This window comes from Clytia hemisphaerica, unplaced genomic scaffold, assembly GCF_902728285.1.
Source record: "Clytia hemisphaerica strain Z4C2 unplaced genomic scaffold, Clytia hemisphaerica genome assembly, whole genome shotgun sequence".
Classification (NCBI taxonomy): Eukaryota; Metazoa; Cnidaria; class Hydrozoa; order Leptothecata; family Clytiidae; genus Clytia; species Clytia hemisphaerica.
The window spans coordinates 176205-292059 of NW_027103283.1; the positions used below are offsets into that span (position 1 = coordinate 176205).

At 36.2% G+C, this 115855-nt stretch overlaps 12 protein-coding genes across 15 annotated transcripts; 9 read left to right on the top strand and 3 right to left on the bottom strand.

The window, feature by feature from the left end:
- Window positions 1–4953: 4953 nt before the first annotated feature.
- LOC136805035 (uncharacterized) lies at window positions 4954–5349 on the top strand. The gene has a single exon (XM_067061574.1). The coding sequence runs from the start codon at window positions 4954–4956 to the stop codon at window positions 5347–5349; it is 396 nt and encodes a 131-aa protein (XP_066917675.1).
- A 635-nt stretch (window positions 5350–5984) lies between these two features.
- On the top strand, window positions 5985–6380 carry LOC136805044 (uncharacterized). Its single transcript, XM_067061586.1, has one exon. The coding sequence runs from the start codon at window positions 5985–5987 to the stop codon at window positions 6378–6380; it is 396 nt and encodes a 131-aa protein (XP_066917687.1).
- Window positions 6381–7121: 741 nt separating this feature from the next.
- LOC136805054 (uncharacterized) lies at window positions 7122–7517 on the top strand. The gene has a single exon (XM_067061598.1). The coding sequence runs from the start codon at window positions 7122–7124 to the stop codon at window positions 7515–7517; it is 396 nt and encodes a 131-aa protein (XP_066917699.1).
- A 954-nt stretch (window positions 7518–8471) lies between these two features.
- LOC136805059 (uncharacterized) lies at window positions 8472–9096 on the top strand. The gene is made up of 2 exons (XM_067061612.1): window positions 8472–8483; window positions 8565–9096. Exons 1-2 carry the CDS (start codon window positions 8472–8474, stop codon window positions 9036–9038), a joined length of 486 nt encoding a protein of 161 aa, XP_066917713.1. The 3' UTR covers window positions 9039–9096.
- Window positions 9097–20535: 11439 nt separating this feature from the next.
- On the top strand, window positions 20536–22616 carry LOC136805228 (GATOR2 complex protein WDR24-like). Its single transcript, XM_067061810.1, has 3 exons — window positions 20536–21316; window positions 21504–21881; window positions 22146–22616. Exons 1-3 carry the CDS (start codon window positions 20672–20674, stop codon window positions 22359–22361), a joined length of 1239 nt encoding a protein of 412 aa, XP_066917911.1. The 5' UTR covers window positions 20536–20671; the 3' UTR covers window positions 22362–22616.
- Window positions 22617–23159: 543 nt separating this feature from the next.
- On the bottom strand, window positions 23160–30663 carry LOC136805256 (U6 snRNA-associated Sm-like protein LSm3). Its single transcript, XM_067061837.1, has 2 exons — window positions 30415–30663; window positions 23160–23332 (listed from the first exon to the last, which is right to left on the bottom strand). The coding sequence occupies exons 1-2, from the start codon at window positions 30631–30633 to the stop codon at window positions 23249–23251; spliced, it is 303 nt and encodes a 100-aa protein (XP_066917938.1). The 5' UTR covers window positions 30634–30663; the 3' UTR covers window positions 23160–23248.
- A 5119-nt stretch (window positions 30664–35782) lies between these two features.
- LOC136805238 (uncharacterized) lies at window positions 35783–38742 on the bottom strand. 2 transcript variants are annotated; one of them, XM_067061821.1, is made up of 2 exons: window positions 37664–38742; window positions 35783–37232 (listed from the first exon to the last, which is right to left on the bottom strand). In XM_067061821.1, exon 2 carries the CDS (start codon window positions 37213–37215, stop codon window positions 36028–36030), a length of 1188 nt encoding a protein of 395 aa, XP_066917922.1. In that variant the 5' UTR covers window positions 37216–37232; window positions 37664–38742; the 3' UTR covers window positions 35783–36027. The 2 variants fall into 2 exon arrangements, with proteins under 2 accessions (XP_066917922.1, XP_066917928.1); XM_067061827.1 differs by having other exon boundaries at window positions 37494–37723.
- A 771-nt stretch (window positions 38743–39513) lies between these two features.
- Window positions 39514–39987, bottom strand: LOC136805074 (SUMO-conjugating enzyme UBC9-A-like). The gene has a single exon (XM_067061636.1). The coding sequence runs from the start codon at window positions 39985–39987 to the stop codon at window positions 39514–39516; it is 474 nt and encodes a 157-aa protein (XP_066917737.1).
- Window positions 39988–50104: 10117 nt separating this feature from the next.
- LOC136805180 (oxysterol-binding protein-related protein 1-like) lies at window positions 50105–79370 on the top strand. The gene is made up of 27 exons (XM_067061748.1): window positions 50105–50327; window positions 66460–66499; window positions 67673–67758; window positions 67924–67998; window positions 68372–68483; window positions 68854–68939; window positions 69589–69665; window positions 69814–69881; window positions 69972–70084; window positions 70257–70330; window positions 70731–70794; window positions 70914–71012; window positions 71398–71526; window positions 71984–72080; window positions 72359–72465; window positions 72959–73075; window positions 74592–74842; window positions 75278–75488; window positions 76010–76107; window positions 76371–76550; window positions 76687–76765; window positions 77047–77165; window positions 77413–77602; window positions 77699–77761; window positions 77974–78034; window positions 78144–78234; window positions 78534–79370. Exons 1-27 carry the CDS (start codon window positions 50265–50267, stop codon window positions 78637–78639), a joined length of 2856 nt encoding a protein of 951 aa, XP_066917849.1. The 5' UTR covers window positions 50105–50264; the 3' UTR covers window positions 78640–79370.
- A 96-nt stretch (window positions 79371–79466) lies between these two features.
- LOC136805167 (uncharacterized) lies at window positions 79467–89606 on the top strand. 2 transcript variants are annotated; one of them, XM_067061734.1, is made up of 19 exons: window positions 79467–80468; window positions 80702–80815; window positions 80939–81049; window positions 81456–81566; window positions 81970–82080; window positions 82629–82742; window positions 83087–83206; window positions 83574–83681; window positions 83935–84438; window positions 84640–84750; window positions 85027–85137; window positions 85322–85429; window positions 85554–85745; window positions 86103–86210; window positions 86595–86792; window positions 87173–87943; window positions 88456–88574; window positions 88824–88968; window positions 89234–89606. In XM_067061734.1, the coding sequence occupies exons 1-19, from the start codon at window positions 79661–79663 to the stop codon at window positions 89413–89415; spliced, it is 4146 nt and encodes a 1381-aa protein (XP_066917835.1). In that variant the 5' UTR covers window positions 79467–79660; the 3' UTR covers window positions 89416–89606. The 2 variants fall into 2 exon arrangements, 1 of the variants encoding a protein (XP_066917835.1); XR_010846349.1 differs by having other exon boundaries at window positions 79498–80468; window positions 87173–88170.
- A 318-nt stretch (window positions 89607–89924) lies between these two features.
- LOC136805211 (prolyl 4-hydroxylase subunit alpha-1-like) lies at window positions 89925–95998 on the top strand. 2 transcript variants are annotated; one of them, XM_067061790.1, is made up of 13 exons: window positions 89925–90390; window positions 91029–91169; window positions 91291–91493; window positions 91641–91692; window positions 92050–92222; window positions 92833–93006; window positions 93162–93223; window positions 93397–93505; window positions 93646–93696; window positions 94205–94267; window positions 94363–94431; window positions 94629–94725; window positions 95712–95998. In XM_067061790.1, the coding sequence occupies exons 1-13, from the start codon at window positions 89940–89942 to the stop codon at window positions 95780–95782; spliced, it is 1716 nt and encodes a 571-aa protein (XP_066917891.1). In that variant the 5' UTR covers window positions 89925–89939; the 3' UTR covers window positions 95783–95998. The 2 variants fall into 2 exon arrangements, with proteins under 2 accessions (XP_066917891.1, XP_066917880.1); XM_067061779.1 differs by lacking the exon at window positions 92050–92222 and adding an exon at window positions 92429–92601.
- A 10438-nt stretch (window positions 95999–106436) lies between these two features.
- On the top strand, window positions 106437–112069 carry LOC136805283 (zinc finger C2HC domain-containing protein 1A-like). Its single transcript, XM_067061863.1, has 8 exons — window positions 106437–106523; window positions 106718–106782; window positions 107052–107168; window positions 107544–107831; window positions 108088–108163; window positions 108334–108381; window positions 110627–110729; window positions 111097–112069. The coding sequence occupies exons 1-8, from the start codon at window positions 106481–106483 to the stop codon at window positions 111428–111430; spliced, it is 1074 nt and encodes a 357-aa protein (XP_066917964.1). The 5' UTR covers window positions 106437–106480; the 3' UTR covers window positions 111431–112069.
- Window positions 112070–115855: the final 3786 nt, after the last annotated feature.

Genomic DNA, 115855 nt, shown 5'->3' on the forward strand with positions numbered 1-115855 from the left:
ATTGGAAGCGGTGCGCGTCACGCAAAATATATTTGGGACATGCCTTGTTTCACCCGAGTAATGTAGCAAAAAACATAAGTATGAGCATAGACGCAGTGGAAAAACGGGCGCAGATTTAAGTGTACACTAGAATATTAAGCTATGATCAATAGAATTTTTGAATTCTTTTTGGAATTTTTTTTCGAATAATTCGAATAATTATAATAATTATTATATATCGAATAAGAATAATTGGAATTGAAGAATTGAATATATTTTTGCTGTAGACGTAATTTTAATCAAACCAAACGAACGGTATTTTTAATCGAACTTTGTCGAACTTAATCCAACTTTGTTGGCCGATTAATGTTCGACTAAGTTCGGTTGTCAAACTTTAATCAAATACACACAAATTTCTCAAAATACAAAGTTCGATTAAGTTCGATTACTGAAATCGAACTTAATCGAACTTTTTTTAAAGAGACCTCGACAGTTCGATTAGTTCAATTACATTATTCAAACTTAATCAAGCTAATCAAACTTAATCAAACTTTGTCAAGTTTAATCGAACAAAAATTTGAGAACACCCGAGCAACACTGACGGCCGCTCCACTTGCACGTAATTCGATTGCACTTTTTGCCGGCCTTTGACGACACTTTAAGGAACTTTGAAGCACCCCCACTGGTGCAGGCGTATACCCTCACACCCCCTGACCAGTGGGCACCGATCAAACCTCCTGGAACCCTGGCCGGGACCCCTAGGGGCCGTCCACGGTTGTACCCAAATGATGAGGTCATTTTTCAAAATTTTTCAAAATTTTCCAATTTTTGCCGGCTTTTGATGGCACTTTAAGGAACTTTGAAGGACCTCCAATGGTGCAGGCGTGTACTCTCACACCCCCTGACCAGTGAACACCGATCGGACTCCCAGGGGCCGTCCGCAGTGGTACCCAAAGGAGGTCATTTTTTTCTCCAATTTTGACCAATTTTCAAGCCTTTTAAAGGCTTCAGATGACTGATGGAGGGTGCTGGCTTTGAGGGAAAGCAAGGCAGAGGGTATCCAAAGCGGTCCGAAGGGCTGTGTGGGGCTGTAGAGGCCTCGATTGGTCCCACCAGGGCTGGTACCCAAAAGAGGTCATTTTTCGTGAATTTTGCCAGCTTTTGACAACACTTTGAGGAACTTTGAAGGACCCCCAACGGTGCAGACGTGTACTCTCACATCCCCCTGACCAGTGGGCACTAATAGGACCCCTGGGACCTCGGCTGGGACCCCCAGGGGCTGTCCATGGTAGTACCCGAAGGAGGTCATCTTTTGTTGTCGAACTTTTTCGAACGGAGTTTTTTGTCGAATTTGTCAAACCTTTCTTGTTGTTGAACTTTATCAAACGGAGTTTTTTGTCGAATTTTTGGAACATTTATCGTTGTCGAACTTTGTCGAACTTAATATGTTTTGTCAAACTTAATCGAATACTCACAATTTTAGCAACTTTTGAAAAGTTCGAATAAAGAATTTAATCGAACTTTTGTTGTTCAATTAAGTTCGACAAAGTTCGATTAGTTCGGTAATCTTACAGCTGTGAGAGCGGAGGTGCGTAGTTGTATTTTAATGAGCAGCCATGTCTTTCATTTGAGGGATGCATGTTAGCCTCCACTGATGCAAGTTACCCAATCTCACGGTAAGTAAGTCAGCAATAAAAAAATATTATTCTGCTATCTTTGATTTTGTATAGGGCCATTCCAGAATTTGTCTGTAACAGGGGGCTGAAGACTGAAGACTGGATTTCCAACGCATTTTGGGAAAGTATATACATGGATTTTTATCGGAATTTCTGACCACCACTGGAGAAAAAAATTATTTCTACAGAGGCTAGAAAAAAATTAAAAATGTACCGTGAGTGGTCCTAAATCCGACAGCCCTGCCTAAATCCGACCCCCCCCCCCAAATAACTGTAATGAAAATAATTCTGTGCTTACAGTACAAACATTCTCTCTCCAAGTTGAACAATAAACTATTGGAAGAACTGCAATAATGTCAAGATGTCAATTAATGTGATTAAAAACTTGTGAGTTGTAAAAATAATTACCTCTATTCTGCATTCGGCCTAAATGTGTGTTTAACCTTGCTATTATATTAGCCCTTAGATTTGGTCCATGGGATATTGGCCTTACGGAGTTGCTGAATTTGACCTGAATAATCCAGTTACAGATCGCCATGGTGCTATAAAGTATTAGGGTTTTGTTTTGGTTATGGAGCAGATGATTTCTGGCCCAAATGGCTGGAGTACCGTATTACTTCGAATAAATGCCTACCTCGAATAAACACCCTCCTCGAATAAACGCCCCTCTTATAAGGAAAATTATTTATAAACACCCCCTCAAATAAACCCCCCTTCTAATGAACACCTCCTCTAGGGGAGGGGTGTTTATTAGAAACTTGTGACTTCAATACCAGTGTTGATTGGGTCTGAAAAGGAAGATTTTAGTAATTTCTTGTAACCAGAGCAGTTTTCAATGCAATTTTAATCGTTGAACCAAAGAAATTTTATTTGCTCTAAATATTCGACTTTAGACTAAAATAATTCAATAAATTCGAGGGAGGTTTATTCAAAGTAATACGGTAATTTGATATGCGGAAGTGAGTCAATAGGTCGTCGCATTCTGACAGTCTGACATTAAAATGGTATTGCGCTTAGTAAAAGATCTATTGTTCATTTGTTATCACTGGTTCAGTAGATTTTCTGTTTCAGGCGCAGTGGCATCGGGGGCCACATTTTTTCAAAGTGAAAAGAAAATTTAGTAATCAAGCCAAATTCTGTTTGATAACCTTAAAACAGAACTGGTTTAGGCAATCTGGAAGGGCTAAAACTCAAAAACTTTTGTCCGTCAGCGCCAACGATGGTAGCACCTCCTTCGTCAGTATATCATGGCCCTATCACTTTCAAAGTGGAGCCGGGGTCCCTGTTTATGTATTAGTTTATTTTATATCATTGCACAGATTTTATACTTTCACATACCAGTTTCATACTTTTCAAATCACATCTTTTTACAATATTTTATCTGTGGTGGTGTCTAATTAACACTGTTTAGCCTATCTGCACAACCCTATTTCAATCATAGAGGAGGATATGTTTGTAAATAGCCGAAATCCTGTGTAGGTTGAAAACTGAAGAACATTTCATGTGTTTTGAGAAAGTTCCTTTTTACTCATATCGAGTTGCTACTTATTTCCATCTCGAGTTACATTCTTCCAGTCATTTTAGATCTTTATTTTTTACTTTGATGGGTCTTGATTTCATCATATTTTTTCCATTTCATTCCATAGCCTTTTTGTGGATATTCATTCTAGATATTTGTTGTGATCTGTCTTGTCCTTTCGTTTTGTGGGTTTTGTTTCTGTATTTCCATTTGAATAGTCGAGGTTTCATACTTCTAGACTATATATCATTTTCCAGATGATTTTAAGGTTCAATCTAAAAATAAGTGCCTTGGAAAACTCAAAATCTTTCAATTCTGTTCTGTTTTTAAGATAGGCCATTTTGTCATAGGGAAAACATTGTATATTCCTCTGTATGACAAATGACAAATCTCAACTTCAAAGATCGAGCCTTGCATCATGTGTATATTGCTGCAGGTTTGGTCTAGTCCAGACTCTCCCACTCAATACAATCATTTACAAAAACTTTTTCCAATTGAAAAAAAAGGTGAATTGGATATCGATTGATTCTGGCAATTGATGGACAATCGATAATCAGGATTTCAAGTGAGGCTAAATTATAAATGTGTATATTGCTGCAGCTTTGGTCTAGTCCAGACTCTCCCACTCAATACAATCATTTACAAAAACTTTTTCCAGTTGAAAAAAAAAGGTGAATTGGATATCGATTGATTCTGGCAATCGATGGACAATCGATAATCAGGATTTCAAGGGAGGCTAAATCATAAATGTGTATATTGCTGCAGCTTTGGTCTAGTCCAGACTCTCCCACTCAATACAATCATTTTCAAAAACTTTTTCCAATTGAAAAAAAAAGGTGAATTGGATATCGATTGATTCTGGCAATCGATAGACAATCGATAATCAGGATTTCAAGGGAGGCTAAATTGCCTTGGCTATTCATCGATTGGCTCTAAGGTCACATTCAAAAGCCAATTGATGAAAAAACAATCAGTTAACAATTACTCAAGAATCTAGAATACCGTAACTTGTTCTAATGTCGACATCCCTGTTCTAATCTCATCACCCTTCTTTAGAGATACTATGAATAATAGGAAGGTCAGAATCCCTGATTGAAACTAATTTTTTTTGCTTAGGCATCAGTTGAGGAGTCCATCAGTGTTTCCGACCTTCCTATTGCTCCTATCTCTAAAGAAGGATGTCGAAATTAGAAGAGGAGTGTCGACATTAGACCATCTAATGGTAGACTGACATTAGACTATCTAATGGTAGACTTGCTTTCTAGATTATCAGTATTAGTCATTGAATGGTTATTTGTTGGTTATTAATTAAAAAAATTTATTGTGTATCAAGTTAGAGAGTCTCACTTAGTATGCTACGCTATTTTAATAAAACCTTGTAAATGACTAATGATGTTGTTTTTTCTGAAAGCTAGAACTTTTATTTATATTTAAAAGAATACCTCAAAATACACTATTCTTTAACATTTTCGTAATCACAATGTCATTTTGAATAATAAAAAACAGCAGATCAATCCGGCATCATAAACAACGATATGAAAAAATTATTACACACTTCTAGTTATACCTATTTATATTATGAGTGTGTAATTGTTTAATGTTGAAGTTTTAAATTATTCAGACATTGTGATTAGGAAAAGGTCTATATCTATATGAAACATATCTCTCAAAAAAGGTTCTTGCACCTATGACTTTAGTATGAGAATTGTCTTATGTGCTTTCTATAGAAATAGCAGTGAAAATAAAGGCTAATATAGATTTAGATTTATCACAAAGAGGATGTCAAGAAGAGATCTTTTATCAAGACACGAAACAGTTGCCAAATTTGATGGTTTGGAACAACAGCAATGTTTTTTCATGACTGCATTTTGCCCTGATCAATGTGGTCACGGTGGAACAAATGGTGTCTTTTCAGTTGTCAAATATTTGAATTATGAAAAACCTGGAGAATATGGAGATGAAAAAGGTGAGAAGCATTATGTTAGGGTCACTGATCCTGTGGAAGCTTCTGGCTTAACACCTGAACGAAAATCAGTGTTGGAAAGTTTGAAAGGTGGGGATTATGTGTTGTTATCATGGAACCATGATTATGTTCACACTGAAGGTTGTTCGTCTCCAGAAAGACCAATCACAAAATTGGTCAAGATTTCCAAAGAGGATGCTGACAAAATGTAACTTTTTCACTGATTAGAGAAAAAGATTTTTATTTCTCTATCATTGTTTTATAATATGGCCTGGGATTTTTTTTATTGTTTCTGTTATCATTGTTGCACATGGACCTTCTTGCTTTTGATGCTCTGGGTACTGGGTAAAAACAGATTAAATGGGATTTTTTAGCTTTAAATTGTTGGAATCTATTATAACACAATAGTCTTTGGGTAGTGTTAGATTGAATAAGGTCTTGTTGGCTTCATAACATAAAGTTTTCACAATCATAATAGTTATAACAATTTAGAAATAGAAAAAAGGTTGATAATTTTATATGTAATAAATTTTGTAAATTTGGTGAATTACTTTTTTTTTTTAAGATGATTATATATTAAGTAGACTTTAGATGTATTTATGAACTAGCTCTAATTCTAAAACAAGTTCTAGTATTGCTAGGCCTGGTCATTTTCATGTTGAAGAGGGCGAATATCTTCTTGTGCATATTTTGATATAATTATAAAGCTATATGTAAAGTATTAGTTTTGTCTTCTCATAAATAATTTTGTGGGTCAGCGAGAAATAAACGTAAAACTATATTAAGTTGAAATTTGTTTCACTTTTCACATTGTTATCTTTATGTTTATCAGTTGAAAATAATAATAATGTCAACAAGAGATTTACTGGCAAAACATGAAACTGTAGCCACATTTAATGGATTGGAGGATAGGCCATGTTTTTTTCGAACATCACGTTGTCCTAATGAATGCGGTCACGCTGCAACCCTTGCAGTCTTCCATGTCATCAAATATTTGAATTATGAGAAACCTGGAAAATATGGAGATAAAAAACAAGAAAAGTTTCATGTGCGACCATCTGATTCTGTGGAAATTTCTGGCCTAACACCTGATCGAAAATCAGTGTTGGAAAGTTTGAAAGGTGGGGATTATGTGTTGTTATCATGGAACCATGATTATGTTCACACTGGAGGTTGTTCGTCTCCTCAAAGACCAATCACAAAATTGGACAAGATTTCTAAAGAGGAAGCTGATGAAATGTGATTTTTTTCCTTTCCTGTAAATATTGACCAGGATTTAGAATAGATAATCATAGACGCAAAAATTTACAAATATTTTTAAAGCACTATCTTTTTACCAGACACTTGTACACTTTATGATCGTTAATTATTGACGCGTTATTAAAATTGTTATGATTATTCATATTTGGGAGGCATTTTTCATATTTTTGATTTTTTTCATTGTATAATCAATCATAATAATCAAGAATTTATTATTTTAGGAGACTCATTATGAGACAAATGAGATCAAACTTAAGACAATAATGAACTTACTCTTTCAAAGTTGCAATTGTACTGTCTAGCATGGATAATGGTTGACCTGTTTTTCTAATATTGGACAAGAATTCTTGAGAAGTTTACTTATTTAATTAATTTCAAATTTACTTTGATAAAGCAGTTTTTATTTATGAATTGTAAAAATATTACCACGCTAACGTATCATGCACAAAATTTTGTATCTAATAGTATGTTTTTATACTAGTTTATACTTTATTTTGCATAAATTAGGTACCCTTTAGCTTCAATCAAACTAGTAAATCTTGAGCAAATTTAAATTACACAATCATAATTTCTTTATTTCATTTTATTGGTTATATTGTTTTTCTTGTGATCATACTGTGAGACAGTGGTAGCTAAATCCTGAAGCTGTTGATATTTTTATCTCCCAATGTATATAATTTCATTCATATCTCGTATGTTTACTAGGTCAAAATAATTATCAAAAATGCAAAAAAGAGATTTACTGTCAAAACATGAAACTGTAGCCACATTTGGTGGATTGGAGGATATGCGATGCCGTCATTTAACAGGCCGTTGCCCTGATCGATGCGGCCATGGTGGTATTATTGCGGTCTTCCCTGTCGTGAAATATTTGAATTATGAAAAACCTGGAGAATATGGAGATAAGAAACAAGAAAACTATCGAGTACGACCATCTGATCCTGTGGAAAAATCTGGCTTAACACCTGAACGGAAAGCTGTTTTGGAAGGTTTGAAGAGTGGGGATTATGTTTTGTTATCATGGAACCATGATTATGTTCACACTGGAGGTTGTTCGTCTCCTCAAAGACCAATCACAAAATTGGTCAAAATTTCCAAAGAGGAAGCTGACGAAATGTGATTTTTGAATAATTTTTTTGTGAATATTATGTGAATATTTAAATACACCTTTTATCCGAACTTAATTTTCTTGTTTTACTCTCGGGTACTTAATAGCCGCCCCCCCCCCCCCCCCGCTAATTAATTTTTCGAAAATTTTCCACCCAGGACATTCTTATTCCAATCCCCCCGCTTATTAATTTTTGGGAAAATGTTTTTGAAAGTTCCCTTTTTTGTCCTAATTTAGCTGTATTAGCCTCCTTTTCAAAAATTTTCCACCCAGGACATTTTTATTCCAACCCCCCGCTTATTAAGTTTTGAGATTTTTGCCAAACCCCCCGCTTATTCCAAGAGTATACACATATGATTGTCAGAAATTATATTTTATTAGAATGATGATTGTTTTATTATATAATTTATTTTATTACACTGTACTTTTTTACCTATTTCTTTTTGAATTTGTATATTATTTTCTACGTTTAATATTATTTATTCAGTAAAAAAACTTTACTATTCTTTGCAAATGTTTTTAATCCGTCTGCCTCGTGATCATAACAGTTGCATCTGAAGGGTGTGAAAGTAGGATTGATTTCATTAAACTAAAAGTACCAGCAGCTCACAAAGAAATTGAGCTATGTTTTACTGAGAGATATAAAGTTTACTGAAATTCATTATTTCACATTTTGTAATGCTAATACCTCTAAAACAGCGAATGAATGAGCAGCCTGAATTCCCTGGCTATATACCACGGTGAATTTTTTTTGTTATTAACAAATTTAATTCATTAAGGAGTATACGACAAGGGTCTTTCGCTTCTTTGAAGTGTAAAACTGAATAAATCTGAATAAACCCAATATGACCTATTGAGTATTTATTTATTATTGCTATTACTTAAAAAATACTAGTTAAGGACTTGTTGGCAAATTCTTTTGGGGAACTTCATAATGACGTTACCTGTTCTAGCCTGCCAGCAATAATGAAGAGGGCTGTAGATTTTTAGTTAGAATTCGGAACGAAATGCTCAACTTGCCTTTATTTTTCTCTTTACAGTGAACTAAATAATTGAAAGAAATACAGAATGAGTCGATTAAATTGCATCTGTGTTGATGAAAGCAATGAAAGTGAGCGAGCATTCGAATGGTATGCAGCTAACCACCACCGTACAGGTGACGTAGTGGGTATCATCCACGTCCATCAGATGCCGTCTCTCCCTTCCATGGGGTTGAAGGCTGGTTCCATACCCATCACAGAAGACTATCATCATTCCATCAAGAAGAGTGTCGAGAAAAGCAATGCTTTGATGAACAAATACAAGGACTTTTGCGTGAATCGCATAAATTGTGATTACAAAGTATTGCTGACGGATTCACATCATTCACCAGGCCAGTTGATTTGTGAGATCGCTGCAAAGAACGATGCAGCAGTGATAGTGATGGGGCAACGTGGTCTGAGTACATTCAGTCGTGCTTTGTTGGGAAGCACTAGTGATTATGTGTTGCACCACTCGGATCGTCCTGTCATCGTTGTTCCAAGAAAAGAATAAACATTCATATTCTACAAAACTCGCCAAAAACATTCATATTCTACAGAACTCAGAGACAAGTTACAACTAACCCTTGTGCCATTATTGCGTCTACTAAAATTTAAGATTATATTTTAGCTTTTTTTACTAATTTTTTTTACCTGAATTATTTTTCTTTATACATTTTACATGCACGACTTTATAATTATTGGGATATATGTAGACCGCATATGACAAATTAAATATTTCTTTCATGCACATTTAGTATAAAGTTTGAATTGATAAGGAAAAAAATTGTTCATTTTTCACAAACGATAACTTGCACTCTTTTTGACGTCATATCACAAAAAGGTCCCGTTTTGCTCACCGAGTCTACACATTTTTTTAAAGCAACTGAAGATCCAGCCCTGAGAATGGCCAACAATTTAGTAACTAAGCCTTATTTGCGACCTAGCCCTGAAACTGAGCATTGACCGGGGAAGCAACGAAAAAATAGAGGCATTTTCGGCATTATTTGCCATTAAAATGTGTACCGATGGTATTTGAATACCAAATTTGAGGTGATTTGGGCATACAACGAGATAAAAAGTCAAAACTTTTGTAGTTGCTAGGCAATTTTGCCTCAAAATCCATCAGCAGCTTTTTGGCTGGAATCCGGAAAACCCTTTGCAACTCCAACCTTTAGCCGAAAATTGGGGTTGATTATAAAAAAAATGTGTACATTCTTAGTTTATACGCGATTCTCAATAGAGTTTGGCTCAGGACTAATCATAGACTAGTAAACTAGTCGGTTATTACTTATAACCTTAAATAATAAAACTGTTAATCAAATAATGTAAACACTAATTAAATATTCAGCGCGCGTGAGAGAAAAGGAAAATAACCGACTAGAAGCTACTTCCAACGCCTTTTTTTCTTCACCTAAAATCGTAAGGAGAGACATACAGATTTCTGTATGTCTGACCCGTGCGGGATTGCATTTATTTTTCTTTCTGTTTATTGCGTTTTTAGAAATGCTCATTTATTTATATGTTCCCATGTTCAATGTTACTATGAAATATCATTTAGTCAAAAAAGTTGGATGGATTCTCAAAAACCTAAAAAAAGTTGTAAAATTAAACAACGTTTTTTGAGGGAAGTAGCTTCTAGTCGTTGAAATTCAGAAAAGAGACGCAACTTCACCCCTTCGATACATTCTTTTTATTTAGAGCTTGATTTTTTGTATATGGGTCTGTTTTCAACGACTAGTTTACTAGTCTAGACTAATCAACAAGGACGAATTTGTGTCAAACACCATCTTGGCCGAGATCTTGGCATTATTTTGACAGGTTTTGAAAATAGTTAATCTGGGATTTGAAATTTTGTGTAATCAAGCAGGATGTTTTTATTATGAAAAATTCGAAATAAGAACATAAGCATATAGCATAGCATAGATTCACTTTTCGAAAATCATATATCACTTGGTTACAGAAACCTCCCTTTCTTCTGGAGGAAACAGTTCGAAGGAAAGTGGGATCAAAAGTTTCTAAAATTAATGACTTTTTTATTTTGTTAGGTATGTCTTTATTATCCTTAGAACTGGCGGTATCTTTAAAAAGACTCAAAGTGCATTCCTAGATGGTTGATGATGTCCGCAAGAAATATGGAGAAATTGTGGCATGCCAGGCCTCCTTAACATGACCTAATTTACAAGACTCCATTTTATAAAAACTTTTCCAACAGATTACGATTTTATCTGGTTGTCGGATTTCTTAAGATCTGTCTCAAAATAATCTTCAGTGGAGACGAACAAAGAACTCAATAAAAGCGGAAAGTGAAGATTGAATGAAGAAGACAGAAAATCAACTCCTTCAATAACTGCGCTACAAAAATCATTTTCACATTAGTAAATTCTGGGCTGTCTATTTATAATTGAATCGAATATTTCAATTTGGGAGGGTTTAGAGACTTCCAGGCTATATTCTGATGAGCCTTAATGAACTTTCGAGCTTTTAGATTCTAAGATCCTACGTTTCTAAGTCTTAAGACTCTTTAAAAACTCTAATCCTTCTAACCTTCTAAACTAGAGCACTCAATTTGTTTGTGTAGGGGGGGGTCCAAAATTACTCTTTTTGAGTTCAACCATCTTTTTTAAATTAATTTTTCATGCTGATTACGAATTTAAGATCCGTTTTTCCATATCTCTTACATCTGGGCGGCTACCGGAGACCCTGTTTTCGAAAAATCGCTAAAAGTCAATGTTTTTGAAATTTTCCATTTTGAATAGCTTTCTAGTGATGTGATATCTTTTTTAAATCAGTTTTTCATATGCAGATTCCGAATTTGAAATTCGTTTTATTGTCCCAGCTCTCACGCTTGGCCTGGTATTGGAGGCTTTTTTTTACTAAAATCTTCGAAACCAAGGCAAATTGATAATTTGAAAATGTTTCACTTTGAATGAACTTTGAATGAAAAGTTTAATGGTAACTACTTGTTTTAATAATGGAAAGCCTCGACCATGAGGCCCAGTGTGGATTTCGTTCTGGTAGAGGCTGTTGCGACGCAGTCTTTGCCGTCAAGCTCGCACTCAAAAAAAGGAGAGAACATAGCAAGGAAACATGGGTTTTGTTTTTAGACCTGGTGAAAGCTTTTGACAGAGTGTCTAGAGACTTACTATGGCGTATCCTTGATCGTTTTGGAGTTCCGTTCAAACTCGTTTCTATCCTAAAATCTCTTCACAATAACATTAATGTCAAATTTACAGTTGACGACATAACCCATAACCTGAACTGTGTAATAGGTGTCAAACAAGGTGACATTCTCGGTCCCGTTCTGTTCACCTTTTTCATTGCCGCCGTAATGATCACCTGGAGAAGAAGCGTTGACCGTCCGTTATGCGTTTTCCGTACCAAAAATGACTTTGTTCTGGCAGGGAGAAAACCTACCACCAAAGGGGATGATTTCCCGTTCGACGATTCTGAATATGCTGACGATACAGCAGTATTATTCGAATCCAGAGATGATGTTGAAACCTTCTGTCCGTTGCTCATAAAGCATTTTCAGAGGTTCGGAATGGAAGTGCACATAGGCGATGTACGAAACCCAAACAAGCCTTCGAAAACTGAAATTCTTTTTGTTGGAGCACCAAGGACGCTCTACACAACCCCTGAATCTTTTGATAGCACAAATCTTGAGCCCATCCGCCTAGATGACAACTGTTTCTTACCGATCGTCGATCAGTTTTGCTACCTTGGCACAATACTCTCGAGGAACTGTACTGATGAAGCGGATGTAAATAATAGAATACGTAAGGCTAGTAACGCATTCGGAGCTTTACGTAAGAGTGTCCTGTCCAACTCACACATATCTCTATCCGTCAAAAGTTCTGTTTACGAAGGGCTTATCTTACCAATCCTCTTATACGGATCTGAATCGTGGTGTCTAACTGAAAAATTGTTTAACCTTCTACGCGTATTCCACCGACGATGTGTTCGATCGATGTGTGGTGTTACAATGAAACATGTTTTCGAGCTTCGTTTAACTAATGATGAGTTACTGAATAAGTTAAATCTTTTATCGATTGACAGTTATGTTTACAAACGGCAGCTCCGATGGCTTGGCCACGTTACACGTATGAAATATGATCGTTTACCTCGTAAAATGTTGTCGTCTTGGGTCTGTTCCAAAAGGCCAAAAGGAGCCCCTGAGTTCACTTATGGTCGGGGTATTTTCAAATGTTTGAAAAAGTGTGAAATTGAGAAAAGTAATTGGTTTTATTATGCCTTGGATCGAATGAAATGGAATGGATTGATTGCTAATGTATAGAGTTTATTTCTCTAGTTTTTTACTTGAATTTCTTTTTCATGTCTAGCGCTATGATTTTCCTAGGACATAATTTTTATTATTTCTTAGGCCAATTCCCCTTGCAGGGATGGTACATCTCTCTCTCTCTCTCTCACTTGTTTTAATCAAGTTTTCATGATGATTCCGAATTTTGAATCAGTTTTTGCGTATCTCTTACCTCTGGCCTGCTACGGGGCCGGCTACATTTCATTTACGAATTAAAGCTTCTCATATGACAGATTTTTTTATCTCAGGAAATTTAGCAGGACCCAGAGGTAAGGCTGTCAATAAAACGGAGGAAAGTAATTGACTTGTCGGAGACAATTGTTTTTGTGACACGTGATAGCGAGGCCAAATCATGAATTGGTGAAACTGGAGGGGATTCGGAATTAAAGCTTAAGCTTAGCTAAAAACGCACTCAAACATATCATCAAAGTAGGGACAAAGTCACTTCTGAAATATTTACCTATAGCTTGGTGAGAGAGGAGTGCTAACCCAGGCTTAAGGCTGGAGTGAGGGACCATATGGGAGTTATTAATTTGATGTAGCCCATCATATGGTTGGGTAACGGAGAAAGAATTTTGAATGTGCTAATTTAGTACCCATTTCGACTCAATTTGAAAACAATTCTTTGAATAATAACAGAAAGCTTACAAAAAAGCCTTTCTTGGCAAAAAAGTGAGGGGGTCATGAGGGGGTAACCGTTGGCTGATGAAATAGAACAATTAATAAGAGACTTGAACAAAGTACTTTTGAACCTTTCTTGAAACGGAATTAATCTTGAAGAGTTAAAGAACAAAATTTAAACTTCATTTTGACTCTTCCTGTGGTCAGAGGAAGTGACGAATGGAGGTACTGCAACCAAAAAGTGATTCTACGTTTGTTCATTCAACCATCCACTCTGAATACCCTTTTTCTTTGTAAGTACTTGTGACAAGGATATCCGCTACGCGATGCCATTTAACGTTGGTAAGTTTTGAGCAAAAAAATCACATCGAGAAAATTTTTGCGGTGTTTAATGGTACTATAATGTGGTCAATTAATTACAATTCGGAATTGAAAATAATGGAAGCACTATTTTTGTACGTCTGGTAAAGGAGAAAGAAAAAAGAAAAATTCCATTGAAGTCCGATCAATATTTGCTTGTTTTTGTAGAGAGGGTCAAGCAACAACGATTTTCGAGTTGTAGATTCTGAAAATCATAACTAATTTTGACTGAAAATTAATATTGGGAATGGTCCCTACTATGCACCAAGTTGGCCATCAGAGTTTGATGGGTAAAATCTGTAAAATAACAAAAAAGGTTATAACGTTTGATGACGTATACCAGCTAGCTAGTGGTTTTGTGGTAAAAAGATATTATGGAGTGGAATATTATAAAAAAAGGAAAAATCTAAAGCTATGACCACCAATTTCAAATCCTCAATTTCCATTGAAATTGTAAATATCATGTAAATATCAAATCTGTATATTTCTACTATATTTTTCAATCACGAAATTATCACGTGCTGCTCATGAAGATTATGACGCACAGAGTATTTAACCCCTCAAACCCGCAAGACGTACATATTCGTTCAAAATCAACCAATATACCAAGTCCCAGACTTGCGGCTTTAACTCCTGAACATTTGATTTAAAAGGGCATAAACCGAATGCTTTTATGCTAATTTGAAATTTTGAATTTCAAAAGAAAAGTTGGAACCCGGGGGGGTTACTAGGGCAAAATGGGTTACGGGGATGCTCCGCTGGTCAGGGTACCTTTTTTAACCTCCACGAGTCCCAGGTAGGGTCGCAAAAACACCAAAATAGAAAAATCAGTCCCTCGTAGGGTGCCTATTTTTGGAAAATTTGGGGAAAAAGTAGAAAATTTGAGAACATTTTGGAATTTTAGTCCCATTCAGGGTCACTTTTTTCGCAAATTTTGAGTCCCACGTAGGGTCCATTTTTCGAACCTCAGCGGAGCACCCCCGTCGGTCGACAAGGGTAGTACCCCCCCCCGGGAGTTGGAAATGTTTACATTTTCCAAAAAATGTTACGAAAGGTTAAGAACAAACAAGCAACATGCTGAATGGACCTACCTAATGATTAACATCAGATAAAAATAAGAAAAAAGTGACAATAATTGTACAAAAATTCAGAATGGAAAAATAAAGCTTGTGTGTTGAATAATGTAAAATGGTAAAAAGGAATTTCCCCAAATACGAAATTCACTTTAACCATTCAGGCCCAAATAACCTTTTAAGCTGTTTTTGGCCCAAATTTGCCCAAAATAATTTTCCTTAAAAATCTGGCTCCGTCACATTTTGGGCATTGCCATTTTGCATCATTGCACAAAAAATCAGAAAAAAATTATGAGTCAACATTGAGAAAAGCTATATTTTCTTATTTGGTTAAAGGGAATTTCCCCACAATACGAAAATCCCTCTTTTAAGGGCGCTGACCATAGTCCAAAAATTGATTTTGGTATTTGAACATAAAAGTTATATTTCAGGTTCCTTAACACTTTTAACAAAGAATTGCCTTCATAAATTGCTTTTTAATCGAATCCCTAAAGAGTAATTAAGAATTTAATAGCAAAAATGACGTTATGAACTTTAAAAAGATGTTAATAATATGTCGCATCACCCTCTTTTACAAAAAGTGCTTAGTTTTAATGGGTAATTAACTTTTTTGTTTCAAAATTTCTTTACACTGTCCGCAAAGAATTGAACTATTTTAAATTTTGCGGAAAATTTTTCTAAAAAGATTTGTCAAAAGTTATGACTGTTTTTTTAAGCAAAATCCAAATGAAAAATTGATGAAAAACCACTATTTTGAAGATTTCGAGACAAAGAAGCATTTACAAAAATTTTCCGCAAAAATTTTTATTGTTCAGTAAAAGATACATCATCTACTGCGAAAATTTTTTCAAAATGTTTTTTCTTCGCCGAAACTAAGCTCTTCGAAGTTGAAATACTCTTCCTCGCAAAAGTCTTCATTTTCTTCTTCATCAAATTTTTTCAATGCAATTCTTGAATTTTCAGATTCAGGAATAGTTTGTCTAACAGAAAATGTATAACATGCCATAGTTTTGTTGGTTACATCAGTCAGAAAACACATTTTAAACATGGCAATTATGAAAAATTCACTATGGTCAGAGCCCTTAAGGCGAATAAGAATTTCCCGGGAAAAACCACTTCAGCCATTCTTTAGAGAATCTTGCCCTCCATCTTTGTACAAAAAATCAGAAAAAAGTAATAACAGGATTTTGCACAAAGTCCAAAAAACCCTATTTTAGGCAGTTTTTGGCCCAAATTTGCCCAAATATATTTTTTTTTCGAAAATCGGGCTCCGACACATTTTAGGCATTGCCATTTTGCATCATTGTGCAAAAAATCAGAAAAAATAATGAGTCAACTTTGAGAAAAGCTATATTTTCTTATTTGGTTAAAGGGAATTTCCCCCAAAATACGAAAATCCGTTTTTTAGGGCGAATAAGAATTTCCCGGGAAAAACCACTTCAGCCATTCTTTAGAGAATCTTGCCCTCTATCTTTGTACAAAAAATCAGAAAAAAGTAATGACAGGATTTTGCACAAAGTCCAAAAAACCCTATTTTTAGGTAGTTTTTGGCCCAAATTTGCCCAAATTAATTTTTTCTTAAAAATCGGGCTCCGTCACGTTCTGTGCATTGCCATTTTGCATCATTGTGCAAAAAATCAGAAAAAACTAATGAGCCAATCCTGAGAAAAGCTGGTAACAGACGGACGAACGAACGAACGAACGAACGAACGAACGAACGAACGGACGAACGGACATGGGTTAATTTATAGAACCTCCACCGGGGCACCCGGAGGTAGGTCCAATTATCAGAAGCTGAGAAGTACTAAAGTTTCGAAAAATATGATATCGGAGATTTGAGGAATTGTATGTGTCACCGGCTTCATTCAGCTGACATTGGTGGAGCTCTCTTAGAGAGCCTGTTTGATAACACTCTGAAAGGTCAAAAGCCCTACCCTTACCATCCACAGTGACCAAGCATCCACAGTTTGTCCTGGATGCGCATGTCTCTAATGGAGAATATATACGGAATATATTTAGCGAACAAAGTTTCTATCTCTTGAAAATTACCTATCTGCTTGATGAATTATTCAAATAGCTAACAATTACTTATGCTAATTAAACCTACGCCTCTTCATCTGAACGGGAAAAGTTTTGCTTTAAATGAGCAGGCACTTTTTTCAACAGCTTTTAATGATAGATTAGCAAAGTATTCTTACTCATTTTCGAGTGAGTCATTTTATCGACAATTTGTTGGAGGGAATCTAATTTGCTGTCTGGGAATGCCACCGATAAACAGACAAGGAACGAAGAATAGCGAGTTAACGACTTTCCAAGTTCGGTAAGGGGTCACTCAAAATATGTCAGGCATGAAAAAAGTGCAAAGTTGATATTTTCTCCGGGGAGATACTCGATTTAAAAACGACCGTACGTTCGGCCCAAAATTAGGTCTTTTTAATCGAACCCTTACAGTGCAGAGAAAGTTTAGCCAAACTACAGTATGTCTGGGCGAAAATATGACCCTTACGGTGCATTCTTTTGAAAATTTTTGCCATTTTTCGGCAAAATTTGGTTAGGTTTTTCAAATTTTAAATCCTCAGAGTGCACTGCTCATTTCGACCCTTGCAGTGGACTTTGGACTTTGGGAAGCTTCGAAAAGGGATCCTTAATGGCCGCACGTAGGGTAGATCGTTAACATTAAGTGCCAACACCACCCCCCCCGGAATTTTCTCCATATAAAGGAAAATATTAATTCAAATTATTACCGAAGCACCTCATTAAACAATATTAAGGAGTGAACGGATAATTAGCTGGTCCATAAAGGACGGACTGGTCGACCAAAAGAAAGAACACACAATGACGAACATCTGACACGACGTCGGCCAAAACGTAACGACAATCAAGGACACCATTTGGCACGTTTAATGCTGCCATTGATAATGGCGGGACAATGACGTCAATTCCTTGATCAACATTTTATTGAAGATTCCGAAATCTATCATTGTATCAATTGTGTACACTTCTATTTACTGTACTGAAAAAACTCCCTGGGGGTTTGGATTTAGTTGTACTTTTTCCAAGGGGTTGGATGACGAAGCATCATCTACCAATATTTCCTTTCTCTAGGGGTGAAATGAAAGAATCGTTAATTTTCCAATGGGTTGAAGAAAGATTTTTGGATTTTCAGTTGATTTCCACCCATGTATGGATATTAAATGAAACGAACAGCTTAATACACCATAATATATTTATGGGAGTGTTTTTTCACGATCCGAAATCGCTGTGGACAGACAGCTTATAATGAACCACATTGGGATTTGATCCACTAATTGGTCTCAACACCTTCTTACATCTCCAATGGTTTAAGTATTTTTAACGGCAAAAGAAGATCCAAGATCCCATACTCGAACAGAGAAAGTAATACTTTTTACAAAACTTTTCAATTAACCAGAAACGTAATTTCATAGCCTGTTCTATGCACCATGACCTGTAGCACTAGTGAGAGAATCATGGAACATCTCAGCTCACAATACACCAAAATGTACGCCTTCTTAGCTGGAAAAAACCAGTAGGAAGGATCATGGTCCCATTCATGACAGGGAAGAATACTTTCAACTTTCGTTTCGAAACAGGACAGGGAACGAAGAATTGATAGCTCACGCACACGTTTCCTTAGATTTTTCTAGAATAAGCATATTTGCGTTACCATGACAATGTAAACAACACAAGCGAATGTTTGCAATCTCATACAGGCAGATGGATTAAATGATATGAACGATAAACGATATAGATTACAAAAGCTGATTCTCTGGAAGAAAGCCTAGGGTGAAATGAGAGGATAATAGTTCCAATTCAACGATCTCGTCATTACTAAATCATCTGGAATTTGCATGGAATTCCAGTGGTTTTTAAACATTAAAAAAAAATGCGCAAATATGCAAGAAGAATGAAGATGCTTCAATCAAAGAAGTTTAAGAAGAAAAATAATGAAGTCCGAAATCGAAAATCGAAGGAACTTTTCAATGGTTATCTCCCAAAAACGTCATGGAAAGGGGTACAGCAGTGACAAAGGCCATGAATTCTTGTACTCATTAAAAGTACTGTAGTAGGGGGCCAAGCCTGGGGTTCCGTGACATCTTTTCTACGACCTAACCATCTTTAGTCCATCCGAAAGAACAGTATACTATAAGATATTTTTAAGAGGGAGGACGCGGATTAGGTCCGGGAAAACTTTTTGTGACCAAAATAGTGACGCCATAGGCAAAGCTGCAAGGGAAAATAAGGGGTAGAGAAATAGCTGATTTTCAAAAGTCAAAATAAACGAAGATGATTGGTACCATCTGAAAGAGCATGAAATTCTGAGCAAAAAAATTTATTACAACAACTCTCTGACTAAAACACACAAAGAAATACAGCCGATTTAAGACCAACTAACTGTCAGCGCTCTACTGTGATTTGATACGTCAAATCTTGTCTTGATCATCATACTGACGTCGGTATGTTTTTTAACTTCAAGCGGCTGTATTTCTTTGTGGGTTTTAGTCAGAGAGTTGTTGTAATACATTTTTTTGCTTAGAATTTCATGCTCTTTCAGATGGTACCAATCTTCTTCGTTTATTTTGACTTTTAAAAATCAGTTATTTCTCTACTCCTTATTTTCCCTTGCAGCTTTGCCTATGGCGTCACTATTTTGGTCACAAAAAGTTTTCCCGGGCCTAATCCGCGTCCTCCCTCTCAAAAATATCTTGTAATATACTAATCTTTGGGATAGACTAAAACTGGTTAGGTCGTAGAAAAGATGTCACGGAACCCCAGGCTTGGCCCCCTACTACTGTACAAAATGTATAACGTTTATTTCAGATAACGGGAAAAGATTTCAAATGACCTTGAAAACAGGTGTCATGAGCGAACGTACAATTTCGTTGCTGAATGGTAAACAACTTGTACACGAAGGCGCTTCCTCGACCAAATGTGAAGGAAACATGGATGTGTACATTGGAATGTCTCGGCTGTCTGCAAATTAGCCATCTTTCAATGGGATGTTTCTTTTTGTTGGAGCGAAACGATTATGAAAAGACGATCGGAATTTTTCATACCCTTTTGTTGGTGGCATGTTCAAAGGCGAAGAAGAAAAGAAAAAGTAACGAGGTAGTTATTCAAATTTGTTCAACAATAATTACGTGTGCAATTACAATCATCTGCTTGGTACAAACGAACCGTTTGATTTATGACAAAAGAGAAATAGGGTTTCATGTACGTTGAACAGCTTACGGGAGAACAAGGGTCAGTAGGGCTAACCGTTTCTACGAAACTGGGCCAAGAAAAATAACCATTGCACCAAGACATTACAAAATAGTGCATAGATTGAGGTTAATTGCTCCTCTGCACGAAGGTTAATCCCAATTGAAAAGGTTGAAGTGATTAAGAAAGAATTCAAGCAACGTACGTGCAAGCGATTTACTTGGACAGGACAAATACCTCGACTGACGGTACTAATTACACCTCATTTGTGAAAGACAAAAGAAAAGATAAATGGTTACTCGCTATTATGAGAAGTTCCGCTACAATAACTGATATTTCTTTCTCCTTTTCTTTTGTCTAATGTCATTTAATGGGTTTGTGACAATAAAAGGGAGTAATTAAATTGGTTACTGTTTATATGAGGTCGATATCTGCTTTGTGAAAGCATCAGACAGAAAAAGCAAACGTGCTTAAGCAACAGATGAGTTATATTCACTAGAGATTAGAACATTTTTTTACACAACATTTCATACATAGCAATAACAAAACAAAATGGTTAAAGTTACTTCATCAACCATTGATATTTATACAGTGCCAAGCACAGCACCTTTACAACGCAGACAAATATTGGTGGAACGCTCACAGAACACACCGTCCACTACCAACCTTCGTCGTAAAGAAATTCGAAGACGTTCGATTGAAATGTTCTCCGATTCATCCGATTCAGAAACCTCTTTTTTCGACGATAGCGATGACAATGATGATGTCACCGTCTTTTTCGGAAAACACGGCAACAAATTTCAAAACGTTCGTGATGGTGATCGGGAAAACCTCAGGCCGACCAACACCGACGACGGGAACTGTCGTTACCGACATGAAAAGACGAAATCATGTGAAATACTTCTCTCACCAAAAATGCAACGAAGAGCGGGATTGAAAAACAGCAAAACAACCTCCAATTTTCAAAAAAGTGCGTCAATGGACTTTGGCTTTCATCCACCCACCAGGAATTTCTCAGTACCAAACCTCTCATCAGTGCGAAAGACTTCCGATGAAAACAGATCAAAATGTGGAGAAGAAGACAGATATTTATCGAGTCCTCGATTAAAACGAAAACAAATGGACATAACAAAATCTGCAGCCTTTAAAGAGATCTACGCACACAACTTACGACTCTACAGTGCAGTATTAGCTAAGGTAAATAATCCCCAAATATTATTGCTGATTATCCTAAATAGAAATAGAAATTCTTTTCTTTTCCGTTAACTCAGTTTGAAATCTAATGAATTAAAATTGAATACTTTCTAATCATCCTTACGGGTAATTATGCGTTTCGTAACAAAAAAGGGGATCTAATGAGGTCTTTGATTTGTTTTATTTTTAGCAAGTTGCATCAACGGGACAAATCGGTCGTGAGATGAACCAAATCAGAAGGAATAAGCTGAAAGAACGAGTTCTCAACAACAACAACAACAACAATATAGAAAACAACAATGACAACAATACGAACAAAGAAATGTACAAAAGATCGAACAGTTTCGCACATTCAGTGGGCGCGGAGGAGAGCGGACGACTGCAACGAAGCAAACGATCTAACAGTGCCAGTAGTGAACAGATTCGAAAACAACTACAAGATGCAGCATTCGTTGCCATGCCAATCCCTCTGTCGAACAGTGATGACGACATCAGACCCAGTGAAGAAGAATGCTGTTTAAGAGGAAGATCACAATCTCTGGTCCCTTCAAGAGATATTTTAAAGAGGGTAAGTGTTTCTACCATTACATATTCTATTGACTCATTTTCAGTTCTGCTTTTCTCTGAAGAAGAAGGCGAGGAATGCTAACGAGGTGAATTTCTCGAACAAACAGACATATCAAGGACTTCCAAACGAGGGAAATATGTTTGACAGCAAATGACCTGACGTCATTGCTACTCAGAAAGTTAATCTATTTTTTATTGAAGTTGGAAGTATATTTAGGAAGTTGGAATTGGTTTCTTACATGCTTTCCTTTCTCTATTTGTTTAGATGTCAGCCAAAAAGACAACCGATGAAAATCAAAACGAGATTTGTGACGTCATCAGTGAACTACCTCAACCTACACAACCACAACGCAGAAATCAAAGAAGTCAAGCAGCCTTCAAACGTAAAGAACAACTCAAAGAAAAACTGGACTCTTTTGATTTGGTCTTGGGAAAGACTTCCAACTTCCTTGCCAAAGTGAAGACTGTCAGGAAGGAATGAATCTTCTGAAGGAAGGATTTCTTTGCTGGGCGAAGAAGGAAGGAAAGTAATATAAGATAAAATACCTACGCCAAATATATCATAAAATATAAAATTTCTAAAGAAAAATATTGCTATTCTTAACATTTTTACTGCAATAAATTATTTTTTACGTGTTATGTTATGAGAAATTATGAAGATTGTACATATTTTAAGGTTAATATTAGAAAGTTTTCTGTGAAAACAAACTTATTTTATAGAAATGATCAAATCAAACACATTCTTGAATTTAATTTTGACTCCCTAAAAAATGCAATAAATAAACAAATCAAGATGAGATTCTTTCCATTTCAATATTTCCTTTAGGCTTTATGTGAACAGTTTTGTAATTCCTTCCATCAATCAAATCGACTGATTGAAAATAAGACCTCAAATCTTGACACATAAGGAAACATACAGTTCACTGATAGAATACAAAGTAAACTAGACGGACAATGACGATGTTATTCATTACGTCATCAATAAACCTTTGTGTCTCATTATGTCATACTTTGTCGATAAATGCCAAATAAAGAAAGAACAATTTTATTGTTTAAGTCGAAATTTCAAGAGCAATTACTTTTTATTTCAGTTATTCAAGAGCGAGTTTGAATTTTGAAGCAAAATATTTCGAGTCTCATCATTTTTCTCTTCCTTTGAGTTAAAAGCAATAAGTAAAAATATGTACAAAAATTCAACATTAAAAAAAACTGATATTCCCAAGGTCATACCTTCCATAGCAACCGAACACAACAAAGCAAGTTTGTCCTTTATCTTTGTAATACAGTGTCAATGAAAAAGGTCTTCTTCTTCAACATGGCAGCCATTATGACCGGATAACACAACCAACCAATAGGAGCGCAGAATGTTCACAATCCGACACGTAAAGAGGGTGAAATCAGGATGACACCGTCACCTCGAATGAATAACATCGGAATCGAACGTTTTGATTGCTAAAAAAATACGATAGAATGAGTGTCATTCAGAAAAATAGTTTTGTGTTCATTTTGTGATAGAAACTGTATGTTTTTAAGATTTAAAGTGTTTAAATTTTCCTCCCGAACAGTTTTCTTGCTTTGTGATTTGAAGCAATTACTTTGGGTATAACAAACAATTACTCTCTATTCATACTTTTTGATAAATAACGAGATTGCTCACGGGAATTTTTTGACCCGCATCCCGCGCGATCGTATTTAATCACCCGCACGTGTACGCTCTGTCTGCTGTATATGGGTACTGTATGCAAGAACAAGCTCTTCTCTTCGGTCTTTTGAGACTTTAAAGGAGATTGGAGAGTGTAACCCCTCAGATGGAAATTTCTAATTTCATAGTTACTAGCAGCTTTACAGCCCGTTTGCTGCAGTCCTCTTACTGAATTGGAATAAGAGTCGAGTCACTCGACCACTAAAGAGTCCCGAAAATCTCAATGATTGATCGTCTCTCGCATGTTGGAAATAATCCAAAATAATTTCTTTAAGAAGTTAATACCTTAACAGGGTGAAATTATACAGGTCATGGTCGATTTAGTGATAGAAACTGTATGTTTTTTTTTCTTGCTTTTTCTTGCTTTGCGATTTGAGGCAATTACTTTGGGTAAAACAAACAATTACTCTCTATTCATTAATCGTTACCATTATTACCCTGGTTGACAGGTGAAACAAATTTGTATTTTTCCAAAAATATTTTTTGATGCGTTGAACGAAAAAATGTGGTCATCCAGAGTGTTATTAAAAACAAGTTAAGACTGACATTTCGGGTGAAATTTGCCCGCTAATGGTAAAGGTTGTGTAAGATTGCCAGGTGTGGAGTGCGAATGACAAGCAATCAGTGTAAATAGGCCATCAGGCACTTTATTTTTCAGAAAGGTGACTCAAGATAAATCATGAAGCACCTCCCAAACACCTGACTTTCGTGGAAAGTGACAGCAATAAATTCGTTTCGCAAAGCAAGAGGTTGTCCTACGCAGGAAGCTGTTTAACGCTTTAAGACCAATCAGTTATTAACGGTAACAAAGTCTTTTGTGACAGTAACTTGTTGAAAGTAATATTTTCTGATTTATCAAATGAGTCAGTTAATGGCATTTGACAGAAGAAAGGGGAAAACATTGCAAAGAACTTTGTTTTCAATGAAGCACGTCCTTTCATGCACACATCATCAAGGTGACAATAAGAAGGAAAGTGTTGGTACAAAACGTCATCTTTCAATGACCAGATCAAGCTAAACTTGTGTAAAGAATTCCTTGGGAAATGAAGACTTAAATAGGTTTTGTTTAGACAAAAGAATTCGTGAAAAACACGTTTGTTCACGAAATATCACATACTTAAAAAACAGGAAAACGTTTTTGTTTAAGGTTTTCGAGGGATAAAGAAATATAGCTCAGAAATTACTGTATTAGTCTAGAAAAATGATGTCATATTGCGAAAATATACGAGTCTTAGATGATTACATTAGCTTGAAAATAAATGACCACCTTAACAGGGTTTTTTTTATGATACTCTCTAAGAATATGACTTTAATAAAAAATATACTAAAGTCTGTCTCAGTATAATTTGCAGCGGAGACAAATAAGGCTATAACTTTTGATAGAATTAGATAGTGATTTTGTGTTTGCTGAAAAGACAAACAGGAGTGGAATATCGCAATAAAGAAAAAAATCAAAAAATCTCGAAAATTTAAAATTTAAAATGAAGAAGAAGAAAATCAACTTCTTAAATAATTGTGCTATGATTATCATTTTCACAAAAGTGAATCTTTGATCTTAGAACATCATTAATGGGAATAAATTTTAAAATATATTTATTCCATTGAAAGATATATTCTAATATAAGGTTTTATCACTGATTGACTTCAAAACCATCAAAAAACAAAAAAGGTCCCTTTTTTAAGTCAACCAGGGCAATGTTTTAAGTTATGTTTTTTTTGAATGAACCAGACTGAATAAATATTTTTTGAATTTCTTTTTCGCATTTGTGACGTTGCTAAGATTAAGAATTTCAGTCAGAGATGCTAAAAATTCTTATTTTTCTCGTTTAGCAACTAATCTAAGTGATCCAAATCTGGGAACGAAAAGATACTTGCCCATTTTAAATCAATTTCTTCATAAGAGGAAGTCGCCAAGGATTCCCCCTGTTCGAGACTCCAGCAATAATCTTATTGCTGATGTTCCAACAAAAACAAATATGTTTAACAATTTTTTTGCGTATCAGTGCTCTCTCATAGACATTGATAGTGTTTTGCCACAACAAAGCTTTGCTACGAATCTTGAAATAAACAATATCGCTCTTGATGAAGCAAAGATTTTAGCCCTTTATACGTGCACTTACATCTAACAAAGCGCATGGTTGGGATGACATCTCCATACAGATGATTCAGATCTGTAATGAATCCTTGGTTAAACCTCTTATGAAAGTTTATCAATTTTCCCTAGATTCTTGTGTTTTTCCATCGAATTGGAAAAAAAGTTGTCCCTGTCTATAAAAACAAAGGGGACAAGAGCGTGTTAAAAAAACTACAGGCCAGTGTCTCTTCTACCTATTTTTGGTAAAATCTATGAAAAATGCATCTTTGACTCTGTCTACACCTATTTTGAAAATAACAATCTCTTTACTAATTCCCAGTCTGGTTTCCGCAAGGGTGGCTCTTGTGTGTCTCAGCTTTTGTCCATAACGCACGACATCCTGGTAGGTTTCGATTCAAATCCACCTCTATATACTCGTGGAGTATTTCTTGATATTTCCAAAGCTTTTGACAGAGTTTGGCACAATGGGCTGATTTTCAAACTTAAGTCATATGGTGTGTCCGGGCCCCTTCTCTCATTACTCCAAAATTTTCTCTCAGGTAGGTTGCAGCGGGTGGTTTGAAGGCCAAGCTTCCAATTGGACGGAGGTCTTGGCCGGTGTACCTCAATGCTCTATTCTAGGACCACTATTCTTTCTGATATATATTAACGACCTCCCCGAAGGAATTATTTCCATGATCAAAATTTTTGCTGATGACTCGTCAATATTCTCCCTTATCCTTGATCATATTCGCTGTCCAAAACGAATTGAACAGTGACATGTAGAAGGTTAGTGAGTGGGCTCATCAATGGAAAATGACCTTCAAGCCTGACCCTTCTAAACAGGCCGTTGAAGTGTACTTCACTCGGAGGATAAATCTACCTGATGCTCCAGAAATTTATTTTAACAATGCAGCCATTGCTCGACAAGATCATCAAAAACATCTTGGTCTCATACTTGATCAAGGTATTGGGCTTATTCGTCGGCTTCGTGCATTCCTACCTAGAGATTCACTAGTCACGATATTTAAAACCCATGTTAGGCCACATCTAGATTGTGGAGATCGTGTATGATCGTCCAGGTAATTCCACTTTTTCTGAAAATCTAGAATCAGTTCAATATGATGCTTGTCTTGCAATAACTGGATGTTTCAGAGGAACATCCAGAGAAAAAACTTATCTTGAGCTAGGTCTTGAAAGTCTGTCGGACAGGCGACTAAGTCGAAGACTAATTTACTTTTACAAAATAATCAATGGCTTTGCACCTGCTTATCTTTCAAATGTTCTTCCTCCCCAAAGAGGGGAGGAAGAACGTAGGGCAGGGCGGAGGATACAACCCAGAACCACCATTTGAGGCACCATTTTGTAGGACTGAACGTTACCGTGCCTCCATTTTTCCCTTTTGCATCAATGAATGGAATAACCTGGGCGAAAATATACAAAGTCTTCCCTCTATTTCATTATTCAAACAAGCGATTCTTAAATTTTTTAGACCTTGCACTAACTCAGTTTTCAGGGCTAGTGACAACGATGGCGTGGTTCTACTTAACCAATTAAGGGTTGGTTTCAGTCACCTTCGGGACCAAAAATTTAGACATAACTTTGCAGACACAATCGACCCATTCTGCAACTGTCGAAGTAATTCTGTTCAAAATGACACAACATTTCCTGATGCATTGCTCTGATTACTCCAATGACAGACTTGTTATGTTCGACAGCCTTCTTCAACTTGACATGACCTTGTTTCCATTTAATCCCAAAACACTGTGTAGAATACTTCTTTATGGCGACCCCGATTTTAGCGTTGTCCAAAATCATGATATATTGAGCATAACAATAAAATTAATCTGGGATACTGGAAGTTTTGGGGGACCGTTATTCTAGTCTTTTGCTCTCCTAGCTCTTTTTGTTTTTCATTTTGTTAATAATTATCCTATGTAGTTAGTTTTTATTGTTTAGCTTATTTGGGTTTCCTTCCTCCTGGCGGTATGATCTGTGGTCCTTTTGCGGGAGGCTAGGAACCTGTAGATTTGTAATATTTGTCCGTGCTACCTATACTATAGATTTAAAAAAAAAAATTTCTAATATAAAAATGAAGATCATAGCATTGGGCTCTTCCAGAAAAATTTTTTACATGGGGGATGGAGGATATAACAATTTTTAGTGATTTACCCCCCCCCCCCCCCGGAGAGGGTGACTTTTGGCCCCCCCCGGACAATAGGTTTTACCCCCCGGACAAGCATCTGCTAACCCCGGGGCACACCAAATTACCCCCGGACAGAGCAAATTTACACGCCGGACAAGGCAAATTTTGATGTTTTTTTGCTACCCCCGGACAATATATCCTCCACCCCCCCATGTAAATTTTTTTTCTGGAAGAGCCCATTATTCTATAAGAAGTTCATTTTCTTCTTCATTTTTCATCATAACTTTTCCATTTTTTAAATCTTTTTCTTTTTGACAATATTCCACTCCAAAATATCTTTTAACGAGCACAGAACTGCTATCTAATTAGAATTCTATCAAAAGTTTTTTTCGTCTCCGCTGCAAATTATATTGAAACAGGACTTTAAGAATATTATTCATGGGATTAGGAAATTGAACCTAAGAATGCTATTCTAGAGTATTTTTAACAGTAATTGTCAGATATAATAATTTGTCAAATTATCAAATCTAATCATTGCTCGCATCTATTCAAATTCAAATAACGTTTGCAAAAAGTAATTCAGTTTTGTGTAAGTGAGTTTAGAAAAAGATTTTATTTCAATAATTGCTTGAATTAATCAGCATGTATAATTAATCAAGTTCTAATTAATTCTGTAATTATGTAATTAATTATACATGTTTTTGCCGACTAATTTTAAGTTAACTAGATGCGTAATCAAAATGATAATTGTATTTTGCTGAACATAATTGGTCTAAATAGCACGATAAACAACGGGCATAGGGTCCTCCAGGGTTCAGGTACACCCAAAAAATTCAGGTACCCCCAATCATTTTGGTACCCCCAAATTTTTTTAGAATTCTAACTAAAGTAATCCCCCAACTTTGAGTTACCCCCTTTTTAATTTTTTTATTGTTAAAAATACAAAAAGGGATTTTTTGCTCTTTTGTCATTCCTGGGAAAATAATTCCATGGCGGCCTTCTTTTTCAACAAATTCAAGGGTGTAATTTTTTTCTATAATTTTCCAGGGTTTCAAGAGATTTTTATATACCACAAACTTTCAAGGGTTTCTAAGGATTTTTAGTTGATCTTTGCTAGTTTTCAAAGATTTCAAGGAAATCTGTCAACAAAAGGAGAACGGTTGAATTTTCAATTTTTGTGTAAAGGAGGGCCCTTAAATTGGCTGATAATTGATAATTTTACAACCACCCATTCTATCACCCAGACCTGCCAATCTCATATAATTCCAGTGGCACTTAACGGGTTAAAAGGTAAACCCCCTAAGAATGAGCGTGGAATATCCCCTTGAGTCTCAGGGGTTCCAAAAGTATGTTTTCTCATTTTTAAGTCACTGCGATGTTTGTATCCCACGCAATGGGAAAAATTTTGTATTTCTGAAAGTTAAAACGGCTAAAAATGGCCACAAAATTTGGCATTTCAAGGGTTTCAAGGGTATAAATCTTGCATTTCAAAGGTCCCCAAAATAATATTGACTTTTCAAGGGTGTTCCAAGTGCTTCAAGGAATTCAAGGGTGATGACTTCATACAAAAACAACAGCCCCTACCCCCACTAATGAAAATGCAGGTACCCCCAAACATATCAGGTACCCCCTAAATTTAAGAATACTTCCAGGTACCTGGCTCTTTTAACACTTTTTTTTAGGTACCCCCAAATCTCTGAAGGGGGGGGGGTCAAGTTCGTCAGTGTACGTTCGTTTTTTTTTGAGGTGATCGACATTCAATCGCGATTTCTTTACAAAATAGAAATTTGGTTGAATTAGTCACAAAAAGGGTAGTAAAAGTCACAAAATTTTCCTCCCCCCTCCTGTTTAGTTCCGCTAAGGGTTCGAGAGTCGAAAGTCAAGCGGCACACCCATACCAGCTCACAACACTAGTACTCCCTCGGGCCAACTACTACTTTACTAATAAATGAAAGTATCAATTTTTTCTATAAAAATCAACCTAAATATCACTTAACTCGTGACCCATACAGCCCCTTAAACTTGCTTCCACCTAACACAAAAACGTGAGAAGATGTATGTTGGCAGGGGAAATATATTTGAAGTGAGTCAAGTCCACTGATTTCGAAATACGCAGTCCGATATAATAAAGTATACAGAAGAAAATCTATCAGCGTTTGAGGAAATTGTTGTAACGAAAATATTCACGAATGTGCACTACTTTAAAGAAAAAAGTTAATTAAAACGCAGCCTCGTCGTAGCAAGGAGGAAGATCCTTTCGCGTTACCAACGGATGTCATTGCAAGGTAAATTCATCACAAAAACAAAGAAATTAAAGGCCAATTATCCTTTCCTTGAAACTCAGACAAACATGGAAAGAAAAAAATCGAGTAATCAAATTTAATGCATTTTTTTAGACGAAAAGAAAACTTTCGAGGAAAGATAATTCTTCGAGAAACAACCGAATAACTCATTGTAATGGTTCACATCACATCAGTTCCAGGAGTAGACGGATTTCTAATTTATCTCATAATCAATTATCTGAAAATGCCTTTTTCACCATTTCCCAACATTCTAACTGACATCAATGCCCAATATAGTCTTATGAATTATTATGTGAATAAATGAAATACCTTGAAAATTTCTTCCATTGTTTCTTCATCCAGTTCGACAGTGGTGACCGTCTCCTCCACATCACCCAGCACCATGTTCAAATGTTGATCGTACGCGTGTAATTTACCGCGCAATTCACGATCGTTGCGCATCTTGACGTATACTTTCTCATCCAGACTGAATTTGATCAAATCTAAAGGTTCCATTACAGTGTGCATCTCACCCTCACCAGCAGCCATTTCGATGTTCGTTTGTTTATTTTTTTAGTATTATCTAAGAATATCAAAATAGAGGTTGAGTAGATTTTTGACTTTAACATTAGAGTTTCGATAGAATCCACGCACATCTTCAGCTCTTTGAAGATCTACTTTTGGTGGACGAACTTTCGCGAGCAGAAATTTTTGGTCGAAAAATCGGGGAAACTTACGACATTTACTTTCACGAATTTGAGGAAAAACTATTTTTCGCGAATTATTGGATAAAAATGAGAATTTTTTATATGAAAATCATGTCTAAAAAGTGACCAATGTTCGGGAATCCGACAAAAACAGTTTTACTTTGAGTTTAGAAAGGCGTTAAAGGCTAAAAATGTGCTGAAAATTTCATATACAGTTGACGCTCTCTTATCCGACGTTCTACTATTCGATAGGCTCCCTTATTCGATGAAATTTAAAGTCCCCGTCAACAAGAAACTCTCATAAACGACGTTCTACTATTCGATAAGCTCCCTTATTCGAGGAAAATCCGATTCCCATTGAAGATCGAATTAGAGAGCGTCAACTGTATATTCGATTTGCAAGTTTTATAGATTTTCAGACTTTTTAAGAATTTTTCGCGATCATATACTTTTGCGAATTACCCTGTCCAAGAAATTTCGAAGACATTAACTTTCGCGAAAAAGGCCAAAATTCGCGAAAATCGCGAAAGTTTCTGCTCGCAAAAGTTTGTACGCCTAAAGTACACACGGAAGGAGACATATGACAAAGATTATCTAGCCTCACTTTTAACTTTACTCAGTTAATTTTCTCGTATTAAGAGGAACTAGCGGAAAAAAGTGCGGAAAATTTATTCGATATTTTTAGCTGAAATTATTTGATATTGGTGCCCTGTGATCAAATAACTAAACTGCCGTTTCATTACGTGCTTGGAAAAGAAGCATTATTTCGCATATTGAAACAATGAGGGGGCGAAAATGAGCTTTTCGAGTTCACTTGAAAATATGTGGTTGCTATCAGTGAGAGGATAATTTGAATATCTTGTTTATTATTAGCCCTTCATAATTTCAAGGAAATTGAGGCGAAAAGAAAAATATTTGTGAAAAAATAATAAGGAGAATGAATCAAGAGAAAAGCAATTTCCTTGGCAACAAAAGCATTTGTTATTGGTTGAGGAAGGTCGGAAAGATTTCCACGAAATTAAGACTACGTTGTTGAAAAACACACAGAAGCAATGAGTTCAAAGAAGATGAAAGCCATAAAGAGAACCCAACCCTCTCACGTGTTACATTCAGCTTTTCCGCTCGTACAAGAAAATGTAATCACAATTAATTAGAGGGTCTTATCAAGTCATTAATTCTCATTATCATTTTCATTTGGCATGGGACAGAGCAAGACCGCCGCCATCTCATCGGAAGCTAATACAAGTTGGAACAGACCACAACAATGAAGAAAACTTTTTGACGTCTGAATACTTATTTTTTTCAAACAAGCATCAGTCGCCACCGACGAAATCAAAAACATTTTACATTAAAATCTCATGATGGTGTAAGCAATAAATTTCTCTAATTAATAAATAAGTCAAATACAATAAGCCAGCAGTATCCTATTCGAAAGTTCATCCAATTCCGCCATTTTTGGAATCACCATTTGCCACGGTGCATAAATCGAAATTCGCGCCCCTTAATAATATACACAGTAAAAGATAAAGGCCTGACAATTGACATTTCTATGGACTTATCTGGTTCATCTACTAAACATTGAAATGATATTGGCATGACAAAAGAAATTGCAATTTGGTAAAGAAAATCGATATCTACTTATAAATAGTTACTTTTATTGCCAAAGATTCTTTATTGACCAAAGAAAAACTTTAAGACAATTCTACCGCAGCTTCATAATTGCCCCCCGCAACGAAAGAAGTGAGTGAGGAGGCATTCATAGCTTCACTCAAGGATGTTGGACCGATATCTTGAGTTTTTACAATTGTGTTTGTTTGTCGTCTTTTAAGTCCCGTAGTTACCCTCTTCCGCAATAGTTCGGTACTGTCCGGGGAAGCATATTATAATAGCATTACATATTACATAGTTTTGAAATTGCAAGAAACGGCTTAAGAAAACATATAATAACATTGTATGATACATATTAATACCCTAATTCAAACAGTTTCGGGACAGGTTTGGACAAGCTAAGTTCTACATTGGGAAGTGCTTTTATACAAAGTTTGGGAAAGGTTAAATCCAGATCCATTTTCGACCATACCCTAATTCAAACATTTTTAGTACACAGTTCCAAATATGGGGAAAACGTACTATTTGATTGGGAAATGATATTTCACAAAGTTTGGGAAACGTAACATCTGGACCCGTTTTTGCTGGTTCCCAGCGTCAATCTAGGCTAACAAAAGGTCTGGACAAAAATAAATCGGTTAGGTTTTTGTCATTTTTGGATTGTGAGACTGTGACTCACAAGCTCCAGAAATTGAAATTCCCAACCAGGTTATCCGAATATCCGCATCCAGATTTAAAGTTTGTGAAATTGCATTTGACAACCTTGTGAAGAGTTGCAGGATCCCAACCTTGTGATTAGTTTGGGAAACCCACCTATTCCCAAATCTGGAAACGACATTTCACAAAGCTTGTGATCTATTAATTTTTTCCTGTTATTACTTGCTCTGCCGTATTTGTGTAATCACACATTCAAAATGGCAAACTGGCTATGACAGGAATTTCTGATGATAGGAAAATCAGCAAATTATTTGGCTGGAAAAAGCTTTGTAACTTGTATGAAGTCTCACATCTTTGGATTTGGATGTTACAACTTTTATGTTACCTTAGTGAGCAAATCATTTGGCATTAGTTTATCCTCTATTTCTAAATCGTTGAGAAAATTGCTCAAGTTTTCAAGCTCATATTTTCATTTAATCTCTGGTGCTGTTCTTGCAATCTTGGAAAGTGGGAACGATTTTTTCTATTTCTAGCTGACAGTAACTTAGAATAAGAAGTGGCTACTGATCTTGATATTGAAAACTGCTAGGAACCTATAAAGGACATGCAAAAAAGTAAAATGAAGAATATAAACTTTATCGACATAATCACTTTAGCGTAATGTTTCGATTGATGTTTTGTCAGGAACGGTAGCTATTTTTCTCACTTTTAAAATGGCTGCGATATTTAGGATTAGATTCAGGATGTCATGTTGAACAAGTTAAAAGTGCAGCATCAAAACAATGACACATTAGTGCATTTATAAGTGTGAACTAAATCATTTCTTATCATTGTTTTGATGCTGAAGTTTTAAATTACTCAACATGAGATCCTGACTGACAAAAGGTTTATTGTAACTCCAATAATTGGTGACAAAAACAATACATAATCCATACATACATATTAAAAAAATCAACATTTTAAAAATCAAAAGATTTAGCTTGGGATTTGCAGGTATTGTACATTCATAGAATTTTTATCGGATAGAATGAATTCATGCTTTTTTCCTCAAAATGAAGCGTGTCTGTAAGGGGTCTGTAAGGGGTCCCTTAGTTGCAATTGGAATTCAATTGCACGTGTGCAATGATAATGTCATTTCTTTGTTCTTATCGTAATTTAATTGCATATTTTCTCATGCTTGATTGGATTCTTTTGAATTCTCAACAAATTATGCACATAATTTGATTATTTTCAACTGGAAATTTCGGGCACTTCGGCCCCCTCAATGCAAATAAGAATTACATATTTGAAATCAGCCCATTTTATAGATTCACCAGTGTTGAAAACTATTTGAAAACGGACTTCTAAGAAAAGAATTTGGGTGTCAAGTTTTCACCTAAATTAGTTATTCTTTCCGTATAGACTAAAATTGATTTTTTAATTTTAGGAGTTAAAATCGATGGGATCACTAAATTTCAGCTCCTAAAGTTCCAGATTGTAAGCTAAAATAGATTTGTAAATATCAATCGTTTTCCAAAACTAAAAATTTCGTAACTGAGAAAAAATACCGTGCAAACATACCCTTATAAAGAGATTTCTATCCACGCATCAGCTTTTGAGAAAATGTTTTTACGACCAATAGTCACTTTTAACAAAGGGAATCTGAATGGATGATGAAGTAGCCAAAGTGAGATATTATTCTATCTGATAACAGTTCACTGGTACATTGTATAGTCCCAAACAAATTTTTTTGAGCTTAGAAAAACTACACTGTATACTGTTTATTATCTTTAGTCTTTAAAATAGATTTTTCCTGTTCTACAGTGAAATATTAAATTATTATGTGCCCACTTTATGCTTTGATAAGAAAGACAGAAATTTAGTCTGGATCTCAAAATAAGTAAAGCTTCCGTTGATGTTTTATGTTGTTTAGCCATGTTGTTTGACTCATTTTTTGTCAAAGTGCTAAAGCTCTGTCTCGCGGACTTTTTTTCCGGACACACTGTATTTTTTTCCAGGAAAATGCTTTTGTTACACTATTAAAAATTGTTCTTGATTGATTTTCAGAGGCTTGAAAGTATTTTATAGAAGTTAAAAGGACTTTAAATGAAGGTATGACTGGTTCATGAAAGACACAAAAATTTGTTCCGGAAATCGGCTCTTAAATCTCATGGCCAATAAGAAAAGCTGGTGCAGCCAACCTTTTAAGCTGTTTTTGGCCCAAATTTGCCCAAAAAAATTTTCCTTAAAAATCTGTTTCCATCACATTTTGGGCATTGTCATTTTGCATCATTGTGCAAAAAATCAGAAAAAAATTATGAGTCAACATTATGAAAAGCTATATTTTCTTATTTGGTTAAAGGGAATTTCCCCAAAATACAAAAATCCGTCTTTTAAGGCGAATAAGAATTTTCCGGGAAAAACCACTTCAGCCATTCTTTAGAGAATCTTGCCCTCCATCTTTGTACAAAAAATCAGAAAAAAGTAATGACAGAATTTTGCACAAAGTCCAAAAAACCCTATTTTTAGGTAGTTTTTGGCCCAAATTTGCCCAAATAAATTTTTTCTCAAAAATCGGGCTCCGTCACGTTCTGGGCATTACCATTTTGCATCATTGTGCAAAAAATCAGAAAAACCTAATGAGCCAATCCTGAGAAAAGCTGGTAACAGACGGACGGACGAACGAACGAACGGACGGACATGGGTTAATTTATAGAACCTCCACCGGGGCACCCGGAGGTAGGTCCAAAAAGTCTATCAATAGAGGTTTGTCGAACATCAATCTTTGACAAGGGAGAAAAAAGCAGCGATCTATGTTTGTAGATATATTTTTCCGTAAACTTTCCTGTACTTATCATATAACATAACAGTAAACCCTATGTTACGAACTTGGTGACCAGACTTTAAATTGTTTAAAATATTGATTCATTTCAGCTCATTCATTTATCCTGAAGTAATGCGAAATGGCGCACATATTGATATTATTTCATATTCACGAAGTATCTTCTTTCACCGAATCCGGTAGAAGGACGAAGTCTCGTTGCTGTCGATAACATTTGCCAAACAAACTCTTACGAAATTTGAAAATACCAAGCATGAAAATCCAAGGGTTCACCAAACAAGTGGAGTATCGGATAAAAAAGATGATAGAAGCAGCCCACTTTTCCGTGTTCGTAAACTCGGTTTTTCGGTCGGTCGTGTAGAGAAGAAAAACGAAGTAAGGGGCGGAGGCGACAGCGTAGAAAATGACTGACACAAGGAAAGCCTGATAAAGATTGCGAGTGTAGCGGAACCACTTTATGGAGACCACCATCTTTTGGTACTCCCCAGCCTTTGGTTTTCCGCGCCAAAGAGGAGACTGCGAATCGATCCTATCAATCTCCACTTCGTTGGTAAAGATCTGCACAGAAATGTTGGCGGTGACGTCATCTTTTGAAATGGTTGAGATGCTATTATGCTTTTGATACAAGTGGTTCATCTCTAAGTTCATTTCTTCTGATTCACCAAAGCAAAGATGAGATTCGGGAGTATGACCAACGTCTGAAATGACTTTTGCAAAGCTTTGGTAACGTGCGTTCGACTTTTTGAGGCTCAAGAAATTGGTGATAAATTTCACGATGCGAAAACCTTTGATGTAATAATATAAGGCGATGCCTGTTGGGATAGCGAATAAAAATACTCGGCTGATTCGGTGCATAATTTCAGCTTCATATGACCATGCCTCTTTGCAATGATGTGTTTGAGAGGAAGGGACATACACGAGGTGCCAAACACCGAACGTCGGTAAAAGAAATACAATACATAAGAGATGTAAACCGATCAATGAAGAGAGAACTTTCCATTTAATCTCTTGGTCCCCTTTCAACTTTTGTGCGATAAACCAGCCGATCACTGCGTACATGAAACCTTGCGAAAATTCGAACAAATCATGTAACGGCGTCACGAAACGGCAAGCAAAGTCACCAAATTGGTAAGGTTCTTGCACCCATGCATCGTGAACGAAGGGAACGGCGAGGATGACGAGGATGAGTTGAACGATGGATTGCGTGAACAACAAACGGTCCACTGATATCTTTAATTGTTGCACCAGCAGGTATAAGATGAAGATCAAGTTGCCGATGAGAGAGATGATGTACAGTGTGGTGTATGCAATGTCCAGCGGTTCATTCAATCCTATCATCTTGACTGGTGAAGAAGCTAAAAGAAGAAGAGAAGCGAGGTGTTGTTATGAGGTGTTATCAACCTCTTTTCCACAAAAAAATGACATTTACACGAGACCATAGAATAAACGCTAAAAGGTTTAAACTTCATACATCAACATTCTCTGGCTTAACGTTGAAGAATTTTTACAAGACGAGGTAATCTGTTAATTAGGCGTTCACCTTAACCGAATTTCTTTATAGAATTAAAATATACAATTTACTGGGCTAACAGTACGATTAATTTCAACACGCCCACTTTTTATAACACAAGAAATTTGTCAACAAAAATGTATAAAGAGACGAACACGAAAAGCATCGAAAAAACTCTCTTTGCAATCAGAAATGAAGTTACCATGGAAAATTTCCCTTCTCATTTATAACGATTAACTATTTAATTAATTTGGAAATTGGAAGCAAAAAAATCACCTTTGATAGCTTGATGTCTCTCTTATACTTGATCGATATCATCAATTATGTGAAGCCAACAACTTTCGCGTCAAATCGTTCCCTTTTTGTCAAGTGAAGTGTTTACAAACGGGGTGAATGATAAACAATCTCTGTTTTCTCAACAAATCTTACAAATTGTTCATGATCGTGTAAACAAGCAGGAAACGTGCACGAGTATTCTGTCTACTTTTCTCTTCCAATGAGACTTGTGATAATACCAATAGCATAGTAACCCGGCTCGCTCGTTGGGTGAAGCAATAATCCATGACAACAGAATTCATGTACTGACAAGCCGTCTGTTCGTTCATTCAGAGTAAAGGTTTTCTTTTCAAGCAGCTGATTTTTTTGCGCCATGAACAGGACTCCATGTTTCAACATAATGTTATCATTTTGGAAGTATGACAATAAAATGGGTACTAATTTCCCTTATCATCAGTTACTACCTGACCAAGGCTAATAAATAAGTAATTGAAAACCACTCATTTCACGCAAGTTATTAAGCAATCAAAAACCAATAGCGATAAACAAATAAGAATTTGAAGCATCTCGTTGAATGACAGAACGAGTTCTTTTACAAGAGATGAAAATGAGCGAGACAAACTTTGAAAATCGAAAGGAGATTTATCTTGTTATAATGTTAGGGTGCTTTCCGCCCGTCTTAACCCACCGCCATCCTGGTTTTCGACTGCAGGAACCTCAGTAAAGAAAAAGTTAAAGAAGAGCATTTATGGTTAGATAGATAGTTGTAAAAGATATTTAGGTCCCAAAAAATCAAATAACGGGTTCCAATAAACAAGCTCGAGCCCCCTCTCTTCCAAAGTGCTCCCGAGCTTAATCAAAATACTCCACGACGAAATAACGTAGGTGGAAGAAAGCTCAATCTTTACGAGCTTCAAGGAAGGTCATTTCAAACAAACCTGAACAAATGATTGAACAAAATTACATTAATCATGACAGCTCATTCCACAAGATAGCCATGCATATCAATGTATCCATAAATTGAAATGCATCTTCACCAATAATCATTATTTTGTGATTCAATTTTTTTATTAATTGCTGAGAAAGAAAGAATATTGAACAAGATTAGTTTCAAATAATAATTTCATTAGCTAAAAATTATAATAGCTCAGGGTCACTCAACGTTGCTGCCTTTTACCGCTCAGAAGGGGTAATAATAAATGCTAATTTCACACCATCATTTCTAACATTTGTACAACTTGATAAAATCGAAACATGTTTTGAATTAAAAAGTGTAAAAAAAGGCTGCTGATTTGTCAATGGGAGGGTGGAAAAGGAAACACAACTGACTGAAAATTAATAAAAAGAATATATTTTCATCTTTTTTTACCCAGAACTTATTCATCACTACCATGACAATATAGAAGGCACTATGCTACAAATTTCAAAGGATTATAGTTCAACAAGAAAATATGATTTTGATTATCTTTCCAACAAACACTTTTAAGAACCACCCATAATTTGTCCCAGAGAAACAGTTTAAGAAGTAATAGATGAATGAAAAATATGGTTAAAATCTACAAAATGATCTGCAAGATAGACCTAATTTCATAAAGTGAACCAATTGAAATTTCTACCATTCCACGAATTTTTAAACAATTTTAAATTAAATAAAAGAAATAAGCAAAAGGGTGAATGTGATGAATCTCCCACTTTTCAGACAGGTACATACCAGACATGCTAGTAATTAGATTTATGAGAAGATATTGATTTTATTTACAAGTTCTTTTTAATGGGATGTTGTTAAATTGTGCTCCATGCACAAACATCACAATTTTAGCTAAAAACTGAAGAAGAACCGAAAGCATGTCTCACTTGGCACCAAACTTCTTAGCTTGGGCTTTCACTCGCTTTTCATATTCTGCTTTGTCTTGACAATATATCGTGTAAGCTTCAGCTTGTGCAGGATCCCGGATATTGGGCGCTATTAATAAATCTTGAATGCCGAGTAAGATTTGTTTGATTGTTATAGCAGGCCTCCAGTCTTTATCTTCATCTAAGAGTGACAAACACACAGTGCCCGACGGATATACATTGGGGTGAAATAGTGGCGGCTCAAACTTGCACTTTGGTGGCGAAGAAGGATAGTCATCTTTGAATAACATTCGTAGAGTGTAAGAGCCTCCTTCCCAAATGGTCCCTTTTTTACCAGGTATTGTGCATTCCCAATTGGTCAAATTCAAAGTTCCATCAGTATTTTTAACAGGTTTTGCAACAAAACCAAATGGATGATCTTTACGCCATGCCTTTCGCTCTTCAGCCAATCTGCCAAGTGCTATACTCATTTTAACTTTTGTTTTCTTAGTACTGAAAGAGTAATTATATTACAAAGTACAGAAAGAAATTTAGATTGTGATTTTAATTTTAGACAAAGATAAATTACTTGTAGTTGCAAAACCACCCTTACCTAGCAATAGAAATTGAAGGTTTGCACAACCTTTCTTTACTCAGGGCTTTTCAAATCTGAAAATAAACCCAATAACCCTAGTGCCAGTAACTTTCAATCAAACCGCTCCAAGGTGAATTGCCAGAAAAAGGAGCACAACATTTTTTGGACCTAACATGAAGCAGTACACCTCTAGTATTTCTTGATATTTTTTAAATCTCATAAATCTTTCAGTTTTGGACATAAATTTTAAAGCTTTTTTGAAACTTGAATACTTGGAGAACTCAAGGTTTTGAAATTAATTCAACAAAAAAAGTGATATTTGTTGAGAGGTTGACAGGCTGGTGTTTTAGATCTAAGGAGCCCCATATAAGATGGAAATCAAACCATGCTAGGTTTTGGGCAAAAACAATCCTTTTAGTAGAGGGCATTTTGTAAAATCGCTCGAATGTTTTGATCAAAGCACTTGTTATACATTTTTGGAAAGTTAAGGGGTAGGGGAATCGAAATTACAATGTTTCCAATTTTTTTTTGGACACTTTGGTGTGATTTTCGGACAAATATGACGGTCTCAGGCAAAAATCATAGGGTTAGAAATTAATGAAAATTTTAGCTCGAGAAAACGGAGACCTGTTGTATATTTTTGGAAAGCTCTCAAAAAATTAAGATTAGAGATATATTGCAAGTATAGGTGATTTCTGTACCTAACTCGAGATATTAACCCTTGAAAACCGTGTTTTCAGCCAGAAACAGCTATTTTGTCCAGTTTTTGCGCTTTTTGAAGCTCAATATCTCGAGTTAGGTACTAAAATCACCTATACTTGCAATATATCTATAATCTTAATTTTTTGAGAGCTTTCCAAAAATATACAACAGATCTCCGTTTTCTTGAGCTAAAATTTTCATTAATTTTTAACCCTATGATTTTTGCCTGAGACCGTCATATTTGTCCGAAAATCACACCAAAGTGTCCGAAAAAAAATTGGAAACATTGTAATTTTGATTCCCCTACCCCTTAGCTTTCCAAAAATGTATAACAAGTGCTTCTAACAAAACATTCGAGTGATTCCAAAAAATCGAACAAAATTCCCCCTACTATTTCTTTTCTGTAAAGATAACTCTATATCTCTTTATAGATAAAATCTAATGAAACCACTTCCACAAATCCAAATTTGGCCAAAATTTGCCTACAGATTTTCTTTTGAAAATAGTCAAATCCTACATTTCAATAAGGAATCACATTTACCAAAAAAAACACCCTATTTTTAGGCATTTTTGGCTCAAATTTGCCCAAAAATTTATGTTTTCAAAAATCAGGCTCATCAGTACTTTTTGCATTTTGGGTAGTGTCATTTTACATCACTGTGCAAAAGAGTATTAATAAACTAGGGTCAATTCCAAGAAAAGCTGGTAACAGATGAACAGACAAACTAATGAAGGGAGGAACAAAGGTTATTAAATTACATACGACTCTTTTGATTTAAATATTTTTCACTCATACTATTGACAGGCCAAGAAATCCTAGAGGCAAAATTCAGCAAAACTGTGTACTTGTGCCAAGTATGTAGACACATTGTTTTAAAAACACATTAACATAAAAATTTAATAGCATGTGAAAATTGATCTTCTACCAAGTTATCATGGTGCTCTTATTTGGAGTCATAGATAAGTTCATTTAAAGATTTTGTTTGATTTTTTTTTTCTTCAGAGGTCTGAGTTTTTTGTCCAAATTTCTGAGTCACTTCAGAATTTTCTGGTCTTAATTCAACTATACATTTAGTGACTTAACATTTTGCAGATTTCTCTGTTGACAAAGATATTTTATTTTTTAATAATTTTTATTTTATATATTTGAATAAACATAGAACCCACACATGAAAAGTACCTTCAGTTCAGAAACTCTGTACGCTACCACTAGACCACAAAGCCACAACCCAACCAAATTCACAATATACTTATAGTGTGTATTTTACAGACCTTTATATAACATATTAACATACCAGGGTTAGCCCAAACCCTAGGGGTACCCCGACTGGGGACTTGAGCCCTATATTTTCCAACCAATGCTTCTCTCAACCCTATTTTGAACCTGACCCTAACTGGTATAAACAATTTTCATCCGTACAGATTGAATAACAAAAAAACCTACTTTCACCTGTACAAGGAAGTCAGCACTGCCTTTTTGGACCTTTCAATCAAATTTTAGTGCAATTTCAGACTTTCAAAAATCAGCTCTTGCCAGCACTGCACCGCACTCATCCCATACACCATACAGTCAAGGAACTCCCTCAATTGTAGTAGGATTTCTTACCACAATTGCACAGTGGTCAAAGCAGTTTTTTTCTGTGAGACGGAAAATTCGTTGTACGTTGATAGAGATATTAGAAGAAACTAGAATGTTACGGGATCAGCGGAAACCTGTTAAAATGGATTATAGCGTTTTTATCAGACCGCAAGCAGCTAGTCAAGGTTAACTCAGCTAAATCAACTACTGACCATGTCATAAGTGGAATTCCTCAAGGAAGCGTACTTGGGCCTCTGCTCTTTGTTATCTACATAAACGATTTGCCAGAAAAGGTAGTCTCCGATGCATTTCTCTTTGCCAACGATACGAAGATAGTGAAAATAATCAATTCTATTAGAGACTCTCTAGTTGTTCAAAAAGATATCTGTGAATCGGAAAAGTGGTCCTGAGATTGGTTACTAAAGTTTCATTCTGACAAATGCCATGTCTTGACTATAGGTAAATTTGCTAATATTAAAGGGATGATCAGATGGTTTGAGATATTTTGCCTATAGATAGCTTCTAGGATTTTAGGAAAAATTTCTAAATTTTTTGGTGTACTTATTTTCCTAACTAAAGTTATACCACTTTGAAATTTTGAACTTTTGCTTGAAAACAATAGAAAAAAGTGTGAAAAGTCCCTGAAAAGTCCCATTTTTCGAGATTTCAAATTGGCATAACTTGAGTTAGGAAAATAAGTACACCGAAAAATTTAGAGGTTTTTCCTAAAATCCTAGAAGCTATCTGCAAGCAAAATATCTCAGACCATCTGATTATCCCTTTAAGCATGCACACAGATACCAACTTGGAGGTAACGAACTTGAACATGTTTTTGAAGAAAAAGACCTAGCCATCTTGATTGACTCTGAATTATCTTTTGAGGAACATATCTCTAGACAAGTCAATAAAGCGAATTCTATCTTAGGAGTCATCCAAAGAAGCTTTAGTGACCTGAGTCCTTCGGCATCTTGCACATTGTATACGACCTTTGTCAGACCGCATCTAGAATATGCACAATCAGTATGGCAGCTGAAATTACGCCGCAGCGTTAATCTGATTGAAGGGGTCCAAAGACGGGCAACAAGACTGATTCCGCAGTATCGTAATCTCCACTATGAGGAGCGTTTACAAAGACTCAAGCTTCCATCTCTTGAGTTTAGAAGACTTTTCTGCGATATGGTCCAAATGTATAAGCATATCCATTTTTATGATCCAAAAACAACTCGGGACAAGCTAGTTAAAAGAACTCGTCCAGCCAGATTTCACGATCACGAATTCGTTCCAAACTTTGCTGCTGATGGTCTTCGAGGAGCGCAAACAAAGTCATTCTACTATAGAACAATCCCTACATGGAATGCATTGCCACGATTTGTCGTCGAGTCGACCTCCATTCACTTGTTTAAACAAAACCTTAATGAAGCGTGGAAAAGACACAAACTTAGATATTTAACAAATTAGAAGTGTAATCAAACCGGTTCGTAGAGGCCCACCTCGGGCCTGTGAACTTGTATACTGTATAATAATAATAATAATAATAATAATATTTTGGTATATAGTGATACCCGCAGGCCCCACCATGGTTTAGGCCAAAGGCCAGAAAATTTTCAGATTTTCTACCCCTTAGATTGGCTTAAAAGGCAATAAAATTTGTTAATTAAAACAACTCAGAATCTTCTTAAAATGCCTATCATACAGTGAAAATATATATCTATCTAAAATAGTTTGAAAAATAAAAATATATGAACGAGAGTTAGAAAAGTGCTGTAAAAAATCATTGAATAAAAATAGGGTTGGGAGTGGCATTGGTAGGTAAATATAGAGCTCTAGGCCTTGGTAATACATAGTAGGGATACCGCTACAGTTTATATACAGGTCTGTAAAAGACGTACACTAAAAGTAGATTGTGAATTCAAATTTGTGCCGTGGCTTCGTGGTCTAGCCTACGGAGCTTCTGAACCAAGGAACCAAGGGTATTTTTCATGCGTGGATTAGATCGAATCCCATCCGGAACTCAAATTTGGCAAATTTCTCAAATTTAGCAAATTTCAAAATATCAAAATTGAAAAAATTGAGTATAAAGTCCAACTTAGAAACATCCTAAAGGTTAAGAAACTCCAGGAAACTCCAGATCAAAGATAGAAAAATACAAGATATACTCTCACTCAAACAAAGAAGACAGGACCGTACTATAGCAATTCCTTTACTTTTAGCTTTACGAAGCTTTGGGAATGTATTCAAATAGGAAAGTAGCGCGAAAACCCGGTGTAAATACACTGGTTTTTTGGAACTTTGTGCATTTGCACGGGGTGGAAAATCAGAAAATTTAAGATTTTGCAATAGTTTTACAATCAATTAACACCAGTCTTTTTGTTTAGAATCAATATTAAGGAGATGAATCAAATTCAACAAGATGTACCAGGTAATCATTTTTTATTGTCTTTGTATTTTGATTTGGAAAAAATATTGTTCTTCTTATGCTGTGATCAGAGTGTCCTTCAGGGTCTCTTCCCCCCCCCAATGCCTAGAATGAAAATTTTCCATTCCCCCCTCATTTTTCCCCACCCTGCCTCCAAAAATTTCTCTGTCCCCCCCTCAAGCAAAAAATTAAAAAGCTGTAATTTGATGAACTTAACGCTTATTGTTTTCCCTATGGTTGATGGTAGTTCTAATTCAAGAAGAAATGGAAAGGATGGTTGTTTTTAAACCATAATATTAATAAAACTAAGCACTATGCTATATCATCTCATAAAACCAGATGTTTTTCAATTTTGAATTGATTTTGGTGAGTTCCCCCCCATGCCTAGAATGAAAATTTTCTATTCCCCCCCCCTCGTTTTTCCCCACCCTGGCTTCAAAAAAAATTCTTTCCCCCCTATACGTCCTTTTGACCTCAAAACCCATCCCCCCCTGAATCCAGGGGGGGAGAACACTATGGTGATGTAACAGCCGTAAGTTTGTGGCAAAGGAATTTGTCTGCGCGCGGCCATACTTTTGATTTTCCGATGCTGAACATACAAAACTTAGAATACGGGCATCGTGGAGAGAACGGTGTTTCAGAATCCTAATTTTGACACTCCGTGCTTATTTCTAGTTCTCCGGTGGTCTAGATTAGATGAATCACAAAAATTTTTCTCTCACAATTTCTTCTTTTTCTTTTTCGTTTCAGTTTTCATTTTTTATGGGAACACAATTACGATCATATCCAGGTGAGACGTGTATTTTCTACATTTTCCACCGTCGTAATATATTAATCATTAATGATACACATTCATTATCATTGGTGAGGGTGAGAATTTTGAAGCCCTTTGGAGATCCAGTGGAGCCCCAGCCCCCCACTAGAAAATTAATGAAACTTGTTTTCTGTGCGTAACCCCTTTGGCGGTCATCAAAAAAATGCTCTGTTCGCGTCGCAACGAGTGTTAAAAATGCATGCGGGGGGACGGGTGGTCAAAAACACTCCCGGGTTTTTTTAATCACGCCAGTAACAATTTTTAAAACAATTTTTCGATGGTCGTCAGAGCAATTGAGAAAAAAGCTATACCGTAAGTTGGTCTAATCTCGACATCCGTCTTCTAATTTCGACACCCTTCTTTAGAGATAGGAATAATATAAAAGTTGGAATCGGTGATTGAAAAAAGATCTATCCTTCCTTACCACTAAGCAAAGAAAAATAATTTTGACCTTTTTTTATTTTTCAGCTCTAGAAAAGGGTGTTGAATTTAGACGAGGGATGTCGACATTAGACCAAGTTACGGTACTTTAAAAGAACAAATTGCTTTTCCCAGATTTTTTTTGCATCTCCGCACCGGAATATGGCGCGCCGAATTACTTTTTATTACCAACTTTTTTTTGACACCAACTTTTTTTTTTCGACACCAACTTTTTTTTTTCGACACCAACTTTTTTTTTTCGACACCAACTTTTTTTTCGATACCATTTTTTTTCCTTCCTACCAACTTTTATTTTCCGATACTAACTCTTGTCTCGATTACCTGCTAACGTTGATTACTCAAAGTCTGAAAAGGCCTTTACGTTTTATATAGCGGGCAGCCGATCACAGATTTCTGTAAAGCCCGAAGGGAGTGCCTTAAGATGGAGTGCTTTAAGGCTCTTCCAAGCAAAAAAAAGTGAACATCGGAAGAATATTTCTGCTACTGTTTCCAAAAATCTGCAAAGTTTCTGATTGGTCAAGCGCTGAAATAGACCTTTTTTCAAAGAGGCCACCCTGTTGAATAATTATGTAGTCCAGCAGAAAAATAATGATAAAACCATGCATAATTATTACCGTAGAGTCGTCTAATCTCAACATACGTCTTGCAATCTCGACACCGGATCTGTAAAATAATCAAAACAAACCTTGAATGAAATTCTTGGTATCATTCTTATCGAACAAGTTCATCCATCAAACTAGAAGTTCAGTAAACATTGCAATCCTTTCAATTAAAAAAACAGCCAAATTATAAGCAGTTTTACACAACACACGAAACGCATGCAAACTTCCTCATAACTTTCTCGTGTCCATCATTAAAATTTTACAACTTTATTACGCTTCAAGTCACGTGATAAAAATAATTTGCGCGCTTAGCCTGGTTTCCCCTTCCTTATATATAAAAACACACGCTCTAGGCGCTAACAGGCCGCACGCCGTGATTGCCAGTATGGCGGTCACATTAAATTCAAAAGGAAACCGGGTTCTTTTTATTATTTTCGGTTCACGGTAAAAATAAATGTCTACTAAAAAATTCCTCGCGTGCAAATGTTGCGTTGTTGTGATTTGGACATCTTCGTTGACAGTTGAAAGTATGCTAATTAGTTTTTAGCGATTACTACATCGTTAAAGTTTTCTTTTCAAATATAAGTAATAACACTTCACATTTCTCATACCTTAAGAAATTTTCCCGGGAACAAAATTTTGCGGTTTTCGCGGATTTTGCCTAAAACCGCGAAATTAAGTTCCCGCGAAATTTTACAAAATCGTCAATCCGCAAAATTAAATTCCCGCGAAATTTAATTAATTTCATGCATTCCCCGAATTCGTACTATTTCAAGCCTTAAAACAGGTTTTTTGCTTATTTAATAACGCTTTTGGCCAAAAATATCCTGCAACCGCGAAATTAAATTCCTGCGAAAAAAAATAATTTGACCAACCGCGTAGTTAAATTCCCGCGAAAATTTCTTCCCTTAAGGTATTATATCAACAATCTGTGACGTGATAGAGAGAGAGTACATTTTAGTGATTGATTGATAACTTTGGTATGTATTTGTTTATGTTTGATTTTTTATTTCGAAGACCAGCCTACAGCTATGTCGAGATTGCAAGACGTATGTCGAGATTAGACGACTCTACGGTACAATATGCATGATACAGTAATTATGCATGGCTCTATCATTGTTCTTATGGCTGGACTACATAATTATTCAACAAGACGTCCTCTTTGAAAAAAGGTCTATTCTATTATAATGTCACGTGACTTATTCGACACACTTTTCAGCAAAAGCATGCCGTCTAGCTAGCCTTTTGGACGGGCTTTACTACATCATTGCCGATCATCCATTCGGCTCTAAAAAGGCAGCGCGATTGGGCGTGATGACCGTTGAGTTTCAATCCCGAAGGGCTAGAGGTGAATCTTTAACCCTTCTCAGGCAAGAGAAATTGAAGCTACTTATTTTCCAAAACCCGCATAGAACGCACCGGAATCATGACGACAGATTGTATCTAGTGATTCTTTTGTTTTGGAGGACTACATTTTGTGAAATCTAGCGATAGGAAAAAACAACAGAAAAAAAACAGAAAGTTCACAAACCAAATTTGAAGTAAAACACAAAGTACTTAACAAGGAATGACTTCAAGTTCAACCAAAACAAACTTCCAGACTTCGTCCTTCGTCAGTATTCGTGCTGGTGTTTCAGCTTTTTTTTTTCAATTCCATCTGGAAAAGTTTCACATGGCGGGCAAACACAGCCAATCAAATCCTGTTATTGTTTCACTGGGCACACTTTCTTAAAGAAAGCGCAAGTTCCGAAATTTGGTTTTTATTTTAGTAAGCGAGGACGACAGAGCGCTAAATCAAATTTCCCACTCCAGACGTCCGCGCTCGATAGGATCGATCATCGGGACGGCTTGATGACGGATCGATATGTGATCGATGGACAGTTACATCAAAATGCCTCAGAAATGTCAATATGAAAATTGCGTAATCAGAGAACGTATGTCTCGCTCATTATAAAAAGGACGAGACAAACTTTCAATAATTGGATCGTAACATCGAGTTAAGTCTCTTTTGTTAAGTCACCAGGGGGTAAATAAAACAGACCTTGATACATTTATCGTTCGTTTCAACTTGACAATTCGTTTAAAACTCAGCCTCCTAAATATTTGGGGTAGGTAAAATATGTAAAAAGAAATTCATACTTTTCCAACCCGGCCAATCTTTAAAAAAGAAGCGAACAATAAAATGTAATTACCCTTTCCAAATAAACCTCTTCGGTGGCGAGCGTAGTCTACTCTGACGTAATTGTAAAATTTATGTAATGGGAGTTTAACATAGTAATGTAATGTTGTTTGGGGAATTATGAAGTTCTCTGGGATTCCGATTGCATTTATTCAGGTTGATTTTTTATGACTTCTAATGGTACTTTTTCTAACGAGTTTGATTACTCTGTTCTCACACTTATGTCTTTTTTTTTTCGCGTCCTTTTCCGTGATTACTTTTATTTATATTTTTAAAGACAGACAAGAAGGCATATTGATGTAACTGATGGATTACTTAACAATCCGGATAGGAGATCGATGGAAGATTCAGCCATTAAAAAGTCTTGGGTATCGATCCTTCGTTGATCCATTATCGAGCTAGTTTTTCAACCGAGTATATTGATTCGTCATCGATCGTTAATCGATTTGTCATCGATCGTTAATTGATTCGTCATCCATCGTTAAGCGATTCGTCATCGATCGTTAATCGATTTGTTATCGATCGTAAATCGAGTATGAGTCAATAGGAGGGTCGATAAGATCGATGAAAGATCGATGATAGATCGATAAATAATCGATAACTAATCATAAGCTTAAAGAAATCTTGAGTATCGATCCTCTATCGATCTCCTATCCAGATCGTTAAGTAATCCATTGATCACATATCGATCCGCCATCGAGCCGTTCCGATGATCAATCCTATCGAGCGCGGGGGGATGTCTGGCCCACTGTAAATTTTTTGAGGCCGAAATCGGACTCACAGCTCTGACCCGTCAAGTATTCATCAGATTTAAAAAAAATACGCAGACGGGTTCCTGTCTATTATAGCATAGCATAACATAAGCTACACCACCAGACATACATAAATCCAAAATCCCCATCTTCTGGCAGCAAACCGATAGGGATAGCCCTGACCAGTATAAAACATGTAGCTACCATAAGATACTTAACTATAGTTCCTGGCACTCCTAGGATTGAGACATTAGATACTTACCAACGTGTTGAAAGCTCTTAAAGCCAGATGCTGGATGTTTGGTCTTTGGATGTTGAGTTGGAGAAGAAACACATTTGCTTAAAAAAAAACAGGCGCGAGAATTGTGAAAACATTCGAAATTCCAAAAATCGAATCAATCAGCATGCCAGTGTCGTTTACAGGCTAGAAAAATTTTTCGCAGGCTAAATATAGTCTGTGTAATGCCCTTCATTGCAATATTCGAGTGCTTTCCACAGTCTAAACTTGATATTTAGGAGTCATGTGACAGACTATCAATTTGTTTATGGTAGTCTCGCTGAACCAAAGTCGACCTAAAATGGTGTGATCAAATTTTCATTTTCTGGTGAAATCCCAAAACTGCCAATAGCCAAAGCCAAAGATCATCTGGAAATTTCTGGGTATTTGTATATGACATAATCAATAAATATGGGTGATGTGAATGATGACTTGTTGTCTGCGGCTAGAAATGGAAACATCCAACTCTTAACTGTAAGAAGACTATAAAGTTTTAATTTTTTAATATTGTCCAGACGGTGTCAATCGAACGAATCGAACGCCGAATCAATCGAACGCAATTGAGCGCAATCGAATAATTGCAATTTGATTGTCGAACGCAATCGAATTGCAATCGAATATTACCCAGGATTTACTGTTCGATTGCTTCGATTACGTTCGATTGTATTCGATTACGTTCGATTGACTTAATTGTATTAGATTTTATTCGCTTTAGTATGGTACTTAAGCGCTCGGTTGACCATTGGTTTACGTCGTTGACCATTGGTTTAACAACACAAAATTTCATAGAAGGGAAACTAGTCATCTAATTCCTAGACTGACAAAACATACAATAGAAAATCCAAAACCTCACAAAGCCCCAGGACATTTCGCTATTCAGAACAAACTTCTATCAACTATATCAACCTCTCTTATACCACCACTTACCTCTCTTTATAATGATTGGTTAAACAACTCTTACTTTCCTTCTTGTCTAAAACTAGCAAAAATCTCTATGATTCCAAAAAAAGCAAATACAAACAAAATATCAGAGCACAGACCAATCAGCCTACTACCAACAATAGGCAAAATGTTCGAGAAAATCTTAGCTGACAGAATCTACCTTTGGGCAGAGGAAAACAAAAAACTCAACAAAGAGCAATCAGGATTTAGATCAAAAAGAAGTACTATAGACAACCAATTCCAACTGATAAACGACTTCCAAGAATCTAAAATAAAAGGAGAACGTATGCATGCAGTCTTTGTAGATTTCGAAAAGGCCTTTGATAAAGTAAAATCATAGTCTTCTTCTCTTCAAATTAAATAAACTCGATCTTCTAAAATACCTTCTTTATATCCTACACTCATAATATCTGAAAGACAGGAAAGCATATATTAAACACTGTGATTTCGAGTCATGTATCTTTGATCTAAAGGCAGGAGTCCCCCAAGGATCCTGTCTTTCTCCTATTCTCTTCTCCCTATTTGTCTCTGACATCCCAAAACCCACAAACAAAAAAATAAAAATGTCCCAATTCGCTGACAACCTTGCAGCTTGGGAAAGATATAAACGAGTTAACGAGTCCTCACTGGATGAATATATGGAAGTTCTCTTCGAGTGGTTTGAAAAATGGGGTCTGGTGGTTAATCTTGAAAAAACCAAACACATAAATTTTGGCAACAGTAAAATTACAATCTGGATAAGAAATGTTAGGCTAAAAAAAGACACAGAAATCAAATTTCTCGGTCTAAAGATCAACAAACAACTCAATCTGATCAGTCACACCACAGACAAGATCAATAAATCTTATCAACTCTTAAACTTCATCAGAACCCTTAAAAACCAATATAACATAAAAAAAAAAACTTCTTATGCTGTATAAAAGTCTATCAAGATCAAGACTTGAGTATTCACATATTTGTCTACTATCTCTCTCAAACGCTCAATTGTACAGATTGGAAAAAATTCAAAACCAAGCTCTACGTCTAATTCTAGACAAACCTAGATGGACCAGAATAACCAATATGTACAAAGAAGCAAACATAACATCACTAGAGGATGGATTCAAACAACTAGCAAAAAACTGGTTTGAAAAGGCGCGCCTAACAGAACATCACCCTCTAAATAACTTTAACTATATAAATAGACAAAACCCAGATAAAAAAACACTGTATGAACTGGTATGAAATATTAGCAACACTCTAATTATCTTTTTTATATTTCTCATTTTTCATTTTTCAATTTTCATTTTTTTCGTTTTCCATCCTTCATTTTTCTTCTTTCAATTTTTATTTTTCATTACTCATTATGCATTATTCATTATTCATTATTATTATTACTATCCTACACGGTTCATCACCGTTCAACGTTAACGTTAACCACACCTACTAATCCCTCTCCTCTCCTCCTAGATCCTCTCCATCAACAAAAAAAATAAAAAAGGCTCTTATGTTAGATCGTTCAAGTGGGCTGGATATAGAAACAAAAAAATAAACAAAAATCACACACTCACAAACCACACTGGGCAAAGGTAGCTCAAAGAGCTACAAGTCCCCCCAACCACATCACATACGGTACTTAAGCGCTCGGCCGCCCACGCTAAAAAGCTCTAACTTAATTTAATTTAATCGCAATCAAACTCATTGAAAATAATCGTAATCGAACATAGCAGCCCTGTGAATCCAGGTCGGCATTCGGCAATGCCGACCTGAAAGCCGTCGTAACTTGAGCTGAAGTCGGCTTTTATTTGCCGACGTAATTTACACTCTAGGTCGGCGTGCTGACAAAAGAAATGTTTTGGGTCGGCAAAGCCGTATTATTTGTCAGGTTAATCTAATTGTGTTATCATTTGATAACAAATGATAATCGAGCCTCATTCCATTCTCTTTATAAAACATAAAACTTATTAACACAATTATTAATGATAGGTAAACTAATTGTAGGAAATTTATTGGTTTTGCCGACCTAAACAAGCTACTTAGGACGGCTTTGCCGACCTAAAATAACCTCTAGGTCGGCAAAATTTTGCTTACGTGCCGATATGATTTTGTCTGAATTCACAGGGCTGCATAGTCAACTATCAAATCGAAGCAATCTAACCTTACTCGAACGCAATTGAACACAATCGAATATTACCCAGGAATCGGCCGTTCGATTGAGATTCGATTACGTTCGACAATCGAATGGCAATTATTCGATCGCGTTCGATTATGTTCGATTGGTTCGATTGTGATTTTTGTTCGAAGTTGTTCGATTGACACCGTCTGGTATTGTCCAAAAAAAAAAAGACTTACAATTTTTATAAACTTGAAGTGTGTTGTCTTCGTCAGTTTATTTGACGTTTGGCTGTAGCATATAGACCTTGTTGTATATTTTTGTATATTAAGTTAGGTTTGAAGCCTTGAAGCTGCTATAGAAAAAATCTTAACCTTCCTTAAAGTCAAGCAAGCAAGAAAAAGTGAAAGGTTTAAGAATTTTGCCACACATTATTATTATTCTCTATGACAAATTGGAATAATGATGCATTTCTTAAATCACTTGGGGGTACCGTCAAATGTAGATTGAAAATAAGTACCGTCAACTGCTCTATAAACTTGGGACTATCTGACAAAACATGGGGCGGGAATTTGGCCACCATTTTACCAAACCTCCAAAATCATTTGAATTGAATAAATGAACGGCGTATTAAAAAATACACGATTCCTCTTTCGCACTGAGTACCGTAATTTGCATCAGTGGATGCTAATATGCATATCCCTCAAATGAATGACCTGGTTGGTCATTAAAGTACAAAGTTAAATCAAATAGTAGACTAGAGCTCCAAGCGGAGAGCTGCGTATTTCATTTGTTTTGAAATTGTGCTGCTTTATTGGTCAGTCAATTGATGCTATGCAAGTTACCCTCCACTGATGCAAGTTACCCGACTTCACAGTAGGCTTTTAAATCGAAATATGAAAAAAATCCGTAGTGGAACACACGCAAGCACACTGGGCCCAGAGGACAAAAGTTTGGAAATAGGGAGTGGGAGAACAACAAGATAGTATTTCTTACATTTTTTGTATTATTAAGGCATTAGTAGAGCTCTAGGGTCACATTGCATGAGTTAGAAAATAGTAAACTTCAAATTTTGACTTTCTTTTGAGATTTTTCATGAAAATTGAGATTTGTAGCTTGGAAAATGCAGGCAAAATTTGAACTTTTAAACCGCTAAGTGTCACATCGAAACTCCAGCATTTTTGGAAAGGTTAGTGTCTGTAGTTTTCAAAACATATATGGTTTGATATGTGACACTTAGCGGTTTTTGAGATATTTGGACATTTGTGGTTACCTTAAGCATTTTCGTGATGAGAATTTTGACTGAAAATTTGAATTTTTTCTCGTTCTTGGATATTTATACTTACTTTTAGGCAATTTCCCTTTAGAATATAATGTCTCTACAGGTTATCACACAAAAGAACTGATTTACAAGCTGAATTTAGATCAGAATCTTCAAAAATATGCATTTTTCACTTTTTTTGATTTTTCATCAAAATGTGGTTTTCAGTCAACTTTGGAGCCACATAACTTGAGTTACAGATCAGATACAGACTTGAAACTTTGGCATCTTATCAGAAATTTATTCAAGATTCCATAAATCATATTATTAAAGCAAAATTTTAACTTTCGTTTTTTCCCTATTTCCACCTCTGGGCCCACTGTGGCAAGTGTCTGTCAGTCAGGACCTCCTTTCACTATATCGCTATATTACGTAAACAACAGTGTGCGCTAACAGTGTCGACCTAACTCTTCATACAAAAATTACGAAAAACGCATATTTGGACTTTGTACCCTATGCTGCACTCAAACACTTGAACCAAAATCCCGCAAAGGCGGCACAAAAATCAGTTTTTTGAAGTTTGCAAAAAAACGCCACATAGCTAGAAGATCTTTCAAATTCAGTATGTGAATAGAGCAGTAAAAAATACAACTTTTCTATTTTTCCTTTTTTTTGCAAAAGTTCTAGGAATGAAAATAAAGGGATAATGATAATTGAATACTATCCATTGATGATCCGCGGCACTATCGTAAAGCTAGAATTGCTTGGCGTACTCTTCACTTGAGAAAATGATTAACAGATTGAAGTTTTTCATCCCCGCGGTGCGTACCGCGCGGGAGCTCGGGCGCTCTGCGAGAGTTCTCGGCTCAATCCTCAGACCACGTTAAAAATGGTAGACTGAGCTGTAATAGATCATTTAGATGGAAGTTGTTGGAATGTTTACAAAGCTCTTGACAGAATATTGTTTGTTTTATTGTCAATGATGACAGTGCCGTTATAAATTTTGTTAGATCTGACAAATTGATGTTTTTAAGTGCACTTTATAGTTTTGATTCCCATTGAAGAATCATATTCTGGTTTTCATGTTATTAGATGCTGTTTTAGAGCTTTAGAGCTACACTGGCTAACAGTCGAGGATCATGCCCTAAATAAGATATATACTCTATTTAAGAGAAGGTCTCTTAAGTAGGAGATTTCTTTCTCTTAACTAGGAGAATTTTCTTTCTTCGTTAATTTTCGGCCTTCTCATCATTTTGCGCAAGTTTTGAACTTCATAGATCGACTCAGCACGTTTTTTTTCTCCATTCTAGCAAAATTTGGTTGAGTTCTGCTTTTGTTTCGTGGACCTAGGATGGTTTAATCTCATAACCGATCACCATTGCTAAGGCATATGATGATCTGAAAAGTTTCTCCAGCGGAATTTTACAAAACCGCGTTCGGTGGGGTCTGGGAAAAACTATGACACGTGACCAGATACCGGTATCCGATTGGCCCGCAGTTTTCAAGATTTATTTATCATTTTATAGGAAACAATTTTTTGTAAGAAATAAGTAGCAAAAACCTCTGTAACTGTATCTTTTGAAAAATTGAATATTTTCCAAGAATTTTTTCAGATGATTACAGGCAATTGTACATGGAATAATCTGAATCTTCACCTGTCAAAAATACTAACTTTTTTCCTGTTGGAATGCCCTTTGAGCACCTGAACATATCATGGCTACAAAATCATAAATAATATCATTTAATTTGGAGTTTTGAGACCTTTTCAAGCCAAAAAATAATTTCCAGAACTTAGAGTTGGTATTTTTTTATCTTCCAAATTTATTAAAAAGTTCTCATGAAAGTTTTTTGAAGTCTGATTGCAAAAAGTATCAACCCAAAAAACTGATCATCGAAATCGCTTAAAAAAGCTCAACAAACATAAAATTTCACCAATATTTTATCCAAAAAGAGTATCCAAATATCCAACAATACAAAGAGAGCCTAAACTTGTCAACCTCTTAGTGTTTGAATCAAATTTTTTGTCGGTTGAATGCCTGACAGACATTTCGCACACATTAAGTTATAATTGTTCTGATAAAATGCTTCATTCCTCCTAATAATCAAGCAGATAGCAAGAGAGAAGTAATCATTACATAAGAGAACATACCTGTAATAATTTGGTTGGTGTTTGAGCCTTCATCTTGAACAAAAATAAGAAAACATCCAAGCAAAATCAGTTGTACAATACAACTTTCAAAACAGTCTTTCAAAGCTTTTAGGTCAATAAGTATGAGCAGCCACTTCTGTGGGTGTATTTCAGAGCTACACTAAAATAAATAAACAACATTTGAAACATTGAAATTTCAGAGTGTCGGCCATCAAAGAAAACCCGAGAACCTTCGCAGGTCTTCTTGCAGAACCATTCCCTTTAGAGTGCATGCGTGGAATGAGTGGAGCACGAAGAGCTGCTTGGAGGTTAATGATGGTTAGGGTCTATCAATCTAAAGGCCGATCTACATCATGAGAATTTCGTGAAAAGTAATAATATAGATCAGGCCATATTTAAGAAACGCGTTTAAGCGCGGTCAAAACCCGGGTCAAACAGAAAGTGAGTCGCTCTTGTCTCTCCTAAATAAGGGGGTTTGAGAAAAACGTGTTTTGAAGGTCGAGGGTGTTTCTTCATTATTTTAAAAATTACGTCAACACATGCAAATAATGCTGTTTATGGTTTTTCGAAGCTTGAAAAAGAATGAAAAGGTATTTTATTTTGGTTTTTGGGTCATCGGAATCACAGAAACTAGATCTTATTTTCATATTGCGCAAGAAGTCTGCTCTGAAGTAAATTTGTGAAATGTACAGAATTCTCCTAGTTTAGGTAACGTTCTCTTAAATAAGAGACTGAAAATCTCCTAAATAAGGTAATCCTCTAACTTGGGTATTCTCTTATTTAGGGCTAATCCTTGACTGGCTAAATTATTTTGGTTTCACTTTCGTTTCGATTTCAAGCAAAGGTCTTAGCAACAGGGCGCGCGTACATAGAAACAGGGCTGGTAGAAAAATCTCAATGTTGACTCGTAGTTTTTTTCTGATTTTTTGCACAATGATGCAAAATGGCAATGCCCAAAATGTGACTGAGCCAGGTTTTTCGGGCCTGAATGGTTTAAGTGATTTTCGTATTTGGGGAAATTCCTTTTTACAATTTTAAATTATTCAACAAACAAGTTTTATTTTTCCATTCTGAATTTTTGTACAATTATTGTCACTTTTTTCTTATTTTCATCTGATGTTTTTAATCATTAGGTAGGTCCATTCAGCATGTTGCTTGTTTTAATTATAATTTTCCGTTACGGCGCAACAAAATTTTAGACCCCCAAAAAACTTCACTGGACAACTGAAATGACTTTAAACTATTCACTAACTTCCAAATTATCAATATTTAAAAACATTTGGTAAGGTAAACTACTTTGTAGCCTTTATACGTGACTCCCCAAGCGATTTAAAGTACCTGAAAATGGGACCAGTCTTTAGACCTGTTTAGACAGTCTTTTAAGGACCGGTAAATAACCGGTAAAAATTTACTAAAAGGCCGCTACTAGCAGGGGGGGGGTCGGTAGTAAAATCTCAGACATATATGAGTAGTAAAAGAATTTTTATGAATTTTTACATACCACCACCCAGATTCCTGGAAGAGGTATTTTACTACCCTGGTAGTAAAAGTTTTTGGGACAATTTGTCATAAAGACCACCTATTTTTTGGTTGCTTTTCGGACTGATTTTACAAAAAAAGCTAAAAAATGATTATTTCTGTGACACATTTTTCACTTTGTGCAAAAATTAATGTTTTGCCCTTAGAATTAAAGTCTTTTTTATATTGACAAAAAATCTCGAGAATTTTTTGTTTGCAGCCAACAACTTTCCAACAGAAAATGTTTTCAAGTTATAAAAATTTTCAGATTTTTTTCAGAAAAGTCATCCAAAAAATTAAAAGAATTACAAAAATAGCTAAAATTTGCTAATTTTACCAGTTTTAACTACCCAGGTAGTAAAATTTTTTCAACATTTAACACATAGATACCTAGATACCACCCGCCATTTTAGTATTTAACTACCCTGGGTAGTAAAAATTTTTTTCGATTTTTCGTCACACCGCCACCGTAGTAAACGGCATTATGTCTGAGATTTTACTACCAACCCCCCCCTGCTACTAGTCTAGTTAATTTAGTTGCCGCTGCGAAGCATCCGGTCCTAGACCAGCCCCTGACAGGCCCCGATCACCCAGTCGACATCCTTTTACAACAATTTTTTCATGTAATCGTTACTAAAAATCACTAACTAGCGACCCGGACCGGTCTAACGAACGACCCGGACCGGTCTGATCGGTCTGACGAGCGGTCAGGACCGGTCTAACGAGTGGTCAAGACCGGTCTAACGAGCGACCACAAGTGTCTAGAAGCGGATGGGACCGTTAGAGATCACATTTCTAGAAGGTCTGGAGGCCGATATAAAACAAAAATTTGACCGCTACTAGACTGCTCGTAATACCAGACCAAGACCGATCTGATTTTCAGGTACTTTAAATCGCTTGGGAAGTCACAAATGCCCATTTTGTAAAAATCTTGACTTTTGTTAACTTTCCCAGGGATTTTAGCCCAGAAATCGGAAATTTGATCATAACTTTTCAATGGAGCATGTTCCTGCTTTGATTTTTTCACAAATTATTCATGAAATGATATCCTTTATGTCTATATAAAAATTTTGGACTTTCTGAAAACTTCTTTTTTTGCCATTTTTCAGACTTTTTGGGACAAGCTTTTTGCTTATTGCTAGAGGTCTAATATTTTTTGTAATTTATACAGTTTTTTCTATCTTTTTTGAATCTTTCTTAATTATATAAATCAAACCAAAAAGGTGCTGTGGTATAGTGGTCTTTGACCTTGGTTGCTGCACAGGCGACTGTGGTTCAACTCCCACTTGCAGCGGTTCACTTGGCAAGTGAATGAACCTTCGCCTGGGTCAACCCATGCCATGTGAGGGGAATTGGGTAGTCAGTCCAAGTTGCTGACGGGACGGGACGCTCATTGAAAGCGAAAATAGGCCTCAAAGCCTCCTGCAACTCAACCAAATAGAAATAGAAACCAATCAAACATTCTGACAAGAAATGGGAATTTTTTTTATGCAATAAAAGAGAGAACTGACAAACCAGTAGATATCAAATTTAAAAAGCCAAGCAGAAACATAATTACAGCAATCACAAAAATAGAAAAACTAAAAACTACCCAAAAACACGACAAATATATGTTATCTGGAGTCCCAAACATGCGACAGATGCAGCAGGACAGAAGCATAAACTCGCGTGATGTGAAGACAATTGATTTGAGACGAAGTATTTATGTTTTTAGATGTTATATTTCATGAAACCAGAGTTAACATGTTTCTGCTATGGGGCCTTCGTTAGAACTGGTGGACTTTGGACTTATGAATAGATGTCCAATACTTTTTCGATTGTGACTTCATTTTTTATCTTTTATAAGATTTACGTTAATTTGTCATCCGTTTTTGTGTGAAGGTACTCTATATGCCCTTTTTTTTGTTTTGATTGAAAGGTCTGATGGTGCTGATGAAGGAAAAACAAGTGTGACGATTAGAAAAAGGTTTTGGAAAAATGAAAATACATTGAATAAAAAAACATTCCTCAAACAAAGGGACTTTTACTGATACTCTTTCAAATGTTTTTATGTTTATAATAGAACGTTTTCTATCTTATAATCAAAACATTCAATTGTAAATTTGCTCGAAATCAACTTTGCTATTTTTTTGTTTACAAAAAGCAATAGAATGTGAGGTCACATCTCGAAACAACTTTTGATCTTTCACTTGTTTGCAGGATATTGTTGCGTAAAAAAGTAGCTTTAATTTATCTGACTCAACATGAAGACACTGCCTAAAATAAGCTCCTTTTATTCCCGTAGAAAACCTTTAACCTGTTTGGCATGTATGTTTCTAGTTTTTTTGCCAAAATATCTCACGACATTGCAGCATAAGATTTTTCTTTTCTTCATTGAGTGTGGTGCTGGGGTCCGTTGTGAAACGCATTTGTTCTATGATGGTAATTTCTGCATGTTCTTTAAAACTACAGGAGATGGATTCATCTATGTAGTGCTTCATTACTATCATACACGACAAGTATTTCTTTTTGACATGCGACCTATGGTTATTCAACCTTTACATTGATAGGTCTTTTGTTTTACCATGAGATATATCACTTAATCAGACTTACAATTTATGTTGTGCAATTCTTTGAAGTTCCTACCTGTTCGTTCGACTTGAATGTTTGTGTCCTTTATCTTACCTACAGTTTACACAACGTTTTTTGCTGCATGGAATATCTCGTTTGGTCTGGTCATTTTCAACTTTGATCGTTCTAATGTATCTCTCAAATTGTTGGGTCTTTTGTAAAGGATACTTGGTCAATCAAGCTCTTTGTCAGGGGATTCTGCACTTGTTCGACAGTACACTTGTTCGACAATACATTTGGTCGACAAATCTTGAAAATTGTCGGCCAAATGTATTGTCGAACAAGTGGGAAGATCAGTTGTCAGACTTCCCAGTTGTTCGAAATCCCACTTGTTTGACAATACATAATTGTCGAACAAGTGGGTCGTCGAACAACTATACGATCAGTTGTTCGACAATATAATTGTTCGACCATACAGTTGTTCGACAATACAGTTGTTCGACGAAAGTTGTTAAACAACTGTATGGTTGAACAATTACATTGTCGAACAACTGATCGTATAGTTGTTCGACGACCCACTTGTTCGATTCTGTCAATTTCCGTTCCGACGATGTATAACAATCCCATTCAGTTTCTGGGTTGAGCAAAGTCGTCTATAACTCGAGATATTGAATTCTGCTCCCAGACTATATGGTTCGACTTAAAAGAATTACGACCTGCGAACTTCTAGTGCGACGGGACGACTTAAAACTTGGGATGATTCGACTACCGAAAATTGCGACGGGACGACTTATAGTACGTCGGGACGACTTGAAGGATCGAATTTTGGCGGCGATCTAACTTCATATCAAACAACTGTATCGTCTAAGTCTAACAACTGAGATGTCGAACAAGTGGGCGTCAAGTTATTCGGCATGTCAGTTGTTCGACAATGTCGACCAAGTGAGCTGTCAAACTACTATATTGTCGAACAACTGGGATGTCGAACAACTTGACGCTTACTTGTTCGACATCCCAGTTGTTCGACTTTTATGTCGATATATTGTCGAACAACTGAGATGTAGAACAAGTAAGCGTCGACTAACTGAGAATTCTAACAACATATCTTCCCAGTTAGTCAACAATACAGTTGTTTGACAATTTTGCTAAAATGTCAAACAACTGAGCTGTCGCACAAGTGTACTGTCGAACAAGTGACCTAGGACCCTTTGTCACTATAGCTGCTACTTTTATGTTCCTTTGCCTTCTCCATGAAAGTTTCATTTTAAGAACATATACTTTTGATTCTGGTGAATTGGCTATATATAATAATAATGTTTTACAGATTTCCAGGCCACCGTGCAAGCGATATAAATCGCTCATACATTGGTTTGGTTTATTACAAAGGTTAACTTCAAACAGATATGCAACAATAGTGACAATTTCAATCATACTCAAACATTTTCTCTTTCCAAGCTAGACCAGGGGGGGTCAGTGTACCAGAAGGTGGCATGTATCCTGGGGTGGGTGGGTGTTTGAGAAAAAAATTTGTCATATACTACCTGTGTGTTGGGTCCAATATCGATTTTGATTTTTACTACCTGTGTACCGTACCAAAATAGGGGTGTTGGGTCCAAAATCGATGTTAGCACTGGTTAACAGTGTGGAAACAAAAAGGTTCAGAAATTATCTGCTAAAATAGAAATGTAAAGTTGTTCTATTATAAATTGATCAAGCTAAGTTTGTCCAAGATCATTCTTCCAAACTTCTTGGAATGAATTGAAATCCTACCAGATCCCACTGAAATGAAGGTTTATCGAGTCAATGTAAACATTCAAACATTTGAATTCAAACATTCAACATTCGTACATTAGAAGTACCAACTCTCACGCATTGGGTCTGAGACTCATGCATTTCTACATGGTCTCACATAATTTTTGAAAAGTTTGATTTCTCACCCATTTTGGATTTTTGAGAAAAGTTTTCCTGTTTTTCCAATTTTTGGAAAAAAGTTTTCCCGATTTCCCGATTTTTGGAAAAATGTTTACCCGATTTTCCGATTTTCAGAAAAAAGTTTCTTTATTTTCCGGATTTTTCAAGGTAGTACCCGGTATTAAATGGGGGGTATGGGGTGGTTTTGGTTTTTTACCAGGTACTACCTGGTAGTAAATAGGGGGTATGGGGTGGTTTTGGGATTTTTCCATGTAGTATAGTGTACTTCAGGGGTGGGTGGGTATCAAGTTTTGAAAAATACCTTGTAGTACACATACATGCCGCCTTCTAGTACACCGACCCCCCTGGCTAGACCGAGGTTTTCTTTAAACTCTTGTATTGTAGATGATTTAACTACTTTTTCAGGTAGGTTATTCCACTGTTGAATGCCCCGATAGTAAAGGGAGTTGCTCTGGGGTCCACGGACACCATCGTTCCTGAAAATTCTTACCAGTTCAGAATTATGTGTTCTCATTGGTCTTATTCGTTGGTTAAATTTCTTAGGAACGAACACGATTTTTCATAGTGATTTAAATGTTTAAAGATCTCAAACATATCACTTACCGCACGCCTATATTTTAGACTTGGGATTCCAATTCTTTGTAGTCTGCTTTCATAACATAGTCGTCCACACGTTTCGACTGTTTTTGTAGCGCGCCGCTGAACACCTTTTATAAGTTTTTTGTGTTTTTTCAGTTTCGGTGACCAAATGACTTGGGCATATTCTAGGTGGGGCCTGACAAATGTTATGTAAAGTTTATGGAATAATTTCAAGAGTGAGATACGTGAAGGTTCGTCTAATTAGACCAGCCATTGAGTTTGCCTTTTTTACTTGGTTTGATATATGTTGGTCGAATGAGAGATTTTGGTCAAAGATAACTCCAAGATCCTTTTCGAATTGTACATGTTTCAGTAAATTTCCTCCGAGTGTGTATTGATGTACATGTTTAATTATATTCGGCTTACCTAACGTTAGTACATGATATTTGTCGGGATGAAATTTTAAAAGCCACGTATCTGACCATTGCTGTAGTCGATCGATGTCCTCCTGGATTATAAAGTGCATCTTCAATTGATTCTACTTTATTGACATATTTAGTGTCATCAGCAAATAGAAAGAGTTGTGATTTAATTGAATCTGGTAAATCGAAAGGGTAGGACACGACATTGGGGTACTCCACTAAGAACTAATTGTTTTTCGGATTCAACTGCATTTACTTTAACTATCTGAAATCGATCTTTCAGGAAGTATCTGATTCATTCAAGCAACTTATTTCTTATTCAGTAGGCTTCTAATTTGATTAAGAGCCTTTGGTGGGGAACTGAGTTGAAAGTCAAAGTATACTGTGTCAACAGCTTTACCGCTAGCAATGTCTTCGGTACACATATCTAGATAGTTTAGCAGTTGTGTTACTGTTGATCGGCGATTGATAAAACCATGTTGCTTGTTAGAAAGTAGTTTCTCTTGCTCTAGATGTGACAATGGATGTCAGGCTTATCGGACGGTAGTTTTCCGCTATTTTTTTGTTTCCTTTTTTGTAAACAGGTGATACATTAGCATGCTTCCAGTCGTTTGGGAGACAACTTTCGTTGATTTTTCAAGGAAAAGCGGTTCTGCAATATATTCAGCGAGCTCCTTTAGCATCCTTGTGTGTGGTTGAAGTTCATCTGGCCCCATGGATTTGTTTGGATTTAACGCCTTGGGTTCCTTTTTTATAGTTTCAGTTAGTATATTTATCTCTACTTCTTTATCCGTCCTGGAATGGAATCCAGGGAGTTGTTCAAGTGGCTCACGTGTAAAGACACTACAGAATTGGCTCTGGAGTATGTTGACTTTACTTTTGTCATCGTATTTGATGGAATTTTCATTATTAGGGTTTTCGAGGAGAAGATTTATTCCCGTTCTTGCTTTCAGATTGTTGCGTACATATTTCCAGAATCTTTTTGGATTTGTTTTTGATTGTTTGCTGATCTTTTTTTCGAACTCTCTCTTGGAGCGAGTCAGGGCGCTATTAGCGGCGTTGCGCCATCTTACGTACTTCCTTCTACGTATCTCAGTGTTGTCGTTTTGAAGTGAGATGATCCATTTTCTATGCGCCTTACGTTTCTCTTTAATTATCTGACAAATTTTTGGATCTAAGGGATGCTTCCCTTTCCTCCTTTGATTTGTTATATCAAATTATATGAACTCTGGAACCTATTAATGTTTAGTCAACATGTTTGAAGTAGAGGTCTTTCTTTCAGTATCTATGTAAGTGAGAAAATCTTTCAGACTATAACCTTAGCTTTAAAGAAAGAAAGGTACAAGTACAACTGTGGTTTGCGGTGACAGAAATTTTTGATTTTCAACCCCTCTCGTTTGGCATTTTCTACGTTTTAAAATGACCATGACAATGACCATAGAAGTCGGGTTAAATACAGTTAATATATTGAAGTGGAACATTTGATGGCGAGCGCGCGAAGTGAGCAGATTTTTTTGGCTTTTTTGGATATTTCACCTTTAAAGAATGAGGGGAAGGAGAAAATTCTAGTGGGGTGGTTTTTTGAAAAAAAAGTTATACTGGGGTACGTTAAAATAAGGGCATTTCGAGTGGGGTATGTGTAAACTTTTTATCATTCTCAATGGGGTGTTTTTTTACTACAACATTCCAGTGGGGTGAGTGATTTGTCCAGTGGGGCTGAAAAATGAGCCATTTTTGGTGAAAAATTTCCCTGGGGTGGCCAGTGGGGTGGATCCCACTGGGTCACAGAGGCAGGGGTGTACTTGGGTATGGACTATAAGATATAATAGTGTTGCTTCCGTTCTTTAGAATAAACCATTTGTATAATGCTTTTAAAGAACGGGCAATACTTGGATATGGACTATAAGATATAATAGTGTATCTTCCGTTCTTTAGAATAGCCCCTTTGTATAATGCCTTTAAAGAACGGGCAATGATTTGGTATGGAATATAAGATATAATAGAAAACCAAATAAAACGTGTTGCAGAATAAGTGAACAAAAAAGTAAAATCAACACAGTTTGTTTACGATATTTCGTTCTATTTTCAGAACTTCATCAGGTAAGATATAATAGTGTATCCTCCGTTCTTTAGAATAACCTCCTTGTATAATACTTTTAAAGAACGGGCAATAATTGGTAATGAGCTTTAAATTATAATAGTGTATCTTTGGTATGGACTATTTAAATAAACTAACAGAAGGAAAGTTATTGTTCAGTTACTATATTACTATATATATACTTGCAGTTTAGTCCCGCCAAAATACTTGGAGGAACTGTATTTCAGTCCCGATAATTTAATGACAGGACTGAATTTCAGCCCCGACAAATACTTAAAAACCTTATAATTAGTGCGTATTATTTATAATTAGCTCCGTTCTTCCCTGTTTTCAAAGTTCAAGCCGTCAATCCTTCTTTTAAAGGAACTAAACTAACGAAAGGAAAGTTATTGTTCAGTTACTATATATATACTTGCAGTTCAGTCCCGCCAATTACTATATATATACTTGCAGTTCAGCCCCGCCAATTACTATATATATACTTGCAGTTTAGTCCCGCTAAATACTTGGCGGGACTGTATCTCAGTCCCAATAATTTAATGGCGGAACTGAATTTCAGCCCGACAAATACTTAAAAGCCTTATAATTAGTGCGTATTATTTACAACTAGCCCCGTTCTTCCCTGTTTTTAAAGTTCAAGTCGCCAATTCTTCTTTTAAAGGGATTAAACTAATAAAAGGAAATAATTTATTGTTCAGTTACTATTATACTTGCAGTTTAGCCCCGCCAAATACTAAATATATACTTGCAGTTTAGTCCCGCCAAGTACTATATATATACTTGCAGTTCAGTCCCGCCAAATACTATATATATACTTGCAGTTCAGTCCCGCCATTTTTGTTCTTTCTTAACGAAAATTCTTAAAAATTTCGTTGGGATTGAATTACAATCCCGTGTCGGGACTCAACTACAATTATGCCGAAAAACCTATGCTGGGGGGAGGCATTTGCCCCTCCTGGCACCACGCTACTTGTTCTTTTGGTTTATCCATCTTATCTATACTTCCTTGGAAAAATATAATCTCTTCTGTAGTAGCTCTTGCTGTTCTTTTGTCTTATTTCAGGAAATTCTGGAAAGTGGAGATGTTGATATCAACTGCAAGGGTAAGAAAGCATTATTAATTAAATCATTCAATTTTCCTTTGAGCCAATTTTAAAATTCAAATTTGTTCACCATGTTTTTCTTTCTTTGCCCTCTTCTTATACATGTGTTTTTGGACCTACCTCCGGGTACCCCGGTGGAGGTTCTATAAATTAACCTATGTCCGTCCGTTCGTTCGTCCGTCCGTCCGTCTGTTACCAGCTTTTCTCAGGATTGGTTCATTAGTTTTTTCTGATTTTTTGCACAATGATGCAAAATGGCAATGCCCGGAACGCGACGGAGCCCGATTTTTGAGAAAAAATTTATTTGGGCAAATTTGGGCCAAAAACTACCTAAAAATAGGTTTTTTGGACTTTGTGCAAAATCCTGTCATTACTTTTTTCTGATTTTTTGTACAAAGATGGAGGGCAAGATTCTCTAAAGAATGGCTGAAGTGTTTTTTCCCGGAAATTCTTATTCGCCTTAAAAAAACGGATTTTTGTATTTTGGGCAAATTCCCTTTAACCAAATAAGAAAATATAGCTTTTCTCAAAGTTGACTCATTATTTTTTTCTGATTTTTTGCACAATGATGCAAAATGGCAATGCCTAAAAATGTGACGGAGCCCGATTTTCGAAAAAAAATATATTTGGGCAAATTTGGGCCAAAAACTGCCTAAAAATAGGGTTTTTTGGACTTTGTGCAAAATTCTGACATTACTTTTTTCTGATTTTTTGTACAAAGATGGAGGGCAAGATTCTCTAAAGAATGGCTGAAGTGGTTTTTCCTGGAAAATTCTTATTGGCCTTAAAAGAAGCATTTTCATATTTTGGGGGAAATTCCCTTTAACCGAATAAGAAAATATAGCTTTTCTCAATGTTGACTCATAATTTTTTTCTGATTTTTTGCACAATGATGCAAAATGGCAATGCCCAAAATGTGATGGAGCCAGATTTTTAAAGAATTTTTTTTTGGGCAAATTTGGGCCAAAAACAGCTTAAAAGGTTTTTGAGCCTGAATGGTTTAAGTGATTTTCGTATTTGGGGAAATTCCTTTTTACCATTTTACATTATTCAACACACAAGCTTTATTTTTCCATTCTGAATTTTTGTACAATTATTGTCACTTTTTTCTTATTTTCATCTGATGTTAATCATTAGGTAGGTCCATTCAGCATGTTGCTTGTTTTTTTCAAGGGAAACACAAATCAAACCTTGGCTGGAGTCCATTGCATCTTGCAGCATATTTCGGTCACATAGATGTTGTTGAAGAGCTATTGTCTGTAAGCTTTAACAAATTAAATTAATAATACCTACTTTTTGACTGTATTAGCTAATTATTAAAAACTTTAGATTTCTGTAAACTTCTTTGTTGGGTTATAATCTGTTTGAGTTACAGAATCGACTGCTATTACCAATGTTATTAATTCTAAATTATCTTTTCAAAGCGTGGGTCGAGTGTAAACGGCATCAATGGAATGGGAGACACTCCATTACACAGGGCAGCATTCACTGGTCGAATGGTAATAACTGTTTAGTAAATCTAGTTTATATTAAGAAAAAACTTTCGTTAGAAGTACCCTTTGTGATTCAAGAATCAATGTCTGTCATATTTATTTTTCACTAATTTTTGTAAAGCAAAGCAGGACTCTTTATTTTTTATATCCAAAAAGGTATCTCAATATTTCTTTAGCAGTTTTTAAGGCCATTTGAAAAGGTTTAGGATTCAAAATAATCTTATCATAGACTTCTGTGAAATTAACATTTTATTTTTCTTGCAGTAAAAAAAACTCCACTATATGTTTCAAATAAGCATCTTACTTTAAAAAAATTATTTTATGAAAGAAAGTACCAGCACGCACCTTTCTGTAAGTCAAAATTGCTGTGTTATTTTAGGATATAGTACTAGCATTGTTACGCCATCATGCAGATGTGACAGTTATCAATGGTGAGGGAAGAACTCCACTTCAAATGACAGATGACCAGGAAGTAAAGAAACTCATCCAAGGTAATGATTATCTTCTTTCTTTTGGAAGTTAAATAGTTGATATATATAGCTTAAGGCAGTGGAGTCTGGGATTTGATAGAAACCAAATCAAAGTGGTATATTGCAAAATTTAGATATCTTTAAAGGGGTTGCTTGTATAAGGGAGTGTAACAAAGTGCAAGTTTTCAATTAAATGACTTTTATATCATCATTTTCAGGACAAAGGATTGCTAGGGCCTTGAACCATCTAGAAATGATCTTCCTTAAATTTGTTGTGGATAATTCCAAACATGGGAACTAGATATTTGATTCTTACCTTTCTTTCATCTTGAAAACGGCAGACAAAATTTGATTAATGTATAAAGGACCTAAAACTTGAATTTGTTTTCAGCTGCGGAGAGATCACAACAGTTGTCCAGAAATGAAGCTTTACTCCAAGCTACCATGGAAGGGGATAATGAGAAGGTTAAGAATCTGGTGAGAATTTCATTTCACATAATATTTGCGCTGGTTTTGAACATAATTTGCTCTCTTTTTAGTATAAAATGGCTTGTGGTGTTAACATTGATTTTTTTAAATTTGGAATCTTTGATAGTGTCACATAGAAATGGAGTGCCCTCATGTCTGCTCTTTTCTGACAAAATGGAGAAACCCAAACTTTTATGAAAATTTTTAACTTTTTGGCAGAAATATGCTTTAGCCACTTTTTGTCAGAAAAAAGGGAAGAAAGGTATCACTTACTTCTTTTTGTCAGAAAGATTATTTCAAACACTGTCAGTTCCATCATTTTTTGGTTAATAAGGTTTACTGACAAACCAAAGATACAGTTTCTGTAAAGGCATCAGTAAACATAAAAAAGAACACAATAAAACCCAAAACTAAACTTGAATGAGTAGAACAATAATTAGTCATTTGTTTTTTTGAGAGGGATATCCTATTTTAATTCTTAGCTGCAAACATGTTTATCAATTGTTTTTTTGCTACTTTTACTTAAAATCAAGAAATTGTATGTTACTTCCTTTTTTAAGAAAAGAGCGAATGTGTATACTACAGGCTTTGAAATATTCGAAGGAAGCTCTTCTTAATAAGCAGGTCAACATTCATTGCATATGACACTATCTTTCAGCTTTCCAGTCCATCTCCTCCTAATATCAACTGTCAGAACCTTCTCGGTAATACTGCCCTTCACTGTGCTGCTTTCAGGTATTTATTGACTTAAAACTATCTGCAACTCTTTTCATTTAACAAAATGTCCTATTAAAGCTGTGTTTTAACTGTGTCCTTCTTTCTTTCCTCTAACTTTGGTACAGTATTCCTTCAAAACTCTGACAATTTTCTGTCAACTTTTTAGGGGTCACAAAGAAATTGCAGTGCTTTTACTTCAGAATGGTATCGACTCAACGGTAAAGAATAACAGAGGTGAGCATTAATAACATTTTTTTACAAATGCTTTATCCTTCAAAGGTCTCTGCATACCAGTTCTTCATTGACGTTAATTTCTTATTTCAGGACTTTCTGCATTGGAAGTATCCAGAGACTCAAAGATGCGATTACTGTTAGATGTTCAACCTTTGCAAGCCATACAAAAGACTGTTCAACGATTTGAGGGATATATACTCAAGGTAAGAACTTCAAACGACCGTATGATAGTTAAGAAGTTTGGACAGCTTTATTTGTTTTGTTTCATTACTACTGTAGCCTTTTGTTTTTTGAGGTCACAACATCCGTTCATTTTGTCTTGTTCAGTATTTTTCTACTTTACTGTTTTACAAGTAAGCTGTCTTTCGTTTTCAGAGAACAAGGTTTTTCGGTTGGAAGAAGTACTGGATTGTTCTTGAACGGGGTATTCTATCTTCCTTTCCGACCAGGTATGAAACAGTTTTTCTTACTAATTGATTAACTATGTCCTGTTTTTTTGTGCTTTTTCTCTCAGTTCTTACTCTCCACTCCTTCTCAATTGCCTTTTTATTAAAATACCTTTAGGAAAAGGTAAAAACAAGAATATTCAGCCCAATGCTAGAGACATATTTCCTACTTAGTATTTTGAAACCACTCATTCCTTTGATTTTTTAACGAATGCTAGGTAACACCTATCACCAGATTTTTAAATTGTGCCAAGAAAAAAGAACATAGGAAGTGTCATCCGAAATGGCGTAAATTTTGATTTTATTCCATAGAAAGAGATGAACATTCCTCTTTAGCTTTTGGCTATACCTCATTAAATGGAATGGCTTCAATAGTCAAAGAAGTTTTATTTAATGCTTTCAGGGCAGACGCATCTTCTGGACTCAAAAGACAGTTCTTCAAATACCTTGATAATGCAAAAATCAGTGTAAGTAATTCTTTCCTTTTAGTCATTAATTTGAACAGGGTAAACCGAGGAATCAATTTGACTTATTTCAGTATGTAATATTTTCAACTTTTTATGTTTGCGTGTTTGGCAAATTTTAGTCGCACCAAGAAGACGATCGGAAGTTCAAGATCGAATATTCAGATCGCACAGTTCATCTGTTTACGGTTCTCCCGTCACATGGAGTTATTAACCGACAGGTACAACCCTTCATTTTTGTTAAAATGCTTTACATATTTAGCACTGCCCACTTAAAGCTTGACCCCAGTCAGCGGCGCTTAAACTAATATTATTTAATTGCATCTTTATGCACAAATATTTGCAACAAACCAATGCTATAGATTTGTAAGGATTTGTTTCGGTTATCCTAGGGTACAGATATCTAAAAATGTATTTTTTTTTGTGTTTTGAAAAGAGTGCCGTGGTGCTTTTTAGTAAATACGGTACAGTAAGTTTGTTTATTGTCCAGCTATTTGTGGATATAAATTTAATATATTCAATTTAAATTTTAAATATTTAAATTTACTGAAACAAATGGAAGAAGTGGGCCAAAAAAATTAGTTTCTGCTTTACTTTTGACTTTAGCGTTGGTTGAACTCGCTACATGAACACTGTGCATACAGTACACATTACAACAATCAACCACATATCGTTCTTATGGATGAACTGGATGAAGATTTTTTACCTCTTGGAAGCATGCAAGATGCTCTCAAGGTGACCATTTCCTCAATTTTTAATTGCACTATCTGTAAGCCCATTTTTATCCACATATACAGTAGATTACAGTAGTACGTCAAACTAATTTTGAGACTAGATATTATACAAAATAGGGGCAAATGAGTGCTGCAACCAGCTGCAACCTTTACACTATTTGATGGTACCGATGAGGCGGTTCAATTGATCAAAGGCATTATTGTCATCGATGTTTACAAAATAATTATTACCTTTTTTTTGTATTGTAATTATAGAGGATAATAGAACTGTATCATTCTGAAAAATTCCCGTGAAAAATCCTGAACACTTGACTGCTTTAGAACTCTATTGCACTCTTTCATAGAGATTTCAAAGAGCTAAGGTCAAACATATTAAATCTCTCATCTCATAAATGTCCCTTTATTTATTTTGGTTCGTTGGTTGAAATCAAAATGTTCATTTTCTTTATTTTTCACAGAACGCACAAGCACACCAACAAGTGTTGGACCAACAGGTGTCATCACTCTCATCTTATTTCTCATCACTACCCGACCATTCACAATCACTTCCCAAAGGTAAGCACTGCGCAACCACTACTGTTTTTATTACTACAATCAGTACTTTTTCTTAGATGGTTTCAGAAGTGTTGGTAAGACAACTTTGCGTTTGATTGACGATGATAGATGGTAGGTCTTTATTGATATTTAGGACACTTCTTGATTAAAGTTCAACACTGAATTAGATGTGAATTGTTATCTTCGCACACTCTAGAAATACTGATGAACATCGAATCGTGTTGGACCCTGATTATCTTACAGTCCTCATACCTGATACCAATACTTTAATTTTTCAGGTACACAGACGACGTTTCGAATGAAACTGAACGATGTGGTATCTTCATCTAACGAAGTCTGTTCCACACTGAACCATTGTCTCACCATACTTGTGCAACAAGAAGAGGTGGACAGTCCACTCATTTATTATTTAGCCTTAAGCTTTTTTCACATGCACGTAAAATTTTACTTTAGACCTTACGGAAAATTGTTCGCAAGGCTGTCTTTTGGGAATTTCCCCGACATTATGTAGAGTTTTTGTTGATTAAGAGGGTCTGACGTGATTTTACCTTCCGTTCAAAACTTTTTGAACGTAAGCAAACTCTACATAAGGCCTTAAAACACTACGTAAGCTCAGGGAAATTCCCCATTCTTCAAGGTCTTAAGTAAGATTTTACGTACATGTGAAAAAAGCTTTAAAGGGGAATTCTTGGTTTGGGAAAATGAAGAAATTTTTAGGGCAACTGATGAACTTTTCCTCGATTTTCTTGGTCAGCTTCAAGATGGTGGAAACAAAGATTTTAATAACAGTAACAATAAGTATGCTAACAGTCCCCACTAGCGAAAACGAATTTTGTTAATTTCTAATTACAAAGATTTCATTTTTTATTTTGTTACAGGTGCGCCGTCTGCAGTTGCAACAAGAAGCAGAGAAACGTCGTGTGTTGGAAGACGCATTGCACGTGTTGGCAAGGGAACATTTCGTGTTGGAGCAATCCATCAGATCGCAGAAAATCGTAAGTCTTCGCCTGTGAGTTTTAGATGCATAATGATTGTGTGCCTTATCAGAAACAACTTGTTTGACACTTTAGGTAAGCTTTAGATTGAACCTGTATTTTTTAAAAGCCTGTGTTCCCTATTGGATTTAATAATTTGAGAAACTTTTGAGACGAAACTTTGAGATATGCATTATAAAGATATCTTTTGATATCAGATAAATCAATTTCTACCTTTACAAAATGAGATTAAAATGATGAAATGAGGGAAATCGCTGCAAAAATTGTATTATTAAAACAACTTTGTCTCAATAATTCAAGAAAGACAATGTTATTTCTATCCATGCATCTTTTAATGCACATGAATTCTTAACTTGTTTTAATATTGTCTCGGTAATTCCTTTCGTCCAATATTTATAATGATGAAAGCATTACAATACATCTCTATAAAAATGAAATGTAAACATTTACATGCGGGCACTTTCGTTCTCTACTTTCATGAATGTTTCACGACAACACAAAAATGAAAAGACAGAAAGAAGCATGTAATAATAATGGAAATGTGATATGTTCAACTTTCTTCATTTATATGAAAATCAAGAATGATTTGAATGAGTTGCGGTATTTTTCATGTGTTGCGGTCTGTGAGAGAAATTTGATTATCAAACAAGAAGCTATTTTCTCATGTGATAAAACATTTTTTTTGTAATAGGGGCTTTAACTCGAAAGATTATAAAATCTACTTTTTGTGCAATGAATAAATTATCATTATAAACATCATGTAGTTAGAGAAAGAGAGAAATGTAACTTTGTATAACATTTGATGTTCTGTGTAAAAAAGAATGATGACATGTAAGAAGTGAAAGCTCTCTCCTCACCGTCACCGGCATGGTAATGGGTTGTTTGCATCTCATATTTCGTGTGCTCACAAACTATTTCAATTTGACTTTGTTGGAGTTGTTGCAATCTGAGAACGTCTATATACAATGTTGTGTGGATGCTGGCAATATTTTGTCAATGACATTTCTAGTGTTTTTTTTATTTGGATTGGGATTTTGATAAAACTAAAAATGTTACGTCTATGATGTCCTCTTCATCCTTGGAAAGGGGAAAGGCTAGTTTGCTTTCCAAAGTTATGAACAAAAAACCGGCCAAAACATTTCAAAAACGTCATTTTCGAGCAATACAATTTTTCCTCTTTCTTTTTTACATGAAAAAGAGTTTGTTTTTGTTGTGTTGCAAATTGTACTTTCAAAAGTGCGCCTTTACGAATATAATGTTTTTTTTCGAAATAGAACCTTAGCTCAAGCTTCACATTTAGGAAGGACAACTAAGTCTCACTTTTTACTGTTAAAAGTCTATAAAAATATAATTTAGATACAGAAGAACACTGAATACAACCGAGCTATTCAATCAAGCTAAAGATGGCACATTACCTGCCACAGGTTTCGTAATAAGGCCTCATAATAATGCACTTCAGGTCCTTTAATGATCTTGAATCTCCACAAGTTTGACCTATTTCCACATTTCCTTGCAGACCACACGTGATTGTATGGACGACAAGGATGATTACTTAGACGTATTTTACGATGCGACTGAAACTCTGTCCGAATACGAATTCGAAGCGTCCGTCCGAATCGAAGATGAATCGGAGGAATCGTCCAATGAGGAAGCACCGATGACGGCAACGACCGTTGACCACACTGAAAGTAATGGTGTGTTGAGTGTCCCACAGCAAAATGATGTCAAATTGTCGCCCAGAAGTCAGAAAAGGCTTCCCAAATATAGGTAGGTTGTTGACTTTCATCTATAAAGAAATATTTCCTGGTTGAAAATGTTGACCAATTTTTCCATCTGCATTACTGCTGTATGAAGAAAACGGTACTGCTCATTATTTTTTCGTTTGAAAGATCTGACGGTTCAAATCAAAAGAAATTCGGAGCTTTTGCATCGCGGACTGCACAGGACCGTAAAATATATACCCAGAAGAAAATCTTGGCTAGCAAGCAAATTTGGAATCTTTTAAGTCATTGCTATAGCCTCAACTATCATTTTCGGCCTCTGCCATCTATGAGTCTAAAACTGTGTATTATAGTCCCGACAAAGATGGACTTAGAGATAGAGAGATTTGAGTCCCGAATAAGTTTATCGAGAAAGCTGTGATTATACTTAAGTCATTGGTAAAGACATGTTTATATATCATTCATTCCAACTAATTTACAGGAAGCAACTTCCAGCCACCATGGCATCACGGAACGATTTCAGCGTGTGGAACGTGTTGAAACAAGCTGTGGGAAAAGATTTGTCACGCATCACAATGCCAGTCATCTTCAATGAACCTCTCTCCTTCTTGCAACGAATAAGTGAATATATGGATTATGTCGATATCCTTCATAAAGCTACTGAAACTGAAGACTCCCTTGAACGTTTATTGGTACGTAAACACTTCCCTCTTTAATTGTTTTTAGTTCTTGAGGCCCAAGTCATCCGCCTAGGTAGTCTAGCATTCACACACTGTAAAGAGATAATAACATTATCATGTAACACACATATCTCTGTAACAACGATTTTTTTTAAACGACCCCAGTCTATCTAATAGGCTTACAATCTCCTGTTAGTTCTAGCGCCAAAACTAAGCCCGGTCCAGACCTTCAATTCACCACTTCAGGCTTCACTTTTTCTTGCCCTCTGGTGTGGCCACGTCCTTAGTATAGCTTTTTTGTCTATGAGTGTGGTCGCTCGTCTCGCTTATTTAGGCAAATAAATCATTTACTTACTTACTACTTACTTACTTACTTCAAGCCTTTCGGGCTTCTATTTCATTGGGTTAGACACAAAAATCAACAAATTTGACAATCTTGATTCCCCATGATTCATTAAAACCGTAAAAAAATAGATTCCTTTTTCTTACCCAGTATGCTAACTCGATACTTCATCCTCCCTCTCTTCACACAGTTGGTATCAGTGTTCATGATCAGTTGCAACGCTTCCACCGAATCACGTATTGGAAAACCTTTCAATCCTCTCTTAGGTGAAACTTTCGAACTTATCAGGTAAGAAAGTCAGAAATGAGTTTTATTTTGTACAATAGCCTAAAAATGTAAATAATCTTATACAATGTGACTTTCCACTGACTCGCTGGAGATCAAAATAATAAAAGTTTCGAATATCATCAAGATTGGAAAAGCTCCTTTTTTATAGTTGGTGATTTTGCAATGGACTAAATTCTCGCTGGGGCCTGCGGAAAGGATTCCCCAATTTATCAGTGATATGGTAGCCTACGAAGATTTCATAATTTTCATGACAACATTTTTAGGGAAGACATGGACTTCAAGATCTGTGCAGAACAAGTGAGTCACCACCCACCTGTCAGTGCTTTGTATGCCGAAAGTGAATCCGGCTTCGAATTGACCATGACAATGCAACCGGAACTCAAATTCTGGGGAAAAGATATTGAAGTCAAACCCAAAGGTGGTGTCACCATCAAAATACCTAAGTACGTACTATTTACACTTTGTTGCTGATTTGTGTATCCCATTTTGTCATATTAAAAAAGCAAACAATATCTTTGATCTAGGCAAGATAGGTCAAAGTGGACTATTTTCTTGCTATATATTTCTCCCCTTTTGTAGATACAACGACATTTACACATTTGATTACATCAGCAGTGGTGTCCACAACATCATCGTTGGACAACTCTGGATCGAATTGGTGAGATTGAAGAAATATCTCTTCACTAGTAGTAGTTCTGTAAATTAGTCTTTGTTTAACGTTCATCTAACGTTAATTGAATGTTAGGGACGTAAAATGGACGTAGTTATGATGTGATGTACCAACTGGGTTTGGTTTTAGCCAATCGAAGGTCTTTCGTTTTCTTGAATATCATCTACAAAGCATATTTTCTTTTGTATTCAAAAACACATAGTCGGTGTCAGGCTTCGTTTTATTGAGCTGAACGCTTTTTAACATTAAAACTGTTGTGTTCATTACAGTACGGTTCATGCACGATACGCAACCAGACAACGGGAGAAAGCGCAACCATCACCTTCAAACCTGCCGGTTGGTTCAGCAAGGAGATGAACCAAGTCGAAGGATACATCTTCAACCAAAAGTAACAACAATTTCCACTGAGCCTTCATTCATCGCCATAAATATCAATAAACACATTTCCCTTGAACATATCCTTATAAGAACTTAAAAGAGATGGCGAAAGAGGGTTAGAAAACAAAACATTAGCAACACAGTCAACAACACAAAAGCTTTCCTTGCATTTTAGATTTGGTCAATATATACTTAATATTATCCCAACTCCTGAAGACTAGTATTTTCACACTGATACTGTTTACGCTTGACTCTAGGAAAGAAAAAGTGACATATTTGCGTTCGGATTGGACGAAGTATGTTTGTTCATGCCCGATCAAACACGAATCAGCATTACAAAACGCTCTGAAAGGACCACTGAGTGAAGATGATATCGAGTTATGTAAAATACCACCTGAAGCAACCATCAATTGGAAAGTCCGGCCCAAACCCTCTATCACTTCTGAGGTAAATCAATTCTTATTTGATATTCTAATGGTGCTCTCAACTCAGCTCTCAGTGCTGATTGGCCAAATATGAACCGTGTTTTTATTTTCATTACAGATGTACATGATGACAGAATTTGCCATGGGATTGAACGAGTTGTTAGATGAACACAAAGAAGTGGTATGAATCTCTTATGTCATTTCTAGTTGATAGGGTTTGCGAAGGCCGCGAAAGTACAAAACCCGGTTGCTAAAGATTGAGCTCTCAGATTGGTCGATTTTTCTGCACTATAAAAGCTTCTAAACAATAGCCCCCGATCCAATAAAAATGGTTTAATAATATCAGGTGTTGAAAGCTTTACTTTCATTAATGGCTTTTCCTTTACCTTTCAGGTTGCACCAACAGACTGCAGATATCGTCCTGACTTGCGTTGCTTGGAAAACGGTGACATGGGTAAGATACCCCCTTTTTACTGCGTTTATGGTTTCAACGACATCTCAAAGTGAATCCTCCCCTTAAAATAACCGGACTTACATTGCTCATCAAACTTTCATTTTCGTAGACGCTGCTGCACAAGAAAAGATTCGTCTAGAAGAAGCTCAACGAGCACGACGCAAAGAACGCAATGCTACTGGAGGTACTTGGTCTCCAAGGTATTTCCTATGCTTATTCTCGTCACTATAAATATGGAAGAAGCTAAATATGTATTTTTTAAATTTTTCTCGTGATATTTTGAGAGCAGTCGTCCCTGTACGTAAGCAACTTTCGCTACACTTTGACCGCATTATCGAGGATGAAGAGAGATGATACCGGGCTTTTTCTAGTTCAGAAAAGCACATAGCCACTCGAATTTATTTCTCCTGGATCTTCCTGCACGTCTTAAACTTGTTGTTGGTCACAAACCCTATACTAATAAATTTGAACCATAAAATCATTTCGTATTTACTTTCAGGTGGTTTTCATACGATGTCGTCGACCACTCTGATTCCAAAGAATGGATGTACACCAACAAGTATTTCGATAGAGACTTTTCTACATGCCCACAAATCTATGAATAATTACTTTCCATTTTTTTAACAAAAATTTCTTCATTTTTAAACCAAAAGCTATCCAAAAGTACCACATTTTCATTCACCATTTCACTTGCACGTAATTTTTCTTTATCTGTTTCTTTTCTTTACTCGTTTTCTAGTCTTAGATGTATCTTAGTGGGGTGCCTTCAAATGTTTTTAAGAATTATTCATTCCTGGGTTTATTCAAGATTTTGGTGATTATTTAAGACAGTGATGTGTTATATAGGAGAGCGTCATCTTATCGAATTGACTTGTTCGAGATTGAGGTTAATTTATTTATGGTAATAACACAAACCTCACTGTAGGCCAAATTATCCAAATCCTGCATGTTGGGCTGTTGTAGGTTTATCGCTCAAATTTGCCATTTTTCGACCCTTTGTTACTTTGAGTATTTTGTAACAATTAGAATAATGGAATTTTGATATTTATGTAGTAATAAAATTTAAAATGCATTTTTCCCAATTTTTGCTTTTTATTTCTTAGCATATTTTCTTCATTTCTAATAATAATAATTGAAGATTTTAATTTTTTTTACTGTGAATCAAAATAAGGATCAAGCAATCCTTTTGGCTCAACAAACTGCATGGTACTGTTTGTGGTAGAGCACATGACATTTACACATTTTATTAGTTATTTTTTGTATGTAAAACTTAATTTTGATACTTAATTGCATAAACAAATAAAAAAAGATTTTTATGAATTAAGAAAAGTGAAAACTTTATTTTGCTGTTTTTTCGTTTTAACACCCATCTTGAAGAAATTTCACCTTGAGTATAATTACAAACATTCTAAACCATTCAAGCGTTGAAAACACTTTTGTTTGCCGCTTTTGATAAGGAAACTGAAAGAAATTAAATCTGTTTCATCCTACCACCAAATTTTTGGGAAAAAATTGAAACTGACAAATTATTTTCATTTTAGCATGCTCCTTTGAATTGGGAATGTATGTTTGATTTTTATGGCGTCATTATTAAAGGGTATTCGATGATGTTTCATCCAGATAATTATGCACCGCATAACCATTTTACTGACATTCATATTACTATTGAACAATGTTGATGCTTACAAACGCCATAAACGTTGGGTGGACGTCGACGATGACGATCAACAAACACGAAACACCAACCGCCAACAAACTCCTACTTTGAACGCCCAACCGCCCTCAGATTTAAACGGACTGAGCAATTTTGTGCAAAACCTTGACCAAGGGATTGGTGAGAGATACCAATCGATAAACGATGTGTCGAATTTACGTTCGCTTGAGACGAATCAAGCACCAATCGAGGTGAATCAGCCACCAGTAGAAAGTTCACCAGTTCTCGCTAACGGTCCACGTGGAGGTGGCGGTGGTGGTGGTGGGTTAACCATGGAGCAACCGGTAGAGTTATCCTCGCCGCAACAATTGATCAATGAATTTCATGGTCCTTTGAAATCTATCGTTGGTGAAAAAGAACTTTCTTTACCGCCCATTGAAGGATGTCGTGAGGGCGTTGAGGGGTGCCAACTTGCTAACCCGCCCATAGAGACGCCCATAGCTGATACAACAGGCGTCAGCACTCCTGACCAAGCCTTCCACACACATGATAGTGGAGAAATAACCTTACAAGGCAATATTTTCCAACCAGGGCCTTCCTTACAGCGCGTTGAACCGGAGATCCATCAACAATCTCCAGAGCCTGTTTTACACAAAATTGTACCAGGAAAGACTGTGTTTTTAAGACCAGTGCAATTATTTCGGAAGCCGAACCATATTTTTCGACATTTTCATCATCGGCCACGGATCTTTGTTATTCATCGAAGAAGAAGGAAATATAGTATGTTCCCCTTATCAGTTATTCGGTATTCATCAGATAATATCATATTAACATTGCATTATATCTTATTACAAACTGGCTTTTATGGGTGATCATAGTTGGCAGTCTTTTATCATTAATGTTTGGCATTTATTGAAGTGAGCTGGACGCTTTCAACTTGATTTTTTTTCGGCTTTACAACATCTTTTACGTAACTACTTAATTGACGTAATATTCATTTCTCTTACCATTAGGGCCAGTTCATGTTTGTGAAACGACAGATTGTAAGAACGGTGGTTCTTGTACCGTTGTCAACGATAAAGTCAGATGTTTGTGTCTTCGTGGATTCAAAGGATTACACTGTGAAGGTAGAATGCTGTGGATCTATTTTTTCATATCATTTATATCGTGATGCACACTAAGATTGACAATGGATATCCTTAGAGACATTTATTTTTTTTACTTGCTTATTCTGTTTTTCCATGTTTCAGAGACGAGCAAATGTTATCCGAATCCGTGTTTGAACTCTGGTAAATGTTATGAAGACGACACAGGATTTTCATGCACATGTCCAATATCATACTATGGTGAACGATGTGAAGGTATCCTCGCTGCTCTCTTGTAACTATAGTTAAGCTCTTCAAACTGGTCCTTAAGGACATCAGCCGTTTGGTTTCCCTATTGCTATTAATTACCCTTTTCTAATAAAGTCCGCTTTAAGTGTGCACTACTAATTCTTCTTTTGATTTCCATTTTTGAACCATAATGCTTCAATTCTAACAAAATTTGTGTTTTATGAAGTGTCCATTGTTAACTGGATAGATCTTTTCCTGAAAGGATGATTTCAAAATTTTTGGTAATCAAAATGACAAATGCAGAACAAAATAATGAAATCTTTTGATGCTAGAAACTTTTAATTTTTGGTAAGCATTTTTCGGAAAATGGTAAACAAAACAAGAAAATGAAATGAATTTTCAAACTTGTCACTACTGTTATCTCTTCTTGTAGCACGAAGTTTTTGTCATCCGAACCCATGTCGAAATGGTTATTGTTACGAGAAACATCCTCATGGTTTTGAATGTTCTTGTGATTCTGGTTTCAAAGGAATCAGTTGTGAAAGTAAGGATAAGTTGTATACCGAGTTTATCGTTCCACATCTGCAATTTGAGCTTTACTAAGCTCATTTGACGCCAATCGATACTTCGATTATCAGCCGGATCCAGAGAGAATGACATATGAGTGCAGGTAGAGAGTCTGTCACCATTATTTCCCTAATACTAATACTATATTTTCCCTTGGTAGTGTGATGGTTTCGATCACAGACTTGCACCGCAATGCACTGTGTTCGAATCCCAAGCTCTTCCAGGCAGAATTGTTAGGAAGATATGGTTATAGACTCTCTACCTTCACTCATAAGGATTAGTTATATCTAGAATGTCTTTATAAGGAAATGATTCCGTCGACATTTACTTATCGATTAATCTTTGAAGACTGTTAGAAACTTGCACTGCTTCTTTTTCAGCACCATCCTTCTGCCATCCGAACCCTTGTTTGAATGGAGGGATCTGTTCAGAAGATGATACTGGCTACAAATGCTCATGTGCTAAGGGTTTCTATGGCACCAATTGTGACTGTAAGTTGCCCTTCATTTGCTTTCTGATAACGGTTACGAAGGTTTCTGTCTGAGAGGGGTAAGAGAGATGAACCATCCCATCAAGGGAACTGGCCTAAAAATAAACTAAAATTTTTAGAATATTGTAGGAAATCACTACGTTAAAAATGAAATAGTAGCTAAGAATTTCAATTTCAATCCAGTGCCATATCACACTAGTCAACAATATTAACATTAATATTTCTCAAAGCTTTATAAATGTCTCGGTCATATGTAAATTCTGGGCTCCTTTTGGACGACGATTATTAACCCAAGACGAGAAAAGCTTGCGTGGCAGTCTATCAATAGGCATTCACGCAACATGCCCAAGCCAAGCAATCTGGCGAGAGGTGACATATGAGGCTTTTGGTTCCAACCCTGTGGATAAATACTTGTGTACGGTTTACTCGACACATGGCTCTGATGCAAATGTGGTGAAAGGATTCTGTCTTTAATGTACTAAGTGTTTGACCTGATTTTCCTTGGAAGGATGTACAGGTTTCTTATGGCTTTATCTACTTGTTTTGCAGTCAAACGCCAAGTATGTCAAGTGAACAGTTGTCAGAATGGGGGAAGTTGTGTACAAGATTTGGATACCATTCACTGTTTATGTTCTGATGGGTTCAGAGGTCGCCTCTGTGAAGGTATGATATCTTTTTTGGTAGATTTCTGCTCATCCTCTAACGAAAAAGTTTCATGTAGGAAATATAAAAAGGTCTGGAAGTCAATTTACCTTTTTCGTCCTTTATATTTTCCTGAGTAAAGTGTTGACCTCTAAATGCCTATTTCATGTATTGCTTCATAATTTTCAATTTTCATTTGAAACATCTTCTATAAACACAAAACTTGTGCTGGCTGATTAAGGTTTTCTTTTCACGGTACAACAAGTGAGTCCAAGCGTTATTACTTGTTTGTGGTAAAAAAGGAAAAGATTTCCATGACCTAAATCTATTAAAGCTTTAAAACACTATTTCATTTGTATTTTCAGAGAAGATCTTTCGACCTTGTGGTCCAAATGTTTGTTTGTTTGGTGGAACATGCTTAGCGACTGGACAGTTTGATTACAAGTGTATGTGCCCTCCAAGCAGGACTGGTCGTCGTTGTGCTAGTAAGTAATAATCGATTCCCGGAAAATCCTCCTTTGGTGATTTGACCAGGGGAAATTCACTGAGCGGGGATTCACCTGGAAATACAGGGGTATTTACCAGGGATGATTTCCGAACACCGTAATTATTTATCAAATAGGACTTTGAGAGAGTAACTGTACCTCCTGTTTGGTGTTTATCCCTTTACACCTATTGAGCAAGTCTTGTAACGTACGCTGATGACTATTTCAATGAAAACATTCACCAAAAAATCCGCCCTTTGCAACAAAAGCTCTTTGAGATTTGAGATTCTGTTTTCTTTTGTGCTTTAGATACAACAACGCTAAAATGACATAAAATTAAATCATTTTTCGATATGTTTCTTTGCAGGCATAGTAGAGGAGCCTTGTACGAACTGTCACACGCATGCGCTGTGTGTGGAGCAAACATGCAAATGTCGTCCTGGGTATGTTGGTAGTGGTATCTTTTGTGAAAGAGGTGAGAAATGTGATGTAATGTTAGATAATTTGTCGAAAATCAACATGAAGAGCTAAGAGGCTGCATGGTTAATTTGTAAAATAAAAAAATATCAGACGTTTTTAATTTAAATTCGGATTCTAATTTTCAAAATTTAAGGAGTGACACTCAGTCACAACCTTTGGAGCTCAGTAATTTTTCAGAAGACTTAAATTCAGTTTTGTTTTTCACACTAAAGAACAAACAAACGAAGGAAGATTTTCCTTTTTTATAGCACCAAGTAAATGTCATCCGAACCCATGTGAGAATGGAGCACAATGTACTGACAAATATTATTACATGGATGTGATCAGTGAAAACGTCCAACCTCTCACCTCCTCATCTTCATCGTCATCATCTTCGTCAGCTGAAGAGACGAACGGGGAAGTCAGTGAAGCCATCGAGAACGTTACTCCTCAACAAAAAGAAGAAACTGCCATCATCAGTCAAGAAAACGGTGATGAACGCTCCTTACCTGATAACATTCACGCTAACGATATGAGTAAAGAGAATTTTGAGAGCGCTCTCTCAGGACACGATGTGTTGAACCATTTTTCACTTACTAATGGATTCCTTTCGAAGAAAGATTCTATCGGTTTTGCGATAAACTCAAATTCTACACGAAAGAGACGTGATGTGGGGATTGAAAGCCTTCCTGATGGAGTAGATAAGAACATTCTGGATATCTATGGCTTTTATTGTTCATGTCCCAAAGGGTTTAAAGGATTGAAGTGTGGACGTAAGTGGATCTCTATGCTTTAGTGTTTATGAAATTTCTTTTTTAGTATCTACCTTTACAAGCTTTTTTACCTGGAATAGTTTGAATGTTACCACGATATTTATTTGTATGGTTATCATAAATTTCAATATTCACTTAAATACTTTCAGTTTAAGTTGCCAAGAATTGTTTCATTCAGTCCGCTTCTCTACCTTGTACTAGAAATGGAGCCATGTGATCCAAACCCTTGTTTACACGAGGGTGTTTGCGAAGAGAAAGATGGACTTCCCTCATGTATTTGCAAATTCCCCTATGTTGGTGCACGCTGCAACAGTAAGTCCATGAAGCAACCCTCTTGTTAATACTAAAGTTAATACTTACTTTTTTGCGTTGTAGTGAACATTGTCCTTTGCTCGGTTTGAAAATGTTTGCAAGAAATGCTTTTGAAAAGTTTGACGAAGGAGCTGTCCAATTTATCCTTTTAAAAATGAAAAGTAAAAAAATCGGAGTTGATTTTAGTGTTGGATATTAATTAAACTTGAATTAAAGCATTCCGAAATGCTTTTCCACATGACACTTTTTATAACATCTCACTTCTTTCATTTGCAGCAACCAACGCATGTGATCCGAACCCATGTCGCAATGGAGGTCGTTGTACGGACGTCAAAGGACAAGCTACTTGCGCATGTCAACCGAGATTCGAAGGAGAAAAGTGTGAAAGTAAGAAACTTCTTAATCTTTCATTCATTTCGCTACGTTCCAAATTGAAAACACGATATTGTATTTAGCTGTAGAAACCAGGAAACAAGGCCATCTTAAATCTTGAATTGAGCTAAATGTCTAAGGAAAAAAATTAGGTCATTTTATAAATGTAGCTGAAACGATATCATCATATCTTTTCCAGTCAACAAATGTGACAAATGTCATCCGAATGCAGATTGTGTTGGAAACGGTCATTGTGTTTGTCGTCAAGGTTACACTGGTGATGGTGTCATCTCGTGTGAGAAAGAAGGTAACAAAGTCAGTTTAATTAAAAAGTTACCTTTTACATTCTCTTTGAAAAGCCACGGGTAGTTTTATGGTAGTCAACTCTCGATGGTCTTTCTTATCTCCATCTTTTCATATCTGCTTACCAGGAAACAACAATCAGGATCCATGTCTACTGAAACCTTGCAAGAATGGAGCGACTTGTGTTGCTCATGACAATCAGTTCAAATGTTATTGCAGACGAGGGTTCTCTGGTCGTTTGTGTGAACAAGGTGGAGGTGGACACAATGAAGGCGCAACCACCCCTCTTCCACCCATCACTCAACCACCGGAAAAGAAATGTATGTCATTTTCACTGAGTTTAGAGCCCGAAGGGGATGCAAGAAAAGTCGAGCCTTTAAGATTTGCGTCACATTTAAAACAACGGATTGAATCTAGCCCTTATTTGTTCGTAAGAGGCATATTTTTCGAAATCTGGCGTTGGGTTTGACTTTCAATCTTTCAAATTTTCATTTTCAATCAACTTTTGATGGGAAATAAGTGGCCAATGGGGCTTTGAATAAAATGGTCATTTTACTCGGTTGATAAAAGCTCGACCCACCCTTATCGATATCGTACTAGATCTTTTGTTTGCGCAGATGACACTAGCTAAGGTGAATTCATTATTTTTAGTTATTTTTCCTAATCTTTCTTTGCAGCCAATCTATGTCATCCAAACCCCTGTTTGAATAGTGGTCAGTGTATGGATGTGGGTGACTCTTATGATTGTATTTGCATGTCGCAGTATAAAGGGAAACATTGCGAAGGTCAGTTAGCTGCTCTTACTTGTTAAGGACTTTAAGCCTTAGATTATTCTCTTTATTATTTCTAAGGGAAAATGAGGGTTATTCATTCCTTTGATCCTTAATTTGCTTGAAATTTAGTTATTCCGGGCTCATTTTAAATAAAAGTTGTTCAGTTTTTTTCGGCGTTTTGGAGCCTCTCTGTTTCTATATAAATCTTTCTGGACTGCTGTTGGTTTTGTCGAGGTATGAACTCGACAACTGAATTATGAACTACATTTTAGAATATCGAAATTACCATTTTCTTTTCTTTATATAATTCTCGCTACCGTTCCATAATTATCCATCTCAACCAAAGTTCTTTTTAACATTACAATTAAGCAAGATAACTTTTATTTTATTTTACAGAGGACAAATGCATGGAATGTGACATCGAGGCTACTTGCACAAGTGGTCGATGTTATTGTAAAGAGGGCTTCCACGGTGATGGATTCAGTTGTATAAGAGACCAGCTGTGCGATGAACCTTGCCCCAAACATTCTCGTTGCGAGGGCAATAATTGTGTTTGTTTCCAAGGCTACGATTTCCATAATGGCCAATGTTTACGTAAGAATTTCGTCGTTTCTAGATTTTACTTATACCTGCAAAAGACACGAATTTTTGCTAGAGTACTGCAGTTCTCTTTATTTCGAAGTTGTCTCCAATATTGACCTTTATCATATATTACGACCAGTTATCTAAGAAAATGAAGACACTCGTTGAATTTTGTTCACGGGCTCCACGGCTAGCTCGGCTACCTTTAATCTGAACAGAGCTTAGCAAGGAACTGGGAACTCCTGTTTTGTGGCGCTATATCTTAAGGTATACTTGTCGATCGCTTTACTTTCCAGAAACTATGAAAAGAAAGTGATTGTTGTTTTACACGTCTCATGTTTCTTTCCTTTTTATTTGCCTCAACTTAAAAGTGAGCTCTTTTTCGTTTACAGATTTTACAGATCCAGTGTTGTACCAACAGAGTGCTCCACCCGCAGAAACACCCATCCTCCAACAACATCACCATCTTCAACACTCACCTTCTATTGCCGATGTTCCCCTCCTCCATCATGATGGTACACCCGTCACCCATGGTGCCACCCTCCACCCACACCTCCCACATATCAAACATGTTATCTCCATTCAAAAGCACCCTCTTAATGCTACCCAAGATTTTCCACATGTTAGTGAGGCAGCTAAACCAGCACCCTTCATACCTCCTCCTCCACCACCTCCGCCTCCTCCTCCTCCTCCTCCTCCTCCTCCACCGCCAGTTTTAGTGCACGGTGCTTTCATACTACACCCTGAGCAAGTGCAGCCACAACAGGCTGCAGTTATTGCACAGCCTGTAGTTGCACAGCCTGTAGTTGCACAGCCTGTAGTTGCACAGCCTGCAGTTGCACAGCCTGCCGTTGCACAGCCAGTTCACGATGCCACACAGCCAATGTTTTACCCGCAACCCGTCATCACATTTGACCCTTCACAGCAACATCAACAGGCTTACGTCGAACCCAACACCGCTTCTTCTTTATCCCAATCTCACTCCTACCCGCAAACATACGCACCCAATACTAACGTCATTTCTTCCTTTGCTAACAACGCCCAAACTCAAAGCACTTACTCCTCCTCAATACCACCCTCCGCCCAACAGCAACAACAATACGCCTATCCTCAATCCAACCCTTCTGCTTCTCAAGACACCGCATCGCAGAACAAAATGAAGGGTACGTACAATCCTTCATACGTAGCTAGTTTTGACGAAAATGGCGAAGAAAACCCATCTTTTACTCCTGGTGCTAGATTGTAAATATTGTATAAAAAGGACTTGTAGATAGAAACCTATTAAACCAACCCTTTCCTCCAAACCTACTCCCCTCTTCCGCGGCATCTCAAGAAATTCATGGCGTTTTCTTTGCTGAATGGCGAGAAAGAATCCAAATTCCAATTAGAGGTACAAAACTTATCTCCCCCCTGACTTTGGAAAGATAAGAGTTTTAAATTGGATACTTCTTAAATTTTCTCTTCACTAACATCTTCCCCTTATTCCATCAATACACGGGTAGATAAGCTCTGCTTTTGGTTACTTTATATTCTTTCCAAGTATTAGATCCAAACCTGTGTATTAGTCCTCTTTCATTGTCAACACAGCATTTTCGTCAAACCTGAAACAACTTTGTTCATTTTAGCTAACTTAATTCTTATAACGTAACTTACTATACTTTCTTTATGTTTGCAGAATTACAAGAGCTTGGAGTTCCAAACGACGTCGCCCAACAACTTGTTCAATCAGTCAACAATCCATCACAAAATAAAGCTAATGGATTGAAAGAAGATATCATTATTTCTGTGTTCCAGGTAACTAACTACCCACTCATAAAAAACATTTTCAGAAAAAGTCTAGTTGGAAAATCTTCTTTTAAACTTAAAATCTAATTTGCTAAAAATGGAAGCATTATTTTTGGCGACGGTCCTGAACACTTATACGAGCTTTTCTGTAAAAGAACCTTTGGATGATTACGAGATATGGTGAATATTAAACGAGATTTCATAGGACAGTCACTGGATTTGCAAATTCATGGTCATCTAACTTTTCTCTTCCATTAGAACCTTGGTTGTTGGCGAGATGCTACGTCAAATGCATGGTGGCCTTCACAGCAACAAGCTTATGGAAAACGTGGCAATATTCCCAGTGTGGAAGGAATGTACTCAAGGATCACCGATGATTACCGGTCAAGGAAAGATGCCGTCGGTACGTTGTTGAACCTAACTTAGCTGCTTAGTCTACTTTCTTTATACGGCAATGCATGAAAGATTACTTTACATACGTTATAGCCTATAGATGGGAGAAGCAAATAATTGGTTGGAAGGAAAAGAATCTGAAAATGAAAGCCGGGGGTTGTGGTAGCGATGTTCTGGGTGGGAGTTTCGGAAATGAGGCTACTATTGAAGATTAGCGGAAGAAGAAACTTTTGCATATACATTTTCGAAAAAACTATTTTCTTCTCTTTGACCAGGTCAATGTGCGGACGTCGCGAAAGAGCTTGGTTACAAAGTGTTCGCCATAAAGAATGGTGGTCAGTGTTTGACGTCAGCGGATGCTCACCTTCTGTACACGCGGTATGGACGATCGACTGATTGTGCTAACGGTGTGGGATCAACCGACTCCTCGGATGTCTATTCCCTTGTAAATCATTGATTTCTTCATCATTCAACTCTTTGGTTTGTTTCAGTCATTCGTATGCCTCTTATTCTTTCTAATTTATACACCTATACCACTGAAACTAGTAATTTTCATATATATATTTTTTTCAATTTCATAAATTGTACATAACTTTTTCTTTATATCATGTTTTATTATACAAAACATCTTATGCCCTATAAAAACTCGGTGATTCGTTTCTTATACTTCTTTGTCAGCTCATATTCTTTGAAACACTTACTATTCTTCAGTCAGCTCAAGGCACTTGATCAGCTAGAAGTTGCCCTGTTGCATAAATTTGCTCTGATGTCTTTTTTCTATTTCTATTATTTCCGTCTCGATTTCCGTATTGAAAGGTAATGTTCGTTTTCTTCCACATTTAAATATAATCATCAATTTTGTGGAGCCTCTATTCTCTTTGAACAGTTTCTGTTTAGTTTAGCAAACAAGTCACGGTTGGTTGATTTTGCAGCGCCTTTCAACAAAAAGTTGGATTGGACGAAACGAGAACAAACGTGGTAATGCGCATGATTTTTGGTGAAGACGACGTTGAACTGTCACCCTCTTCTTTTGAAAGAGAAGAAAAGAAATTAATAAGAATAGTGAAATCGAAGAAGATGGAAATGGAATATTTGATCAATTTATTGGTCTTCATTTTTACGGTGAAGAATGTTTGGTGTGTAGGTGAAGAGACGAGTAGCGTGTACACGTCCATTGCTCACATGGAACCTTTGTTAGACATTGAGGGACGTCTGGTCAAAATAGCTCGTGAATATTTACAGAAAGAACGGCGAAGGCTTGGTGAATTCAAGCAGTTCGCCAAGAGTGTGGAAGATGCGATGGAGTTATCAAAAGACGAACCATTGAAGTACCTCGGCAATCCAATCAACTCCTATCTCATCATCAAACGATTTACGTCTGGTTGGAGAGAGTTAACTTCTAGATTGGAAATTGATGATTCCAAAGTTGATGGTATGAAAGCATCCTTTTACCTGATTCTTGTATACTCGGTTTTTTATAAGAACATGCTAAATTTTTAAAAATGTTCTAAAAACGTTCTTAGAATATTATTATTTTCACCATTTTATGCGTATTTGTGTGTTAGAGTCCACGAAGCGCCTTATAATGTTCATAACTTGTTCATAGCATTTTGGCCATCGAAGTCTCATGTTCTTATATAGTTTGTTCTAATCAAAAACGTGTATTGCTACTGTTTGTTCTCATGTTCTTATATAGTTTGTTCTTATCAAAAACGTGTATTGCTACTGTTTGTTCTCATGTTCTTATATAGTTTGTTCTTATCAAAAACGTGTATTGCTACTGTTTGTTCTCATGTTCTTATATATAGTTTGTTCTTGTCAAAAACGTGTATTGCTACTGTTTGTTCTCATGTTCTTATATAGTTTGTTCTTGTCAAAAACGTGTATTGCTACTGTTTGTTCTCATGTTCTTATATAGTTTGTTCTTGTCAAAAACGTGTATTGCTACTGTTTGTTCTTGTTGCAATGTTTTGTTGGGTCATTTATGTAACTATAGCGTTGCATTTGCATCATATCATCTTTTTCCCTTTTCTCTAAAATCAACTTCTTCAATATTTTTTTTCACTTTAGAAATGAAGTCGATCATTGAGTCGAACAAATACCAGCTACCGACTTACGAAATCGATCTTCTTGGAGCAACGGGTTCCATCATCAGATTGCAAGATACTTATGAATTGACTGCACGGGAAATTTCAGATGGCAAAATCAAAGGTAACCTCGAAAGCTGTCCTGGTTTATTTTATCTGAAATGAAAGTTTAAATACAACTAGGTTAGATGATAAATTTCATTAGATTTGGTTTTAAATTGTGGAAATCAATCATTGTGCTTCAGGGATTTCACGCTCAGCGCACCAAATGACAGCAGAAGACTGCATTCACATCGCAGAGTATGCTCAACATCACAGACGTTATATTCGTATGGAAGAATGGGCCAAAGAAGCTGAGCGAATCTTTGATGACCCCTCACTCTCACATCGCATTGGAAATGTTTCAAGACTTGCAGTTTATGAAATTCTTGGATGGACAGCCTACTTGGTAATTTTAATGCACAGTGCTACCCAAAAGTTTTTCTTTGTAGCTCTATACTTTACAACCCTCGGACAACAAATGATCAAAGCAACCTTTTTTCTTCGATAAATACATAATTTCTCAAATCATCTGTTTCCTTTCATTCTTTCATAGTCCAACGATTTACCGACTGCATTGAAATATACCAAACTTGTTTTGGAAATCGGTAAGTCACCGTTTCTTTGTTAACTGTACTAATTCATTCATTGAGGTTAAAGCTCGAAAGGGATTGAATCGAATTTCTTGGATGTGAAATAAAGCCACATTTCATCCATTCAAAACATGAAATTTCACCGAATTCAGTAAAATATTTTGGGAACCTTGCTTGAGAAGATTGAGTGCATAAAGTGCCAGCTCAATGGCTATGTAATGTTTAGATCATAAATTTTTTCATATGCTTTTTTTCGTCTTCAACTTAAAATTGTTAAAAACAATTATTTGTATTTGGTTTGCACTTCTTTTGGAAAGGAGCTTGTTGAACGTAGAAGTTTGTGATTGTTGAAACTTCTCTTTCAACAATTAGATCCCAAAAATGCAGATGCGTTAAAGAACGAAGAATTTTATGATTTCTATGTGAGGGAGAACATTGAAAAATGGTTGACTGAGGAGCAATGGGATTACGCTGAAGCTCTCAAACATCTCAAACATTTTCGTGTGGGAACTCTTGTTCAAGCTTGCACGAAAAATAATAAACCAGTATGTACCCTCAACTTGGAAACGCAAAACAAAAATTGTTTCAAAAAGAAAAGTTTACCAACATGCCTTACCAAAAGAAGTACAAATACAAAAAAGAACTATATGCTAAATTTTAAAAACTATCAATTCACAATTTGAGATATTTATGATGAATTTAAAAAATCAATTGCAGTTTCTGCAACACTCGATCGAAATTTTTTCTTCAGAACCTAATAATGACCTTGCTCTAAAAAACGAGTACATTTACGCATGGCACGTAGAGAATAACGAGAAAAGCATTGAGGACGAGGCCACGTGGATGCAAATGGCAAAAATCATGCTGGAGAGTTACGGAGGGAAGGAATACGTCCAAGCATGTCGTAAAGTCAATCCCAAACCGGTCAGTTGTTGTTGGTAAACTTTTGCTGAACGAACATTCCTGTTTTGTGGGTTTCTTGGCTGAATTTACAGTCTTATGGATTGAATGTTTTGATTGAGTAAAATATTGAGGAGTGGAACATGCTTCACAAGAAAAACGAAAAAAGAATTATTTTAGAATTTGTTTTTCTCAAGGTTTTCTGGATCTTTATGAACATTTTTAGTAATAATAAACGCCTTATTTTTGTTTTAGGTCAAAATCAAGGACGCATCCAAGTTGGTTTGTTTTTTGACCAAAGATTCACCTTTGCTTTTGTTGAAACCGATTCGTACAACGAGAGTCCATGACAACCCTGAAGTCTTGATTTTCCATAATATCCTCTCTGATAAAGAAATGACCACACTCAAAAAGTTGGCCACTCCATATGTAAGTTGTCCTCATTGTTACCCGCCATATTAATTTTGATCAATGGGTCCCATAGTAAGTTTGATTTTTGTTGGCGATCCGGATAACTCTTTCAGCTATAAAGTTGATGATACCATGATCACTCATTACTATTAAGTACCTTTTTTTACTTACAGCTTCGACAAGCCAAAGTGGTAGAGGGAGACATCACAGAAGCAAACTACCGAATTGCCAAAACGTAAGCTTGTTTCGATCTCCAACTCTACGACCAAAACTACGACTATCCCTTTCTATTTTATACAAAAACAACATATTCAAAACAGTCCATTTGTATGTCTATGAAGAACACCTTCGTAAACCTTTTACGCCTAACTCCGCCCTTGCTATTAATCCCAATGACTTTTCTCTCAGGATGTTTTTACAAGAGAACTTTCCAGGTGTGAAGAAAATCAACACAAAATTGAACAGACGCTTCGAAGCAATGACCGGGCTGAACACAGACACCGCTGAACAACTTCAGGTAATATGAATATCATTTGTACGTCGCATATGTTTTCCAAAAAAATCAAAATGTTGAAAACGTATTTTAAGTTCATGTACTTTGCATGCAATGATCAGATGGCTTTACTTTGAATTCTTCTTATCATTTTCCGATTATAGATCAACAATTACGGTCTGGGAGGACAGTACGAATTCCATCATGATCATGGGGTAAGAAAGTCTTCTTTAACTCGTATCATACTTGTGAATGAATGAATGAATGGATGAAAGAATGAATGAATGGTGAGAGTTGACCGGTTCTTCATTATAATATGGGTACAAACCATGTTACAATGACTTTTCCTTTCTCTTCATAAACTGAATCTCACCACACCACGCATCTCTTTCTCATAGACCCAACAGGATTTAGCCAGTTAGGGTAAAAATCACAGACTGATGATCGAGGACTGATGATGGATGCTTCCTTGTTTTTGATGGCTATGTTGATTTAAATCCCGTTGATTTTTAATTAGCCTGAAAATTCAATGTGGACGGGAAAATAGCACAATATTTTGTAGTGATGATTCTTTTGCCTGATTATTTTCAACGTGGACAAAAATGAGAGTATGATTGTCTAGTGAGGGCGATAGCTTCTTTCCAGTAGGATGGGGTCCACCGGGTTTATGAGAAGGGGTGTAGTTCTTTCTCTTAATGAGCTTGTTTACTTTTGATTTTTTAGGAAGAAGGCTCATTACTGGCTAACCATCCAGATGGAAATCGTTTAGCTACGTTGTTGGTCTATGTAAGCCACCTTCATTTATATGCACTTCGTCCCAATCCAGTGTCCGTTCTATTCGTAAAAGTGTTTAAATAACTTGTTCGTCATCTTTCTTTCAGCTAACTGACGTGGAAAGAGGAGGTGAAACGGTATTTACAAGACTGGGTATTTCTGTCAGTCCAAACAAGGTCTGTTCAATTTCTACATTCAGTTTCCACTTTCATTTTCTACGTTCATTCTCTACCCTAACACGACACTTTTTATTGACCGCTTAGGAACATTTTGAATTAACATTTGGAAATTATCACTATTTAATATAAGTCACACCAAATAAACGCGTAATTCAGCTTAGGGAGACAATTTAACAACAGATTTTACCTTTCAGGGAGATGCGGTTTTTTGGTATAATTTGTTTCGTAATGGCCAAGGAATCGATGATACGTTGCATGCTTCATGTCCTGTCATCTCTGGTTCAAAGTGGGGTGAGTTTCCTTTTTTTCATTTAATATTGGTTTTATTGTGGAAATTCTTGGGAAGGTTGTAGCGTAACGTAGTCCCTCTCGTATTAAGGTATTCGAAAAAATCCTTTTGACCCATTTAGATAATAATAAAGTCTGTTCCAAAAGAATTGGTAGTCCGATTTCGGTAGGAAACTTTGAACTGCTACTTATTTTTGGCCGTTTGTAACCTGATTTTAAATAGTCTGAATCGCAGAACTCTACAAAACCCGCTGGTTATAGTATAAAATATAAGACCGAAGCCGTGAGCCTAACTTTTAAAGGCTGTAACTTTGGATCCAGTTTCATTTTCAAAAATCCTTTTAGGAGAGACCAATTTAATTTGTTTTTCTACGGGCGCGACCGACCCAGTATTTGCTGCAAACAAAAAATAATAATATTTTTATTCCTGTGCCACAAATTTCCAATAATAAGTAGTCATTGAAAAAATTTATGCTTAAAAAAAAAAGTTGAAAAAAGAATCTAGAATCATGAAATCTATGCACGAAAGTTTTTATTACAAACTTCATCAAATTGAAAATATGACTTAAAGCCTGATTACTTACCTTAATTAATGAAAATCTTATTTTTATTTTACCGACCGACCGACTTATATTTTGCTAACGATCTGCCCGTAGAACAACAAATTTAATTGGTCTCGCCTTATAGCAATGAATCAAAATATGCGAACTGCCATTTTTTTTGGAATAGACTCTCAGTAATGTATTCGTTCAATTCAAGTTAATCTAGCAATCTAATGCTCATGTTAACCGGTACAAAAAATAAATGACCATTTGGTATGGGCATTTTTGAAAATAAGAACTGAGTGCGGAATATGAATTGCGTATACGTGTACATTTCATGATGAAACTGATTTTTGTCTATATATACAAAGCAGACCTGGTAAACGTGAGATGCATTCTGGTATAGAGAGCAGTATTATAATTTTTGTCCATGTATTTTTGTTTCAGTGGCCAACAAGTGGTTTCATAACTTTGGAAACGAGTTCCGAAGAAAATGTTTACTACGTGAAGATATTTGACCATCTTGAATGGAAAAGCAACAGGAGTATTAGTTTTTCATCGAGTAATTTTTTTCTTTTTTGAATTTTTAAATTGTACAAATGATATTTGATAAATAACCGTAACCATTGGAGGATAGATTCATCCTTTTTATACTTACAAGTTACAACCTTTTTTTAACAGAAAGATAAAGAGTTGTGGCTCACTGAAGTTTCACTCATATTACAAACATTGAATACATCAACGATGTAAAAATAATAGATAACCAACTACCTCTAGAAGGCACTTCTCCCAAGAGAACAACCATTGTTTTCCTATTGAAAATAGCACTCTATTAAAAAGCTCTGTGTGCAGTGCGTGTTATGCTTTTAGCTAGATTTTGACACACTTTTTGACATCCAATGAATTGATAAAAAATTTGAATTGTTATTTACTGCAAATTTTGAAATTTTTTTCAAAAGATAAAGGTACCAATCTTTAGACAAATTGACTACGGATCGGCCTGATACCACTTAATCTTCATCTGGATAAATAAACGCTCATAAAATGCTGTTATCTGAAAAATATATGTGTGATTTGACATGCGATATCTTACGTATGAAAAGTGCATGAAGGTTGCCTGATACAAAATAAACAGATGAATGTTTATGTTTATAGAACAATAATATCTAATTAAAAAATTCCTTCTGTGAGGCTGCCTATAGGAAAATACACTTTTTCTAACCCAAATTTTGGAAAAATATACATCACGTGATCGATTTTGTCCAATAGAAGGTTGCAAATGAAGCAAGTTTTTATTTAATTGCACATTTTACGATGCAAAATGTCATTAATATTTTTACAACCGTAACACGGATGTTTTTTGAGAATCAAGGCAAGTTGGTTATCTATTATTTTTACATCGTTGATTTAATCCAATATTTCAATTTGAGAGGGGTTGGCAGACTTCCTGGCTATATTCTGAGCCTTATTGGACTATTTTTGAACTTTTGGGTCTTCGGATTCTTTTCTTCAGACTTTAGACTTTAAGTCTAGCGTTAAAAATCAGAGTTAAAACTCTACCCTTCGAACCTACTTTAGAGCACTTACAAATCGATTGTGGTTTTAAAACTTCCTGGGGAATTTCCCTTTTTTCTCAAATATTATGACCTTGATTGTAGTAGAGGGAAATTTGTTCGTTTTTTTCTAGGTTGCTCGATTTTTTTAGTCTAAGCACTTGTTATAAATTTTTGGAAAGCTAAGGGGTAGGGGAATCAAAATAACTTGGGTGGTGCCAACTTTTTTTCGGACATTTTGGTGTGATTTTCGAACAAATATGACGGTCTCAGACAAAAATCATAGGGTGAAAAATTAATGAAAATTTTAGCTTGAGAAAACGGAGACAATTCGGACCCCGTCTATTCGGGAGACAAGAGTAGGTGTACCCAGCTGTTATGAATAGAGATTAAGTCTCTACCTCAAAAATTCCAAGTTTAGTTAACCTCATTGCGAAGAATGACAAAATGGGTTACGGGAATGTGCCGCTGGTCAGGGTACCTTTTTTAATCTCCACGAGTCCCAAGTAGGGTCGCAAAAACATTAAAATAGAAAAATCAGTCCCTCGTGTAGGGTGCATTTTTTGGAAAATTTTGGTAAAAAGTAGAGAATTTGAGAAAGTTTTGAAAAAACGAGTCCCGCCCACGTAGGGTCCATTTTTCGAACCTCAGGCGGAGCACCCCTGTCGGTCGGTAACTTTTTATCCAAAGTTATAATGAAAGTTTTTTAACAAATACTTGAAGTGTTGTACGGTTGTAAGAAGAAGTATGTGGGCGCCCCGCTCCAATTTTATGGTATGTCAGTGACTTACGTATATTCATCGATCATACTCGAAGCGAAAGACTTTTTTGAGTTTTTTAAGCGGCCAGTTTGGTTCTAGCCGGTACCTTCCCACAAACCAAATTCAAATTTTTTCTTTGTTTTATGGTCAATTACACTTTGCCGTGCCCGGGGGGGGGGGTACTAGGGCAAAATGGGTTACGGGGATGCTCCGCTGGTCAGGGTACCTTTTTCAACCTCCACGAGTCCCAGGTAGGGTCGCAAAAACACCAAAATAGAAAAATCAGTCCCTCGTAGGGTGCCTTTTTTTGGAAAATTTGGGGAAAAAGTAGAAAATTTTGGAATTTCAGTCCCATTCAGGGTCACTTTTTTCGCCAATTTCGAGTCCCACGTAGGGTCCATTTTTCGAACCTCAGCGGAGCACCCCCGTCGGTCGACAAGGGTAGTACCCCCCCCCCCCCCCCGGGTTGCCGTGCCGCACCGAAGAGAAAATCTTGGACGGGAATTCGATTCCACGGCAGAAAGTAGCAGACGTTAATAAAATCGCGATAAAAAAGCGGTTTTCGTCTAACAGGCTAGTTTGGTTTTTCTTTCTTATTAATTTTTCGGAAATTTTCTTTTTCCAAAGGCGAACAAAATGGAACGTTTTCATTTGATTGTGAGTTCTGAGAGCGAACTTTTCCCCTTTCGATTGTTGTGTTTTAGCCGTAAGTGTGACTGCCTGGTTAATCAAGACACCACAATCTTGTTTTCCGCCCCCGCCAATTGAAGAAAGGTGGCGAAGGGCGGAAGATATTGGTTGTTTGTTTCGGGAAAGCGAGACAAAATAATGGCGGCAGTATCCAGAAACAAGAATATTCATGATTCAAGTAGTCAAAAATAGTTTTCATTCTTCTATTTTATGGTTTCCTGAAGCGGATTAAAAGCGGACTAGAGAACAAATATTTTTTCAAAGGATTAGTAACCATATTTTATTTAGAAAGATTTGGTCATTATTTTTTAAAGGTTTCTTTTTGTCAGGCTGGGGGGGGGGGGGAGGGCAGAAAAAAACAGGAGAAATCACAGCAGACAGTTAGTAGTGTAAGTACTGTAAGTAGGGGCCATCCATATAGTACGTACGCAGCGAAGGGGGGAAAGGGGGGTTTAGCAAAAGCGTACATCTATTGTTTAAATGACATCATTTCTCTTGTTCTTTGCGTATACAAAGCCAAAGGGGGAGGGGGTATAAAATTTTTTTGGATAATCTTTGCGTACAGTCGTGGCTTCTTCACAAAGATAGCCATTCCAGGGTCAAATTGAAACTATTCTGGTGGCAATCAAACATAGTTCATCTTGTAGAGCTTCAAAAAAGAAAAAAAATGAGGGGTCATACACCTCCTAATGATAAGCGGTTCCGGAGATATTGAGATTTTGGTTCCGCTAAAATAGCACCTTTTTAGACATTTGAGGTTGACAATTTAGCCCAGAAATGGCATATGAAATGGCACCGAAATATGCTGCGAAAATTGAAAATTCAAGCTTTTGTATTGAGTCAAGATATTCCAGATATCTTCATTTTGACTGCAGACTTTTATCAAATTCTTTTTGTAATGGCTTGCTAACACTTCAAGGAAGAAATGAAAAGACATTTTTTGAAAAAGAAGACATTGCATTGCAAAAAACAATAAAAACGTTATAAAGCGGAAGCTAAAATTGCTGAACCTACCTATCTTTGTAATCAAAGCGCTGTGGAGGAAAAATTCCCCATGGCATATAAATAACTGTTTTAGGCTAAAAAAGGGTCAAATTTTTCAGTGGTATCACTCTCTATAATTCTAGTCCTCATTTTCAGGCTGAAAATGCTTGCCAAAGTATGAAAAGTAAAAATTAATAACTTTAACAAAAGAATTAATTTCAGAGAGTAGCACCATTGGATTTCTCAGGTATTTTCTGATAAATATGGAAAGTTTCACTGTCTGAACATTTTTTCCTTCGCAGCGCTTTGAAATCAAAGATGAGTTGTGAAATTTTTTGTGTCCCGCAGATCTAATTTTTCTAAAAATGGCCTTAGTTGGAACGAATTTTTAGACAAAAGTATAGAATATTACACCTGCATATTATATATCGTTGGAAAGCTAAAAGAAAGCTCTAAATTACTCAAAAATAATTAATTTTAAAGCTCAATTACACAAAGAACAATTGCTTGTCAAAGTTTGACCTAAAATTGAAGATTTTGATAAGCGTCAAATAAAAAACAAGCAAACCCGGAATGGCTAACAAAGACGAAAGACAGATCTGGACTTATTTCGTACTTTCAAGTCTCTTGTTCATAGTTTTTGTGACTTTCTGTTCCTTTGTGAGTTATTTTCTATGTTTTCTAACTTACTGAATGACTTACCGACAGATCGCCATCGGGTGGGATTATTCGAACCCACTAAATGCAAAGTTCCGATATGTATTGAAACCCATTGCCTTAACCACTCTGCCACGGATTCATGCCAGGATAGGGCTTCTGACGGCTATTTATATTGAACAAACTGCAGACCCGACTGTATTAAGAGAAAATAACAAAAGAGTGCTTGTTTCGAGCTCCAACTCTAACCTAACCCTAAAGGGTCACTCACATACAGTATTGACAGTATAGACCTAACTCTTCACACAAAAATTACGGGAAACGTATGTTTGGACTTTGTACCCTTTGCTGCACTCAAGCACTTAAGCCAAAGTCCCGCAAAGGCGGGACAAAAATCAGTTTTTTTAAGTTTGCAAAAAAACGCTACATAGAAGATTATTCAAATTCAGTATGTGAATAGAGCAGTAAAAAATACAACTTTTCTATTTTTCCTTTTTTTTGCAAAAGTTCTAGGAATGAAAATAAAGGGATAATGATAATTGAATACTATCCATTCAGTTAGGAACATTTGGCGAGTTCCTGTACGCGGCCGCAATCAAAAAAATCATAACCACACTCATAAAAAAATTGTGTTTGTGTCTTTTTTTATCGTTTTTTGCCTAGATGATATAGCAAACATAGTAAGTATAAGCAAACTGTGCCTTTAATTGGCTGTAAAAAAATTATGCGCCGGTAGAAATTTCTTCAACTTTCAACAATGATAGAACAGACCTATTTAAAAAAAATTAACCAGCGCATTTTTCATCTTTCTACTTCTTCATCTTCCATGAAGCTCTCAAAGTCAAATAGAATTCAGCACATAAGATATTCTTATAATTGTGAAATGTCATTCGCGCTTACGCTACGGTGGAGTGCATGACGTAACTCGCGCGGCAACAAACTCGCCTTCTGTTGGCTGGTCATATTGGGCGTTTTGGCGTTACCACCCTCTAAGCAGCGGGCGCCTTCGTCATTCCGCAACTCTGTCCACCATTTTAAATGAGTTAACAATAGATCTAAAAGGGGAGAGGATAATTACAAGGTCTCAAAAGAAGGTTGTCTATTGCTCATTCCGACATTTTAAATTTTCGGGGGGTTTTGTTGTTTGGAATTGATTAACTAACAGTTAGGTAGGGTCAGGGTTGCTAGTAATGGCTTGTCACTGTGCCGGGTGCATACTCGGCGCCTTGGGCCCCGCAGGGTTGCTAGTAACGGCTCGAATTTCAGTCAGGTTATAAGTCGATGTCGGAATGAGCAATAGACAACCTTCTTTTGAGACCTTGTAATTATCCTTTTCCATCTAAAAGGGCGCCCTCATCAAGAAAGATCATTTGCTTTGGTCTCCGGCTTTGGGAAGTAGTAATGTTTTTGATTGTTTTTGATGGAAAATGGTAAGAAACTTAAGTTTACAAGTGTCATTCAGTTTTTGCTGGCTGATAGAATGGCAGGATCCTGGATGGTTTCCCTAACTGCCATTGATGACAAGCGGCACTATTGTAAAGCTAGAATCGCTTCGCGTACTCTCCGCTTGAGAAAATGATTGACAGATTGAAGTTTTTCACCCGCACAGGAGTTCGCGGAGTGTTCTCAGCTCAATCCTCGGATCGCGCTAAAAATGGTAGACTGAGCTGTGATAGATCATTTCGATGGAAGTTGTTGGAATGTTTACAAGGCTCTTGACAGAAAATTGTTTGTTTTATTGTCAATGATGACAGTGCGGTTATTAATTTTGTTAGATCTGACAAATTGATGTTTTTAAGTGCACTTTATAGTTTTGATTCCCATTGAAGAATCATATTCTGGTTTTCATGCTATTAGATGCTGTTTTAGAGCTTTAGGTCTACATTGATTGATTCTTCCCACGACTAACGTCAAATTGACGCGAAGGGGTGGGTGGGTTAGGGGTCCCTCACATATCGATGTTTCCTGCAACTAACGTCATTGTGACGCGACGGGGTAGGGGGGTCAGAGCCTATGACGCTAAGAAATTTCAACAGAATATCGATTTTCAAACCTATAACATTTTGTATTCCATCCTTGGCTACACACCGGCCATCTTAATTCAAACGCATAAGATATAACAGAGATGATATCCAATACCCTTCCGTTACGTTTGTAGGAATATGTTATTATCTCCCTAATCATAAAAACAGAGATACCGCAATAAAAAATAGATGGGCCGTATTTTGATATACAAGGGCCGCGCTGACGGACCGTCTACATAAATATGACAAAACAACGAGCCGTTTGTCTGGGGACAAATAAATGTGAAAGTAATAAGTCAAAACCACTGGTTTTAAAACCGTGCGAAACGAAGCACAAAAATCAATGTGGCTGGAATATCAATATCTGTAATAGAGAAGAAAAATTACTTTCATCGATTTTTGGTCTATTTATGTAAATGACGCTAAGAAAGGGGGGTGGGGGGGTTCTTCAGATAGCGTCACAATGACGTTAGTTGCAGGAAAAATCAATATGTGAGTGACCCCTTAGAGTCTTTGACGCTAAGAAATTTCACCAGAAATATCGATTTTTAATACGTTTTTTCCGTGACAAATGTTACTTTCCATATTTCTTTTCCTCCTTTCACATACCTAAATATTCGTTCGCTTCACTATTTTACAGAAACTTTAACCAAAACAAACAGCCTGATATTTACGTCTCGAGTTCCTTTTGTTCAGACGGTCCGCACGGCCCATGAATTTCGCCGCATTCGGTCTTTTTTTTGTGAAATGCGGCTTTTCTGTTGATTATGATTATGGAGATAATTAATTCCGGTAACTTTCTGAAAAAAGCTTAGAAATTGTCTCCATTATTTTTTAAATGTAAACTGCTTGAGCAAGCCGTAGCAAAATTAAAGATGGCTGACGAAACAACGATGAAAGTGAAGGAGAAAATCTTCATCGATTTTGAACTTTGACGTTTAAGAGGTGTGGGTGGGGGGTTTTCAAATTAGCGTCAATTTGACGTTAGTCGTGGGAAGAATCGATATGTGAGTGACCCCTAACTGATAATAACCCATCCTAGCTAATCTGATACATAACCACACCCAAACACACCCATACCCAACCCTACTAGGTCACCTACAGGTCCTGACACTAATCCCGCATACCGGATCCGAAAAATAGATACATGTCTTTCGTCTTTATGAAGAAGCCTTCACCTTTGCGTACAAAGGGGGCACGCAGTTACTACAGTATGTCAGTATGACACTTACTACCGTGGTGGGTACTGTTTCAAAAATTTTGAAAGCAGTTACTACACAGTGTAGTAACTGCTGTTTAGGGTGGTGTCTTTTTCCAAGTAGCCTCAAACAGTTACTACAAAGTGTAGTAAATGATGCTTATGATCAGAAGTTTTGTTTCTTTTAGACTTGCTTTATCAAAAAGAATCTTCCAAAAACTTCTCCCACCCAGCCATTCTTGAATTTCTTCCTGTCTCTCAGTGTCTCGTGTCTCTTCGCTTTTGTTTGTTTACATTTTACGTTCAATTTTGGATAATGGGAATAAAAAAGTTGGAGTTTTCCCCAACTTTGTTTTCAAAACAAAAATGGTAGGGAAGTAGCACGGAACAAAATCAAAAGCTTTCGAACTAACAATATTGAATTGAATTGAATTGAATATATTTTTCGCTGCAACTCCCCCTTACAAAAAAAAATAGATTTCTCTAATACAATGGGGAACCTAGAAGAAACTGAAAAATTGTTACAGAACTAAAGAAAAAATGAATAAATGATTATCATAATATTTAATAGTGACAACAAAATAATGAATATAAGAAATATTTTTACTTTTATTTTATGACAATTTCTTTGAGTAGTTTTATTTATAAAGCTCTTCCTGTTACACCACCCACCCCCTCCCACCCTCTCCCACCCTGGGAAAACACACCAAGTTCACGTACACACAATACACGCACACACAGTAAGTAAGTAAGTATTTATTTACCTTTTTAACACATCTGAAAATGATACAAGAGGCAGAATCAACAAAATAAAACACACACACACACAAAGATTATTCGTCTTCAGCTTTGTATTTGTCTAAATAGAATTTTGTAGCTAAAGATTTTAGTTTATCAGTATCAAGGTATCCATTGTTTGACGAAAGACGAGAGAAAGAGTCCAAAATTTGTGGTTTTGACCGTTGAAAGTTTTAGTAGTTTAATAGCTTTACCCCTGTGCCAGTTTTGTGATCAATTTCATCAAAATTAAGTGTTGATAGGACATCAGATGGAAGATTACCCTGGAGGTATTTTTGAATAAATAAGTTATTCATTACTTTCACCTGATCAAAGATTTTGAGTAATTTAAGCTCAGCAAACAGGGGAGTGGCAGAAGTTCTTGGCTCACTAAAGGTCATGAGTCTTAGTGCAGTGTTTTGAAGAGTAAGAATTCTATGTGTGACAGTATTGTCACACAGTCCCCAGAGTTGACTAGCATAGCGAACATGAGAAGCAAAAATTGCATGATAACTGTTTAGAAGGATGTGAATTGGAACATAGTGACAAAGTTTGGATATTGCCCCATTTTTGCCCTTCTCAATGTAGCAGCAACGAAAGAGGTATGAACCTTCCAGTTTAGATGATTGTCAAGGTGAACACCCAAATACTTCACACTCTTACTTGGTGATAGAATTTTGCTTTTAATTCTTGGAATACAGTCCATCTGTCTCCAAGGGGAACGAAAAATAACAAACTCGGTTTTGCTAGCATTCAAGGAAATTTTGTTGGCATTAAGCCAGCTGACTAAAACTCTGAGATTAGCATTAACCCTCCCACAAAGACTCCATACAGTTTTTGAAAAATTTAGTAATTGAGTATCATCATGTTTGACAATATTAATGAGTGTATGCTCAGTAGAGTGAGCCTTACGAAAACCAAATTGTCGAGAGTAGATTTGATTATGGTTTTCAAGAAAGTCAGAGAGACGTGAATACATCACTTTCTCAAAAAAATTTTCAATGTTAGATAAAAATAAAATTGGCCTATAATTAGAGACTTCAAGGGGAGAACCTTTGTGTTTGAAGACAGGCACAACTTTAGATATTTTGAGATTAGAGGGAAAAATGCCACTGAGAAAGGAGTAGTTTATTAGCGCTGATATTGGCACAGAAATATCAAGTCTAAGGATTTTTATAGGAATACTATGAGGACCACTTGCTTTATTTATTGAGAAAGAGCCAATCACCTACGCAATTTCTTCATAAGTGGTTGGTGCTAAGAGGATGGAATGCAGATTTGGATCTTTCATGAAGCTGCTGAAGTGATTGTAAGAAGGCGGCATTTTTTCACAAATAGAATGAGCTATAGTAGTGAAAAAAATCATTGAAGGAATTGGCTACTTTCTCAGGATCTGATGTCAAAGAGTCACCTGTGATGATTGAAATGGGTGATTCTGGTAGCCCTTGTTGATATTATATCACGAACACCAGACCAGACTTTTCTAGAGTTTTTAGAATGGAAATCAAAATATCTGATGTAGTGGTTTTTTTTACTGCGCCTAGTCAAAGTGACTATCATGTTTCGATATCTACGATATAATTCATAGAGTCGATCTTTGGACTTTAGATATTCCTTTTCTCGCAAAGTTTCGTATTGCTCCACAACAGAGTCTATTTTGGTTTGTTTATATTTCACCACAAGCAATTAAGCAACTTGGATAAGCTACTTTTCTACTTTTTATAATATAATAATAATAAAAAAGGTTTTCACCAGCAAAAAATTTCACAAGCTAAGTGTTCAGCACAATTCTGGACTCACAATTTTAGTGACTTTCTGATGGTTTGGTCAAGTTTCAAGGTGTTAAAGATTTTTTTAGGGCAAAACAACTCACACCATTTCTTAATCAAAACTCCTTATCTTGAGAAAACATGTAATATCATATCATAATCTTTTAATTTTTCTTAGCATTTCAGGCTGAACTTCCAGTGTAGTTGATTTATATTAACAATTACAATAACATATCATCAAAAATAGATAGTCTCAAAAAAGTTTCTGTACCGTAATAAATCCCGCTTTTTATTTTATAATAAAGAAATAAGTATGAAAATAAAAACTGCTGTGTAACCTTTTTTGAATCATTATTTCAAATATGTTCTTAATTTTACACTTCTATGTCACAAACCCAGTGGGGCATCCACCCCTAGAAATTTTGATTTAAATCTTGTCCATAGTGGGAAAGATGCCCTACACTTTCAGCCCCACCTGTAAAATTGATTCTGATTTTATCCCCCATTCGAATTTGTTGTAAAAAATGTACTCCATGCACTGAGTTTGGGATAGAATTTCTAATTCTAAATTTCACGAATGATCAGCCTCACAAAGTTTTCTGGCTATAATTTTTCTAACCATACATTAATTGTTTTTGGTATAAAGGTACCTGAAAAGAAATTTGGTGGCACTTTCAGAAACAAGGGAGATATAGTAAACCATGGCCATGACATTGATTTTTGACATCAACAGGCTTAACTATTAATTGTTGTTTTTATAGCAAACTACTAGAATTGACAAATAAAAAATTTGGTAACAAACAATGTACAGCGATAGTTATGATGAAGATGACGATGCACCATATGGTATGATGTTTCAATATATCTAAAATTTCTTTTTCATTTGTTTTTCTTTCTTGGTTTACGCTATCCTGCTTGATTTAAAAACTACTAGAATTTTAGACGACATCATTAGAGTCATTAAAATATATTCCGAAGTGGATGAATTGACAAAAATAATCTTTAAAGATATAAAGATCTTGAAAATCTTTATTTTTTAGATGATGTACCAGTCTCCTTGGTACCATGTTCAAATTGTGGTCGAAAATTCAATTCAGATAGTTTGGTAAGTCAAAGCGTTAGACGTTATGGTAAGCTCAAAAAGTTTTTAAGAAATAAGTGACAGCTATTTTCAACTCTAATAGAACGACGCTATATGCAAAGATATAAATTGATATAAGATTGATGATTTAATAGGGAATGAGACTGAAATAACAGATAGCAAAAGGAGAATTGCAATCGATCGTACTCTTTCTGACATTGACTCATCCATACGATATCTTTTCCAAAATTCAAATCATCTTTTTAATTCAAACTTCCCTCGGTTCATCTCAGGCGCGGCACGAGAATGTTTGCAGCAACCTGAAGCCGCGAAAAGTTTTCGATTCCAGCAAACAAAGAACTGAAGGTTTGGAGAAGCCGAAAGTCACAAGATCAGACCCTCCAAAGAAGGTTTACATGAAAATTAATTGTATCATTTGAACAAAATATCTGATAAATGACGCATGGAATATTTCTTATCAACTACTTTAAGGGAAGAAACTGTCGTGGAACGAAACTTTTGGGATTTTTGTAAATGTTAGGCTTATTTACAAACATAAATTTCTGAGCAACTAGCGTCTGCTTATTGAATTATAATGTATGTTCGACAAGAAAGCAATAAGTATGACGTTTCTGGTTTTTCGATGTTGCTAATTCCAATACTATAATAAATTTCTGACCTTGAATCGAGGCCGTTTTATTTTGTTATGAGCTTTCCTTTTAAAGATTGATGCTTGTTTGATGGTATTTTTTTGTTGAAATTGAAGCTTTCTGTTTTTTTTTCAGGCACCGAGGAAGAAAGATTGGCGAAGACAACATGATGAATTTATTAAGAACATTCGAGCGGCACGCGGTGTGAAAAAGGCTCTCGAGACGGGTGGTGAATTACCGCCTCCGCCCGAACCCTCTTACAACCCTGACTATGTACAGTGTCAACACTGTAACAGAAGGTTCAACGAAAGTGCAGCTGAAAGACACATCAAATTCTGCAAGGAACAAAAATCACGCCTTCCAAAAGCTCCCTCAGACTCAAAGTTTTCACAGAAATCAGAGAAACAGAAAATCAGAACACAGGTATAATTTTAGTTTTTATTTCAGTTTTTCTACTTTAAAATGACATTGATTGCGCCCTGTACACCCTCTTCATATCATCCAACTTTCAGGAACAATGATTGTTTGTCTTCTTTTTCACGAATTTCGCTCTTTGTGTTACAATGAAGTGAATGCAGTCGCTATGATGTTCTCTTCTGACCAGCCACCAGAACCGTTGGAGTCTTATTTTCTGAAACCTTATGTCCATTAATCAATGAATTTGATTTCTCTTTTTTAGTACAGACCACCGGTTCCAGGACAGAAGAAGAGTAGCACGTCATCACCTGCCAAACCTCGTGGTTCCGCCTCTGACAGTATGTCTTTTTTCATCATTCTAATTCTCTTTTGTTTTACAAAATTTGTTAAAATCTTAATATAAATTTAAGTATTACAAGCGGGATAAAAAATATTGTATAAACTTTTAGTTCGCACGAACTAGTCATTCCCTGCAATAACTTTTTGCTTTTCAATCTTCTCTTTTAAGTGCGTTCACCAGCTGTTAAGAAAGGAAGTGCTACCAAAGTTAAAAAGGGTAAGTAGTATTCTTTTGACCGACCCGACTGACTTGACAGCAAAAATAAGTAACCACAGTGGAGTCTCCATAACTCGAACACGCACGGGCAACACAAATTGTTCGAGTTAAGGAAATTTCGAATTATGGAGTAATGTTTATAAAGCTTTGTTTACTCGTGAAGGTAATTAAGATATAGATGGAGAGAAAACGTCTCGGTAATGACCTAAATGATCGTTGAAATCTTTTATAAATCTATTCAAACTCAAAGCGGCTTTTCTTTGATGTACCATCATTGGAAACAAAAAAATCCGAAATGTAAATTCATAAGAACAGAAGTGAGAATGTTATCCTGATTGAAATAAACATTTTACAGTATGTGGCCCCCAAAACGGCGATCAAATTTGAAATTTCTCTCAAATCTAGAGGAAAAGAGATTTTACAAAAATTTTTGCTGCATGAAAACCTTTAACATCTCTACTTTATTTCCTGGAAGTTCTTTTTCAAAATTTTCAATTTCAACAATATTTTTCAATCCCTCAAAGATGGGTAGCTTTTTTCTAATGGCCCCCAAAACGGAGGTTTGAAATTTTAGCGATTTCTCAAGATATCTTTAAGATATGAATACCAAATTTTGACCATAGTTTTGAAATATGATTTAGAGGGTTTTGGGCATAAATTTATTTGATAAAATCTTTACAGTATACCCCTGGTTGTCAAAATGCAGGTTTGGGGCCCCTAAAACGGAGGTGTAGTTAAAATCAAATTATTAAGCCGAGTGGTAATAGGGGGGGAAACTATGAACATATTTGTGTTTTCCCTTAAATTTACGACCCGATGGATGTAAAATTTATGATTTTTAGGAAATATTTCAAGATTTTCGATATTGCAAAGTCCAAATTGAAAATTTAGAAATTTTCAAAATGACAATTTTGATTTACCAACGTCTTGATCAAGTTTTTGAAAACAAATCTCTTTTGAAAATAGTTCCATTCATGTATGGAATAAGCTGTGAAAATTTTAGAAAAAAATCTTAACTGAAACTGAAAATATTAAGCTTTAAAGATATTTTTCTCCTATATTTTGCCGTTTTTGCTGATTCAGCGAAAAATTTTATGTATAATGTTAATTTTTTGCTATAAACTACTAACTCAAAGTGATAGGAATAGAATTCCAAGATTTTTTGCTTTTTCTCATATTTAGAATTTTCGGTTTTGTCAATGCTGATTCTAGGGCTCCAAGATACTGGTTGACCTTCAAGATGCTATATCTTTTACCCATCCTCTAAAGTCACAGATGTATTTGCATTTTCTGAACAGCATTAGGTGTAGAAAGTTTCCTATACCCCGTTTTCATAACTTATTTTCAATATCCAAGAAGCTAGAATGAGTTATATGCAATTTTTATCTAATTTTGGTGTTAAAATATTTCCTTTAGACGCAAATATGTTATTTTGAATCCGTCTCAAACCAGCAAAAACATGCTCATTTTTAAGTATAACCATCATTCTTTCAAAAGAAACAAAAATCGTTTAATTCTGATAAATCTACAAGTCAGAATCTTCATGTTAATGAAAACCTCCGTTTTGGGGGCCGTCTCCGTTTTGGGGGCCATATACTGTATGCAGAAAGTTCTTGTTCAAACGCGATACAAAATAATTTTCTCAAAGTAAGGTTACAATAGTTCTATGATTTCATATCCATGTATTTTTGGGCGAACACTGTGCAAATTTTGAGAGTTTCAGCACATGTTCCTTGAAAATTTCTTCATATAAATCTTTACGTCTGGAAGGGAGGGGACTTTCAAATTCTGATGGATGATTAATTAAAATTTATCGATGATTTTATGAGAGGGGACCCTTAGAAATATAGGATTTTGTGCTTGTTACGGCAAGCTTTTTCTTATTTTGATCAACAAAGCTATTATCTCACAATAGAGTTTTTTATTAACTTAAATATTCCCATGAGTGCGCACAAAATTGATCACTTTTTCCACTGCAATCAAGGAGCCGTTTGCTTCCGATGATTAGGAACAATGAAATAAAAGGAGTTCATTTCTTATTACCTCCATGGTTTACTGAAGGGTCCGAGAAATTGTTCGAGTTAAGGAGACATTTGAGCTATAGAGGTTTGGGTTGAAGAGGTTCTACTGTGTATGTTATACCATGCTATATTCTGACGAAATAGTCAAAGTCTAGATCGAAGACTTTCTTGCGAACGATATGTCGATTCATTTTTTACAAAGTTGGTTGTTTTGTTTTGTTTAGTTGAAGATGATGAGCGACCTATCCCACAAACCAATGGACGTTACAATCAGAAAGATTATACAGATTCCCCCTCCACTGCTAAAAGTAAACACAACAAAAATACGTAAGAAGCCCTAAGCTATTTCATTGAGACTTCCGGTTCGCGGTGCCTGCATCGTGTTGATAATAAACGTGTTTTCAATACTTATTTCTGCCTTTTCTGCCGCGCTTTTCCGATTGGGTAACTTTAGTCTTAAATTTGGTGACTCACAGCTAAATGAAATAAATTTTCTCTAACAAAACCTTTATTTGAAGAATGATTTTTGAAGTATAATGATATTCAAATCATGAAAGTTTTCTCACCAAGTCAAGTTCTACTAAATGCTCCAGAATGCTCGGTTCTTTGCTGTTTCTAAAAAGGGTAACTTGTTTGATTCTAGCGTTCCCATCATTACAAGAACATATTTCAAAAAAATGTCTTTCTCTTTTAGCGATCCAGATTGGATGGTAGACTTGAAACGAGGAAGTTCCGCCAAGAAAACGTCCGCAAAAAGTCAACGCAGTGGCCATAACCTCAACGATAACGATTCTGGTGTCGACATTAACGAAAATAACGATCGAAGGAGGAGAACTGCTGAACGCGAAGCAGATCTCTTCGGTCAGAAGAAAGACCGACATCCAAGTGCTGGTCGTCGTGTCACTTCATCAAACAAAGGTTCATCCAACAAGCTGGCCAATTTTTGCCATGACTGTGGAACGAAATATCCGGTGGTGGAAGCCAAATTTTGTTGTGAATGCGGACTACGAAGGATGGCCATTACGTGATTATGCATGCCATGTTATCTTTTCTTGCACTCTTGAAATCACGCACCTGCATGTCTTGTCGATAACGGACACGTGGTACGCTAAACCTTTGGTATTAAGATGAGGGAACTCTTAGGGTTGAAATCAGAAGGCATTATCACCACTCTAATATAAAGCAAAGTTTTTATATGTTTAATCATATAGAAATCAGGGAACCGTTCATGCTTAAAAAATTGCCTATATTCTAATGCCGAAGGGCAAATTATTCAGTTCCTGTGTCTAGAGAGACCATTCATTCGGACAAAAGGTCCTTTAAAAAATTTTTTTTCACCCAAATTGGAAATTTTTCGACAAGATGATCTTAGTATTCTTTCTTTTTGAATTTTTACTTCTGAGCTTTAAAAAGAAGATCTCTCAAATGGTGAAATCCAAAGAAACATTTTTCTAGTCAATATTCCAGATTGAAAATCAGTACATAGACCATAGACAGAATCGATTATTCTTTGACTGGGTGTGTGAATTGTTACACCTAATTAAACGATCTTTTGGTAAAAATAGTTTTTTGGTGTCACGTAAAGTTTTTTTAAGAACCATGTAAAATGTTTGTATATAAAGTAATCCATTTTAAATAAAATATATAATTTTAATGTGTAGAAAGAAGTTCTTCTTGATTTTTGTCTTTCGATCATCTAACCTCCCTTTTGCCACGAAACCCGGGGGGGGGGGGTACTTAGGCAAAAATGGATGATGGGTATGTGCGGACGGTAAAGGTCGGTTTTTCACCTTTCAAAGTCTCTCTAAGGGTCGGAAAACTCAGAAAGTTTTAAATTAGTCTGTAAGGGTCGGAAAATTCAGGATTTTTAGGAAATTTTTTGATTTCCAGAGAAAAAAGTCTCTCTAAGGGTATGACTTTTTTCAAAAATCGAAAAAAAAAAAATTAAAAAGTCTCTGTAAGGGTCACTTTTCAGCAAAAATCAGTCTCTCTAAGGGTCGGTTTTCGGAGGTCCCGTCCGCACATACCCCTCATTCGCCAACCCTAGCACCCCCCCCGGGCCACGAAACTCCCTTTTACAGGTTCAACAGCCTGCGTTGCGAGGTAAAAGATGTTGAGTGCGCGATTTCTGTACCAAAACCTATCAGGCGCGCACTTGTGGAAATTCGAATTTTCAGAATTTATACAATTGTTACCAGTTTTTTTTACTCTCAACTGCACCAGATTACTTTTAATTTTTAAGTCTAGAGAAGGTTACCAAATTTAATCAGGTCACTCCATCACTGTAAAAGTGTTTTAATGCAATCATAACTCGAACATTGATGTGTGACCCTCCCCGAAGCGCCCCTTTGCATCACGCCGGGATTTTTTACCTATCACCACGCCAAATTCTTTGATTGCACCATCATCACACGCAACAAAAATCCCCGGAATATCGCTGAGTGGTTTGCTTCGTATAAGTTGAGATAACAAGAAAGGGGCCTACTCTGATGGGGTAAATTTTTGAGTCTGCTAAATCGCGTGCCACGCGTGCCAGCGTGCCATCGGTTTTTAAGCGTGCCAGCGTGCCATGCGTGCCTTCGTGCCAACTGTCTTGGCGTGCCAGCGTGCCAACTGTCTTGGCGTGTCAACGTGCTAGCGTGCCAACGTGTCTTGGCGTGCCAACGTGCCAGCGTGCCAACGTGCCATCCAAATTTCGGCGTGCCATCCAAATTTTGGCGTGCCATCCAAATTTTGGCGTGCCAACCAAGTTTTGGCGTGCCATCCAAGTTTTGGCGTGCCATCCAAGTTTTGGCGTGCCATCCAAATTTTGGCGTGCCATCTTTATTCCGGCGTGCCATCCAAGTTTTGGCGTGGCAACCAAATTCCGGCGTGCCATCCAAGTTTTGGCGTGCCAACCAAATTCCGGCGTGCCATCCAATAAAATAATAATAAAAGTACTAATATTTTCATATCTCTAAAACAGCTCTCTTGGAGCATTTAATGTTTTCATTGCATGACAATCTATATCCATTTGCACCGCCAGCATTGTTGGTACACCTCATATTTTGTGATGATGCCATTATTTACATAATTTAAGTGTCATTACATAAAATAACCTTGAAAATGCTTTCCCACTAATTATGAGGGAGTCCATATTGAGGTCCACAATGGGGTCCATATTAAACAAGTTGTGTCATTTTCTCCCCCAAGCTTTACCGAAATTTCGGTAAAAATTCGGACGAGCACGCCGAAATTTGGATGACACGCCAAAATTCGGATGGCACGCCAAAATTCGGATGGCACGCCAAAATTCGGATGGCACGCCGAAATTCAGATGGCACGCCGAAATTCGGATGGCACACCGAAATTCCGGATGGCACGCCAAATTTGGATAGCACGCCGAAATTCGGATGGCACGCTGGCACGTTGGCACGCTGGCACGCTGGCACGCCATGGCACGTTGGCACGCTATGGCACGTTGGCACGCTATGGCACGTTGGCACGCTATGGCACGTTGACGCGCAGGCACGCATGGCACGTAGGCACGCTGACACGCGTGGCACGCGATTTAGCAGACTCTAAATTTTTGCACATGGAAAGTCTTTTGTGCTAATTCCCCTCCGTCATTCTTCTAATTTAATCCGTCCTCTAATTAGTACGAATTAATTATTTTGGCAAAATGAAATAATTTATTTAACTCTAATTATTAGTACGAGTCCATGATCACGAATTTCTGATTTTCCTCTAATTTAGTTCGATAAAGGTCAAATTTTCCTCTAATTATAGTACGAATAGTAAAAATAAACGAATTTTTTTTGTTTCAAAGACACTTCAAAGACAAGGAGGTATGGAGATACCAGCTGATTTCATTTTCAAAACGGTCAATGCAAAACTTTACAGTCAAATGAGAGAGAAAGTTCTCAAGGAACCGGAAACTTTTGAAGAAAAGAGAAAAGTTGGTCAAAATAAGAGTTTGAAAAAGAAAGAAAAAATAAATAAAAAGTACCAAAAAGTGTGTTTTTAATTTTTCAACCCCTAATTTAATACGATTTGATATCTCTTTTACTCTAATTATTAGTACGACAATCAACGTCAATTTCCAAGGTATTTTATTAATTCCGCCTAGCGAAAGTATTACGATAGCCTTTCGCGGCGGCGGCGGTGTAATAAAAAAATTAGAAAACGAAAGTACTCGATACGGTGGACAAACTCACTAAATTTAAATTACAATTTACACGCTCATACAACCACGGACGATTTTCGCGGGTTTTCTTTGGATTACGTCATATATCTTTGTGTCTTTAGATTCACAGTTTGGATTTTTTCTTTATTTTCTTATAAGCATATACTTTATAAGAATCAAATCAATAACTCTTAATAAACGGTGATATACCCTTCGGTAATTAGTTCTTACAAAGTAAATAAGGGATGGCGCACAATATGATCATATCTATTTTTCTTATAAGCATATACTTTATAAGAATCAAACCAACAACTCTTGATAGACGGTGATATACCCTTCGGTAATTAGTTCTTTCAAAGTAAAGAAGGGATGGCGCACAATATGAGCATATTTATTTTTCATATAAGCATATACTTTATAAGAATCAAATCAATAACTCTTGATAGATGGTGATATACCTTTCGGTAATTAGTTCTTACAAGGTAAACAAGGGATGGCACACAATATGAGCATATTTATTTTTCTTATAAGCATATACTTTATAAGAATCAAATCAATAACTCTTGATAGATGGTGATATACCTTTCGTTACTTAGTTCTTACAAAGTAAACAAGGGATGGTGCACAATATTAGCATATTTATTTTTCTTATAAGCATATACTTTATAAGAATCAAACCAATAACTCTTGATAGACTGTCATATACCTCTCGGTAATTAGTTCTTACAAGGTAAATAAGGGATGGCACACAATATGAGCATATTTATTTCTCTTATAAGCATATATTTTATAAGAATCAAATCAATAACTCTCGCTAGAATGTGATATAGCCTTCGGTAATTAGTTCTTACAAAGTAATCAAGGGATGGCGCCTAATATGAACATATTTACATTATTGGGGAAAACTTCGTCGGGGAAAAATATTCGTCACTTGCTGGTAGTTGGTAAACGCATTAAGGCTGGGGTAAATTTTCGTCGGGGAAAAATATTCGTCACTTGGCCAAAATTTCGTCACTTTTCCCGGACGAAGTTTTCCCTGGTAAGGCTTTTTTTTCTATAAGAATCAAATTAATAACCCTTTATAGATGGTGATATGCCCTTCAGTTATTAGTTCTTAAGAATTATAAACAACCATTGTTCGTAAATTGATCTTATCTTTTTAGCGATTTTGAGCCTCGTTGTTCATATAAAATTGTTTCATCAAGGCTCGATGTATGTAAAGTAGACTTCAGATTAGCTTTCATCTCTACTTCTTGTTTTTTCCTATGCAGCTTAAACTTTAGGCGAA

Coding starts and splice junctions, on each gene's coding strand:
- LOC136805035 (XM_067061574.1), top strand. CDS start 4,954: ATGTCAAGAAGAGATCTTTTATCAAGACACGAAACAGTTGCCAAATTT.
- LOC136805283 (XM_067061863.1), top strand. CDS start 106,481: ATGTACAGCGATAGTTATGATGAAGATGACGATGCACCATATG. Junction 106,524..106,717: donor AGATGACGATGCACCATATG/GTATGATGTTTC, acceptor TTTATTTTTTAG/ATGATGTACCAGTCTCCTTG. Junction 106,783..107,051: donor AATTCAATTCAGATAGTTTG/GTAAGTCAAAGC, acceptor GGTTCATCTCAG/GCGCGGCACGAGAATGTTTG.
- LOC136805180 (XM_067061748.1), top strand. CDS start 50,265: ATGGGTGATGTGAATGATGACTTGTTGTCTGCGGCTAGAAATGGAAAC. Junction 50,328..66,459: donor GAAACATCCAACTCTTAACT/GTAAGAAGACTA, acceptor GTCTTATTTCAG/GAAATTCTGGAAAGTGGAGA. Junction 70,331..70,730: donor CTATCTTCCTTTCCGACCAG/GTATGAAACAGT, acceptor TAATGCTTTCAG/GGCAGACGCATCTTCTGGAC.
- LOC136805044 (XM_067061586.1), top strand. CDS start 5,985: ATGTCAACAAGAGATTTACTGGCAAAACATGAAACTGTAGCCACATTT.
- LOC136805211 (XM_067061790.1), top strand. CDS start 89,940: ATGCGCATGATTTTTGGTGAAGACGACGTTGAACTGTCACCCTCTTCT. Junction 90,391..91,028: donor TGATGATTCCAAAGTTGATG/GTATGAAAGCAT, acceptor TTTTCACTTTAG/AAATGAAGTCGATCATTGAG. Junction 93,506..93,645: donor ACACCGCTGAACAACTTCAG/GTAATATGAATA, acceptor TTCCGATTATAG/ATCAACAATTACGGTCTGGG.
- LOC136805054 (XM_067061598.1), top strand. CDS start 7,122: ATGCAAAAAAGAGATTTACTGTCAAAACATGAAACTGTAGCCACATTT.
- LOC136805238 (XM_067061821.1), bottom strand. CDS start 37,215: ATGATAGGATTGAATGAACCGCTGGACATTGCATACACCACACTGTAC.
- LOC136805256 (XM_067061837.1), bottom strand. CDS start 30,633: ATGGCTGCTGGTGAGGGTGAGATGCACACTGTAATGGAACCTTTAGAT. Junction 23,333..30,414: donor CAATGGAAGAAATTTTCAAG/GTATTTCATTTA, acceptor GTATTTTTTTAG/CAATCAAAACGTTCGATTCC.
- LOC136805074 (XM_067061636.1), bottom strand. CDS start 39,987: ATGAGTATAGCACTTGGCAGATTGGCTGAAGAGCGAAAGGCATGGCGT.
- LOC136805167 (XM_067061734.1), top strand. CDS start 79,661: ATGCACCGCATAACCATTTTACTGACATTCATATTACTATTGAACAAT. Junction 85,138..85,321: donor CGAAGGAGAAAAGTGTGAAA/GTAAGAAACTTC, acceptor TATCTTTTCCAG/TCAACAAATGTGACAAATGT. Junction 88,969..89,233: donor GTCAAGGAAAGATGCCGTCG/GTACGTTGTTGA, acceptor CTCTTTGACCAG/GTCAATGTGCGGACGTCGCG.
- LOC136805228 (XM_067061810.1), top strand. CDS start 20,672: ATGGTTAAAGTTACTTCATCAACCATTGATATTTATACAGTGCCAAGC. Junction 21,317..21,503: donor ACAGTGCAGTATTAGCTAAG/GTAAATAATCCC, acceptor TTTTATTTTTAG/CAAGTTGCATCAACGGGACA. Junction 21,882..22,145: donor CAAGAGATATTTTAAAGAGG/GTAAGTGTTTCT, acceptor CTATTTGTTTAG/ATGTCAGCCAAAAAGACAAC.